This window comes from Elaeis guineensis, chromosome 1, assembly GCF_000442705.2.
Source record: "Elaeis guineensis isolate ETL-2024a chromosome 1, EG11, whole genome shotgun sequence".
NCBI classification, from domain to species: Eukaryota; Viridiplantae; Streptophyta; class Magnoliopsida; order Arecales; family Arecaceae; genus Elaeis; species Elaeis guineensis.
In genome coordinates, this window is record NC_025993.2 from 160,017,294 (window position 1) to 160,161,472 (window position 144,179).

Sequence of the window (144,179 nt, forward strand, 5' to 3'; positions counted from 1 at the left end):
ACCCATCCTCGACGCCGACTCACCGACGGATCACGATGCCGACCCATCCTCGACACCGACTCACCGACGAGTCACGATGCCGACCCATCCATGAGGATGGACCGACCGACTTTGCCCGTCTGACGACGGATGACACCAACGGTAACTACTGATCATGCCCGATCGGAACGTGTCGGCCTAACAGGCCAACACTGCCTCCGATCGCCTGAAAGCCGATCTCCCATCTCCGACCTCCTGTCGGCTGGGACATCACCGACTCACTGTCAGTTTGGATAACCGACGTCCGACCTCTACAGGCCTTTCTAGACGCCGAACGAGCAGCATGGGCCGCAATCCTATCAAGGACATGCCGTGCAACCGTCAGGGGGCGTTGTCCTGTCAGGAGCCTGGGGCGCTGTCCTGCCAAGGACACGAATTAATTTCTAGGACATGTCAGCTCGTCAACGACGTGACAACCCCCGACGATTTGACAACTCTCCAGTTGTCTATATCACCGACGGCGGGACCATACCATCTCTTACTATAAATCGGGGAAGGCAACAGTACTGAGGAGGTCTTTCCGAAACCCTTGAACCCTTCCTCTCTAGCTGTCGTTCTCACCCTCTCTCGCTGAGCTCTCCTTGATTCTTGTCTACTGTTGCCTAGTCTCCTCTCTGACTTGACCGTCGGAGGGTCCCCGTCGGAGTCATCTCCGGTCAGTGCGGACTTCTTTTGCAGGCGCTCGTTTCCGGCGATCAGACAATGAGAGGATTGGCCGCAACAGATCTTCTTTCATAATACCAACCATTAGATCATATCCTACAGTGATCTCAAAGGGGCCATCATGCAATCCAATAATGGATACGCGTGAGAGAAGTGGATCTATCTTTCGTGCAAAAGATGCAACCCGTGTCCCCAGCTTTGGCAACCCTCAGTGTTGAGGTAATGAGATTGGATCATCTTTGCTTTTAGGGCAATGGTGTGAACCACCCGCAACATATCACAATCTGGCAGCTTTGTCATGATTAAAATAAGCAAATTGTATGCACGAATCCTCTTTCCCAAACTGCTCGTATATCAGTTTCCTTTTCTCATACAACAACATCCACTCTTTGGTTTTTGATTAACTGGACAGAACAATCTTCAAGTAAAAGATCAAATTTGAAAATTTCTTTATGTCAATTGACTGTCATAAACTTTTTTAGTTTAGGATGGGAAGGATGCAATCAACAAAAGAACCATAGTTTACATGAAGTTGAGAAAGTTTTCCATTCATGCTGAAAGTAATTATAACCAGCAGAAAGGATTGTTTTACTGGAAAATGCTTCAGGGTGCTTGTTAGGTGTACACGAAAAGTTCATTAAGCACACGAATACTGGTTTGCAACCTTCGTGATCAACCTTTCCCTATCTATCACATCAAAGCTTGCAAGTCATACCAATCTTCTGCATGATGTGGTAAGAGAAACTGTTTGAGTACACAAAATGTTAGATCCTACCCAAAATGTTAGGAGACGGTCAGTTGGATGTCTATGTCTAAGGAAGGAGACTCCCTTGGAATAGGTGGAGGGCACTTGGACAAAAACAAACCCTCAAGTGTGTGTGTGTGTGTGAGTGAGAGAGAGAGAGAGACCAGAAATCAAATCAGATTTACTCAAACCCGCTCCAAAATCCACTGTCATATGCCAATTATAGCACTAACGTAGGAAAACTGAATTAGGCTACATTCCAACTTATCCCCCGGAACAAAAAGAAACAAAATATCCAACTAGAAACCAGCTTGAGACTGAACCTTGCCACCTAAAACGACCTAACTACAGTTCTGCATATTTTTCCACCTGAAACACCGTTTGATCTGGGGAAGGTTGCGTGGTTACACGATTGTGATCATAAAGACAAAAAAATGTTGGGTTGGATTGGCTTGGTATCCTTGGCAAATAATTCAGTTTGGGACTGGGTTATGCTAGGTTGCTCCAAAACCTCGGATTTGACGTTGTCAGCCAAAATGAGCATATATTTGCGCACAATTTGGGCTGGGTTAGTCTAAGAAGACCAACCCTGCCAATGCAAGCGACGCAGGTCTTTGCTGGGCCAAACTCTTCGTCAAGGTCTCCGTCAGCTTCAATTTCGTTACAGGTCAGGCTCTTGAAACTATGCTTAAAATTTGTACACCAAACGTTTAGGCCCGGCTCACTGACAATAATCTGTTTTCGTGATGGTGGCTAAGAATGTCACGCCACTAGTTTTGTTAAACATATCCATAAAAAGCCCGACAAGGGAGAAATTGGACCACCAATTTTTTTGCATGAGGGGATCTAATGACACGGTCCAATTTGGAGTACATGCGACAAAGTATGTGACAAAGAATAACACTTTAAATGTTCTTCCACCATCTATGGGTGCAAGGGAAGCTGTAGGAGACATTCTAGCCCTGGATTTTTAAATTACCGAAGGCTTGCTTTGCTTGGCAACAACCCGCCACATCGAACAGGATGTATAGGAGTGGAAACAGAAAAGGAGCACACGGCCTAATTCTTGCAAGGAGTGGGAAAAGTCCTCCAGGTCTGTTTGGATACTTCTATAGGAATCAGACTTGTTGGCCTGTCTAGCTCACGAACTTCTAAGACCCATTTGAAGCCTTAGCTTAAATCTTAGAATAAGGGCTTGTTGGTCTATAAAAAGAAAAACGAAGATCCATAGAGATCTTTTTCTCCCTCTCGTGGGATGAGAAATTTTTTGTACATCACCTACGGTGTAGAAAATCTGATGTGGAGCACAACGTCTCATCCGATTGGACCACATAGCCATTAATTTTTAAAGCATATTTAATATCCGTAGTTCTACTTTTTCGTTTGAAATTTTGAATGACTAAAATGCCTCTTTTTTTTGAAAAAATTATGACATTCTATACCGATATCATGACATCTTGTATTAAAATAATGACTTTCTGTATAAAATGTCATAATTTTTTCACAGGATGTCATAAAGAAGAAGGATGTTTTCATTATTGAAAAATTTTATATAAATTTATCAATGATAAAAATATTTCCATCAAAATTATGATATTCTGTAAAAGATTATGACATCGCAGGAAGTCATAATTTCAACGTAGGATGTCATATTATCGATATAAGATATCATAATTTTTTTTTTAAAAAAAAAATATTTTCGTCATTCAAAATTTCAAACGAAAAAATAGAATTGTAAGTATTAAATATATCTTGAAAAATGGTGGCTACGTAATCGGACAAGGCAGTGTGCTCGGATTTTCTATATTGCATGCAATGTATAAAGAATTTCGCCTCGTAAGATTTGGGTCGCATAAATATACTTGGTTGATCGGGCCGTACACAAATAAGCAGCCCAATCCGCGTATCTAGCAGGAAATCTAGTCCAATTTTATTGACTTTTGCCAAAAGGCTCTCAAGATTTTTCCCTCTTTCGCACGCCCTTCCACCTTCCCCTGTCTCTCCAGCCTATACCGACAGATCCAGCAAAAATTATTCAAACGGGCCCTGAAAGAAATCCAAGGAGCAGAGACCGCAGATTTGACTGGTCACGCCAGTATTATGATCCATTGAAAGGAGAGCTTCAACATGTCACGATGTGCCTCGCGATCCATGATCTTCGGCTGGAGGGTCAGCTCCTGCTCCTAATATCTAGAGTTCAGCATGTGAGGTTCCATGGGTAGAACATTTCTTTTGAAATCTTTCCCTACAGTCTGGACTTCCCTTCGGAGGTGGCAAGGTGTTGGCTTGGAGGCATATGATTTTCTGTCTTCAAAGCATATTAGCAAGGCATATGATTGGAGGAGAAGATGTGATGGGAGGTTTGACCAGAACTGGTCATTAATGATTCTCCAACTTAGTTTTGTTCATGATGCTTGATAAATAATCAAAGATTACTGGTAGTGACTAAAGGCAAAAAACATGTTTAAGCCCATGTTGAAACATCTATGATTGATCCAGAGGTGTCGATTTCTTACCAATGGCAGTAGATCATAGTGATTATAGATTGGAAGAAAACAAAAGCTGAGGATAATAAATTACTGCAAGGAGCCTCTGGTAGTGTTGGTGGTTGTGCTGCTGACGTGGAAATGAGCTTGATTGTTTATCCAAAGCATGAAAGTAGAACAAAAAATGTGATGAATTTGATGGGGTCAGGTGGAAAAACTAATGTGTGTCTCTTAAGAAAAGAACTAATGCGTGACTATAAGAAGTTATTTATTCCATAAAAAAAAACTACCAAGAAAAGAACAGTTGCATTGCTTTAGAAATTAATTGGATGTATCTATTGCTGGATCCAATCATAAGGAATCAAGCAGAAATCCAGTATAGCTCTCTCAAAGTGGGATTGTGTATCGAGATGTTGCCCATGCGCGCATTGCATCCGATCACAGAGGAATGAACATCCAAAAAGAACAGTTAAGGCTCATGCCTTCGATCAAATTGGTCGTTTCTCTTGGAGCTAGTTTTGGAATATGTATGATAGTGTGCAACCGAAAATAACTGCCAGATTACCACCCCCAAAAAAATGCCAGATACTAGAGTATCCAAAGCTATGACAATGCTGAAGCAGTTACAGATTAAAAAATGATGGAGAAATATTTTGTCAATTGTTACTCCCATCCCGTCCTCCCCATGGTAGAAAAGTAAAGATAACAATAAATTGTTTCATGGTCAAATGATCATCATATCACAAAAATTTAACTTGATCATCATCAAAATTATATTGTGACGTATCCTAAGATTTGTATAAAGAAAATGAAGACACTGAAAATGTCCATAGCCTTGTTACAAGGTTCATCGAGTACCAACGCTGTCAAAACGACTTGTGAAAGGAACAAGGTTAAAGAGTATTTTCTAAGAAACCATACAATATTATTATTTATGCTTCGACGTGAAGTGTTTGACGGTCCTGTGCTGCGCATGATGCGAAGAAATGCTCCTATAATATTTGCAACCCTAAACAAACCCAACCATCCAGACAACCTCACATGACCTGAAAACTTCTCCACTTGGATGACAATAAACAATTCTATTCGCTTGATATAACAATATCACAGATATTAATATCGTTAAATCAAATCTAAACTAACTTTAAAACCCTGAATCATCTTTTAGAACGCACAAGCACTGATTAAATCTGAGTGCTGCTGCCTCCAAGTGCTAGAAACTGGTTTCAATGCCCCTGGGTACAGGATGGTAGCCAATAAACGTCACCAATATGGCCAAGCAACACCACTATAACCAGTAAATAATGGCTAAGACAGATCCATAAAGAAGCATATCTCTTTATAATTAGCAACTAACATACCTTAATTAGTGAAACCTTTTCAGAATTGCATGTAAGAAGAAATTGAACATAGTTATATATTAATTGAAACCAATAACTAAAGAGACATGCCACTACAGATATATAGCCTTAGTCAAATGAAGATCAAAATCCATGTGCCTCAAAGAATGATAGCACTATTAGATCTTAAGTACAATAACTTAAACCAACATTTGCTTGGAGATCATCCCAATAACTTGACTTAGACATGTTTCTTCAAATTAAACAAGGTCTCCAGCTATCTCATTCCACAAACATTTCTCTGGAGCAGAATGTCATGCAGGCTTTTTTCTTCATTAGATTCACAATGATATTTGGAATTTGTGGTTATGTTTAATATGATAGGTAAATTTTAAAATCAGTTTCTACTTTCCATGTTCTCGTAAACTTTTTAAAAGGTTCTTTGTTTTCTTGTTTTGGACTAAATCAAAAATTCTAGAAAATCACATGGTGCAGATTCTGGAGGAAACTATAACAGAAACACCCATTAATATTTCCCCAAAGATAATAGGAACTGAAGACAAACTTTCATTCACAAAAACAGGTTATACTTACATTGGTATATTCCAAACTTCACCACTCATACAATCTATTAAATTTGACACGACAATTGTTTATGATGCATTGGACATACAAGAATGGACCTTATTTCGGATCCTCAAATCTGAATAGTAGTAGGAAACAAAGTACAAGTTGAAGATACTCTAGTGTCAAATGCATTATAGTAATTAGGCTAAACCAAATTTAAAAACAAATTGATGTACAATATATAGGTGCTTCACATGCAACTCTGGTCCGTATCGCCTGCCACGTTCTCCCGAGCACTCACACCCTATAAAAAGAAGTCAGAGGAAGAAAAAATATTGGTGTTTATTATATTATTGAGCAGAAACAGGGATTCCATGCAACTTGATTGTTTTGGCAATTGAGACGGTATTATTATATGTAGAACATATTGTACAAGAATCACATGTTAGGACAGTACGTAGAGAGGGTAATCACAATGCATGCTGCACGAAATAGGAAGACTGTGCAAAATCCTGCGCTTTGATTGGAATCAAATAATATCATGCATTGTGAGAAAAGGAGAGCTCGGAGCTTGTTGGTTCATGACCCTTATTATGGACATATAAGACACCAGTTTTCGATGCCTCTTTCCCATAAAAGTCGGAGAAATCAATGAGACCCAAAATTACTACAGTCATAGTTCTATGCATATGAGTATTTTAAAGAAGAAACCCTTGATCAGTTTTATTCTTGAGGCAATGATTTCAGAAACCAGGTAGATCACTGATATAGAATAAACAAAAAGGGTTACCAAGCAAAGGATCAGAAATCCTTTAAATTCTAAAGCACCAACCACCATCGCATCCCAAACCATCACCGCGCGCCGACACAAAAAGCCACCACACAAGTTCTCCATGGATTCCAAAAAGCTCAACAAGATCACAGAAATAGTTAGGTTGCAACGGATGCTAAAGAAGTGGAAGAAGCTTGCAGTTGCACCAAAGAGCAACAGCAAGAGCATCAAGTTCCTCAAGAGGACCCTCTCCTTTTCCGACACTTCATCAGCACTCTCTGGAGATCATGTCCCCAAGGGGTATCTTGCTGTATGTGTTGGAGAGGAAATGCAGAGGTTTGTGATCCCTACTCAGTATTTGAGTCACAGGGCCTTCGCAGTTCTGCTCAGAGAAGCAGAAGAGGAGTTCGGGTTCCAGCAGGAAGGTGTGCTGAGGATCCCCTGTGAGGTTTCTGTGTTTGAGAGCATACTAAAGGTGGTGGAGAAAAAAAAGGGAGGGTTTTGCTATTGTTCTTCTGAGGCTGAAGTTGCTCAGGCCCATCACCCACCAAAACCTATATGCAGATGAGTAGATGAATGCTGGCGTGGGATGAGTGATGACTTCTCCCCACAAAAGTAACATTTTTCATATTTTTTGTCCTTTCTTATTTTTGTGAAGAGTAAATGTATGGGTGGTCTTTTGTGGAACAATGGGAACTTCTGTACTAGTTTTAGGAGGGGTAGACAGTCTGCAAACTTTAGGACTCTACAAAGTTCCTCCATGTTTATGTTTTTAAATCCAGTGATTACTTTTTCAACATGTCCACTGCAATAGGAGTTAAGTAGCTAATGTCTTTAAGGTTCATATCATAATCTTGATGTGAAGTTGGGAGGTTCCTGACGAGTAGTGGATATAAATGGAATTATGCTCTCGTATATCCAATAGGATCACATCGTAGATATAGATGATGACATGTTTTTACCAGAAAGTTCCTGTTCAAAGGATTGTTCCATGTTCTACAATTCCTGAGACCATCAGACAGGAAGCTACGTTTGGCATTGTACAATTGTAGATCATAGAGAGCAGGTGATCCAGCAGAATAAAGCTGAAATGAACACAGTCCGGGTTGGTGAATAGCTATTATGATTTATGTAATAATAAACAGTACTTAAACGAGCAAAATAGCATGGATGTCCTCTAGTGTTTAACCTGTTGAAGTGTTATCTGTGTGGTTTCAGAATGAAAATACCACCACCTAAATGAGAAATGACACTGATTCAAGATGGCTATTTGAAATAAGTTTAGCTTCATGTCATTATGATTTACCGTGATCATCCAATCATCAGGCCAATTCCCAATGAGTCATTAGATATTGGTAGCCCAGGGATGGGTTACAATAAACCAAGGCATGCATTTAGCTAGGTGACAGGCAACAAAAAATATTTATTTATTTGGGAGAAGGGGTGGGAGATGCATCCCCCCAGGTCTGAATATTTCGGTAAAACACTCAGGTTCAAATGTTTAAGATGGTAAGGCTAAAGACTCGCTAGATATTACCCACCATATCTATTTCCATATCCAATTTGAATCAAATTCCGATAGAAACGCTTGTACCAGATCGGATACATACATGCTCATGAGTTTTGCAAGGAAAATAAATTAAAAAAAAACTTATTTTCATGATAAAATATAGTCATTTGATAAATTATGGGATATTTCATATTTTGATAATCAATCCTTTTCAAAAATCGAATTCATATAAAATGAAAAAAAAATGAATAACTTCATTTTATTCTCAATGATATTTTCAAAAAATAAATTGTGTAAAATATTTAAAATATTAATAACTTCAGCATGCTGGTATAATTTGTACATAATTTTTTTTTTCTTATAAGCTCTTAAAAAATAGATAGGTCATAATTTTTTTTATTTATGCTGCAATTAAAAAATAATAATGCTCTTTAACATACAATATTGTCACTATTATTGTAACATATATTTTTATTTGAATAATTTTTAATTTAAAATATATTGTAAATTAAAATTTGATCAAATAAGTGATCTAGACCTTGGGCCACATCAACCTTCGGGTATGTTTAATAACTATGCCTCGGACTATTATTTGCTTATTACACATCACGTGGGTCTTTGTTCTAATACTTTATGACCATATCATTTATGTTAATTTTTGTTATCCAATTTATGTTCCAAATAATATTTGATTTATATTCATATTGGGATAGAGAAAATATGAATATTATTAACATAAAAATATTTAATATCTGATTTATTTCTATATTTGTTTAGAACAATATGAATATCAATCTTGGTATTCCTTTAATTTCTATATCTCTATTCATATTCGCTAAAAAAATATGGATAGCATTATCCTATCCGTTTTCAATCTTATGAGGTACACCATTTTCTAAATGGATATGAATACGGATATTTTTTAAATTTATATGATTAATCTTCAAAACTTATAAAACCATGTTAGTGTTGCAGGAGCAGATACTCTTGTGTGCCGAGAGCTTAAGGGCCTTTCTGTCCAGTGACAAAATAATATCTCATTCTTTTAAAAAGAAAAGTTATATCGGCTTGTAGGTAGTAAAACTTAGCCATATGTTTAAAAACCCTCGTTCTCTTAATCCTATTTCTAAAAAATTTATTATTGAACAACTTTGAATGTTTCCTAATATAATTACATAAAAATTAATTATATGATATTGATGTGGATGCTATTTTTTTATTATATTAATGTGCATATCAAATGATATAAGCAGAATCCTAACATGTTTTTCTGCACGCTTTTTCAAGGCGGAGCATCACTCTTCCCGACACGTTTTGGCATTTTCTACTACCATATCATTCAACCAGTACTAAAATCTGTACAGGATGATTAAAAAAGAGAGCCTCTTCTGGTCTTTTACAAGTTTACCAATAGATAAATTGTCCTAAGGTCTGGCAATGTTTATGCATGCTGTGATGTCTACACGTGTCGTATTGGGTCCATTGAGCTACCGGCTCCTCCTAGTCCCTAACGTAATTTTCCAGAGTTTTGCATAGAAATTTCAATGCATGTATAGTTGGTGGGCGATAGCTACTTAGCCATGAAAACACCGTAGAGATTTCCCTGCAAACTCCTAATCATTGTCAAGGCCAAAGATCATCCTGATTTGTGAGAACGATAACAAATCCACTTACTGAAGTGTGTCCCCATAGAGGCTCCCTGACGGTTAAGTTAGTCTGAAATCAAGAACAGAGAAAAGAAGAGATGAATAATATGACGAGCACTCTAAGATACTTGAGAGACTTATTTGAGAGTTTTTCTCTTTCTTTTTCTTATAGGCAATGGGTCAATAGCTATTTTTGAAGAGAATGGCCAGACCCATAGCTAGTTTTGAAGAGAATGACCACTGGCCATTCCATAATCGTATACGAGGGTCAATGCATAGTACTTATTTTATTATTTTCATGATGATATAATGATCCTAATGATCTTCTGCCTCTTTTATGAGATTTTGAGAATTCTTTGGATGCAATGTCCTTGGAGATCTCGAGATACTATATTTTTAATACTAGATCAAAGGCATTCTAACCACACGAGCCATGTCAATCCTTATAATAGCTGGTTCCATCGTCATCTAAGATCAATCATGTATCACAAAAATATTTTTGCACGCTGTAGGTATAATATGGTAAAAGTAGATTTGATTCTAGCTAAAGGTAGCCCATCGAAAATTCTTAAAGCATATTACTTTGAGTGGCACATGAGCAACTAGAGATGGTAATCAGGTGGGGTTGGATCAGGTGCAAGCTGTATCAAAAAATCTTTTTAAACCAAATCCATCATGTTTATTAAATAAATTTAAAATTTGAGATCTAATTATGATCTACTATTAAGGTAATTCGATCCAACACATATAACTTGTTTATTAAACAAATCAAATAAAATAAAACAGCTAAACAGGTTAAATGGATTTTTTTAATGGATTATATATATTTAAACAGATTAAAGGGGTTAAATTAAATAAGATAGAAATAGGTTAAATATATTTTAAACCAATTATATAGGTCTTCAATGGGTTAAATGAATCGGATTATGATCCAATCCAATTATTAAATGGGTTAAAATGGGTTAAACGGATCAAAAATTTGAATTCGAATTTAACCTATTCAATAAATAGATCTAGATGCATGAGTTCATCCATTTATGTCAAATTCAAAGATGCTTATAGTGAGTCATCCATGGATCGGATCGATAAACCAGATGGGCAAGTCGGATCAAAAATTGCAGCCTCTACATGAATCTGTGATTTTTGATAAGCCTTTGCCTAAAAACTTTCATTGGAGAGAGATAGAGAGAGAGAGAACCCACCACAATGTCTGCTATAAATTTCATTAGAAACTCAAGATCCATCGTTGTGGGACGAGGCGCAGCTTAGACGCTAGCTGGACACTGAACCATTGATTACATAGAGATACGGAGTCAAACCCACGCATTAGCTCGGAGATTAATTTGGTTTATACTATACTAAGAGAACCATTAAAAAGAAAGAAAATTTACAATCAATATCATTGCAAATGTCAAAGATAAAAATCATATTAGATCATGTCCATTCTTCTACTCAATAATAGATGGTAGCCGTCAAGTGATGTAAACCTGCCATGACTAGGTCTAGGATACTGCAAATTCTCATCATGTCGGGGCTGACGGAATGACGGTCCCGATTGAAAAGATCCAAGTCAAGCTTATCTCCGAGGACTCAGCAACGGCCCCGATCCAATGATTCACTCCAAACGTATCCAAAATTTTTTATACAGGCCCGATCGGAGGACCCGGCCCGCCAAATATACTTAAATCAATCCCGGGTCGACCGTTGACATTCACATCACGGCTAAGGACTTGGGGATTGAGGTTGGGGTTTGTGGTTTTGGTTTTATGTAGTTTATAGGAATAAGATTGGAGCCTTTTTCTGGGATCCTTTCGACATGGCCAAATTCTTGTGGGCAAAGGTGAAGAGGAAGGACCTGGAGGTGGGGCACACCGACTTGGACGACTACTTGTTCGCTTCTCAGTCTAAGAAGATCAAAACGCTGGTGAGAGCCTGCGGACTCTAGAATTTTCCAATCTAGAAGTGATGTCTTTGTTCCTTTTTCTGGTTCCATGAAGTACGTTAGTTCTTGATGGCACAATTTTGATCATATTTTCCTTTTTTCTGGTTTTTAGAAGGAAATAATTAACAGATGTAAGACGCTAGTTTTGGCATTGAAACGTTTAGTAGCCGTGTGCTCAAGCGTTGTTGGAAGTTTGGTGTCAGGGAATGGAACGTTACCCGAGTTTCACCCAACTCCAACAAGGTTTCAAGTAGTAAGGAGGTTGAGACCATAAACAAAGTTGAATCAAACAAAGCTGTCTTCAACAAATCCCCAATTAATATTTGCTGTACTGGGCAGCATTATACCATACCGAGCATACTATACCAATCTAGTGCATAATCTCATACCGTATCGACACTCCATACACCTTGTTGTTTTGAACCATATTATATGCCGATATTATAATAGAATGATACTAATATGAGATCCAATGACAAGACGGCGAACCTTATCTCCAACAGCAATAAATAGCATCATGAATTTGTTATCCATGGTTGATTCTCAAGCAAGCTTTCCATAATTCTTGAATAAGTTCACTCTATGTCGACATGATTCACTCCAAGTTCTAGTGAGAAAAATATTGAACGAGGAATGGACCAGTGTCTTTAACAAATCAGGACCTCTAAGTAACCTATAACAAACGCCACAAGCTGCCATCAAGTAATTTCTAGTTTCGTGCTTCCACAACTGCAAATGATCATGTTTGCATGCAATGTGTAGTAGTGTAACATACTTACCGTTTTCATTATTTTAAATGATGCTGAGTTGCCACTGGTTGTGAAGGAAGAAGAGTCCATAATTCCACTGGAATTTGAACAGCAGCTGCCAAAAGAGCACATATACAGTTGCGTGCAGGAAACGAGAGCTGTGATGGCCGAAAATATTCCTGATTTTGGATTGAAGGAAAACAGCAAATTCTCTTTTCATGAGCCATTGGATGCACTGGTGGTTCAGTCTCCACGTTCTTCTGATGTTTCTTTCAGACTGCACCCATATTTGATTTCTGATACTAAAAGTAAGATCATATTAAACCCTCTTTGATTTTTCCAACAAATGATTGCCAGGGCCGGCCCTGGGGCAGGTCAAACTGGACGACCGCCCCAGGCCCTAGGTCTAGACCTTGTATTGATGTTCCAATAGGGTGCAAAGATGGCTTTCTACAATATTATAATAAGAAAAATAATGAAATAGGTTAATGATGGGTTTTATACACTGTTTAACGAATATATCTATAGAAAATTATTGCACGTAGATTAATTTTTTAATGATAATTAATATTTAAAGTATGTTAATTTTTAACAGAGAAGATTTTATTTTTTCATTTAGTCCTAGGTCTAAAAAATGTCAGGACCGGCTCTGATGATTGCTTGAATTTTCTAGCAAACCAGCCAAATTTTGTTTGTGTTCGCAATTGTTTCTTCTCATATGTTCAAAGCGATTATCATCTTAGTCACCTCATAGATAACCTCTGCATTAATTGTATGAGCTTATGAGCACCTTCAGATGGTTTATGAAACCTTCAACATTAATTGCATTAATTCAGTTGGTGCTGCATTTGTAATTAACATCTAAGTGCTGATCTCCACATGGGAGTTCTAGAACTAGTTTTTCATGTCGTGTTGTGTCGCACCATTATTTTTTTATCTTCTATTTGAAATTGTGGAGAAAAATTTTGCCTTTTTTGTTTACCAAAAAAAAAAAGAGAGAGAAAAAACCCCTTCTTGCCGCTTAAAAACTACTGCAAGAAGTTTAGCCTACCACACCGGGATTGCAACTCAATTTTTCATTTGATGCGGCATGTTACCGAATCCTTCTTCAAGGTCAATACTTCTTGCCAAGTGATCCCAACTTGATGATAATGGAGGAGGTTCCCATGGACAACAAACCAGTTCCAGTGAAGAACCACTTCGATGTAGTTCCCTCATTGCCATCGCAGGCCTTAACCGCTCATGTGATAGAGGATATTATGTCAAGAAGCAATCTGTTAGAGCCAATGGAAGCTGAAGAAGAACAAGATGATTCAATGGAACTCGAAGAGGACAGAGAGCAACAATACCATGTGACAGCACAGCTCTACGCATCAAATTCTGTGTTGTGGTCAGGTAACAAGAAACAGGGTTCCTTGCCTCTCCGGTCTTTATCCTGTTTGGAGAGGGGTTTACTGCATCAGAAAAGTTGCTGGTGTTGGTCTCTGTTTTTTACAATCATTATTTTGTAATGTGATGACAGGCTTTTTCTGAGGAGGACCTCTTAGCAGCTGAGAAGATGAGCACTTCCAACGTCTGAAACTGCTCTCTCCTTGCCTAGCCTGCAGGATAGAACCTCGTCTCTTTTCTAACATAAAGATTATGTTTTAAATATTTCCTACTGCGATTAGATCAGAATTCTACCGGTCAAAGAAGTGCCGTAAACCACTGCAGCCATACACTTGATGCTAGTGACGAGATGATTCAGTCATGCCATGGAAATATAAGCAGAAGGTTTGCCATTTAACTCCATTGGCAAGAAGAGCGACAATTCTTGTAGTCTAATTATTTATTTTAGTTTGTAGCATTTGTGAAGAGTATTGCATTAAAGATCATGTTACATTGGGATATGGAGTGATCATTATATTGCTGTAACTTAGTTGTTGAGTTTGTGTATCAGGATGGTTATGTTAGTTTAATTTGTTGTCATTGCCAGTCTTTTAAAGATACAGCACAGGTTAGACTAGAGCTGAGCTTCATAATTTGGTCTCGTATGACTCATTTTAATCAAATTTCAAACCATATTGTGGTGCTATACTTGTTTTGCCTACTGATACAACACAAATCTAGATAAAAAAAAAAAAGAGACCCTTTCATCAACCAAATAATATGAGAAATTTTAGCTTGCTCCTTTTCTCTAATGTAGGCATTGGGGAACACCACCGCAGTATGAGTATCATCTGCTTTCCCGACTGCACTGAACTCTGTTTTTCCTTCTCCCTGTATGGAGTAGGACACTGTCATATAAATTGAAATGGGGAAGAGCAAGTCTGCACGTCTACTTTCCATGGCCGAAAAGTCATGAAATGTGCGTGGTTAATCCCTGATCTCCCATTTGATATGTGAATCTCGTTCTTAGCCATTAGATACCAAAAAATAAATAACATGTAGGATCAATCTTCGGACACAAATTTCTTCTCTGCATAATATCTGTTCTCACTTTTGCTCTTTTTGGCATTCCGTTTCTGCAACAATTAGCCAGAATGTTTGAAGATATAGCTGTTAGTTCACTGAAGACATTTTTTTTTTTGGAAAAAAAAAAAAAAACAAAGCAGCAAAGGAGTAAGACTGATTAAAGACAAGAATCATATCTGCATGTCTTTAGTCAACATCAGTAGAAGAAAAACCATTATCCTTGTCATACACCAAAAACAAATGATATAACAAGAAACTCAATTCTGAAAAAATGCAATAGACATGGTGAATACCTTGTAAGCTTCATGATTATCAATTATTCTCCTAGCTACCGATGTTGAAGTGATATTTTTAGGGCTTGCAATTGTCTTGAAAATTCCCATGCTCTTCGGTGTAGCATATGGGTCAACCTCATTCTATCACAGGCAAGATCCTTAAAATTAATTCCAAATTGCAGGAAGACAATGAAAATAAAACGACCTATTTCAAAGAACAAGCTACCCATGTTTTAGGAACTTACATTACAACTTCCCTCAGCTACCGTCCCATGAACAACCAATGATATATTGAATGTAGTAATCTGCTCAAGTTCAGCAAAAAAGAAGAAGAAGAAGAAGAAGAAGAAGAAGAAGAAGAGAGAGAGAGAGAGAGAGAGAGAAAGAAGGGTCAGATTTGAATCTAATAATTGTAGCAAAGATATCATGGCATGAAAAAAAAAATCTATCACTTTAGTGAATGAACAGCAGACCAAGCACATCCAGGGTTTTACTCTTTCTCACATGGAAGGTCTATGTTTTACTGTTTCTTTTGCAGATTTCCCAAGCATGGAAATATGACTCTAATGATAAATAAGACTGCAATATCCATATTGACTGTCAAACTTGTATGAAATCATAAAGTGAAGCACATACCTTATGGTAGGTACATGGACAGATTAGTGCATAGTAATTAGTTTCAGAGCAGTCCAAGGCCCAAACTTCATGCATGCAAATTTTTCAGATATAACAGACAAGTAACTACTAGAAAAGTTTCACATGAAATTATTGTTTTCAGTCTAATTGAAAAGCCATTCAACCATGCACCACCCACAAGCCAGCGCTTCTAATAAAGGATAAATGGTCTACAATCTGATCTACTGCTCTATTTCACTTGAAAGATTTTAACTGGACAGATTTAACAAACTCTATCTATTTCTGACATGATACCAAATTGTTCAAAAAATAAACAATTCAAATCACGTTTAGAAAGCTTAATTCATGGATGTGAAAAATTAAGCCAATTTTTAGGTTGCTAAGGCAGAAGAAGCTGTCTAATCCAGATAAATGTTTTGTGGTGCACGCACCATATCTCTGGTAACTTCCCAAGGAGCACCAATGATGACTTCATCAACATATCGGCATGCAAGTACACTGAGGCTACGTTCATGGAGGTGCATTACAGGATGACATCCTCTCCTTTCACTGCATTAAATGCTTGTTAAAAACTATTAAAAACCATATTTTAGAAAAAAAATTGCAGAATATGAATTAAAACTTATAAATCTCAATAATATCATATTGCTTTCATTACTTTCATGGAACTTTTCTTTTATTTTTTACAAACTCGAATCCAACTAGTTATGAGAAATACCTCACGGTTTGGTCACCATGGACACCTACAAGTAGAAAATCTCCAAGTTGTCTAGCACATCTTAGGATCTGCATATAGCAGCAAAACTCCAACTTAATCATAAAGCTGATTTCTCTAAAAAAAAAAAAAAAAACATCAAAAATTAAAAGTAGACAAAGAGAAATGGTGTCAGAAACAACTCTTGAGAGAAAGAATAAATGATATCTACAAAAACAAAAGAGAAATATTATGCCTTGAGGCAATGATCTCATGACAGTCTTCTAGACCTATGTCTATTCTTTTGTTTACTTTTCAGTAGTACGCTCAAGGTTTAGTGCTGGCCAGATAGGAGAGGGTAGAACTCTTTTGGCAACAGGCAACAAAACAAACTAGGAAATATGGGCCCATCTGCTCGATCCACCTGTAATCCAGCAGAAAATACATCACATGCATCCATAAAGGCACTCAAACACACAACATCCAGCCAACCAGAAAACCATCTGGGATATGCACCGATGGTGAGCTGTCTGTGAAAAGATACCATTTGCTAGTTGATAGCCTGAGCTTTGTCCTTTAGTTTCTGATACGTTGGGTGCCTTGTGTTTAGAGGACATGCTACCAAAAGGGCCTCTGTTCTCAAGTCCTCGGCTCTAAGGGCTAAGGCCAATTGCATTTTGGGCCTCTGTTCTCAAGTCCTCGGCTCTAAGGGCTAAGGCCAATTGCAATGACTGGACCGTTTTGAGGTGTACATACATACATACATACATACATACATACATATAGATAGATAGATATATACTTTTCCCGTCCCAGAGCTTCTGGGATTATGCCTTTGTTTTTGAAGCTCTCAAGATCTTGTGAGATCAAAAAGTTTTTATAATTTGGGACAAGTTTTTAAGTCTTGGAGGGATGGGGAGCATCCCAGCCATCCCATCCCATCCCATTTTTGTGAGAAATGGGACAGGACTCGGAAACCCATCCATGTAGGGAGAGAAGAAGAAAAAGGAAAGAAAAAAACGAAGGAAAGATGAAGAAAAAGAAAAAGTGAAAGGAAAGACGAAGAAAAAAAGGAAAGAAAGAAAAGAAGAGAGAAAAAAAGGAATGAAAAAAGTAAAAAAGAAAATAAAGAATGAAAAGACAGAAAGAAAAAAAGGAAAGGAGAAGAGGAGCAATGGAGGGTACCTATGGGACTCTCAACGCAAACTGCCACTAGAACAAGGTGGGAGAGCGGGGCATCTCTTTTCATGGAGAAACCGGGATACCCCCATCCCAAGAGACTTAAAACTTTTAGGATTTTCTCCTCTTTGTACTTTCTCCATTATTAGTGAAGCTTTCTCTAATTGTCTCCATCTTTGGACATAGGGCGTATGACAAACCCAAGTAAATCTCTTGTTCTTGTATCTTTGTTTGCTTTGCTATCCATAGATCTATTGTCCTTAAACTATAATTTCATTATGCTAGAAACCTTGAATGTCCATGATCACTTAGTTTTTACTATATGGCATAATCATATCTGAATAACACTAGAGTCCGTCTAACTGCTAAACCCCACATTACATCATGACAGCCTAGCAAACTCTTAATCACCACCATAACTCCTATGATGCCAAGCTTTTCTTGGTATGAACCAATGCTACTATGTTAGTTTAGGATTATGAACCCCCTATAGAAGTTCCTTCACGCCATTTGTTATATTGTTTATATAACTATAAATGTTAAGACTCCTAACTCTTCCCCTCCTCCAGCCCCCCCTGCTCCACCCCCCCCCCCCCCTTCACACAAAAAAATAAAATAAAAAAAAAAATCCCAAAGGGACCTGAGCACATTGGAATAAATGAGAAGTTGCATATGAATACGATGCCAAAATCAATGCACATGCTCAAATCTCTTAATATATAGAATATTTCAAAGATGAAATCATTGTAAAAGAGAACAATAACCCAAACATATCACTAGTATTTGAGGATGCAAAACCTAGGAAGATGAAAAAGAAAGGGTCAAGGAAAAAACCTGAAGACCATAAAATTCATGAAGGTAATATCTGCGGCTAAAGTAAGACTTTCATAAGGATGTACCTCAACATGACCAGCGTGGAAAAGATCAAAAGCACCATCTATATACACCACACGAGCATCTGGTTCAGGTCCCTACATTAGAAACACAAAGCAATTACTTAATATAGGACAATGCATTAAGTATTCTATAATTCAAATAAATATATTACAAAACCATTTAACTTTAGGATGCTGAACCAGGTCTTATCACTGCCAGGTCCACCATCAAGAATACTTCTGATGGATCTGGATCAGGCCAGCTTGGATCTAATTAATTATCTTTTAAATGTAATTTCTATTGGTAGGCTTTTCTAAGTTGTAAAGGTCTCTAATGGAACCTATTTCAAATTCTCTATAACCAGGTTTGTTTCAAGCTGATTAATAGGTCCAAAAGTATTCTTAGACACTCGATCTACAGACCTGGTACATGTCAAAAGGTACATAATGAAAGATGCCAAAATAAACTCAGTCTGAACTCTGAAGTGATTTCTATGGCTATAAGGGAAGGCTTCAAGGTTAGAACTCAATCTGTTAGTTGTTGGGATAGGCACTTCGAGAAATCTAGAATATCATGACCCGGGGCGGCTGAAGGGCAAAGCCACCGAAGCCCTTGCCTTAGGGCCCCGCCCCCAGGAGGCCCCCCGCTCTCTCGCATCCCGGCATCGCGGTCCAGCCTCCGCCTCCGGTCATCCGGCATCCCGGTCCTGCCTCCACGCTCCATCAGTGACCGCATCCTGGCATCCCGATCCAGCCTCCGGCCGTCCGGCGTCCCGATCCCACCTCCACGCTCCATCAGTAACCGCATCGGCGCATCCCAGCGTCCCGATCCCGCCTCCGCCTCCATGTCTCTGCCTCCGGCGTCCCAGTCCCGCCTCCAAGTCCACGCTCCACCAGTCCCGGTCTCTCCGGCCCGGCAAGGCCTCCCTAGCCGACAAGGCGGCAAGGCAAGACCACCAGGAGGTGAGGAGGTCCAAGACCACCACGGCTCGTCGGCTCCACAGTCCACACGGACCACACCTTCATCGGTGAGTGGTCCACCCCCCCGACCTCCATCAGTAAGTTTCTTCATTTTTTTTTATTTTTCGGCACTCCCCCTCCGCCCCGCTCAGTGCGCCGGGCCGGCGGGCCGCCGGTCTGTCGGAAACGATTTCTTTTCGTTTCTCGAAAGCCAGAGCCCGGAAGAAGGCCCCTCCCTGGCCCCTGTCGGACCCTGCGGCCTGCGCAGCCCCCAAGTCCCCCCTTCCCGCTCGGTCCGAGAGTGAGAAGTCGCCTGTCGCCGATGGCCGATCGGCCGGTGACCGGTCACAGCCACAGAGCAGTGGAAGACAAAAGGACTGTGGCATCGATTTTTTTTTTTTAAAAAAAATCAGAAACACGTGGCAGATTACAAATGGGTGAAAATGTAGTGGGCAGGTAGCGTGGGACAGTGGGAGATAGCGTGGGAGAAAACGAAAAAAACAAAAAGGGCGGCGGGCGGCAGGCAGCTTTCAGATTAACAGCGGGTAATTAATCTGGTACAACGGTAAGTTTTTTCAATAACGGTTATTTTCTATCTTTTATAAAATTAACCTGAGTTGCTTCTTTTTTTTTATATTGTTATATTTTGATAATTGATAAAAATATTGTGGAATAGTATTGCAGTGGATGCTCCATATTTTACACAGCATTCAACAATCGGGTGCTATTATTCTCATTTGCAATCAGCATGAAACAATCGGGTACTATTATTCTAATCTTTATCTATTTTTTATTTAATTTAAAATTTATATTATATTATTATATATTATCTTTATTTTATTTAATATTTGATTCATTGAATTAAAAATTTTGATTGTTGATCTTGTATTGGCTATTTAAGAAATATAAAATAATTATAATAGTTATATCTTTTTGATAATTCATAATAAGAATTTAAATATGTCAACTTGAAAATATGAATCTGGTTATTCAAAGCTTCAAAAAAAAAGAAGAATTGAAAGTTTAATACAATCTCAAAAAGGAGCTCTCGATAAATTTTTTACAAGTAATAAAAATAATAAATTAAAAAATATTGATGAATGTTCTTTAAATGAATAAGTTAATAATCTTTTAGAATTAAATGATAATGAAATATTAGAACAAGAAAAAGTCAACGAAGAGATTCAAGATAATCTTCAAAGTCATAGTGAAGAGAATCAATCGGTTATTTAAATGATTGCATTCTTAAAAATATTTATGATCCAAGTCAATGGACAAATATTAATACAAATTTGAGAGATTTATTAGTAGAAAAAGGTCCAATTAGAATTGATGATATAGATTTTCCTAAAGATGAATTTTCAAGATATTTTTCTACTACACACTATATTCAAAAGTTGACAAACAGAGAGAAGCATGAAAGAAGATGGCTAGTTTATTCAAAAGACTTAAACAGAGTATTTTATTTTTGTTACAAATTATTTAATTCTGCTTCTAGTATAAGTAAACTAGCTAATGTTGGTAGTAGAGATTGGAGAAATCTTAGTGCTAAACTTAAGAGTCATGAGATGAGTAATGAGCATGTTATTAATATGTGTTCATGGATTGATTTAGAAATGAGACTATTGAAAAATAAAACAATTGATAAAAGTATTCAAGAACAAATAAATAAAGATGAAGAACATTGAAAAAAAGTCTTATTAAGAATTTTTGCTGTAGTAAAAACTCTTAGTAAAAATAATTTAGCTTTTCGTGGAAAAAATGAAAAGATCTATCAAAAAAATAATGAAAATTTTTTAAGTCTAATTGAAATGATTGCAGAATTCAATCCGGTAATGCAAGAACATATTCGACGTATTAAAGATGATAAAATTCATACCCATTACCTTGGACATAATATACAAAATGAATTGATAAATTTGTTAGCAAATGAAATTAAAAATAAAATTATTAAAAAAATTTTAGAAGCAAAATATTTTTCAATAAAACTTGATTGCACTCCAGATACAAGTCATAAAGAGCAAATGTCTTTTATATTGTGATGTGTAGATATTTCATCAAGTCCAATCAAAATTATGGAATATTTTTTTGAATTCTTAAAAGTAGATGACACAACTAGAAAAGGTCTTTTTGATGTCATTATGGATGAAATAAAATATAATGGACTTGATATTAATAATTTAAGAGGACAAGGATATGATAATGGATCTAATATGAAGGGCAAACAGCAAAGAGTGCAAAAAAAACTTTTAGATATAAATCCTAGATCCTTTTATACACCATGTGGTTGTCATAGTCTAAATTTAGTACTTTGTGATATGGCTAGTTCTTGTACTAAAGCTATATCATTTTTTGGAGTGGTACAACGTATCTATTCACTATTTTCTTCTTCTACTAAACGATGAAAAATTTTGCAAGATAATATTTCTGGTTTAACTCTTAAATCATTATCACAAACACGTTGGGAAAGTCGTATTGAAAGTATTAAAGCAATAAGATTTCAAGCTCCACAAATAAGAGATGCTTTATTGGAATTAGCAGAAGTTAGTGAAGATCCTAAAACTAAAACCGAAGCTAATTGCTTAGCAACATATGAGCTTGAAAATTTTGAGTTTTTATTGGGCATGACTATTTGGTATGATATATTATTTGCTGTTAACTCAGTTAGCAAAAGTTTACAATTAACAGATATGCATATTGATGTTGCTATAGAATAATTAAAAGGTCTTCTTTCTTTTTTTGAAAAATATAGAGAAGATAGATTTGCATCCGCTATAATTTCTTCTAAAGAAATTGGATCTGAAATGAAAATAGAACCTAAATTTCATGATAAGCGTATCATTCGCAGAAAGAAACAATTTGATGAGAATGTTGACAATGAAATAACAAAATCTCTTGAAGAATCATTTAGAATTGATTATTTCTTATATATAGTAGATCAAGCAATTTTTTCACTCCAAAATAGATTTGAACAATTTAAGATATATAAAAATATTTTTGGTTTTCTATTTAGTGGTAAAAAATTGAAGTCATTAGATAATAATAGTTTGAAAGAATATTATCTTAATCTTGAGTGTTCTTTAAAATATAATAACTACTCTGATATTGATGGTTTAGATTTATTTTCAGAGCTAAAAATTTTTAAAAAAATTATACAAGTAGAAGATAACAGTCCAATGGATATACTCAATCATATAAGACGACTCGACTCTTTTCCAAATGCATATATTGCTTTTAGAATAATGTTAACAATTCCAGTAAGTGTTGCTTCGGCAGAAAGAAGTTTTTCAAAATTAAAATTAATAAAATCTTACTTAAGGTCAGCAATGTCTCAAGAAAGATTAAATGAATTGGTTATATTATCAATTGAAAAAGAAATATTAAGAGAATTTGATTATAAAAATTAAATTAAAAATTTTGCATCTCAAAAAATTTAAAAAAAAATTTAATAAAAAATTATATAAATTTTAATTAAATAATTATATTTTAGTTTTTAGCTTTAGGCCTTCAAATATGTTGAGCCGCCCCTGATCATGACATCAAAGAAACATAACTGACGTGTGCAACTAGCATATTATTGATATTAAATCTCACTGCATCCTGAGGTCATTGCCAAGATGGAATGTATAAAACATTAAAGGCATTACTGTATCTGTTAGTTGTTCTGGTTCTTCAATATCTGGTTCATCAATTTCATTGAGAATGTAATCCATAACTAAGCAGAGGAGTATATGATTTATTAGGGTAAAGCTACACTATCTCTTGAGTATAAGATATGAATTATGTGCCCATTGATGGATGATAGTACAGCACCATGGCTAGGAGACACAGCCAACTCTATGGAGCTAAAAAAAAATACCATCAGAATGCTCATGTTGGTTGAGAATCAGTAAAGTGAAGTTATTTTTTCTTTTCTGGATGATTAGAGGATTCAGGCAATTATACAATCAATAGATGTCAGGGAATTTAACATATATTGTCTTTCTAAGAAAATTACAAGAAATCATACCTTCCCATTGGAAAACTGCATGATCCGACGAGATGTAGGCAGAAAATGAGATAGCTGTGTTCTAATTGAGCCACGAGGTTCAGACTGAGATGCCTTATTATGATTCTTATCCACTTCTCTACCTCTCAATGATGATAATATTCTGCCTAAAAAAGAATAACATGCAATAAGTTCTGGTACACTGGCAGAATAAGTTTGCAATACAGAAGGCTGAGAAATACTGTATATAAACTTTTTATGGAAATATAAACCACACAATTCTGTTTCTGCATAAACTTGTGAAAAAGAAAAACATAGCATGACATTAGCAACAAATTTGAAGTTCATCGTGAATCCCTTCTTGCCTTACTAGGACACTACTTAAAATGTATAGAAGAGTAAACATTAACAGCTTTATGAAACAGCTATTTACTTTAAACAAGTTTTCAAACAAATGTGAAGTATCACAATAAAATTGCCATATCTAAGTAGCACTGAGCAGGTGTTACAGTATCAGACCAACAATATCAGTGCTTGAGACACCTTCCGTGCGCTTGATTTGCTTATAACGCCCTGCCTTCTTAGCTGGTCCATAAGCATCAGTTCCATCAGGTAGTAAGCAAGGATCATCTCCATGTATAATGTAGTCAATGTTGTATTTATTGAAAAGGGTGTTCATGAATTCTTCAGTGATTGCATAAGGAGCATTTGCAATGACCTCATCCACCCACTTGAGCCCACTGACAAGGATCAACCTGGAAGTCATTTTAAACTCGATTAGAGCAGATATAGGACTTGCAAAGATAGATACCAAAATTTTAAGCTTATGAACTTCCAAAATACATGGGCATTTTCCTACTACAATCAACAAACTGAAGATTGATGTAATGGTATCACCCTTCCACTTGTCTAAATTTGTTTGGAAAACCAATGTATCACAAAATAAAATGCTGAACTTTAACAAAACTCTTAAATATCCCAAGGATAGAATCAAGAGATCTGGTGAAGCAACGGAGAATTTGAATCTTTGACCTCAACATTGTCTTAAGGGTTAAAGAGCTGCTTAAGATGTTAGATATGGTCATATTTCAACAAAAAAATAGACCAAACTTCTTTCTGGACAAGTTTTGCCATCATTATTTAGCAATAATTAAGTAATAGTAATTTCTGTTAGACATTTCCTACCATCAAGTCTTCTGACCTGATCCCACTATGAATACCTCAAAACATGTAGAACTAAGAAATATGTTAATCTAGCTTATGAACCTTCAAAAAAAGTTGTAAACCATTAGATTTCTGCATTGCGTAGGAAAATTTGATCAAAGACGTTGGACACAATAATAAACAATACTAATTTCAGTTAGACATTTCCTACAATCAAGTCTTCTGACCAGATCCCACTATGAATACCTCAAAACATTTAAACCAAGAAATATGTTAATCTAACTTATGAACCTTCAGAAAAAAGTTGTAAACAATTAGATTTCTGCATTGCTTAGGAAAATTTTGACCAAAGATGTTGGACACAATAATAAACAGACTTCAAAACCAAGTGAAATTTATAATGGCCGATCATTTTTGACCCAGAAAATAAAGGAGAAATAGCTCTACAAGCATACCTCTCTTCCATAGACAAAACAGGAGGACCCTTGTTGGCCACAATCTCTTCATCACTGACAACTCCAACCACCAATTCATCCCCCAAAGCCTTGGCCTGCCGCAATGCATTCGCATGGCCATAGTGCATGAGGTCGAAGCACCCGTCCATGTAGACCCTCACTGGCCTCTTCCTATCTTTCTTCTTGCAGAAGATGCCTAAATCCAGCCAGAAGTACGGGAAGTATGGAACTCCAATTCCACCGAAATAGCCGGTTGAGAGCCAGAGAATGGCAATGGTGATCATAATCCCGCCAAGCCCAACCAACTGGGGATAGCACGCCCCATTCCAGATCCAACGATTGGTGTCAAATTCCACAGAGCCGCCCATTGTTGGTAACATCCAATTCTGGTGTCAAGTACAAATCTTGAAACTGCACAAACCCAGTTTCAATTTTCAAAACAATTCTTACGAGCAGATTAACAAAATCTTGTAAGAAAAATGTACATATATGAAAAGTACCAACGAAATCAATCATTTTTTCGACATTCAAAAAGGAGTTCTCTTAAAAACCAAATATCGAGGAACAGAAAAACCTAATGCAGCTCATAAATTTTAAAGCGACGGATCCAAAGAGATTCCAATCATAGGAAAAACGTAATTCCATCACCAGCAGCTAGATCTAAAGATTCTAGACAGCAGATTAGAACATATCAACGTATAAATTAACTAGAAAATAAAAAGGAAAATTATCAGAGTCTGACAACCTGGAATTTCGACGCAAACAGCAGGAACCGATAGAATTAAGGAGAAAGAATCTCGTGGAAATATAAAGAGAGGCAAAATCGGCGAAAAAGACAGATGGGTGCGTCTTAACGTACCTTTTTGGAAGAGGAGCAAATTAAATCAAGATGAGAGCTTTTTGTCCCCCTCTCTTTCTCTTTCTCTCGCTTTCGATTTCGCAGAGAGGCGTGAGAGAGCCTGCGACGCCGTCGCTGTCGCCGCTCTGGGCCGCAGGAGGACAACGCGACGCTGGGCAGCCCCAACGGCCCACGTGAGTGGACCCCATAGACCTTTGGCGTCAGGTAGTAAACAGATCTGGACCGTTGGTGGAAGATCGGATGGCAAAACAGGAATAGGAGCTGGAGAGGATTCTTTCCGTTGAATGGTAGGTGGAAGGGAGTCAAAGGGAGCTCGGGATGCGGGGATTCCATAATTGCACGTGGCGAGTTGCAATAGGGTGAGTCCTAATAAATATCGGCGGGTATGGATCGGATATCGTAGCCGAAATGGCGAAAATACCACAACAGGACAGCGGTCAGAGGTTTCCGTTTCACCAGGTACACCGTCGAAAGATCGGTATCTGGTTCCGTTTCGGTTCCCATGGTCGTGCTAATGAAGCCCGAAACCATTCCCATGTCTCGCTCGTACCGATATCAGATATTGGTGCAGTTCAACAGTTTTGGGCCTTACAGCATAAAGATAGGAATTCAGAAAAGAAGTACCAACGCTCCATTACGTAACGTGCGCGACATGTAGTTCTGTGCCTAACCTACGGTTCCCATTTCCGTAGACCAAAAAATAAAAAACAACAGCAAGGACTATAATAACAACATCAGCCATAAATTTTCAAGGGACCAGCAACAGCAGGGAAACTGCGCAGCTCATAGTACCCGCAGGGGCCATCGAGCATGTATACCCGACATGACCATGGAGATCTGAGAGGTAATTATGCATCAACTATTTAAAACTTCTTATAATTTTATCATCATCCACATTTGAATCCTAATCTATTGAGCTTCTTGAACTTGGTTGAATCCCATATGAAATAATTAGTGAAAGGTAGAAAGAGATGCAGATGATCACTTGGCCGTCCAGTCTTATTATTTCCTCGACCGTGGAAAAATACTTGGTCTTTGCCAAGCAATTCTTCTAACAACCGGCAAGAGAGGCTGACCCAAACCCTGCCCCTGTGGGTCCTCTGCATTAGCGAGGAGGTATCATCTATTCATGCATTGGCACTAAGCCACAGAACAACTCTTTCACCAAAGAATATTCAGTAGACTCATTCTATCATACGCAAAATCTTTCACCATCCGACCTCCACTGAGTCCTGCTTCTCTCAAGAATTCTTCATTTCAATGGTGTGGATGGGCCGCCCTATAATCTACCAATATTTGTTTGGAATGAAGTAAACAACAATTATAAACAACAAAGTCCAAGGTTATTAACACAGCAATGGCAACATTCCGAGTTCAGAATGTTACGGGAATAAAGAAATGGTGCGTTGAGCTGCTGACACATGGCATATTAAGTTAAGCTGAGGCTGAGAAGTGGAAGAGAGAATTAGCCAGCATTCTTGTTTTGTTATTTTTGATTTGTTAATTCGGTTATTCCATACCTGTATTGGATTCCGTTATTCTTGTTCTGTTAATTCTATTAATCCATAACTGTATTGGAGGGAAACTAATAAATACTGTTGTATTAGATCATTTGTATTCTTCTTGAAAATTAATATAAGTTTAGAATCGTTTAGTTTTCATTCTTTCTTTTTTTGCATATCAGTGGGATCAGAGCAACTCGATTCTCGAAAATGGCAGAGGGAACTCACTCTCACGAGCTGGAGCGAAGGATGACTGCTATGATGTAGGAATTAGAAGCAAGGCAAGAACATTTGAGGAAGGAAGAAGAGGTTAGGAATCAGGGGGTGTTGGATGAGATCAAGGAACTCATCGTTGGGCTCAATTTGCAGAATATGGAGCGGTTCGCAGGGAAGGAGAAGGAAGTGGTGAACGAAGGAAGGGCCAGTAGTAGCGGAGTAGGAGGATCCAATCAAAATTGGAGTGCCAAACAGAATTGGGGGCCTTCGACGAAGCTAGAATTTCCTAAGTTCAATGGAGAGGAACTGGAAGGGTGGTTATTACGAGCAGAGTATTTCTTTGATGTGGCTAATGTGGTGGTAGAAGAAAAGATGAAGATAGCTGTTCTTCATTTGGAGGGTAGGGCCCTGCAATGGCACCAAAGATTTATAAAGATTAAAGGAAGTTTGGCTTATGGTGATTGGAATGCATTATCTGCAAGGTTCGGTAGTAAAGCTTATGAAGACCCACTAGCTGACTAGAGGAATCTAAAGCAAGAAGGCTCTTTGCGAGAGTATTTGGACGCCTTTGAGAGTTGTATCCAAAGGCGGACATTCGTGAAGATCAGGTGCTGAGTTTTTTTTATTCGGATTGATGGACGAGTTACAGATGCCTGTCCAGATGTTCAAACTAAGAACGCTCTCTGAGGCTTATTCATTGGCTAGGTTGCAGGAGATAACCATCGCTACAATACAGAATAAACCTAAGTCTGTTCATCGATCATCAGGTTATTCCTTCAGTTCTGGAGCCAAGCCTGCAAGTTCAAGCTTTTCAGTTGTCAAAACTACTGTACCCACAGTAGGATCGAAGGAACCAGTGGCTGTCTCTTCAGGTAATGTAATGTGGTGCCAAAACCTAATATCTTGCCTAATAAAATACCAAGAATTACAAATAAAGAGATGGATGAGAGGTGTGCCAAGGGCCTCTATTTTTGTGTGATGAGAAATTCACTCCTAATCACAAATGCAAAAAGAAACAAGCATATGTGATGCAATTGGCTGTAGATGAAGGTGAAGAGGAAGGTACATTTGAGGATACAGAAGAGGACCATGAAGATGCGCTAGACATGCACTTATCATTGAATGCAATGTGGGGAATTAGAGGAGCTCAAACTATGAAGCTTAAGGGTGAATGTCAAAGGAAGAAACTGCATATATTGATTGATACCGACAGTACACATAATTTCTTGAGTGCAAGAATAGCAAACAAATTAAAGTGTGAATTATCTCCAGCTCATGGGGTGTCAATAGAGGTTGCGAATGGCCAAAAGCTGAATTGTGAATCCATTTGCAAGCAATTTTCATGGGAAATGCAGGGATAGAAATTTAAAGCTGAGGTATTTGTTCTCTCTCTTGATGCTTATGATTTAATTTTAGGGGCTCAGTGGTTATCAACTTTAGGGGAGATTTTGTGGAATTTTCAAACCCTCAAGATGTCCTTTAAGAACAATGAAATAGTATGTGAATTGAAAGGAGAAACTTGGAACACTGGATTTAAGCAATTGAATAGCCTAAATATGGAGCTACAGCATCATGGAAGATTATTGAATGATGATAGTGGTGATCGTGATAGACTCTATTTTTCACAACTAGACCAGGGTCAACTTTATTTAACCACTAAAGAACAAGTGTGGGCTGAATTGGAAAAACTTTTGGGGGATTATGAATCAATATTCCAGGAGCCAAAGTCCTTGCCACCTAAAAGAATGAATGATCATCGCATTACCTTAAAGGAGGGAGCTCAGCCTGTCAATATCCGTCCTTACAAGTATGTGGGAGTACAGAAGGATGCTATTGAACAGTTAGTAGAGAAGATGAAGGTAGCTGGTGTAATTCAGGATAGTACAAGTGCTTATAGAAGTTTCATGGTTTTGGTAAAGAAGAAGATGGCTCTTTGCATTTATGTATAGACTGTAGAGCTTTAAACCATCAGACAATGAAAGATAAATATCCCATTCCTATAATTGAAGAACTTCTTGATGTGCTGGGTGGGGCTATTGTATTTTCCAAGATTGACCTCCGTTCTGGCTACTGGCAAGTCCGGATGTGGAAACCTGATATACACAAGACGGCTTTCAAAACACATGAGGGGCACTATGAGTTTTTAGTCATGCCATTTCGCTTGACTAAAGCCCCTGCTACATTCCAAAGCTTGATGAATTCCATCCTTAAGCCATTTCTACGCAAGTTTGTTTTAGTGTTTTTCGATGATATATTGATATACAGTCGAAGCATGGATGAACATGTCCAACAATTGCAATTGGTATTGCAAGTCATAAAGGATAATCAGTTGTTAGCCAAAAGAAGTAAGTGTTCTTTCGGGTGTTGGGCTATTGAATATCTTGGACATGTTATCTCGGCTGAGGGAGTGCAAACTGACGAAGGAAAAGTTGCTGCTATCAAAACTTGGCCCCAATCTAAAAATATTGTTAGGATTTGACGCCTCGAGATTCAGCCCATATTGAGCCCACAGCGAGGTTCGCGGCGAAAAACGGAGTCCAACGAGACCAAGATCACCTGAATCGGAGCTCGAATGGAGGAGATACGAGCTTTTGAAGTCGGCACGAGAATCGAGGCGGCGGAGGACCGCCGGCGGCGGGCGGCAGCGGTGCGGCCGCAGGCGGCGGCGCGCGGGACGCGCGTCCCAGGCCCGCGTGGGACGTGCGACCCAGGCCCAGGCCCGTGCGGGACGCGCGATCCAGGCCGGGTGGTCCACGGCGCGGTCTGTGGACCGCATGGGCGTTTCCCAATCATTTCTCGTGCTCCACGGCACTATTCCGTGGATCGAAGTGCGATCTAAGGGCCGAGGAGGCTCTCGATCTTGATCCGACGGTCCAGGAGGTTTTTTGGCTTTGTTTAGGACTCCTAATCCCTCTTTAATCAAGTTTTAAACTAGGTTTAAGCCTTAAAAAGGCCCTGTGAGGTAACAGAGAGGGTGTGGGTTTGGTTTCTCGCCGCCGTACGAACCAGAGGAGAGAGAGAGGCTAGGGCGCTGAGAGAGAAGGAGCAGGAGGCTCCTGGACAGCAGTCGCCAGGCTCTTCAGGGGTTCAGGGGGGTCTTCAAGAGAGAGAGAGCTTTTGTGAGGGGAACTTCAGGTGAGAGAGAATTGGGTGTACAAGGGTTGAGGGTGAGGTCTCCTCTTGTAAAATTTTTTTTTCATAGTGAAGTTTGCATGCCCCGTGAAGGCGAGCCCTTTTGTGGCTGATCCAGGTATTTTGATTGTTTTTCCTTTTGTTTTGTTTCTTCTTTCTTCCTGCTGCATCGCATGGTACTGAAAGGATCTTGGGAGGTGGTGTCCTGGCCAGACATCCACCCAACAAGTGGTATCAGAGCAAGGCGGTACAAGGATGCAGATTGCAGTGGTGGTGAGCAAGACTGAAGATGGAGAAAACAGGAACAATCAAGATGGAGATCAACAAGTTCGATGGTAAGAGCAATTTCTCCTTGTGGCAGGCAAGGGTGAAGGACGTGCTCATCCAATAGGGGTTGATCGATGCTCTCTTGTGCGATGAGAAGCCGACCACCATGGAGGTGCGGGATTGAAAACGGTTACAGATGCAGGCGGTGAGTACCATCCGCATGTACCTGACGGATGAGGTGGTGATCCATGTGCTGAGCGAGACTTCCCCGACGGTGCTGTGGTCGAAGCTCGAGGAGTTGTACATGGCGAAGTCTCTCACCAACACTCTTTTCCTCTAGAGGCAGTTTTACCAACTGCGGATGACTGAGGGACAGAGCGTGCAGGAGCATCTGAGCCACTTCCAGAAGATCCTCACCGACCTTCTCAGCGTTGGCGAGAACGTTGAGGAGAAGATTAGGGCGCTGGTTTTGCTGGCGTCGCTTCCTTCTTCGTACGAGTCCTTGGGGACTGCTCTTCTAGTGAGGAAGAGCACTATCAAGATGGACGAGGTCACCGCGGCGATACTCCAGAACGAGGTTCTCAGGAGGGAGAACCCAGCTTCGAGCTCAGGTGTCGATAGCTCAGCTTTGGTGGCTTCTGGAGGAGCAGGAGGCAGTAGACGGAGCGACAAGAGATCGCATCGAGGGCGATCTAAGTCCAGGAGGGACTTGAGCAAAATCAGGTGTTACCGGTGTGAGGAGTTGGGGCATCTAGCCAGAGATTGCCCTCAACTGAAAAATCGGATGGTGGCTGCTGTAGCGACGGCCGGCAGCGATTCAGATGGAGATGTCCTAGAGATATCTGATGAGGTATCTACTTCTTTCCAGTAGTGGATATTAGATTCTGCATGTCCCTATCATGTGTGTTGCAGAGAAGAGCAGTTTGACTCCCTGGAGAACAGTGAGGGCACTGTATATCTGTCGGATGGATCGAGCTGTGCGATCAGAGGCATTGGGACGGTCAGCTGGAGGATACACGACGGTGCAGTGACGAGATTGGGGGAGGTCCGATACATACCCAATTTCAGACGGAATCTTATCTCACTTAGCAGATTGGATTCGAGAGGCTACAGGATGGTAGCTGGTGGAGGAATCCTGAGGGTGCTACGCGGCGATAGGATTGTGCTGGAGGGGAAGAAGGGGAGTAGAGGATATTATTACCTGACAGGGAGCCCAGTGCGAGGTGGAACATCGGGAGTCAGGTGGAGCCCAGAGTGAGGTGGAGCTCCAGGAGGCGGATCGGGCACGAGACAGGAGACTCGGGAGGACGAGAGGCGACGTCGCAAGGTAAGATTCCTATTGCCGCAGGATGATGCCCCGAGCAGGTCTCAGGTCAGGAGGAGCACAGCATACGACGGAGATGGGATCGAGCAGCCTGGCTCGACTCCCATGTTTGTGTTGGGAATAGTGTCCCAAAGCCAATCGTCAGCCTATTGACGGTTGTGCTCCTTTTTGTATTAGTACATGAATTATAAATAAATAAAAATTATTTTGGTATTTTTTTATCACAAATGTTTCATCTTCTAATGAACTCCTGTGTTGTGGTGAAGTCCTTAGGACTATTTAGACTCGACAAAGGAAGATTTGTCGCTTAGTCCTTAAACATGTTCGCGATCAAATGATACGTTGTTACCAAGGACGACAACGTTTATCGAGCATAGGTCGTTGTGTGCCATATGGGTTGGTTGTCCTCATAATCAAAGAGTGTGAAGACACTGGTATGGCATACAGGTGAGATGTAATGGTACATCTGCACTGAACGTGACCAACTCCGGAGCTATTTCTGCTGTCAAGATTTGCTCCGATGGGATATGGATATAAATGTCCCTCCGACCTGAGACCGCCACGGTGACTTGCAAGCAACTCACTGCACTTAGGCACTGGACTACCTGAATTTCTAATTCAGTGACGGAAGGTTGCTGGGTGTAGTCAAGTACTTGACTTGTCGGTGCGTGTGTCAAGATGGGATTGACCACTCCAGTTTAGGAGCTGTGTACAGTCGTGTTTCAATTTAGCAAAACTTTGGCCAGGATAGTCCTAGTGAGGAGTCACAGGACTAATTGAGTTGAGCACGATTCGGATGATATCATCAGGGTTGACAGTTTAACCCTGAGTCGTCCTAAACACAAGGGTCAAAAGGGATGAATTATACGGTAACCATATTCACGTAGGTTCTGAATGTTGTGATTGCGATTATTCGACCTATCCGGTCGTCGGGTACCATTGCTAGATGGTCACTTCGATTAGTACAGGAATTGGTTCCTGTGCTACCCGTTTAGGTTCGAACCTGCGGGGTCACACACATTAGAGGTTCTTTTCTGATCTGATGGCTGATTATGAGTCTTATCTATTTGGGACTCTATGATTGAGAATTAGAATTTTCTAATCATGAGTTCCACACATTTTGGGTACCGGGGTCAAAATTTTGAATTTGAAATTTGAACTCTTTGATCAGGGTTTCATATCGATGGTCTCTGATGCCTGATTGCCCATCGGATTTGGACTCAATATTTATGAGAGGTTTAATTAGTGATTTAATCACTAATTAACTCAATTTGATTGAATAATTATTTTTGGATCAAGTTCAAATTTAATTGGATTCAGTTTGGATTGACCCGATTAGGTTAAATGTTGACCTAATCGCTAAGGTGGTTTAGTCTCTGATTTGATCAGGGGTTAGGTTTAGTTAATTCCTGATTTGATTAGAATTTTATTGAGCTTAATTAAGCCTAATTATGTTGGGTTTAATCTGGTCTAATTGTGCTTAACCTATTTTAAACTAGGTTGGCTCAATTTGAATCAAACCACCTTGTTTTAAATTCCCTGCGACACCCAACTTCCTTACACCCATTTGTATTCACGAGAAGAAACTTCTCATGAAATTTTTCTCACGCAAAACCCTTCCTCAAGCCCTCATTTGTGCACCATATGGATGGATAAAATAATTAGTTAGCCATTCAAATTCAAAGCATGTTTGAATTTGAATGGATAACTTATCACTTGCCCTTTCATCCTTATCCATTTTGAGCGCCACATTACTTACACGAGAAAAGGTTTCTCGTGAAATATTTTCCACGCACAAAGAGCCACGCCCCTTCTCTTCTCACGCCCAAAAGGATAGGGATAAGTTCGTTTTCGTTTGAATTCAAATTTGATTTGAATTCAAATGTGTAACCTCTTGTCTTTATCCTCTCACGCGGATAAGACACGTTCGACGTTGTTTTAAAAAGAGGAGAAAGGTGGGACGTGCGTAGAAATTTTAGGAGAGAAACTTTGGGGCGTGAGGAAGGCTTCTGCGCAAGGTGAAGGTCCAAAACCTTCTGAGAGAAAAAGAAAGAAAAGAGAGAAAATTGGGTGCAGGATTTTTGGTGTGTACCCTAGGGTTTCTACCTAGGGTTCGGGAAGTGAGATTGGTGTGCCATGAGTGTCGTGAGTCCACCAAATTTTAGAGAGAGATCCATCAGCCTCTCAAGCAACTGTGCAGATGATCCAGAGCATCCGAGAAGTCAACACACATCGATCGAAGGAGTTCGATCAACATCTGCCATCAAAAGGGTGAAATCACGAACTAGCATTCGTGAGGAGCTGATCAGACGGGAGCTTCGTGTGGACGATCCGCAGAGGCCAGACATTTGTGTGGCTGCGATGTGATGATCAGAGCCCCCCGACGGTGATCAGATTGCGGTGATCGACTACCCGCAAAAGGTGATGTGTTCTGAACACAGCACTGTAAAATGTTTAGTGATTCAAATTTGAATTTTAAATTTAAATGCATGCTGTTGTATCATATTTATATCCTAGTGTAGGATTAATTAGTATTAATTAATGAGATTAATTAATAATTCTACTATAAAATAATAATTTTGAAAAAGTTTTAAAATTATCATTTTGCTCCTGCACTAAATTTTCACTTCAAATGGTATCAGAGCATGGTTCTAGAATATGATATACATATGCATGCGTAGATTAAGGTGTAATCTATAAGTTTAAATTTGAAATTCAAAATTTAAAATTCGAAATTCAAAAAGATTTGAAATTTGAAATTTGTTAGAAGTTTCAAATTTGAAATTTGAAATTTGGTTGAAATCTCAAATTTAAAATTTGAAATTTGAAATTCGAAATTTGAAATTTGAAATTCAAAATTTAAAATTTGAAATTTGAAATTTGGTTGAAATCTTAAATTTGAAATTTGAAATTTGAAATTCAAAATTTAAAATTTGAAATTCAAAATTCAAAATTTAAAATTCAAAGATTGAAAATTCGAAATTTTAAATTTGGTTGAAATCTCAAATTTGAAATTTGAAATTTAAAATTTGAAATTTAAAATTCAAAATTTAAATTTTAAAATTGATATATTTAGATATACTTGATCCAAGTAGCAAGTAATCTAATTGGGTTGGTTGCCATGGCCATCCGGTCATAGGAGAAAAGTAGGATTTAAAGGTCCTCTCTTCCCATTCGATGGGGTCTCCTATGGCGGTAGGGGTACCGATGCAATTATATCCCATGCCGATGAAGCAGCGAAAGGATATAATTAAAAAATTTATCATGAATGTGTTAGATTAGATCTAAAAAAAATTTATAATTTATTTTGAGTTATTTTCTGTTATGAAATGAGCAATAGAATTGCTGTTTATGAAATGTGCTGACCCGTTTGTGAAATGAGTTAACACATTTGGTGAACAGAAAATAAAATCTTTCAAATTTAAAAATTATTTTCGAAATGCCAAACTCTGACCCATCAGCCCAAGTACTTAATTAAAAGAATTAAGTGTTGTCTAGTAGGTCTAGAATTGTGAATTAAGACCTAAGACAATTGCATAAACTTGTGGGTCAATGGGTTAGATGAATTAGGTCCATAATTGGGTTAGACCTAAGGTTAGTTTAAAAAATGGACTAAATGGAGTAATTGGTCAAATCTAATCAAAAGTTGAATTAGATTAGGTCAAGGATACTCTAGACTCAACTTCAATAGTTGTAGTTGAATGGGTCCATGTCTTTAACTAGACCAAGATGGACTTAATTCATGGCTACGCGGTGGAGCCCTATTTACTAAGTTGATCAAAATTAAAACTAATGAACTGGTTGGTGTCTAAGGTAAGTTCGGCAGTTTTGACCAGTGGTTCTTAAGCGGGAGCTACTCGCATTGATTTGATCATTGACGAGTTAATGGCAAATCCCCACCACTGATCTCACTTACCTGGCCAATCTGGTAAGTTAGATTTTGATTAGATCACTTGGTGATTAGAGCTCACCCAAGTCATTAGGTAAATCAATGTGACTGATTTAGGTGCTCCTAATGCCAGCTTTAATTAAATCCTTTTTTAATCTGACTTGATGAAGTCAGTGGGAGGATTGAAATTGGCTGGATGATTTCTTCTCTACTATTCTTTAATAAAATCCTCAAAATTATTAGGTCCCTAAAATGATTAAGTTATAATGATAACTAAGTCATAGCCTCCCATTAAGTGAGTGATAATGAGTCCATTAGTTCAATGATCATTGGAGGCCCAAAGGCCTGGTGCTCATTGGCTAATGGAATTATTATTCATAATATGATAATTTGATTGAGTCTTTCTGATGGTGGTTAGGTTGGTCGGCCAAAGTCGGGCCTGATCATTTATTGGTCCGATTCACTAAATTAAGTCATGTTAATAGTTGGACCTAACCAGATCTTTTCAGTGGAGGCCAAAGCCTACTGATTAGGTTCTGGGGCAAAATCAATTACTAGAAGTTGTTTAGAGAAACAACTGGTTAAGAACCTACCCATAGATGCACATAGGTTGACCAACCAAAGTTGGGCTCGTGTGTAGTCTGTGTGGATTCTAGTACCCATTAAGGAATTAAAGTAATTCCTCGAATTGGAGGATGAGGCTACCAGTTCGTAAAAATATTGGGAAAAACTTTAGACTAAAATCCAAGTCTTTAGTATTAATTTATGTACTAATAGAGATCTCATTTTCCTTTAAGCAGCTATGGCCACTACCCTGTCGCTCCGGTCATTATTAGATAATGACAAGCTCATGGGACCCAATTTCGATAGCTGGTATCGAAAATTGAAAATCGTCCTTGAGCATGAGCGGATCCTTTATGTAGTAACGGATCCAGCACCTAAGGAGCCAGCTCCGAACGCTAGTAAGGCGATCCGAGACACTTACTTGAAGTGGCTCAATGACCGCACTACCGTTCGATGTATTATGCTGGCAGCAATGAATGACGAGTTCAGCCGAAGGTTTGAGAATGCCCAGCCACAGGAGATGCTTCAAATGTTGAACGACTCCTTTGGCACGCCTGACGACGTTGAAAGGCACAAAACTAGTTGTGCCATTTTCAATGCTCGGATGAGGGATGGGGCCTCAGTCACTGATCATGTACTGTACATGATCGAGATGATTGAGCGCCTAAGCAAATTGGGCTTTCCTCTGCACGAGCAGCTCGGTAAGGATGCGATCCTTAATTCCTTGCCCAAGTCCTTCCTCCCATTCCTTACTCATTTTCGAATGACAAAGCCTGCAGTAAACTATCATGGATTGTTGGGGTTGCTGCAGAACTTTGAGAAGGATCACCAACTCCATAAGGAGTCGGTGAATGTAGTGGGAGGGTCTTCTTCTCGTCGTCAACCCTTTGGGAAGGGGAAGAAGAACAAGAAGAAGAAAAATAAGAAGGTGCAATCTCATGCTGGGACAGTAGCACGGGGTCAGACCAAGAAGCGCAAGCACGACCAGAGCCAAGCGGAGTGCTTCTTTTGCAAGAAGCACGGGCATTGGAAGAGGAACTGTCCTCAATACATTGCCTCCCTGGACCCGAACAGGCCAAAGAAGAAGCAAGGTAATTATATGATAACTCCTTGCAACTTTTCGATTTGTGATACTACTGCCTGGGTATTGGATACCGGAAGCCCTTATCATATTTGTAATTCGATGCAGGGTCTGCAGGTCAGTAGGAGATTTGATGAAGGCGAGAGGTTCCTGAATGTTGGAGATGGAAGCAAAGTACCAGTTCTAGCTTTAGGAATCATGAGTCTTGTAATCAATTCTCGTAATGTAATTCTGAGTGAATGTCACTATTGTCCAAGTTTTTTATTAAATATTATTTCTGTAGGCCTTTTGGTCATGTACGGTTATGATTTTTTAATAAAAAAAAATATTTGCAATATCATTTTGAATGGTGTTACAATATTTGTTGGATAATTAAATAATAGAATTTACTTACTATCACAGCCTATTAATGTGGTTCAAAAATTCGGTAAACGCTCTAGAATAGATAATGTGTCAGAAGTCTACCTTTGGCACTGTAGGCTAGGTCATATCAATAAGAACAGGATAAACAGGTTGGCTCAAGAAGGAATTCTTGAAGTTAGTGATTGTGAATCACTTCCAACCTGTGAGTCCTGTCTTCTTGAGAAGATGACCAAGTCACCTTTTACTGAAAAAGGTGAGCGAGCCAGTGAACTCTTAGGTCTGGTACATTCTGATGTATGTGGACCCATGAGCTCAAGTGCAAGAGGTGGATTTTTCTACTTCATAACCTTCACAGACGACCTATCTAGGTATGGGTATGTCTATTTAATGAAGCATAAGTCGGAATCATTTGAAATGTTAAAACTATTCCGAAATGAGGTAGAAAAATAAACTGGAAAGTGTATTAAAACTCTTCGATCTGATCGAGGAGGTGAATACCTTTCCAATGAGTTTCTGACGTATCTAGGGGAGAATGGGATTCTCTCTCAGTGGACTCCTCCTAGAACACCACAGCATAATGGTGTGTCTGAAAGGAGGAATCGGACCCTGTTAGACATGGTTCGATCCATGATGGGGTTTGCTGGTCTGCCGATCTCCCTCTGGGGATATGCGCTCGAATCGGCTTGTTACCTTCTAAATAGAGTTTCAAGTAAGTCTGTAGCCAAAACGCCATATGAGATATGGATAGGACGTAAGCCAGTACTCTCGCACTTTAGGATTTGGGGATGTCCGACTTATGTTAAACGTTTAATTACAGACAAGCTTGGACCTAGGTCTGACAAGTGTAATTTTATAGGGTACCCAAAAGAGACCAAAGGATATTATTTCTACCTTGCTGATGAGCAAAAGGTGTTTGTCAGCCTTAAGGCAATCTTTTTAGAAAAGGAGTTCCTTAGTGAAGGAACTGTTGCCTCTAAAGTCGAACTTGACGAAGTTCGACAGGTGGAAAAACCGACACATATTACTGAACCTGAACCGGATTTGATTAGATCAGATCCGGAGCCCATTGATTATGCACCCTTAAGGCGGTCTGGTAGAGTACCACATCAACCGGACAGATACTATGGTTTCTTGGTCCGGGATGGTGATCCTGTCGAACTTGATGAAAACGATGAGGATCCGATCACCTACATGGATGCAATGCAGAGACCTGACTCTGAGAAATGGCTAGAGGTCATGAAATCCGAAATGGAGTCCATGAAGGTCAACGATGTGTGGACATTGGTTGACCCACCCGAAGGAGTAAAACCCATAGGGTGTAAGTGGGTCTTCAAAAGGAAGAGGGGCGCAGACAGAAAGGTGGAGACCTATAAAGTCCGTTTGGTTGCCAAGGGATATCGTCAACGTTATGGTATAGACTATGACGAGACGTTTTCTCCTGTGGCAATGCTCAAATCCATTCGGAGTATGCTTGCGATAGCTGCCCATCTGGACTATGAAATCTGGCAGATGGATGTGAAGACAGCTTTCCTAAATGGAGAGCTGGACGAAGAGGTGTATATGATACAACCTGAAGGGTTCACATCCACAGATGAGTCTAAGGTGTGCAAGCTACAGAGGTCCATTTATGGACTTAAGCAGGCATCTCGGAGTTGGAACATACGTTTTGATAGGACGATCAAAACGCATGGCTTCGTTAAGAACGGAGAAGAGCCCTGCATTTATAAGTGGGCTAATGGTCCAGTAGTAGTATTTCTTGTATTGTATGTGGATGACATTCTCTTAATCGAAAATGATGTCCCTGCATTACAGGGAATAAAGATTTGGCTATCGTCACAGTTCTCCATGAAGGATCTGGGAGAAGCTTCCTACATCCTAGGGATGAGGATCTATAGGGATAGATCCAAAAAGTTGCTTGGCTTATCCCAGTCCACGTACATTGATACTATGCTGAAAAGGTTCAGCATAAAAAATTTCAAGAAAGGCTATCTACCGATAGGCCATAGAATTTCTCTCTCGAAGAGGGATTGTCCAACAACACCTCAAGAGAGAGAGCGTATGGGTAGGATTCCATATGCTTCGGCAGTGGGATCTATCATGTACGCCATGACATGTATACGACCAGATGTGGCATACTCACTAGGGGTAGTGAGTAGATACCAATCTGATCCAGGAGAGAATCACTGGAAGGTTGTTAAAACCATCCTGAAGTATTTAAGAAATACTAAGGACCAGTGGCTTATATATGGTGAATCGGACTTGAGACTTATAGGGTTTACAGACTCTAGTTTCCAATCTGATCGCGATGATAGCAAGAGTGTGTCAGGATTTATTTTTACCCTTAATGGTGGGGCTGCCTGCTGGAAGAGTTTCAAGCAGCATACTGTGGCTGATTCAGTATGCGAGGCGGAGTATATTGCTGCATCAGATGCTGCCAAAGAAGCGGTGTGGCTGAGAAAATTCATCACCGAGCTCGGAGTAACACCCTCCCTTGTTGGTCCAGTTCTGCTCTACTGCGACAGCTCTGGAGCCATTGCTCAGGCGAAGGAACCAAAGGCACACCAGCGGACGAAGCATATTCTGCACCGCTACCATCTCATCCGGGAGATCATGGATCGAGGTGACGTCGACCTTCAGAAGATCGATGGGAAGGAGAACCTGGCCGACCCATTCACTAAAGCCATTGCGGTGAAGGAGTTCAACGACTACAAGTCGAAGATGGGTATTAGATACTGCACCGATAGGCTTTAGGCCAAGTGGGAGATTGTTGGGAATAGTGTCCCAAAGCCAATCGTCAGCCTGTTGACGGTTGTGCTCCTTTTTGTATTAGTACATGAATTATAAATAAATAAAAGTTATTTTGATATTTTTTCATCACAAATGTTTCATCTTCTAATGAACTCCTGTGTTGTGGTGAAGTCCTTAGGACTATTTAGACTCGACAAAGGAGGATTTGTCGCTTAGTCCTTAAACATGTTCGCGACCAAATGATACGTTGTTACCAAGGACGACAACGTTTATCGAGCATAGGTCGTTGTGTGCCATATGGGTTGGTTGTCCTCATAACCAAAGAGTGTGGGATACTGGTATGGCATACAGGTGAGATGTAATGGTACATCTGCACTGAACGTGACCAACTCCAGAGCTATTTCTGCTGTCAAGATTTGCTCCGATGGGATATGGATATAAATGTCCCTCCGACCTGAGACCGCCACGGTGACTTGCAAGCAACTCACTGCACTTAGGCACTGGACTACCTGAATTTCTAATTCAGTGACGGAAGGTTGCTGGGTGTAGTCAAGTACTTGACTTGTCGGTGCGTGTGTCAAGATGGGATTGACCACTCCAGTTTAGGAGCTGTGTACAGTCGTATTTCAATTTAGCAAAACCTTGGCCAGGGTAGTCCTAGTGAGGAGTCACAGGACTAATTGAGTTGAGCACGATTCGGATGATATCATCAGGGTTGACAGTTTAACCCTGAGTCGTCCTAAACACAGGGGTCAAAAGGGATGAATTATACGGTAACCATATTCACGTAGGTTCTGAATGTTGCGATTGTGATTATTCGACCTATTCAGTCGTCGGGTACCATTGCTAGATAGTCACTTCGATTAGTACAGGAATTGGTTCCTGTGCTACCGGTTTAGGTTCGAACCTGCGGGGTCACACACATTAGAGGTTCCTTTCTGATCTGATGGCTGATTATGAGTCTTATCTATTTGGGACTCTATGATTGAGAATTAGGATTCTCTAATCATGAGTTCCACACATTTTGGGTACCGGGGTCAAAATTTTGAATTTGAAATTTGAACTCTTTGATCAGGGTTTCATATCGATGGTCTCTGATGTCTGATTGCCCATCGGATTTGGACTCAATATTTATGAGAGGTTTAATTAGTGATTTAATCACTAATTAACTCAATTTGATTGAGTAATTATTTTTGGATCAAGTCCAAATTTAATTGGATTCAGTTTGGATTGACCCGATTAGGTTAAATGTTGACCTAATCGCTAAGGTGGTTTAGTCCCTGATTTGATCAGGGGTTAGGTTTAGTTAATTTCTGATTTGATTAGGATTTTATTGAGCCTAATTAAGCCTAATTATGTTGGGTTTAATCTGGTCTAATTGTGCTTAACCTATTTTAAACTAGGTTGGCTCAATTTGAATCAAACCACCTTGTTTTAAATTCCCTGCGACACCCAACTTCCTTGCACCCATTTGTATTCACGAGAAGAAACTTCTCGTGAAATTTTTCTCATGCAAAACCCTTCCCCACGCCCTCATTTGTGCACCATATGGATGGATAAAATAATTAGTTAGCCATTCAAATTCAAAGCATGTTTGAATTTGAATGGATAACTTATCACTTGCCCTTTCATCCTTATCCATTTTGTGCGCCACATTACTTACACGAGAAAAGGTTTCTCGTGAAACATTTTCCACGCACAAAGAGCCACGCCCCTTCTCTTCTCACGCCCAAAAGGATAGGGATAAGTTGGTTTTCGTTTGAATTCAAATTTGATTTGAATTCAAATGTGTAACCTCTTGTCTTTATCCTCTCACACGGATAAGATACGTTCGACGTTGTTTTAAAAAGAGGAGAAAGGTGGGACGTGCGTAGAAATTTTAGGAGAGAAATTTTGGGGCATGAGGAAGGCTTCTGCGCAAGGTGAAGGTCCAAAACCTTCCGAGAGAAAAAGAAAGAAAAGAGAGAAAATTGGGCGCAGGATTTTTGGTGTGTACCCTAAGATTTCTACCTAGGGTTCGAGAAGTGAGATTGGTGTGCCACGAGTGTCGTGAGTCCACCAAATTTCAGGGAGAGATCCATCAGCCTCTCAAGCAACTGTGCAGACAATCCAGAGCATCCAAAAAGTCAGCACACATCGATCGAAGGAGTTCGATCAACATCTGCCATCAAAAGGGTGAAATCACGAACTAGCATTCGTGAGGAGCTGATCAGACGGGAGCTTCGTGTGGACGATCCGCAGAGGCCAGACATTTGTGTGGCTGCGACGTGACGATCAGAGCCCTCCGACGGTGATCAGATTGCGGTGATCGACTACCCGCAAAAGGTGATGTGTTCTGAACACAGCACTGTAAAATGTTTAGTGATTCAAATTTGAATTTTAAATTTAAATGCATGCTGTTGTATCATATTTAGATCCTAGTGTAGGGTTAATTAGTATTAATTAATGAGATTAATTAATAATTTCGCTGTAAAATAGTAATTTTGAAAAAGTTTTAAAATTACCATTTTGCCCCTGCACTAAATTTTCGCTTCAGTTTGCCCATCCATGATCAGCAGGCGATTGCCCCAGGGCATGGGGGCGAGGAGATCCAGAAGCTCTCGGAGTTTGGAGGAGGCCGAATATCGAGTCGAGGTGGAGATTGTTAGGATTTGACGCTTCGAGATTCAGTCCACATTGAACCCACAGCAAGGTTCGCAGCGAAAAACGGAGTCCAACGAGACTAAGATCACCTGAATCGGAGCTCGGATGGAGGAGATACGAGCTTTTGAAGGCGGCACGAGAATCGAGGTGGCGGAGGACCGCCGGCGACTGGCGGCGGGCGGCAGCGGCGCGGCCGCAGGCGGCGGCGCGCGGGACGCGGGACCCAGGCCCGCGTGGGACGTGCGACCCAGGCCCGCGCGGGATGCGCGACCCAGGCCCAGGCCCGCGCGGGACGCGCGACCCAGGCCTGCTGGCCCCTTGCCCCGGTCCACCGTGGACCGGATGGTCCACGGCGCGGTCTGTGGACCGCGTGGGCATTTCCCACGCGTTTCTCGTTGTCCACGGCACTATTCTGTAGACCGGAGCTATGTCACAGAATCCAGTACTTGCTTTGCCAGATTTTTTCAAGCAATTTATTGTTGAGATAGATGCATCACAGATGGTATGGGTGCTGTTCTCATGCAATCAGGTTATCCAATAGCGTTTATCAGTAAGGCGCTATCTGAAAGGCATCAATGCATGTCAGCTTATGAGCGAGAACTTTTACCAATTCTCTTCGCACTAAAGAAGTGGCAGCATTACCTTCAATCTCACTATTTCACTATTTTAACTGATCATCATAGTTTGAAATATTTGTTGGATCAGAAGCTGAGTACACCAACTCAACAAGCATAGATGGCAAAATTAATGCAATTTGATTATGAAATAAAATGTAAAAAAGGGTCTGAGAATGCTGTAGCTGATGCACTTTTTAGATCACCAGGCCTTTCTTTGAATGCATTAACATCCATTCTGCTGCCTGATAGCCTTTATGACCAAATTGTTGCTATATGGAACTCTGATTTTAATCTATCTCGGCTAATTCAAGAGAAGGTAAAGGATTCTAATTTACATCCTGCTTATCAGTGGTACAGCCAGCAATTACGAAGGAAAGGAAAGCTTGTGGTGGGTTCTGATTCCAAATTACGACAACAGCTCCTTCACCATTTTCATGACTCATCCTTTGGAGGTCATTCAGGAGTTTCAGCTACTTACAAGCGCATATTTGCAGTGGTGTATTGGCTCGGATTGATTAAGGATGTGCGGGAATATATTCGTAATTGTGCTGTTTGCCAAAGGTTTAAATCAAATTTGGCAGCCTCTCCTAGACTTTTACAACCATTGCCGATCCCTACCACTTTATTCTCAGATGTCACGATGGATTTTATAGAGAGTCTTCCTTCTTCCCATTGGTAAAACAGTAATACTGGCGGTCGTTGATAGATTGTCAAAATATGCACATTTTATTGCGTTGGCTCATCCCTTATCTGCTAAGCAAGTGGCTATGACGTTCCTGGACAATATTGCTAAGATCCATGGTATGCCAAACACAATCACAAGTGATCGAGATGCCATCTTTTTAAGTATATTCTGGAAAGAATTGTTCTCTTTGCAAGGTGTCCAGTTGTAGCTTTCAACAGCCTACCATCCTCAAATGGACGGCCAATCTGAAGTTGTTAACTGACGTTTATAGTGTTATTTGAGATGCATGATGAGTGACTGACCTCACTCATGGGGTCAATGGCTTCCTCTTGCATAGTATTGGTTCAATTCTTCATACCACTCTTCCATCAAAATGACGCCATTTGAGGCCCTTTTTGGCATTCCCCCACTAATGCATCTTCCTTACTTCCCTCGAAATTCTGTTATTGAAGCTGTTGATATCTTTCTAAGGGATCGAGAGAGTGCCTTAGAGGTTCTTAAACATCACTTACAGCGAGCTATTGATAGAATGAAGGAGCAGGCTGATAAGCATCACACGATAGATGACTTCAAATTGGTGATTGGGTTTATCTTAAGTTACAGCCTTATCGCCAACTTTCCATTCGAAAGAAGCATCAGAAGTTTCAGGCCAAGTATTACAGTCCCTAATAGATTCTCGATAAGATGGGGGCGGTCGCATATAAGCTCAACTTGCCGCCTACTGCACAAATCCATGATGTCTTCCATGTCTCTCAGCTAAAACCAGCCACTGTTCCAATTCAAACGTCCACCGAATTGCCTTCTATTTTCCTTTTCCACGATGCTTACCCCCAGGTGATTCTTGACAGGTGTATGGTGCGACGTCATAATGCTGCTGCAACCGAAGTGCTGGTTCATTGGAAGGGATTATCTTCTGCAGACGCTTCCTGAGAATATGCTGAGGAGATTGAGGCTTGTTTTCCATTCTTCTTCCTTGAGAACAAAGAATCTTAAGGGGGGAGAATTGTTACGTGAATAAGAAAATAGTGCATTGAGCTGCCGACACATGGCATATTAAGATTAGCTAAGGCTGAGGAGAGGAAGAGAGAATTAGTCAGCATTCTTGTTCTGTTAATTCTGTTAATTCATAACTGTATTGGAGGGAAGCTAATAAATACTGTTGTATTAGATCATTTGTATTCTTTTTGAAAATTAATACAAGTCTAGAATCGTTTGGTTTCCATTCTTTCTTTTTCTGCGTATCACAGAATCTTCAACTCGATGGAAAGGATAAGGCTGCTTCGGCAATATTTTACTCGAGCTACTAATTTCTCTTTCTACCTCTCCAATGTTTGTAAATTGTTGTATTTAGATCTTTTGTATTTTATCCTCGATTTCCTATTCCGAATGACGTCTATGTAATCCTTCTAGTTTTTATTTTTTAAAAAAATCATCAAACTTGTTAATTCAAAGTTCATTGAACCAACACCGGAGAATATACTAATTGGTAACCTAGTCAGCATGATATGGATCCATATAATACCATCCGAGGTATACCAAAAAGTAGGAGAGGGAGGAAAGAGGGAGAAAAGAAGAGACAAAGAGGGAGAGAGAGAGAGAGGAGGAGAGGGAGGGGTAGGGCTAAATCTTAACCCTATTAGTTGTGATTACTCCAACGAACAAAAATATCTAGCTCGAGAGATATTAAATGTTGTGGCCAAAATCCAAGCAAGTAAGGTCGGGCTTTGTCTTAAAAAAAAAATACAGCAAAAAGTTCTTTGGCAGAAGATAAGGTGGAGGAATCCTCGACTAGAGATGAGTTAAAAGTGTCTTTGATTGGAAATGAGGTAGAAATATCCTCATCTGGGGATGAGATAGAAGTTTTCTCATCTGGAAATGAGGTGGAAGTGTCCTCTTCTTGGATTCACAGAGAAACTAATCCTCAAGGAAAAAAGAATTGATCCAAAAAGAAATGAAGAAAGCAAGACTTGTAGATGCAAGGTGAGTGGTCGAAGGGAAAACTACAATTGGAGAAGGATAAGCCCATGCATGCATAGCTTTCCAATCATCACCATAGGATTTTGCAAAACTCTAAATCTCTGATCCCCAAAACTCTAGTCAGACCTTAAACCCTTCGTACGCTATCCACTGGGATAGGAAGAGGGGGCAGGAGTTGCATCTTTCGAGCGAAAGAAGCCCAGCGTAAATTGTGCAATAGTTGCTTCGAGATTGAGGAGGTGAATGAATGAGCAAGTTGGGAATGTCTTGAGAGCTGTGTGGAGAGTGATCCATTGATCAATATTATGAAAAAAATCAATCATTCTTTTATGCAAAAGATGCAACCCGAATTTGAAGATAAAAATAATTTTCACACATGGAATGCACTGTTAGTCATACATCAAATATGTGCAGTTGAATCACAAAGCCTACATGTAGGATGGAATGTAGCATGTGTGGCCGCACACCTCTGAAACTAAGAAGAATAATTTAATATACTCTAACACTAATTAGGGTCCCGTATGGTACATCTTTTATGCCATAAAAAGCAATGCATGTTGGGATTGGTACAATGTAGTATATTTTGAAAATAAAAGAGTTTTTGCTCATTGTAGACCGAAAACATCATGTGAGGATGCCAAACACATAGATAATTATCAAACATACAAGAGATGGATAGAATGTGTGATAGCCTTCCATATTTGAGATGGATGGTATGATAGCAATCAAAGCACGCAATACTTTATGCTGCAAGAAAAATATATTATAGAAGATCCTAGGTTGACAATATGTCGGCATATCAATTTTGTAGACTATGATGGTGTTTTAATATTTTTCTAAATACATAAATGATTCATCATTTATTAGCATTTGAAATCGAAACCCTGATATAGTATTTGCTTAGAAGCTTCTGGTGAGAGAAAAGAAACTCCATAATTATGATGACCTTCAGCATGGGGCTATCCACCTATGTGGTCATATGAGTCTCCAACTTTTAATGACCAAACGGCCTACTCTTTCTTATGGTGAGTAAAATCTATGCTTTATAATATTATTTGCTGGAAATAGGGCATTAGTTCAGGTTGTCCTTTGTGTTTGTATTTCTTTAACTCGAAGAAATATTTTACACAAGTTTTATTATCAGAAAAAGAATAACACCCATCCGTTGTAGTCTAGTTGGTTAGGATACTCGGCTCTCACCCGAGAGACCCGGGTTCGATTCCCGGCAACGGAATTCGATTTTTATTTTTCGGCTTTGCCATTCTTTATATTTTTTTGGTGCGTCACATTTGCCGTCCTTCATATTTTTCCCAGCAACAGCAAAATTGGCTGGCTCGAACCACATTTGTAAATTATCATATTTATCATCCAGCCATCTGGAGTTAATGAATTTTTTCTTTTCCTTTCCCAGGAAAATGTCCGCACGATGAATGAAATTGAATAAAAATTTCAGCCTGAATATTAGTTTCCATTTAAACCCTTGCAGTTAGGGAATGGGTCTACTTGAAGATTATAAATTTATAACATGATTAATTTTTAGAAAAAGGATGTCTGCATTATTTGCACACTTGTATAAACTAAAGCTAGCTACTGAAACAGCAGCAATGAAAGTATATCTTCAAATATTGGAAATATTGCGTTGATGTTGTTTCTCAAGTGATGCTAAAGGCATATAAGATAAATAATTTTTATTATTGCATTACATGGAGCATTCATTGTCTCTACAATTATCTTGCTATAAATACATGTATCTATATAATCTATACTTTTAAAGTTAGGGTTCAGCATTCTTTGTTTTCATGTTTGCAAATATATATTCTTTAAAATTTTAATTAAGATTTACATGGCATCTACCATGAGAGCCTTTTAAATGTATATTGTACCAATATAATGTGCAAGTATTTAATTTGTTAATATATTCATTTAAAGATAGAGTCATTACAATCCAATAAAATTGTACATATTAACAAACTGGATATTTATTGCAAAATTATTACAAGGATAAGCTCTGTCTATTTCATTTTGGCTAAGCAAAAAGCTTATTTGCCTATCTTGTTGCTAAACTTAATTTCCTAATATCTTAATAAGCTTTGAAAATAACTCAATGATAAGTATTATCTATCAATATTAGTATAGCTTCCACTATATTTATACTACATCTATCTAGCTACCATAACAATAAAATAGGTATGGTTAGGAATTATATCCGTAAATTATCACATTTATCATCTAGCAACATGGAGTTTATGAATTTTCTTTTCTTTTCCCCCCAAAAAAGAAAATCTACTTGAAGAATTAAATTGAATAAAAAGTCTAGCCTGAATATTAGATTCCATGTAACATATTGCACTTAGAGAATGAGTCCACTTGATAATTATAAGATTCAAAGATATTAACATAATTATTTTTTTTTAAAAATAGATGATGTGATATCAAGATGTCTACATTATTTTCACGCGCGTGCGCGTGCACATATATATATATATATATATATATATATATATATATATATATATATATATATATATAAAAGCCAAAGCTAGTTACAGAAAATAAATGCAATGAAAATCTATCTTCAAATTATAGTAAAACTATTGCATGGAAGTTATTTCTCAATTGATGCTGAAGAGACGTATATGACAAATAAATTTTATAGTAATATTTTAGGCTAGACCATAATTGAAAATAAATGTGTTATCATTATGACATTGTGGAGCCCATGAGAAACAATATATATGTATGCATATTTAAAATTTATATTATTTTATTTTATAGGGCATTCATTGATTTATCATTATTTTATTATAAATATGTGTATCTATATGGACTATATCTATTGTCAAAATCTGTACCTTTCATTTCATAATTTTTGAAAATGAATGTAAAATTTTTTCTAAAACAATTTATTTTTATTTTTGTAAAATATTTTCTGTAAAACTCTAATTGAGATTTATATGACTTGCATTATAAAAGCTTTCTTTTTTAAAATGTTGATATAGTTTGTTAATATATTCATTTAAAGGGAGGGCATAAAAATCCAATAAAACTTGATAGCAAAAGGATAAGCTTTATCTATTTCATTTTAGCTAAGCAAAAAGCTTATCCGATTAAATGTACAAAAAAAACTTAGCTGGTCAGCTTGTTGATAAATTTAAATTTAAACCGACCGTTGGCCGCTTCCGAATTTGAAAAGATCGGCAACCTCCGTTCTCCCTTCCCCGCATCTTGTTCTCCTCGCTCCTCTAGGGTTTCTATCGCCTCTTCCAGCGTTTCACCCCCAGTCTCTTTTTCGTGAAGAGGAACAGGGTTCCAAAGGTCAGAAATCAGGATGAACGGCAGTGAAGGTGAAGCGATCTCGATCTCTCGCGACCATCTCACTTTCGCCTACTATGTTACTGGCAATGGCTTCGGTCATGCCACCCGCGTCGCCGAGGTTATTAAGATCCTGTTATTTCTTTTGAATCTTTTTCCTTTTTTTTTTAATTTCTTGGTTTCTTGTTTTTGCTCCTAAAAGTCATTGGATAAATTTCGGTTTTTATTAGGAAATTTATGATAAATAAGAAGTTAACCCATAGCATGACGATGTTTTCAGCATTATCAAAAAAAGAAAAAGAAAAGTGTTTTTGTGTATGTTCTTTCATTTTCGTTTCCGTTCGATTGCCATTGCATTGTAAATTGTGAGCTTTTTTTCTTATCTCGTTTCTTGAAGAGTTAGAAGCTATTGAAGACAATCGATAATGCGATTTAGTTTATTTGTTTGTATTTTTTTTTTTTTAAACAGGTTGTGCGGCATCTCATTGCTGCTGGGCATGTTGTTCATGTCGTAACACGGGCACCGGATTTTGTTTTCACGAGCGAGACACAGTCTCCCAATCTCCATATCCGCAAGGTTTGCTCGGAAGCTGAATTGACTGAAGCGAAGAGAATCTATATTCTTGGATATTTTGGGTTGAGCCATTATGAAGTCTAATGTGGATGTCTTGATTAAATGTGGGTCGGTAGGTTTTGTTAGATTGTGGAGCTGTGCAAGCTGATGCTTTGACAGTGGATCGCCTCGCCTCTTTGGAGAAGGTAACTCTTCTACTTCCATATCTTTTTACTTGTCTACGATGGAGGTGTTATTGTTGGTTTCTTAAATGATGATATCTGCGTTCTTTGGCAGTCGTTCTTTCTTTCTTCTTCTTCTTTTTTTTTAATCTTTTGGATAAAAGGGAGGCAAGTCTCAAAAATTTATTGTCTTAAGAAAAAACAGCCAGAAACATTAGCAGGATCTGGTGGAAGATAATTAGAAACATAAAGCCCAGAATGTCCAGCCGAACCTTCCAGTCAATCGGCTGGTTGGTTACCTTCCCTTAGAATATAAGATGTGTGCATGGTTGGAAAGATTCCATGAAGTGCCAAATATCTCATAGCAGGGTGTCAGGATTTGATGTCTCGAGATTCAGCCCACATTGAGCCCACAGCGAGGTTCGCGGCGAAAAATGGAGTCCAACGAGACCAAGATCACCCGAAACGGAGCTCGGATGGAAGAGATACGAGCTTTTGAAGTCGGCACGAGAATTGAGGCGGCGGAGGACCGCCGGCGACCGGCGGCGGGCGGCAGCGGCGCGGCCGCAGGCGGCGGCGCGCGGGACGCGCAACCCAGGCGGGCTCGCGGCCCAGCCTGGCGCGCGGCCCAGCCGGGCGCGCTGCCCAGGCCCGCGCGCGCGGCCCAGGCCCGCGCGCGCGGGCCGGCCCAGGCCAGCGGCCTGCTGGCCCCTTTGCCCCGGTCCACCATGGACCGGGCGGTCCACGGCGGGGCCTGTGGACCGCGTGGGCGTTTCCCACGCGTTTCTCGCGGTCCACGGCACTATTCCGTGGATTGGAGCGCGATCGAAGGGCCCAGATGGTTTTCGATCTTGATCCGACGGTCTAGGATGTAATTTGGGTTGATTAAGGAGTCCTAATCATGATCTAAGTCGTGATTAAGGTCTATAAAAAGCCCTGTGATGAACAGTAAAGGGCGTGGTTGGTTTTTCTCGCGCCGTACGAATCCGAGAAGAGAGAGAGAGGCGAGAGCGCTGTGAGAGAAGGAGCAGGAGGCTCCTGGACAGCGGTCGCCAGGCTCTTCAGGGGTTCAGGGGGGGTCTCCAAGAGAGAGAGAGAGCTTTTGTGAGAGGAACTTCAGGTGAGAGAGAATTGGGTGTACAAGGGTTGAGGGTGAGGTCTCCTCTTGTAAAATTTCTTTTTCATAGTGAAGTTTGCATGCCTCGTGGAGGCGAGCCCTTTTGTGGCTGATCCACGTATTTTGATTGTTTTTTCTTTTTGTTTTGTTTCTTCTTTCTTCTTGCTGCATCGCGTGGTACTGAAAAGATCTTGGGAGGTGGTGTCCTGGCCAGACATCCACCCAACACAGGGGATTAGTATTGGCCTGATATACATCAGCATCGTTAATCCAAGAAATCACTTTAGCTGAGTCTCCTTCAACAAAAATCCTTGATAGGTTTGATTTATTTGTTAAGTTTGATTAGTTTGAAAATTGTTTTTCATAACTAGTGTTGACATAAATTGGTTTGATTTACTTTATTGATATCCATCAGCATCATCTAACGGTCTGGAAATGTTTATGAAATCACTGCCCTCAAGAGGTGGAATTTGGGATTTCCCCCATTTTCTAAGAACCAGTCACGATTGCAGATAACATTTTCAGATGCTTTTTAAAGTTAAATTATCCTAGAGAAGTTTCCTAGATGTCTGAACGACCATTATGTTAATAATGTTGTGATGTTGCAGGGTGTTCTTTTGCTTTTTCTCTTACATGTGTATGACTTTCCCCCTTATTTGATGCAGTATGCTCAGACAGCTGTAGTACCTCGGGCTTCTATTATAGCAACTGAGTTGGAGTGGCTGAAATCTGTTGGGGCTGACCTAGTGGTACTTGCATTTTCTTTTTTTTACATGATATATTATGTAATTTCTTAGACCATGATTTAGTGCTCTATTGACATGTACTAGCAATGGCATTTTACATATATACTTGATCTTTTGCCCTCCTCTAAATGCTTTTATGAATTCAGGTCTCAGATGTTGTTCCTGTTGCATGCCGAGCAGCAGCCGATGCTGGGATTCGCTCTGTTTGTGTCACAAACTTTAGGTAACTGCTTTTCTTATTTGATGGCTTAAATTTTCTATTATGTGGATTGTTTGACTAAAGTTATACAACTTTTAAGGTGAAAAGCAGTCTTCTTTAAACTTTATCATGTCCATCTGAAGCATTCTACAAACATGGTTTAAAAGCTTGTTTTACTCTATAACTTCATTAAACTTAAGTGGTAAATAAGCCTCTATTTTTCATCCATTTGGCTTGTTGATTGAGCTTCATACTGGGGATAAAATGTTGACTTGATTATTAAATTAACTAATTCTATCGGCTGGTAAGCATTGGTATTGTGTACTGTGGGCACATTCTAGTTGCTCCTGCTTAGATCTTTGAGTGGTGTTGCCTTCCTCACACAAATTGGGTCTTGTTTTTACCTCTTTAAACAATTAATTTTGAACTAGATCATTAGTTCATGTTATTCATACATGAGTTAAAAATAAATAAATAATAAGGGATATTATGATATGCACGGTTTAATATTGTTTGCTGGTTGTTGTTTAATAGGACATAAGAAAACTTATTTTGTGAAATTATGTTATAATTTCAGTGATATGGAAATTGCCTCTAGTCCTTTGAGATGTGCTGAATTATTTTGAATGTTCTGAAAGATACCTATGATTTGTCTTAAGGCCACCATCCAGGCCTGATGAACACTTTTTCCTTGTCAACTTTGTTGCTATCCATCAGCTACTTTGATGAGGTTTCTTAATGGAGATCATATTGCATCATTAAGGTTGATAGCTCACTTTGCACAATAGTGGGACTTCCCCCTCTTTTAATAGACAGCTGATGTTGATTTTCTTTTTATTTGCTTAATTCTGCAGTTGGGATTTCATATATGCAGAGTATGTTGTGGCAGCTGGGTATCATCATCGTTCCACTATTTGGCAGGTTCATTTCCCTCTTTTGCTGCTTCTTCTTATTCTTCTTTTGAGGGGGTCTTTCATTAGATCTTGATGTTTTTTCTTTCTTTCTTTCTTTTTTTTTTTGGAAATTTAGACCCTTATGTTGTTTAAAACTTAGCATATTTGAAATTTGGTTCATTTCTAATTTGAAAGGCTAAACTATTTAAAATTTTGTACCTTCTTCTTCTCCCTCCTCCTCCTTCTTGTTCTTATTAAGGTATTGTGTCTATTCATGACCTTGCTTTTCATACTCTCTTAAGAAGAGTATCAATGCATCTATATTACCGGTGACTTGCAACCCCCACCAAAACCACCGCACACCATGCCAACACCGCCCCCGCCCGCGACAAGAAGGGGAAATGACAAAAGTGCATTTAGTTGACATGCTTCTTCTTCTTTTTCTTCTTATTAAGATATTTCATCTATTCATGGCCTTGCTTTTCAAACTCTATGGAGAAGAGTATCATCCATGCATCTTTACTGCTGGTGACTTGCAACTGCTACCCCCACCCAAGAGGTGGAAATTAAAAAAGGTGCCCAAGTTGATATGTATGCAAGTTGCCTATAGAAGTTGTATCATTAACATGAAAACCTAAAAGCATGCATGAAAATAAAGGGAAAAAGAAGAACCAATATTTATTTTTTTTATTTTGGTTCGAGTTTTTGACTAATGGGATCAGCGTCATTAACTCTAAGTGACACTTAGCAGATCTCTCTTTTTCCATGTGAATTTTGTTTTCAACAAGGATCTAAATATTGGTGCTTACGAGTGTAAATAGGTCATTCCGTATCGTACTAGTAAGGTAGCGGTATACACATTTCCTTTTATACAGTACCATATCCGCATATGGTATGCACCTCACATTTGTTGTGCTGACAACAATAGGCATGCTCTTTGTTACTTCAGCTCTTGGTTCTCAGTCAAATTCTATACTATCATAGGACTTTTGCTGCGGTCACAACAATAGGAATATAAGTTCTCAATCTAGTTGTATACTGTCATATATCAATGGAACAAATTCAATAAATCAATTTATTTATAACACTTGCTAGTAAGGCAATAATAAAAGTGAAGGTATGAGATCCACTTTAGTCATATTTGACATCATACAATCCCTGAAGGCATGTGCATTATTAAACCCCTATGTGTACTTTGGAAAACTCAATCTCCAAAGACCTTGGAACTTGGAATTTTGCATTTACATCCCCTTTAACATATATTCAGATATGAACAGCTGCCAGCATGCACTAGTTTAATGGATGTTAGTATCTTGAACTGGGCATACTATTAGTCTACTAGAGCATGTGATGTTCAGATCTTTTTCTTTGTGATTTACTGCATCTTTACTACATTGTAATTTATATTAGATATTTCGACGTTGCACTACACTTAGAAGTGTTTTATTCGATTACTATCATGTACGTTAGAATCATGTTCAGATAGCATTTTAAAACTCAACATTTCATCCCATATTTCCTGCAGCAGCAATTGCTTTCAACTTCTGAGACTGAAGCTTAAAAGTTTTGCATTCCAAATTTCTCCTCATCAAAAAGAGGATACCTTAGCATTTGATTTATGTTACCATAGATCGAATCATGATTCTTAGGGAATTTTGTGCATTTATGATGTTTCATTTACTAGTTTTTTTGCTAGTGTTGTGACATAGGTGGCTCAAGTATTCAAGTTCTAGTGTCATGGGGCGTGATATCTATGTGATAGTCAGCACTTTAATCCTTGGAGTGGATATATATATATGATGCTTTAAGCTAGTTATAACATGGATTTGATGCAACGTGATCAAGAGTAATTTCTGCATTGTCATCAACAGCCTATACATTTGCATGCAAAATTGTCCTTAGTTTACTTGCGCTTATCCTTGTGGAAGAAAAGACTTGTTGCCAATGTTTAGTGCAAGGTCGCCATACCGACCTGTCCCACTCTTCTCTAAAGGTTCAATTTGGTATATGAGCTGTACCGATCCGTGCTAGTTCGACTCAAGGAGAATCGCCCGATGCCGACTTATAGCATCCACTTTCTAGTGGTACCATGGCTGGGAATGAGAAAAGGTGTTGGAACTTGGAAGCTTGTCTCAATATGGGGTGCTTGTCTTACCATACTGAACCAGTAAAATTCCTAGCACATGCTTCACGGACCTTATAGTGCCTTGAAGTATGTCAACTAAGTACAACTGATCTTTTGGAGATGGCCTAATACATGCATTTTGTCTGAGGATAAGAAAAGCACTAAGTGGAACAATACTAGCATGGCTTAACTATGCTATGAATTGGATTGTTTCTAGGTTTAAGGAATTGGTATTATTGAAAATTGGTTAATGAAGCTTATCACCTAACCAATTTAGAGAAGATTTGTCCCCTTTTTTTCATATTCTTTTTGAGTCGGATATGCTACTTCTTTCCTTCCTTTCCTGTATAACACATCAATAGATCTTATTCCTTCACTCTAGAACAAGCTTAGGGTGTCCTACACCCTCCAGTGCAATAAAATGATATAAGTTACCATTATATATCCATTCATTATGCATTATCTCTCCATGCTAAGCTAAATGACTGATATTGTCTTTGCAATGCACCTTCGGTGCTGTCACCAATCAAATGACAGGAATTTGTAATAGCATGGTAGAAGTGCAACATAACTTGCCTTATGTTATGCATCTTGCCTATGAGATAAAATCTTAACACATTAAATTCTTCTTTTTCTATACCATCTTTTTTTGTTGAAGATAGCTGAAGATTATTCTCACAGCGAGTTAGTCCTTCGTCTTCCTGGATATTGCCCAAGTATGTTATAAAATGTGCTAGATTTGTGGTTCTTCTTTTGAAATTCCTTCACGTTCCCTTATCTGCTTTTATTACTAAAGTAACTGACCTGATAATTGTTTGTTTTGAAGTGCCTGCTTTCCGAGATGTTATTGATGTGCCTCTGGTAGTCAGAAGGTTACAAAAATCTCGGTTGGAGGTGGGAATTCTACAACTAAAAAAAGACCTTTTTTTTAACACAAATCGATGCATTTTTTGTTTGCTTTATGATCTTCTTGTTGATTCAGGTAAGGAAGCAACTAGGGATCGGAGATGACGTGAAGTTAGTCATTTTCAATTTTGGTGGACAGGTAGGATATGTATTGATACGTCAATTACTGATCTAAGATAATGAAAATTTTGATTTTTAACAGCTCTTTTTTGCGAGATGTTTAAATGAATACTATCTACAATTCTAATTGGTATTATATTTTATTAAAAGTTAAAATGATAGGAAAAGACTACTTCTACTCTTGAAATAGGTCTTTAGTTGCTCATTCCCTATTTGCAGGTTGGCCTGAACTGTAACATGTTCCTGCTTCGTTGATTTTCTGTTGTTGCTAAGTTCTTAAATGTTTGTATAACTTCTGATGTTTCTATGAGAATACTTGATACTGTGGTTGAAGAAATTTGTGTATGATATTCATGATATTAGGTCTTCGTATGATATTCTAGGCTTTAGTTGCTCATTGTAAAAGTCTAAGGCTCTATTTGGTTGCTGAAGAAGTAAAAGAACAGAAAAATGTTGCATTGAAATCAATCATTTTATTGTTTGGTATTTAAAGGAAAACTAGGAACTCTAGTTTCTTGACCACATACAGTAACCTAATGAATTGAAAGCTAATTCTGCTTGAGAGCTGCTACCTTTAGAGTGTCAAGACTTTAAGACATCTGGATATGTCATCACATTGCTGACGCTTGATATTTGAATATCATGCTTCTTTCAGTTGAAGGGACAACATACGGCATAGACTTTTGGAACACTTCAATTCAAGTTTTAGTGCTTATATTGTAGTCACCTACAAGCCGTACTATTTTAGTTCAAAGGGTCTAGGAAGTTGCACCTAAAATGACATCTTTTTCCTTATACTTCTTCAAGTGTAATATAAAAGAGAATTTAATTTATCACCAAATCATTGACTAGCCAACTTAGTTAACACTCAAACCCCCTTCATATTGTTGCTTGAATATCATGACTCTGTGACTGAATTGATACCGACAATGTATTGTCATGTTGGTTAATTTTATTGGATAATATGATGGTATTATAAAATATAAATAACTCTACTTGTGTAGAGTACAGTGCTACTATGTATAAGTATTACATATACAAAATTCACTTCCTTTGCTCCTTAAAAAGAAACTTTTGTCATCTAACTGTGAAAAATCTTGCATGTCCTCAAAAGTGATATACCGCGTATTAGTTACATAACGAAAATATTAAAGCAATCTGTTTTAAGGCATAACTAACTCGATGCCTGAATATAGGTTTATGTGCTATTGTACTCATTTGGGATTTTTTTTTGCTAGTGCTCTTATCATAATTTTCTAGTCAAAGTATTCTGTCTGATGGACCCATAAGTGGCCCCACAATTCGAGCATAGTTTAGCTTCAGGTTTTCTCTAATTATTAAGTATTTTTGCATTTGAAAATATAGTGACTTTAGTATGCCTTCTGATAATGTTCTAGGTTAAAGGATTCTGGAAATTAGGTTTATTAGACATATATACAAAAGGGATGTAGATATATCTAAGACTATTGTTAGTGCAGAATTCCGCCGACGCCGGAGAAGCTGGAGTCATGGGGATCGAGGCTGCCGCCGGGACCTGCAAGGGAAGTCTAAATCGGAGTTGGAGGTGCTCCGGCAAGATCCTCCGACGCTCAAGTCAGTACTCTGCCTCAACAGAAATGGAGCACTCGAATGGAATTTTAGCAGAGTTTCGAGATAGAGTTTAGAGCTTAGAGAAAAATGTATCTGAGGGTCTCTTTTATAGATAGGAGAGCGTAACTAATTAACAGCGATGTCCGTAAATGCCTGGTAGTGGGCCGTTCGGGGCCATGCGGGGTTTGTTACGGAGAGTAGTGGCGTCAGTGGGCCGTTCAAGGCCACTTGGAGTTTGTTATGGAGAGTGGAGTGGTGTCCGTTGTTGCGACTTGCTAGAGAGTGGTGGGGCCACGTGGAATCTGTTACAGAGAGTGGAGTGGTGTCCGTTATCGCGACTTACCGGAGAGTTCGGGCTGGACGGCTGAAGCTCGGCTGGGATGTCTGATGGAGCGGACTGGCTCTCTGTCTCAGCAATGTAAGAGAGGCTCGGATATTTTCGAGGTTGCTGACGAGTCCACTATTGTCGGATACCTTGCGTGCTGATGCTGCAGATGAAAGTCATCTGCTGTAGAAGCTCGGACGGGGACTTTCTGTTGGAGAAGTCTGACAGGAGTCCGATTGCTAGAGAAGTCCGTCTGAAATTTGCCTGATGTAGAAGCTCGTCTGAGGACTGTCCGCCGGAGGGGTCCGATTTCATGAGGAATCCGACAGAGGGTCGACCGATGGTGGAGTTCGGATGGCGTTGTGGAGGTTCGTCCGCTGGAGGAGCCTTGAGGATACTGTGGAAGGTCGAACGTTGGAGGAGTTCGAGATCCAATTCTGTTGTAGAAGTTCGGACGGAGTCCGGCTCTTGTAGGAGTCTGGATGAAGTCCGTTATTGTAAAAGCTCGGACGAAGATCAGTTGTCGTGGAAGCTCGGATGGAGACTTCTTATTGTAGAAGCTTGGACGAAGACCGACTGTCGTGGAAGCTGGGATGGAGACTTCTTATTGTAGAAGTCCCGCTGCTGGAGAAGCTCGGTCATTGACGAAGTCCGGAAGAAGTTCGGAGTAGAAATCCGGCTGGTGGAGTCCGTCCGTTGTAGAAGTTCGTCTGGGATCCATCCACTGTAGAAGTTCGGACGGAGTCCGGCTCTTGTAGGAGCTCGGATGAAGTCCGCTTGCAATAGAAGTTCGGAGTAGAGTCGATCGTGGCTGGAAGAAGTCTGGAAGAGATTCGGAGAATAGTCGATCACTGTAGAAAATCGGCTGATAGTGAAGCTCAGAAAGCGTTTGGAGCAGTCCAGTAGATGAATGGAGGAGCTCATTATCGGAGAAGTCCGGATGGTATTATGGAAGCTCGGACAGTTGGGGGAGTTCAGAAAGACGCCGCACAAGATTGGAAGCCGGAAGAGCCCTGGGAGGGTCGGCCTTTTACGAACTTCGGCTGGGATTATTTTATACCCAACAACTATTATTATGATATATTGATTTTCTGGGGTTAGCTTCTACTTACCGACAAGTGGTTCTCAGATTTGAGTATAGTTTAAGTGCAAGTTTTCTCTAATTATTGGGTATTTTCTTATTTAAAAGTGTTCTCAGTTAAAAGATTCTGGAAATTAAGTTTATTAGACGGCTGGTAGAAGGGTTTTAAGCATGTCTTAAGACTATTATTGTGATATTTGTATTTATTTATTTATTTTTTGGTGGTAGCTTCTTTTCAGCCTTAAGTTCTCTTTCCTCTTGTTCTTTTATCCTTCTCATGTTTTCTTCTCAGTTCACGTGGCAAAATGGTCAAAACTTGCCTATTTGACAGAAGTTCTCTACCAACTTACTTGACACTATTCTGCACTCTGTTGAATGACCTGAAACAACATAAACACTTAGAGATGTCAAATTGTTTCAATTATAGCTAAAAACAAGTAGGTTTATAGTTTTACACTGGAATCCATGAAGGATTGAGGATCCATTTCATGATCCAAGGCTAGTTTGTGGAAAGCTCCATCTAGACTGTAACCTAGATCTGTCTTATGTTCAAAATCTTTGTTCTCGGATGATGCACATTTTGGCATTATTTAATTATCTCTATGTATCCTTCAGTTGCACTGTGGCTTAAGAGTTCATATAATATTTAACATATTTATTTTCTAATATTTGAAGTGGGTCTACAACTTGGTTCCCTTCATTCTAGATGTAGGATTAACAATGCATCTTGATACATATAGTCAAAACCCATTGTCAAATCAGATCATTTAAATATTCTGCTATGTAAATGAAAGAGTATATAATGAATGGTTACTCAATAGACAACATAATGATGCCCAATCCTATTCCTTGTCCTTTACCAGATAGAGGAGAAAAAAAAGGGGGGGAGGGGTGTGGGGGGGACGTGGTGGTGGACTTGGACTATTTTGATTCTTTCAACTGGATAAAATGGCAATATAGTTACTATGTTAACTTTATATTTCACATGCATTTTCACTATTATTTATAACAATATGTAAACTAGGGATTGATTGGAAGTACAGCATGCCTAAGTACCAGGTTCCAACTGTTATGATACGATTTGAAATTTAAACATCTAGCAGGAGGGCTCATCTTCAAAGCCTGTTATCAATGAGACATGACATAGTCAAGTAGAACCACTGATTGACACTGACTTGTTTTGTTTTTCCTTTTTAATAATCTCAGATTTGCTTTGACTTGTTGAACTGTAGGCCCTGTAATGAAGAAGTAGTTTGAGTTTTACAAATCATAGTGTTCCACATTGTTCACTGACTCTTGGATATCCATGTTGTTTTGTGTTATTACATTTGTTTTTCATCCATTGATGAATTAGCCATGAATTGTTTAATGTGATTTATTGTTGTTTCACATACTTCGCTTGCAGCCAGCAGGATGGAAACTGGAGCAAGAGTGGTTACCTGCTGGTTGGCTATGTCTGGTATGGTTTTTCATTCTATAGATGCACCATTTTTGGGCATATTTGCATCTCTCATTTTATGATTACCCTTCTTTAATTGAAGGTCTGTGGAGCACCTGACAACCAAGAGCTTCCTCCTAATTTTATAAGGCTTGAAAAGGATGCATACACACCAGATTTAATAGCAGCATCTGACTGCATGCTTGGTAATATAAGTAGCTTTGAAAGTGCAAGCTCTTTCCAGAGTATTGAGCTGAGTTGACATATGCTGATCTCATCAATCAATTATTCTAGGAAAAATTGGGTATGGAACAGTCAGTGAAGCTCTAGCATACAAATTGCCATTTGTCTTTGTACGGAGAGATTATTTTAATGAAGAACCTTTCTTAAGAAACATGCTTGAGGTAATGCAAATTTATGACTTGTATTTTTTTGGATAAATAGCAAAAATAATTGTATACTGTGTGTAACATGTATCATGTTTTTATCTTGTGCAGCATTACAAAAGTGGTGTTGAGATGATTAGGAGGGACTTAGTCACTGGTCAATGGATGCCTTATCTTACACGGGCACTTTCCCTTAGCCCATGCTATGATGGTGGCATCAATGGTGGCGAAGTATTCTCCTTCTTTCGATTATCTACAACCTATATATGAATGTGACGCTTTGCTGTATAACTAGCTATGACTGAAGCATTTACTTTAATCTAATTAATATTATGTTACCTTTTGGTATGCTACAACTATAATCATTGCCTAATTGTTATTAGTGCCAAAAGGATGTCTCTTTGGAGACATCCGATAAAAGAATGTTTCATTGATTATGATTAGTGGTTGTTGAGCATTTTAATTTATACCATGAAGATTGTGTGCATGGTAAATTGAGCATCTGCTTGTTTTAAAATAATGAATAGGTTATAAGAGGAAGTTTGGACTTCTTTGCGGCCAAACCTAATACTGAAACACCATATATTGCAATGGAGTCCTAAAATAGGACATTTAAGGACCAAAAAATTTGTGTCATACCAAGGTTTGCTATCTCGGTACCAGACTGCGCACAGGTGAAATCCCACTTAGTATCGGTATGTGATATGATACACCTGTGTCGGTACGTAGCGGTTCGGCGTGCCGGTACGCTACTACTGGTATGGTACAGTATGGGGCGGTTTGGTTTGGTACGGAATTTCATGTGTCATACACTACACTACATATTTTTAAGAGGGAATAGCTCTCTCTCTTCTATGTAACTTAGCTTAAACAGTAAATACATGAGTTCTTCCTTTGTATTTTGTTATTTGAATGCCAAAATATTGCACCAAAAGCAGTTAAAATTAATTTCGTTTTTACATCTATCTATAATTCTGTCTTTTGTGAAACTGCATCAATTTATTTTACTCAGTACCTTTGAGCATTTGAACAAAACAATTCTTAACTAATCTAAAATCTCTAGAGTTATGGTTTACTGTAATTTTTTTTGGTAGAATGTACGCCAATATCCTCAACTATAACTGGTGAGATTCCTGCATGTATGATTTCTTGAAGCCAACCATCAGTGTTCTTGACAACAATCCCTGTTTCTTCACAAGAAATTAAGCATTAGTCATATTTTCTCATGCTTGTTTTTCATCAGCATATCCACTCTAGACATCTCTCATGATATTGTAACTACAGTAGCTATGGGAGATCCTATTCTATTATATTTCTTTTTTTTTGATAAAAAAAACCATGTATAGCCTCTCTCAGTTTGCAGCTTGTTATTATGATCTTGATATATGAAAACATATACAAGTAGAAAAATACCCATGGGGAAAAAAAATTAACTGCAAGTATTCAGTATCCTATACTTTCACATGGGAACCATTACAATTGTCTACCTTCTGTCTTCAGGTGGTTGCCCACATTCTGCAAGATATTGCTAATGGGAAAAATCATGCATCAAATAAGGTGTGTATTACTTGTTACTTAAATAAAACCAAAGCTTATCTACTAATATCTTTTTTCATTTCATATTTCATACCCTTTTTGTATATTATTCTTTTATAAAATTTATTTAGACATGTACAAGTTGTTAGTAGTTGTTCCTTAATCTAGTATACATGCACACATTATTCTGCATATATATAAGAGAGAATTAATGAGTGAGAGAATGTGTTTAGTTATAATCTTACTGGCACATGATGGGCCATCTATGTCCAGAATCCCATATTGATCATGACTTACAACATATAAAATGCCTATGAAACAAAACCAATTGTTCAGTAGGATTCTTACCTATGCATTGGGTGGTCAAAAATCGAACAATTCTGTGACACAGTTATTTGATTTATGTCTTTGGAGTATCCCAGTTTGCTGAATTTTTCTTCATGTTGGTTCTATGATATGGGGTCAACTTTATGTTTTAGAAGTTAGAACTTAGAACCCTACATCTCATCATGGTGTCAAAGTTTTGGATTCTCAATTTAGATAAATGACCATATGTTCTTTCACTTGTTTATTTTGAGCTAAAACCCTATCAATCCACACTCTCTCCTATATAAATGTACACATGCATAGACAATGCTTTCTTGTAATGCATCTTTGAATTGTTCAATTGGTTTGTCAATACAAGGATTATTCTCTAAATTTGATTTTCATTCTCAGACTAGGGTATATGCATTTCTGTTTTCTTTTCCATGATTAACCTTGCAATACTATTCTGTCTGAGAAACTTTCTCGCACTCATGCTGTCTGCATTCGGTGTCTTTTCATGATTGACCATATGGAAATTATTCTTGGATTTGGGTTTTTATCAGCGAAAAGACTGGTATATGACAGTACGATGAATGTCAACATAAGTATACTAATCAGGCATGTTAACTTTGATGACCGCCTGTCTTCAGTATGCTGCCCTAGTTATTTGGTGAATGAGGTCCATTATATGCTTTTACTTCTGATTGGAAATTGAATGTGAAAGCTGGTGCTCAAATTTTACTTCTCAGACAGCAACAGATCTATCCCTTGCATGAAATGACCGTTAAGGATATTCTGAAGTGCTTTTATAGTGAATTGAAATGCTCAATGGAATAGATGGAGCTTCACTTTTATGTTACTATTGCAACAATGATTCATTTGCCCTTTTCTTTGTGTCCTTTCTTTAAGGTACCCTTTGCATTCTTTTCTTTTGAGCATTTCACTCTTTCCAATTCTTGGGTAAGATGTCCTCCCCTGACCAGCCAGGCCTATTCTCGATTGTTTTTTCCCTGTATCATTATTTGCCATGTTACCTTTGACATCTGCTCTTATTTTTTCCTAATCAATGGTGTGGTCAATCACTCTCTAAGATTTCTATTCTCTTCTGCAAGGACTGCAATTCCTAGTCATGACTTTTGACAATATTGGATAGTATGTTAAGTTCTAACTTTCTTTGAAGTATCAGTTTAAGCTGCAAAAACAATTTTAGCCTTCTTTCTTAGAGTCAGAATTTGTTACTTACTGATGATAGACATCAAGCTAATATGCATAGCTAACAGCATCAATTAAATCTTCAAGAGACTTGTCGTTCAATATTACTTTCATATTTGGTTGGCTTCTCAAATTTTATGAACACTGCTATGCTATAGTATGCTCCCTTTCTGTAAGATACATTCTGTTTTTATTCAGTTTGCTCCAATACGACATGTTGCTAGCAAGATTTGCTCTCTTAATCTCTTTGTTGCATAAATGTAGTTGAGTGGGGTGAGGCGATTACGTGATGCCATTGTTCTTGGCTATCAATTACAACGTGCTCCTGGTAGAGAAATCGGCATTCCTGATTGGTATTTGCTTGCTGAAAATGAAGTCCACCATCACACTGCATCGCCGAATAATGAAATGAATGGGAGTGCCTCTTTAGAGCAGCTGTGAGTTATTGATTCTTCTGTAATTTATGTGAATCATCATGCTTCACTTCTACCTTTTGAATTGTGGTCAACTTATTTTCATGAATGTCTTTTGTAGATGCATCGAGAATTTTGAGATTCTTCATGGGGAACTTCATAATTTATCTGATACAATGGCTTTTTTAAAGAGTTTGTCAACTCTTGCAAGTAGTGCTGATCCAGGAAAGAACACTGAGAAACACCTACTACGGGAGCAGGTTGCTGCTGCTGGGCTCTTCAACTGGGAGGTCTTGGCCTAACCCATTGTTTGCTATATATTTGTGCGTTTTTCTCTTTCAAATGCTTTGGTTTACTTATTCCAGTTGAGAAACATCAACCACCAAGGGACTTGACAATTTTTATTTCTTTCTTTACCATTATGCTTCCTGTTTAAGTTTGAAAATGCAACATTTATTATACATGTTTGGCATGAATGTCAACCCATGTTATCTCCTTGCGTGCCTGCTGAATGAGGAACTCACCATAAACGGACACTTTTAATATCTTTAAATTTTGTTAGTGATATATATATAGTAATTGCTAGTCTAATCAAGATTTTAAATCTCATGGGACAGAGGTATCCCGATATCTTTATGGAACAGGATGTCCCGCTATCCCATCCCATCTTGACAGCCATTTCGATCATGCATTCCGATAGATATCCTCCACTTTTCCCCCTTCTTTCCTTTCTTTTTTTCTTTCCTTCTTTTCTTTCTTTTTCTTCTACCTTCCTTTCTTTCCTTTTTTTTTCTTTCTTTTTATTATCCCTTTGTTTCTTTTTTTTTTCTTTCTCTTTTCTTTCTTCCTTCTTTCCTTCCTTTCTTTTTCTTCTCCCTTCCTTTCTTTCTTTCATTTTTCTTCTACTTTTCTTTCACTTTTTTCCTCCTTTTTCTTCTTCCTTTCTTTCCTCTTTCTTCTTCTTTCTCTGCATGGAAGGGTTTCGGAGTCCCAACCCCATCCTGGTCCTATTTTCTCATAGGAACAGGATAGCACGGCCGGGATGCCCCCCCACCCACCGAAATGTAAAACCATACTACTGACATTATTTATTATTTATATACCATAGTCATGGATTGCTAGAAGTACTGCAGAGTCACTCTAATGTCCTTATAGAATCCCATTCCTGGCCCCACTGTAATCTGATGTATGTTCTTATCCTAGCAGCATTCAGCAATGCCATTTTATACATTTTAATTCTTATGAAATATTTTCCTAATGTATTTTTCTTGTCAACATGTTCCCTTGATGTGCACTGTCTTTTTATTTATGTGTGTGTTACATTATCTGTAATCTATTTTATGAGTTCAGAATTTGTATTTAGTCACTTGGACCGGATATAATCCAATAGCCAGTTTCAGGGCCAGTTTTCTTGCAGGAGGAAATTTATGTGACAAGAGCACCTGGAAGGTTGGATGTGATGGGAGGGATAGCAGATTATTCAGGAAGTCTTGTTTTGCAGGTTAGCTTCTGTACTGGTGCAGATAGGCATCTAGATTTCTTTTTGTTGTCTTGCATGTACCTTCCTATTAGGAAACAGAGATGTTGTGCACATGTTTGTAAATTCATTATAAGCACACTTTATTGATGTACAATCTTATGATTCTTACCCTTAAAAAAGAGATCGAGTCTTTCTCCAGCATTTAGCAGATGCCATCAATTTGATATACTTCTATAATTACTGAATAAAACAGCCGCCGAGAACTTTATTCCCAGTTTCCACTGTCTGGTGATTCTGGACAACTTGTTTGGGAAACTGGAAGACTGAATCAGTTCCATTTGCATTTATAGGGAACATATATGAAGATGTAAAACTTAGACGGGAATGGGGATATTATGCATCAGCCAAATATCAAAAAAATCAGTTTTGCCAGGAAATAATATAAGGCTATTCTACTAAGAGCCTAAGAGTGTTAGCCTTCTACTTGATGCATGGGTTAAATGGATGACTAAATAGAAACTTTTGTTTCTTGTTATCTTTCATGTGTTATTGGCAACGTTAGACCCAGCAAAGGTGTCAAGGGAGATGCCTCATTTATCAAAGGCAGTTCCCTATCCTCTTAAAGAAGCATTGCTGTTGTTTGGATCTTTTAGGAAACATTATTATGATTTCTGCTTAACATGTTATATTTCCATTAGTTCCTATTCCACCTTTCCTCTCTGATGCCTCGACTTCCACATAAAACAAGTGAAAGGCCTGTGCAATGTGCTGGGAGGGGGGGGGGGTTTGGGAGAGATGCTATTGGAAGCAAGTTGGGTAAGATATGGGTACTGATGTTTAACTCTACTATTTGAGAATTACAGAATTTTGAGTGTTTAGAATATTTTCTCTTTTTTCTTGTAAAATTTAGGATTGCTTTTTCTCATTATGGTTTAATGTGTAGTTCTGTTATTTTCTTGGCTTAATCACTTTTGGTGGCGAACACCATACTCTGCATCTATTGCTACTTCTTTTCATTATTTGTCTATTATTACCTTTTCATTTTGCCCCCTTTTTTCACCTTTCTAAACAGATGCCAATTGGAGAGGCCTGCCATGTTGCCATTCAAAGGAATCATCCTAGTAAGCAAAAGCTCTGGAAACATGCCCTTGCACGACAAAAGGCAAAAGGACAAGAATTCACTCCTGTTCTGCAAATTGTATGGGCTTTACACTTTATATTCATTGGCTTATATGTTTCTATTATGTACTGTCAATCTCTTGGAATACAAATTAAATTCCAGTTATATTTTAATTTGTGGATGAATGCTTGGAGACTTGTAGTTTCATGTTAAGAACTTTATACAGACTTAAGAACATAAAAAAGCTGCACTATAATCTTTATTGGCAACCATCATACCTCTCCTAGTGAATATAGGTTGACAATTGCCGTTTTCATCAATTGGTTTATTAGGTTTGTTAGTCTAGATGGCCCAAGCTTATCTCATCTTTTCTCCATTCCTTTATCGATCATTGAAGAGGGTTTTGAACCTGTATCGGTCTTTCAACTTTGATTGTTACTATTTGCAAAAGATTTTATAAGTTTGCATCTCTTATCAACAAGAGATTGAGGATCAAAGCCTCTTATCACATGAACTCAAAAGGCCAACTTGTGGATGCATATCTCCAATTGTGATTAAGTTGGGAGAATGCCGATCTTTAAAGATAAATAAATTAATATAGGCATAAGCAATTGATGTTTGTGAATTGAAAGTGTTGCTATCGATCCTAGGACATCAACGTGGATCACCACCGCGGACCTACAAAACAACAGACAAAGGGTGAAGGCTCCTAGAATGCTTAAGTTAGTTAAAGTTTTATTATAGGAAATAGAGGAAGAAAGAACAGAAAATAGAGAGACAAAGTCTCCCCCAACCAAGTTGATTATTTGTTACCGAATCTTCTGGAGTCACATCCCAACAAACTCGAGGTCGTACGACAACGACCTACTAATGTGGCATAACAACCTACAGGTCATGTCGCAACAACCTGGAGCATGATGGGACTAGGCATGTCTTTAGGGCGATGGTAGCCCAGCTACTCCTTGGGGAGATTTTGCTTAGCACAGACCAGTAGTCAAGGTCGTGGGACTGAGTAGGAAGGATCCATCCACATGCAAATCTAGGTTGGAGGATGGTTGGTCGAGGTAGGAACTTTCTCCATGCTTCTGTTGTCTGTGAGGGTATATTCAACTAGAAAATCTGCAAGGACCTGAGCCTTAATTGCAAACCGAGGTCGATATTAAATGTTGAATTCTCTAAGCTCCAAGGACCATTTGACTAATCTCCCTGATGTCTTAGGTTTCTATAAGTTCTATCGTAGTAGCTGGTCCGTCAGGACCATAATGGTATGCACATGAAAATATGGCCTCAACTTATGGGCCAAGATGACCAAGGCATAGGCTAGCTTTTCTACTTTTTGGCACCCTATCTCATTGTCATGAAGCAACCGACTAGCGTAGTAAATGGGCCTCTCTCTTTGTTCTCAAACTAACTCTGAGATGATGGCTACTAAGGAAACGTCCAAAGAGAGGTAGAGTTCTTCTTCGAACTCTGTGTGGGAAAGGAGTTGGGGCAATCTTAGGACATTCTTGATCTCATCAAAGGCATGTTGACACTCTTTAGTCCACACAAAGTTCTTTAGGCCCTTCAGGGATTTCAAGAAGGGAAAGCATTTATCTGTTGATCTTGAGAGTTGAGATGAATCTGCTTAGGATGCTGACTCATCCCATGAGATGTTGAACCTCCTTCACTGTCCTTGGTGGGATCATCTTTTATAAGGCTTTAATCTTTTCAAGGTTTGCCTCTATTCCCATTGCATTACTAAAAATCCTTGGAACTTTCCTGATGATATTGCAAAGGTGCACTTCTCAAGATTAAGCTTCATCACATAGCACACAAAGGCCTCTTCCAGGTTGGCAACATGTTGCTAGGCCTTTAAGCTTTTCATCGATATGTCATCCATATACACTTTCATATTGCAGCCAATCTAGTTTTTGAAGGTATTGTTGATTAGCTGCTAATAAGTAGCCTTGGTATTTTTCAATCCGAAGGGTATGACTTTATGATAACACAATTTTCTTTCTATGATGGCTTTTCCTAAGTCTTCTGGTGCATTTTGATTTGATTATATTCAAAAAAGGCATCCATGAAGCTGAGCAGTTTACTTCCTAAGGGTGGCATCCACAAGTTGGTCTATCTCAGGAGTGGGAAGTTATGTTTGGGTATGCTTTATTAAGATCAGTGAAATCAATGTAAATTCTCTACTTTCCATTCACTTCACCATCACCACATTTACCAACTAATCTGGGTAGTGGACCTCATGGATGAAGCCAACTCGAAGAAGCTTGTACACTTTCTCATTTATAGCTTGTTGCCTCTCCAAGGCAAAGTTTGCTTCTTTTGCCGGATGGGTTTATAGGTGGGGTCTACATTAAGTCGGTATTAAAGCTCAACATGTCTGTGGCTATCCAAACAAATACGTTGAGTTAGCTTTAAGGAAATGATCTAGCCGAGCTCATACCTTGGGCTCCAATAAGGAGCTAATTTGCACCATCCAGATTAGGTCTTTTTCTTCTAGTGGCACCAAAACCAATTCTTCCACTATCGCCCTTCTTTGCTTCTTCAACTAGTCTTAGGTATCTAGGCTTTCAATGAGGAGTGCCTGTTTTTCATCCTAAGGGAGGTCATGTAACACTATCATGCAGCCACTTGATTACCTCAGACCTCCTAAATCCTGTGCTCAGTTGGGAACTTCATCACTGTGGTAAGTAGAAGTGATGGCCTTCATTGCATTGAGGGTTGGTCGCTTGATAATGGCATTATATGCAGAAGAGACTTAAATAACCAAAAAGCCCACCATTACAGTCACTTGTTAAGGCAAATATCCAGCGGTAATGAACAATGTGATGATCTCTTCCAATTGAACCAAGTTTTCAATAAAACTAACTAAGGGCACCTTAGTCAGCCTAAGCCAATCTTTAAAAATTTTTATCTTCTCCAGCGCCTTATAGTATAGAATATCAATAGAGCTGCCATTGTCCACAGGGATCCTTTTCACCTCAAATTCTGCAATGGTCACAGAAACGACCATTGCATCATCATGAAGGGCCTAAATGCCCTGTAAATCATCATCTAAGAATGTGAGTCTCTCTTGCCTTAAGCTTCTTAAGGAGAGGGTCTTCCATCCTAATTTGATGAACATAAGCTTTTCGGGCCAAATTACTTTGCTTTGCTAGCTAGTCTACCAGCAATAACTTCAATAACACCAGCCACAGCTGGTTATGCGAGGAGCGACAAGCAAGGGTGTGCTCCAAAGGTGAGTGTCGATCTCCTCTCCTTCTCCTTGGCCATGCTCCATAAATTGGTCAAGATAACCATGCTGAACGAGCTTTTCACTTTTATCCTTTAGATGTCAGCATTCCTTTGTGTCATGCTCATGGTGGAAGATGTAGAACTTATTTCGATCTCCTAACTGAGTTTGATTTCATCCTCTCCAGTCATTGAATATATTTCTTGTTCTGAATGTTCATTAAAATATTGCTTCATGAAGTATTTAGGGGAGTGTAATTTCCACACCTCTGAGGTGGTGTCCTTGGGCGCTGTGGAGCTTCTCTACATTCCATGGTCCTCTTTCCATGGTCTTCTTGTCTTCTTAGCTCTTCCTCTTTTTCTTTGATTGGTCATCGCTCACATCACTCCGAGCATTCATGGCTTCATCAGCATTAATGTACTTCTCCACCTGCACGATAAGCTTGGTCAAGGTTTTAGATGGCCTCTTGCTTTTGGAGAGAGAAATTGAATCAAGAATTTTTCAAGTCATTCATTAGGGCAACAACAACAACCACTTGATCAAGATCACACACTTTTAATGCCTTAGAATTGAAGTGGCTAATGAACTCATGGAGAGTCTCATCTTTCGTCTACTTCATGCTCCTTAAGGCTTCAGAGTTCTTCCAATGGTCTTGGCTGGTAACCAAATGGTTGATGAACTTTGGCTTAGTTGATCAAATGAACTAATCAAATGCGATGGAAGGCTAGAATACCATGCTCAAGCGTCCTCTTTAGTGTAGTTGTAGAGGCATGACACAAGATGACATATGAGGTGTAGTGGGATGAGGGCCTTGAAGGACTCTAGGTGGTTGATGGGATCCATCATCCCATCATAAGATTCTACTTGTGACATCTTGAACCTTGGAGGACGTGGCTCTGCCATGATCTACTTTATGAATATTGCCATGTTGCAAAAGATGGATTCACTTGAACTCCCCACCTTCGCCTTTACTTCCTCGATGATCCACACTAGGCATTCATTCATTTGGGTCAGACCGGCCTTCTATCCTCCCCAAAACCATCACTCTCTTTCGTGAGAGAGAAAGTCTCACTCTGGATCAAAATCTCCTTTGAACTCCCTTGACTTGTTCACTAAATAGAAGCTTTCTCGATTGTGCTTAGGGAGTTCATAATGATGAAGCTGATCTCCCCTCCAATTGGAATCCGATCACTGACCTACATAACTCCTAGGAGATTCTATTAGCTAAGGTTTCTTCTCTAGAACCAAGCCCTTGACTAGATTGGTTAGGACCTAAACCTACTGTTGAAGCTGGTCTGGTCTAATTGCTCTATGGTCACTAGCATCTTGGGAGTCCGTTAAGGTGGTGGAGTCGATGGTTGCGGTCTGAGGGAGATGAGATCCTCTTAGGGGATCCTTCCTTGGAGAAACCTTGAGATTTGATTGATGCTGGAGACTAGTTCCTCCTTCTAGATGGCATGGCTTCTCGTTTAAGGATTCCCATAGATGATGTCAATCTATTATTTTCGATCTTGGAATGTTAATGTGGATCACCGTCGTGTACTTGCAAAATAAAGGATAAAGGGTGAAGGCTCACCAAATTGGCTCAACTGGGTCTTACAACACTTACGTCAGTGAAGGTTTTTGGTGGGAAATAAAAGAATGAATAGAAAACAAAGAGACAGAGTCTCCCCCCACCAAGTTGATTTTTTGTTATCTTTTTCAGAGGGCCAGTTGGACCCACTTATAGTTGAGGTCTCAAATCTTTCGAGATTACATCCCTACAAACTCGAGGTCATGCCACAACGGTTTGCTGATGTGGCATAATGACCTAGGGTTGCGTTTGGTAGCTGACAATCTATTCAGATTACTGACAATTTAAAGTGAACCTATCAGATTACTGTATTTGGTATACTTTTTGGATGGCAATCCAGATTATCTTGACAATCCAGATTACCTCTCAGGAGGTAATCTAGATTGTCTTAGGGAGAGGTGGCTATCCAGATTATCACTTGTTTGACAATGTTGTAAAATAATTTTTGAATAATTATCCCTTAAAAAAAAAATCACACAAAACCCATCCCTTCACCCCTCTTCCTCGACGATTCTCACCCTCCCCTTATTATATATAATAATATGATATAATATATTATAATATACTATACTATTATTATATTTTTATAGTAACTATATTATATTACAATAATATAGTATATGATAATATATTATATATAAATCCTATTATATATAACAATAAATTATATTATATTATATTATATTATTATTATAATATTATATTACTGTATATTATTATATTATTATTATATATTATAATAATATATATTATATTATATTAATATCTTATATTTATATAATATAGTATATAATATAATATTATTATATATAATAATATAATATATTATATTATAATAATTTATTATTATATTATCATATAATATTATATATTATATTAATATAGTAATATATATTATATAAATATTATTCTATATAACAATATATTAATTATATAGTTATATTATTATATTATAATATATTAATATATAAATATTATAATATATTATAATAATATCTTTTATTAATATAACATAATATATAATATAATATTATTGTATATAATAATATAGTATGGTATATTATATTAAAAAAATATAATATAATATAATATATTATAATAGTTTATTATAATATCATAATATAATATTATTATATATAATAATATAGTATATTATATTATAATAATTTATTATTATATTATTATATAATATTATATATCATATTAATATATTGTAATATATATTATATCAATATTATTCTATATATTATTATTATTATTATAAGGTTAAGGGGCTATTTTAGAAATTTGATTTCATATTATCGATAATCTGATTATCATACCAAACATGTCAATCAAGATTTTCAGTAATTTTACTGCAACATTATCTACATATACCAAGCACGGTAATCAACATTACTGGTAATTTAATGGTGGCAATCTATCTTAAAAGCAATCCAGATTATCTTCTAAGATTGTCTAATGATGCATCAAATGCAACCTAAGGGCCATGCCGCAACAACTTGGCACATGATAGGATTGGGCACCCCTTTAAGGTTCTGCTCAGCACAGATTAGCAGTCAAGGTCGCGGGATCATGCTTGAAGGATGCCAACCTTGGGATTCAGTGCTTCTGCTCTGCCCGATCTATCCAAGAGGAATGGGCCAAAATGCATTGACGGCAGCTTGAACATGCAAGGACTGTAGGATGGGCTGTCTGCTGGATGAATCCTAATGCACCATGTCATTGTTTCATGAACTGTCACATTAGCAAGGATAATAATTAAATCAGGCATTATAAAATCCCTTGATATGTGATGATCCAGATAAATCATTTTTATGCCATGTGCTCTCTTTTCCTTCCTCTGTATCCTATTGCAAAAGGACAATTCTTTCGAGAAGTCTTAATTGATATACAAATGAGTAATGATGTTGTGAAATCATCATTCTTCTTATCCCTGCTGAACTATTTGTAAGTTTCAGTAACCTCCTTTATTCCGATCTGTCTTTTCAAGTTATTTTGCTGTCTTCTGACTCATCTTTTCAGGTATCATTTGGATCTGAGTTGAATAACCGAGCACCCACCTTTGACATGGACTTATCAGATATGATGGATGGCGAGCAACCAATATCATATGAAAAGGCACATAAATTCTTTGCACAAGATCCATCGCAGAAGTTAGTCACTCCTTTGCAACTGAGATTTCCATCATTTTTCTGTTTATAGATCCACTAAATCATGTTCCATTCAGGTGGGTAGCATATGTGGCTGGGGCAATTGTTGTCTTATTGAACGAGCTGGGCATTTGCTTGACTGACAGTATCAGCATACTGGTATAACTTCATCTGTTTGTCTAATGTATTTAGTTATTTCTTACTTGAACATTTTCAGAGATTGTGAATTTCAGTATCATGCTTTATCTTCATACACATGTTGATGAGAGGATAGGAAAAGTGGTAGGACATAATAATGATTAGACATTATCAGATCTAGAATCAAAAACCTTGGTCAACTAATAGCATATTTTAGCTGATTTTTTTTTGAAACTTCTAATGCCATGGTGCCAGGAAAAAATTATGCCACAAAAATTCAACATAAAACCCAGATATCTATACTATATTAAAAGAGCCTGTCTGAGTTTTCAGGTCTATCAAATTTGCCCTTAGATGGAAAAATAATTAGTTTACATAGAAAACTTTATCCTATAATAATTATCTGCATTGTTGTTTTTGGAAAGAAATATTTATACTTCCATCCTTCTCGATCTTTACCATGCCTATCTTAGCCCACCGAATCCATCCAATATTCCAATCTCTCCACTTTTATTGACTATGCTTTATCCTATATTTATTTCTATTAGTGGTATATTCTTTTTTTGTTAAATATTTTAATTTTTTTATTTTATCTGTAATTTTATTATTTTTATTTTTGATAGTAATCATGCATTGTACATGCCTATTCACCACTATGAAGAAAAAACTATTGTTGTAAGAGATCAAGAATAATCCTCATGCTTATTCTCTTACGATGAAAACAAGAAATGTACATCTAGAAACTTTGGTTCCATTTGAATTTTAATTTTATTTATATTATTAATATATTATATATTTATTTTTGTTAAATATTGACTCTTTTCTATTTTTATTTAACTGAAAATGGTTTTTATTTTTATTATTATTTTATTTATTATGATTTGGCACAGGATGGCAGGTGCTGTGCCAACAGGTGACAGGTGCAGATACCTAAATCCTTTTGTTTTTGGAATTGTTTGAGTTTACTTCAATGTGCATTTTAGGCCCAAGGCAACATTAGAAGGGGTCTTGGGATTTTAGGTTTGAGGGTCAAAGAAGAGGATGGGAGACTGAAAATTGACATGGAATCACTAATTTCCCAAAATGTTTTGAAGATATACTTCCTTCTGTCAAGGACCCGTCCTTGGATATGTACCATTGATGAAGTTAAATTGTCATGGGCAGCCTGAAATAGGTGGGATAAATATTACATAATTTATGGTGACACAGAAATCCTAACTAGATTACTTTAATGGAGGACATACCTCAAAATCTTGCCATGTGAAGGATGCCATTAATGGTTTTCTATGAAGTTGGTTTTATTGTTAGCTTTTAATCTAGCTTTCCATTATTGTTCTTCTTAGTTCTTCGAAAACTTCATCATGTAGTGGTGACCCATGTACAGGAGACATCTTGAATAGCTGACTGAATTCCTCAAACTTTACTTTGGAGGACCTTTTTACAAGATGTGGTTTATGAATAACAATAGTGCTGACTGAATTGGAGTCTATCACTTGATTCCTATGTGAGCAACTGAAAATAGGAAGTGCAAGTGCTGTTTTTTCCCCTTCTAGTGATAGCTATGCATGTTCAATAATTTCAAAAACTTCTACATGGATGGGACTTATCTGGAACTTGTATTTTAATATGGTTTTGGACAATTCAGCGGGGGCTTTCTTAGTAAACTTTAAAGGCCCTGACAATGCTGTTAGCTTAACATTATATACAGTTCTTCGAAGCCAAGCCTGTTACTTTAGTGTTTGATATGTCAAAATGAACTTCAGGTTTCTTCTGCTGTTCCAGAAGGCAAAGGTGTGTCCTCTTCTGCTTCAGTGGAGGTTGCGAGCATGTCTGCAATAGCTGCTGCTTATGGTCAGTTATTTTGATACTGAAACAACCGCTTTCTTTTTTTTTTTTCCTCTTTTCTTGGTAATAAACTATTTTTGTTTGTCTGGGAACTGTCTAACGAGATATGTAGCTATTTTAGTTTCCTGGTGTTTAAAGATTCTCATAATATTTTAACAAATTCCTCTGGGTCCATTCCAGATGATCCAGCCTTTAAATATCAATTAATCATGTGAGCTTACTGTTGGTTCTTTTTGATGATAACATACCATGAAAAGAACATTTCAGGTCGATAAATCACGGTCATATATGTGAATGCTTAACTGATGTCCTGTCATATGCTTTCTCATGGTCGTTATTGCAAAATAGTCTGAATTTTCCACAAACTGTGTCAATTCTGCTTTGGTGGCAAATTTGCCCTGTCAGTTCTGCTTCACTTGATCAGGGCACATCATTTTTACTGGTCCTTTTGTCAGGTAGCCTATGTAAGAAATGAGGAAGAGGTGAGAAGCTGGATAATAGACAGGTCAATTAGTGTAGCATCTGTGACAAGATCAAGGTATGCCGTCTCGATACCAGGCCCCGTGCTGGTATGGGGCCGGTTCAGCATACCCTACTAAGCTCAGGTGATGGGGAAGGAAGAAGTCTAAGATATCATACTCTACTACCCCAAAAAGAAGGGCCAAGAAAGTGGGATTCTTGGAAAAGGGAAAGATGCCTATGCAGAAATTGTGATTAACTAGACAGTAGGCAGAAAAAGTACTAATATGAAAATAAACAAAAAAAATCAAAATCTTAAGAAAAGGGCTTCCATAAAATGTCACCTAGTGCTCCTAGTACCTTTGACTAATGCATAGGCAGTTGATTAATTAAACAAGACTAGTGTTGCAGTGCTATGTAATATATGTATTATCACTTAAAAACATGGATTGATATGATTTTTAAATTTACTAAGGCAATTAAACTGTGCATCTAAAACGCAGGAAGAACTCAAGAATCAAGTGAAGGATCAATTCTAAAGGTGATCATCTAACCTTTGATTGCTTCTTCCAAGTTTTTGTTATGGGGAGCAGGCCCATAAATAATTTCAGCTAATTGACAACTTTTCCCTCACTTGCTTGTCTAATTACAAGTAAATCCCATGATTTTAAAGTACCTTTATCCCTTCTTTAGATGTAAATAGGAGATCACTTGACTAATTTGACACTAATCTAAATAATCTAATAGCAAATCTAACTCTCTAATTACAAATATAGTTGAAATAAGTCCACTTATTGTCAATCCAGAGTCCAAGTGGTCTACACCCCAAAAAGAAAATGTTATTCTTGTCCATAATTAAAACAGGCTAACTTTAACCGAGGACTAGCCACTGCACCTTCTTTAGTTGATCCAGAGAAAAGGACTGGAGGCTTATTCATTGATGCCTATGGGCCATCAATCTTCCATCTCTTTAGATGTGGAGCCTACGGAAGCACCTAAAAGCGTTAAACATTGTCTCAGATGAATTTACTTAACCTAGAAGTCAGTGAAAGCAGAACAAAATGAAATGGAACTAATCAGAATCAGGGTGGAAATTTTGGCTGAAGTTGCTTTTGAGTATTTGAGACTATCATATAAAGCATGAGATTTATTATAGGATTGATTTAAAAAGCAGCAAAACAATTTTAAAACAAGATTGACATGGAATCTTGAGATATGCCTTGTCACGCCCCAAATCCGGGACATAACACGGCCATGCTGCCAAGGGATGGAGCCCACGATAACACGAAGCCAATCCATCATAATCATCTAAAATCCATCAAATAAAAAGATTCTATTCCATTATTCATCAAATAATTGAACCAATATTGGTTCAGAGCATCTAAATCCAAAAGCAAGTACCAATCTGAATCTCAACATTCATAAATAACTACAAATCCGTGATCATAAAATAAACTAAACTTTCGCTACCAAATTTCCAAACTTGCTATGCAGATCTTCAAGCCTTGATTTTCTTCACTGATCCTAGCCATTTCTCTGTATAAGAAAAAGAAAAAATAAAAAGAATATGAGCTACACTAGCCCAGTAAGTAGAACTTGCACTTCCTTATTGGATCAAGCATAAGTTTTCCATGATAATGCAACATTTATAAAATAACAGATAATACAAAATAATGCATTTCATAAAGCATATAATAAAACAAGTCATAAACCAATCATGCATACATAAAATCATGTATATTTCACAATCATGAATCATAAGTCATTCTTGTCAAGTATTCATGTCAAGTTTCAAAATATTATTCTCAGATATTCGTGCAAAGGTCACTATTATACCCGTGACAGGACCATATTTCTTAATCGACAGAGTTCTTGTTTTATGTGCCAACTTTATACCCGCTGGCAGGGCCATGTTTCGTGTAGATGCTAGCTCCGAATGTCGACCTTCCCGAAGAAATTCATTCATAACTATCTGAGAGCCTTTGAACTCCTTATATCTTTTTTCTTAAAGCATACACATACATAGATGGAAAAATAATAAAATTCATACTTCATAGTCGTGCTATTTTCGTAAAATATATTCATAAAATCAATGCTTATAATAAAATATGCTTTTCCATATCATGCATGCTGATCTTTATTTTATGAAAAATATGATTTCATCAATAATAGTTCTTTGCATGAAAAACATGATTATTTAAAAATAAATAAGGAGCGTAAGATCCACTTACCTCATTCATCTTAGATCTTCAGACTTCGTTAGAAGAATAAGCTAATCCTATTTAAAATATCAAATCATCATCAATTTTTATTTCATGAATATAATAAGATTAAATTATAAGGAAAGAGGACTGTTGACCAGATGTGTCGGACCATCCAGATACCAGGATAATTCAGGATCTTTGATCAGAGAGTCAGATTTAAGTGACTTGATCAAAAAATTATGAAGCACAGATTAGATCAAGATCAATCAATAGAGTTCATTAATAATAAATTAAAGCAACTTCGGATATCAAAGCAACTTCGGATCATCTTGTTGGAATCAACATGAGCCCCTAAAAGATGAAGGCATGACTCAGTACAGGATTCATAGACCTTCTTAGAGAGAGAAAGTCGGTCATGAGAGAGAAAGTAGAGAGAGAAAGTGGAGAGAGAATCTTCGTATCTTTCAAAAGTGGCAATCATGATTGAGATCATCAGAGATCATATCAGGATGACTTAATATGGATTAATCATGATCGATGTTATCAATTTTGAATAAGGATCGGATCGGGATCCAATCTACTGCACGAATATTGGAGCAATCTCGAGTCATCATATTTTCATCTCAAGTTTATCCTAGGGTCTGTGATGCAATCAGAGAGAGAGAATGACCCTAGAGAGATAACATCCATAAAAAGAGATAAAAGGTCTAGAGAGAAAATAGTAAGAGAATTTAGAGAGAGAAATTGGAGAGAGAAAGTAAAGAGAGGAGAGAGGAAAGAGAGAATTTTTTTTCTATTTTTGTTTTTTTTCTTCTTCTTCTTTTCTTTTTCTTTTCTTCTTTTTCTTTCTTTTCTTTCTTTCTTCTTCATCTTTTCTTCTTTCTCTTCTCGGTCGAACAGGGGACGGACCGAGTGGGGCTCGGTGGCTCAGGCTCCGATGAAGGGCGGCGATGTGGTCGGATGTCCGACAGCGGCGATCGACAGCGGTGGGGCAAGGAATGGCCAGCGGTAAGGTTCGGCCGGCGAGTTTTTTTTTTTTTCAAAAAACAGGGGATCCGCCTCTTTTTCCTTTTGTTTTCCGATCATTGGCCTATTGCCGGTGGCCAAAACTTTCGAGGAAGAGGGATAAAAGTATGAGGATCCTATCCTAAGGGTGAGACGCCGCAACTAGCGGCGTTGGTGGCCGAAAAAAGAGAGGAAGGTGGCTCGGCCGAACAGGGGTTCACCCTTTTTATGAAATTTTCGATGATTCCGACGGCCGGTGAGGGTGTGTGAAGCCATGAAAAGAAGAAGAAGAGGGAGAGGAGGAAGGAAAAGAGCTTACCTCAAGCTTCAGTGACATCTCCGGTGAGAATTAGGGGCGAGCACAGTGACGGCTTCCGCGAGCAAAATTTTGGCGGTCCTCGCCGTTGGCTCCCGATTTCTTGACGGGAGAGGGAGGGGAGAGATCTCCTTAAATAGAGTCGGACGGGAAGGAGTTTGACTCCTCCTCAGGATTTTTTCCGACTCTGATTAAGAGCCGATCGGGAGGAAGAAGACTCCCGTAGTGAGTCTTCTTCAAAAATTTTTTTTTGTGGGATTTGGGCTTCTCAAATTTTGGGCCTGGTCTAAGGCCCAAATGGGTCGAGTATTATATTCTCTCCCCTTCAAATAATTTCATCCTCGAAATTAAGTTATGTTGTTTGAGATATCTAGGGTTCTTCTTGGCATTATCTACAATAAAATAACCTACTGGCAAAAATTATTGGACTATGATCAGATTAGATTAAGATCTATAGTATCATTTCATTATCAATAAAATCCTTTCTTATTTACAACTAATATATTCTATAATATCTTTTGATTTAAAGGATTAATATTTTTAATCAATTCAGACTACCATGCTTTTGCTGCGCACTCTGATCTCAACTTACAAGATTATCTAAGTCTATCAAAAATAAAAATATCCTTGTATGTTAAATCGATCAAAGGTAGGTCCAACTTTCAAATTTTATATAAAACTAAGGATAAAATTTTAAGTTTTCTTGTCTTTTCTATCTCTCAGGCATAGCACATCAAAATTAAATCTTCATCCACTTTCTATATTTGAATTTATTACATAAGCTTCACCACTCCTCAAGAATCTCATATGTCTAAAATTAATTTGAGTTAACCTTCGATTTACCTTACAATCATTTAGACAACTTTCAAACCAACCGTTCTTTGCAAAAAAATTAACATCAAAATCAGCAAAGTTATCATATCCTTTATCCATATAAGTTTAGCATTCTAATGTCATCAAATATACCCAACATAACATATCAATATCTCCCACTTCATTCTAGGGTCAATACTTCTCGTACTCAGGTCAACCCTACTAATTGGAATCCAAGATATAACTCGTCAATTCTATTATAGACATCATATGCCATTTATGCATAAATTTCATCATGATACCTATTGATTCAAAATCAAATTATTGAATTCTTTCTTTTATATCTATCATGTTCCTCATGATCTTAGCCTCAAGTTCAAATATCACTAAAGCCACAATCTCGAATAATGATAACCTTAAGCTCAAATACCATTCAAGTCATATTCTCTAGTGATCATAACCTAAACTTTATATCATTCTATCACGTCCTTAATGATCATAATCTTAAGCTCTAATATTATCCATCATACCCCACTCTGTCACATCCTATTGATCATACATAAAGTTTTGATATCACTTCATAATCTCAGTGATCTTAAACCTAAGCTCTGATATTATTCCATCATATCCTAATCACTTATATCATAATCTCCAAAGATCATAACCTAAGCTCTGATACCATAAAATATCACGCCCCAAATTTGGGACATAATACGACCATGCTGCTGAGGGATGGAGCCCACGATAACACGAAGCCAATCCATCATAATCATCTAAAATCCATCAAATAAAAAGATTCAATTCTATTATTCATCAAATAATTGAATCAATATTGGTTCAGAGCATTTAAATCCAAAAGCAAGTACCAATCCGAATCTCAACATTTATAAATAACTACAAATCCGTGATCATAAAATAAACTAAACTTCCGCTATCAAATTTTCAAGCTTGCTATGCAGATCTTCAAGCCTGGATTTTCTTCACCGGTCCTAGCTATTTCTTTGTATAAGAAAAAAAAAAATAAAAAGAATATGAGCTACAGTAGCCCAGTAAGTAGAACTTGCGTTTCCTTATTGAATCAAGCATAAGTTTTTCATGATAATGCAATATTTAGAAAATAACAGATAATATAAAATAAAATATTTTATAGAGCATATAATAAAACAAGTCATAAACCAATCATGCATGCATAAAATCATGTATATTTCACAATCATGAATCATAAATCATTCTTGTCATGTATTCATGTCAAGTTTCAAAATATTATTCCCAGATATTCATGCTAAGGTCACTATTATACCCATGACAGGGCCATATTTCTTAATCGACAAAGTTTTTGTTTTATATACCAACTTTATACCCACTAGCAGGGCCATGTTTCGTGTAGATGCTAGCTCCGGATGTCGACCTTCCTGAAGGGATTCGTTCATAGCTATCTGAGAGACTTTGAAATCCTTATATATTTTTTCTTAAAGCATATGTATACATAGTTGAAAAAACAATAAAATTCATGCTTCATAATCATGCTATTTTCATAAGATATATTCATGAAATCAATGCTTATAATAAAACATACTTTTTCATATCACACATGCTGATCCTTATTTTATGAAAAATATGATTTCATCAACAATAGTTCTTTGCATGAAAAATATGATTATTTAAAAATAAATAAGGAGCGCAAGATCCACTTACCTCATTCATCTTAGATCTTCAGACTTCGTTAGACGAATCAGCTAATCCTATTTAAAATATCAAATCATCATCAATTTTTATTCCATGAATATAATAAGATTAAATCATAAAGAAAGAGGACTGTTGACCGGATGTGTTGGACCATCCAGATACCAGGACAATTCAGGGTCTCTGATCTGAGGGTCAGATTTAAGTGACTTGATCAAAAAATTGTGAAGCACAGATTAGATCAAAATCAATCAATAGAGTTCATTAATAATAAATTTGAAAGATACTTGATATGATCAAATGAGGTTGACATACAGCACAGATATCAAAGCAACTTCGGATCATCTTGTTGGAATCAACATGAGCCCCTAAAAGATGAAGGCATGACTCGATACAGGATTCATAGACCTTCTTAGAGAGAGAAAGTCGGTCATGAGAGAGTAGAAAGAGAAAGTGGAGAGAGAATCTTCGTATCTTTCAAAAGTGGCAATCATGATTGAGATCATCAGAGGTCATATCAGGATGACTTAATATGGATTAACCATGATCGATGTTATCAATTTTGAATAAGGATCGGACCGAGATCCAATCTACTGCATGAATTTCGAAGCAATCTTGGATCATCATATTTTCATCTCAAATTTGTCCTGGGGTCTGTGATGCAATCAGAGAGAGAGAATGACCCTAGAGAGACAAAATCCATAAAAAGAGATAAAAGGTCTAAAGAGAGAATTTAGAGAGAGAATTTAGAGAGAGAAACTGGAGAGAAGGTAAAGAGAGGAGAGAGGAAAGAGAGAGAAAATTTTCTTTTTTTTTCTTTTCTTCTTTTTCTTTCTTTTCTTTCTTCTTTCTTCGTCTTTTCTTCTTTCTCTTCTCGGCCGAACAGGGGACAAACCGAGTGGGGCTCGGTGGCTCGGGCTCCGACGAAGGGGCGGCGGCATGCCTGGATGCCCGACAGTGGTGGTCGACGATGATGGGGCAAGAAATGGCCGGTGGCAAGGTTTGACCGACGAGTTTTTTTTTTTTTTGAAAAACAGGGGACCCGCCCCTTTTTCTTTTTGTTTTTCGGTCATTGGCCAGTCGCCGGTGGCCATAACTTTCGGGGAAGAGGGATAAAAGTATGAGGGTCCTATCCTAGGGGTGAGACGCCGCAACCGGCAACGTCGGTGGTCGAAAAAAGAGAGGAAGGTGGCTTAGCCGAATAGGGGTTTACCCTTTTTATGAATTTTTCGATGATTCCGACGGCCGGTGAGGGTGTGTGAAGCCATGGAAAGAAGAAGAAGAGGGAGAGGAGGAAGGAAAAGAGCTTACCTCAAGCTCCGGTGACATCTCCAACGAGAATTAGGGGAGAATACAGTGACGGCTTCTGCGAGCAAAATTCCGACGGTCCTCGCCGTTGGCTCTCGATTTCTTGATGGGAGGGGGAGGTGAGAGATCTCCTCCTTAAATAGAGCCAGAGGGGAAGGAGTTTGACTCCTCCTCGGGGTTTTTTCGACTCTAATTAGGAGCTTCTTCAATTTTTTTTTTGTGGGATTTGGGCTTCTCAAATTTTGGGCCTGGTCTAAGGCCCAAATGGACCAGATATTACATTCTCCCCCCTTCAAATAATTTCGTCCTCGAAATTAAGTTATATTGTTTGAGATATCTAGGGTTCTTCTTGGCATTATCTATAATAAAATAACCTACTGGCAAAAATTATCAAACTATGATCAGAGTAGATTTAGATCTATAGTATCATTTCATTATCAACAAAATCCTTTCGTATTTACAACTAATGTATTCTATAATATCTTTTGATTTAAAGGATTAATATTTCTAATCAATTCAGACCACCACGCTTTTGCTGCGCACTCTGATCTCAACTTACCAAATTATCTAAGTCTATCAAAAATAAAAATATCCTTATATGTTAAATCGATCAAAGGTAGGTCCAACTTTCAAATTTAATATAAAATTTAGGATAAAATTTTAAGTTTTCTTGTCTTTACTATCTCTTAGGCATAGCACATCAAAATTAAATCTTCATCCACTTCCCATGTTTGAACTTATTACATAAGCTTCACCACTCAAGAATCCCATATGTCTAAAATTAATTTGAGTTAACCTTCGATTTACCTTATAATCATTTAGACAACTTCCAAACTAACCTTTCTTTGCATAAAAATTAACATCAAACTCAGCAAAGTTATCATATCCTTTATCCCTATAAGTTTAGCATTCTAATGTCATCAAATATACCCAACATAACATATCAATACCTCCCACTTCATTCCAGGGTCAACATTTCTCATACTCAGGTCAACCCTACTAATTGGAATCCAAGATATAACTCGTCAATTCTATTATAGACATCATATGCCACTTATGCATAAATTTCATCATAATACTTATTGATTCGAAATTAAATTATTGAATCCTTTTTTTTATATCTATCATGTTCCTCATGATCTTAGCCTCAAGTTCAAATATCACTAAAGCCACAATACCAAATAATGATAATCTTAAGCTCAAATACCATTTAAGTCATATTCTCTAGTGATTATAACCTAAACTTTATATTATTCTATCACGTCCTTAATGATCATAATCTTAAACTCTGATATTATCCATCATACCCCACTCTGTCACATCCTATTGATCATACCTAAAGTTTTGATATCACTTCATAATCTCAGTGATCTTAAACCTAAGCTCTGATATTATTCTATCATATCCTAATCACTTATATCATAATCCCCAATGATCATAACCTAAGCTCTCATACCATAAAATGTCACGCTCCAAATCCAGAACATAACACGGCCATGCTATCGAGGGATGGAGCCCACGATAACATGAAGCCAATCCATCATAATCATCTAAAATCCATCAAATAAAAAGATTCAATTTCATTATTCATCAAATAATTGAACCAATATTGGTTCAGAGCATCTAAATCCAAAAGTAAGTACCAACCCGAATCTCAACATTCATAAATAACTACAAATCCATGATCATAAAATAAACTAAACTTTCGCTATCAAATTTTCAAGCTTGCTATGCAGATCTTCAAGCTTGGATTTTCTTCACCAGTCCTAGCCATTTCTCTGTATAAGAAAAAGAAAAAATAAAAAAAATATGAGCTACACTACCCAGTAAGTAGAACTTGCACTTCCTTATTGGATCAAGCATAAGTTTTTCATGATAATGCAATATTTAAAAAATAACAGATAATACAAAATGAAGCATTTTATAGAGCATATAATAAAATAAGTCATAAACCAATCATGCATGCATAAAATCATATATATTTCATAATCATGAATTATAAATCATTCTTGTCATGTATTCATGTCAAGTTTCAAAATAGTGCTCTCAGATATTTGTGCTAAGGTCACTATTATACCTGTGACAGGGTCATGTTTCTTAATCGACAGAGTTCTTATTTCATATGCTAACTTTATACCCGCTGGCAGGGCCATGTTTCGTGTGGATGCTAGCTCCGGATGTCGACCTTCTCGAAGAGATTCGTTCATAGCTATCTGAGAGCCTTTGAAATTCTTATATTTTTTTTCTTAAATCATACATATACATAGATGAAAAAATAAGAAAATTCATGCTTCATAATCGTACTATTTTCATAAGATATATTCATGAAATCAATGCTCATAATAAAACATGCTTTTTCATATCACACATACTGATCCTTATTTTATGAAAAATATGATTTCATCAACAATAGTTCTTTGCATGAAAAATATGATTATTTAAAAATAAATAAGAAGCGTAAGATCTACTTACCTCATTCATCTTAGATCTTCAGATTTCGTTAGAAGAATCAGCTAATCCTATTTAAAATATCAAATCATCATCAATTTCTATTTCATGAATATAATAAGATTAAATCGTAAGGAAAGAGGACTGTTGATCGGATGTGTCGGACCATCCAGATACCAGGATAATTCAGGGTCTCTGATCTGAGGGTCAGATTTAAGTGACTTGATTAAAAAATTATGAAGCACAGATTAGATCAAGATCAATCAATAGAGTTCATTAATAATGAATTTGAAAGATACTTGATATGATCAAATGAGGTTGACATATAACACGGATATCAAAATAACTTTGGATCATCTTGTTGGAATCAACATGAGCCCCTAAAAGATGAAGGCATGACTCGGTACAGGATTCATAGACCTTCTTAGAGAGAGAAAGTCGGTCATGAGAGAGAAAGTAAAGAGAGAAAGTGGAGAGAGAATCTTTGTATCCTTCAAAAGTGGCAATCATGATTGAGATCATCAGAGGTCATATTAGAATGACTTAATATGGATTAACCATGATCGATGTTATCAATTTCGAATAAGGATCGGATCGATATCCAATCTACTGCACGAATTTTAGAGTAATCTCGGGTCATATTTTCATCTGAAGTTTATCCTAAGTTCTGTGATGCAATCAGAGAGAGAGAATGATCCTAGAGAGATAAAATTCATAAAAAAAGATAAAAGGTCTAGAGAGAGAAAATAGAGAGAGAATTTAAAGAGAAAAATTGGAGAGAGAAGGTAAAGAGAGGAGAGAGGAAAGAGAGAGAAATTTCTCTCTTTTTTTATTTTTATTTTTCTTCTTTTTTTTTTCTTTTTTTTTTTCCTTTTTCTTTTCTTCTTTTTGTTTCTTTTCTTTCTTCCTTCGTGTTTTCTTCTTTCTCTTCTCAGCCAAACAGGGGACAGACTGAGTGGGGCTCGGTGGCTCGGGCTTCGGTGAAGGGCGGCGGCGTGGCCGGATGCCCGACAGTGGCGGTCGACGGCGGTGGGGCAAGGAATGGCCGGCGGCAAGGTTCGGCCAGCGAGTTTTTTTTTTTTTGAAAAATAGGGAATCTGCCCCTTTTTCCTTTTATTTTTTGATCATTGGCTGGTCGCCGACGGCCAAAACTTTCAGAAAAGAGGGATAAAAGTATGAGGGTCCTATCCTAGGGGTGAGACGCCGCAACCAGCGGCATCGGTGGCCGAAAAAAGAGAGGAAGGTGGCTTGACCGAATAGGGTTCACCCTTTTTATGAATTTTTCAGTGATTCCGACGGCCGGTGAGGGTGTGCGAAGCCATGAAAAGAAGAAGAGGGAGAGAAGGAAGGAAAAGAGCTTACCTCAAGCTCCGGTGACATCTCCAACGAGAATTAAGGGTGAGCACAGTGACGGCTTTTGCGAGCAAAATTCCGACGGTCCTTGCCGTTGGCTCCCGATTTCTTGATGGGAGGGAGAGGAGAGAGATCTCCTCCTTAAATAGAGCTGGAGGGGAAGGAGTTTGACTCCTCCCCGGGGTTTTTTCGACTCCGATTAGGAGCCGATCGGGAGGAAGAAGACTCCCATAGGGAGTCTTCTTCAATTTTTTTTTTTAAGGATTTGGGCTTCTCAGATTTTGGGCCTGGTCTAAGGCCCAAATGGATCGGGTATTATATTCTTCCCCCCTTCAAATAATTTCATCCTCGAAATTAAGTTATGTTGTTTGAGATATCTAAGGTTCTTCTTGACATTATCTACAATAAAATAACCTACTGGCAAAAATTATCGGACTATGATCAGATTAGATTAAGATCTATAGTATCATTTCATTATCAATAAAATTCTTTGTTATTTACAACTAATATATTCTATAATATCTTTTGATTTAAAGGATTAATATTTCTAATCAATTCAGACCATCACGCTTTTGCTGCGCACTCTGATCTCAACTTACCAACTTATCTAAGTATATCAAAAATAAAAATATCTTTGTATGTTAAATCGATCAAAGGTAGGTCTAACTTTCAAATTTCATATAAAACTTAAGACAAAATTTTAAGTTTTCTTGTCTTTACTATCTCTTAGGCATAGCACATCAAAATTAAATCTTCATCCACTTCCTATGTTTGAACTTATTACATAAGCTTCACCACTCCTCAAGAATCCCATATGTCTAAAATTAATTTGAGTTAACCTTCGATTTAGCTTACAATCATTTAGACAACTTCCAAACCAACATTTCTTTGCAAAAAAATTAACATCAAAATCAGCAAAATTTTCATGTCCTTTATCCATATAAGTTTAGCATTCTAATGTCATCAAATATACCCAACATAATATATCAATACCTCTCACTTCATTCTAAGGTCAACACTTCTCATACTCAGGTCAACCCTACTAATTGGAATCCAAGATATAACTCGTCAATTCTATTATAGACATCATATGCCACTTATGCATAAATTTTATCATAATACCTATTGATTCGAAATCAAATTATTGAATCCTTTCTTTTATATCTATCATGTTTCTCATGATCTTAGCCTCAAGTTCAAATATCACTAAAGTCACAATTCCGAATAATGATAACCTTAAGCTCAAATACCATTTAAGTCATATTCTCTAGTGATCATAACCTAAACTTTATATCATTCTATCACATCCTTAATGATCATAATCTTAAGCTCTGATATTATCCATCATACCCTACTGTGTCACATCGTATTGATCATACATAAAATTTTGATATCACTTTGTAATCTCAGTGATCTTAAACTTAAGCTCTGATATTATTCTATCATATCCTAATCACTTATATCATAATCTCCAATGATTATAACTTAAGCTCTGATACCATAAAATGTCACGTCCCAAATTTATGACATAATACGGCCATACTGCCGAGGGATGGAGCCCACAATAACACGAAGCCAATCCATCATAATCATCTAAAATCCATCAAATAAAAAGATTCAATTTCGTTATTCATCAAATAATTAAATCAATATTGGTTCAGAGCATCTAAATTCAAAAGCGAGTACCAACCCGAATCTCAACATTCATAAATAACTACAAATTCGTGATCATAAAATAAACTAAACTTTCACTACCAAATTTTTAAGCTTGCTATGCAGATCTTCAAGCCTGAATTTTTTTCATCGGTCCTAGCTATTTCTCTGTATAAGAAAAAAAAAAAAAAAGAATATAAGCTACATTAGCCCAGTAAGTAGAACTTGCACTTCCTTATTGGATCAAACATAAGTTTTTCATGATAATACAATATTTAAAAAATAACAGATAATAAATAAGTCATAAACCAATCATGCATGTATAAAATCATGTATATTTCACAATCATGAATCATAAATTATTCTTGTCATGTATTCATGTCAAGTTTCAAAATATTGCTCCGAGATATTCGTGCTAAGATCACTATTATACCCGTGATAGGGCCATATTTCTTAATCGACAGAGTTCTTGTTTCATATGTCAACTTTATACTCGCTGACAGGGCCATGTTTCGTGTGGATGCTAGCTCCGGATGTCGACCTTCCCGAAAGAATTCGTTCATAGCTATCTGAGAGCCTTTGAAATCCTTATATCTTTTTTCTTAAAGCATACATATATATAGATGGGAAAATAATAAAATTCATGCTTCATAATCGTACTATTTTCATAAGATATATTCATGAAATCAATGCTCATAATAAAACATGCTTTTTCATATCACACATGCTGATCCTTATTTTATGAAAAATATGATTTCATCAACAATAGTTTTTTGCATGAAAAATATGATTATTTAAAAATAAATAAGGTGCGTAAGATCCACTTATTTCATTCATCTTAGATCTTCAGACTTTGTTAGAAGAATCAGCTAATCCTATTTAAAATATCAAATCATCATTAATTTCTATTCCATGAATATAATAAGATTAAATCATAAGGAAAGAGGACTGTTCACCGAATGTGTCGGACCATCCAGATATTAGGACAATTCAGGGTCTCTGATCTGAGGGTCAGATTTAAGTAACTTGATCAAGAAATTGTGAAGCACAGATTAGATCAAGATCAATCAATAGTTCATTAATAATGAATTTGAAAGATACTTGATATGATCAAATGAGGTTGACATACAGCATGGATATCAAAGCAACTTCGGATCATCTTGTTGGAATCAAATGAGCCCCTAAATGATGAAGGCATGACTCGGTACAGGATTCGTAGACCTTCTTAGAGAGAGAAAGTCGGTCATGAGAGAGAAAATAGAGAGAGAAAGTGGAGAGAGAATCTTCGTATCCTTCAAAAGTGGCAATCATGATTGAGATCATCAGAGGTTATATCAGGATGACTTAATATGAATTAACCATGATCGATGTTATCAATTTTGAATAAGGATCGGACCGGGATCCAATCTACTGCACGAATTTTGAAGCAATCTCGGATCATCATATTTTTATCTCAAGTTTATCCTAGGGTCTGTGATGCAATCAGAGAGAGAGAATGACCCTAGAGAGACAAAATCCATAAAAAGAGATAAAAAGTCTAGAGAGAGAAAATAAAGAGAGAATTTAGAGGGAGAAACTGGAGAGAGAAGGTAAAGAGAGGAGAGAGGAAAGAGAGAGAAAATTCTCTCTTTTTTTTTGTGGGATTTGGGCTTCTCAGATTTTGGGCCTGTTCTAAGGCTCAAATGGGCCGGGTATTACATGCCTTGCTGAGTCCTAAGAATCAAACTGCTTAAGTCTTGTTGGTTTGAGGCCCAGACCAGCGTATCTTATAATTGCAATGACTCTTAACTCGGAAGTTGAAATCTAGTGCAGTTGAAGTGTTGGGTTCTTTAATCAATACCTTTGGAATGATTCTAATATTGAAGATCATTTGCACTTGGACTATAAAGATTTTAAGTATGTCCTTTTTTTTTTATATGGGTCTCTGATCAAATTAGATAATCTCATGTACTGCAAAATGAAAAGAATAACAAGAAAGAAAATGAAAGAGATCGATGAATAACTTCAGATTTTAGAAAAATGGCATAAGTGTCCTTTTCAGATGAGGAAACCAAATTTTAGATGGGAACCTTTAATTTGTGTTTATTTGGATTTTAGACAGAACCTTAGAACATGAGTGATAGAGATGTAAACATAATCTTCTGTGGTTTCCTTTTTTTATCTTCTTAAGAAGATATGGAGAATTACAATTAAACATTCATTGTTAGATCGAGGGTTCAATCAATCAACCTGAGAGTTTGATTCTCAGAGCCCCTATTCATTTTCTCTTTCTGTTAATTTCATTTAAAATATAATCTTGGAGCTACTATTTGGATCTCATATCTGATCAATTGGACATCACAACAAACTTGTTGTCTTAATATTTGCATATACCAAGAATGAATGTGACTACCTACTTCAGCTATATGATGATTTTCTAGAATAGCATGAACTATGTTTGATATCCCTCTATGGAGGCTAGACTCCTTACTCCTAAGTTTCCTCCATGAATACATGATTTTTTGGATAGCACAGACTAAGTATATTATAATGTTTAATGTCACAATTTAGTCTCACTGTTTAGCTTTCCAGTTTATATCAATATTTATATGATGTTGTGGGAACTTTTGTTATCTGCAGGCCTAAATATTTCTCCAAGAGATTTAGCATTGCTGTGTCAGAAGGCATGTTTATATATTCAGCCTTATGTGATATGTTTCATTAGGTTCTGACTGTGATATAACCTTGACTAACTCGTTGTATTTTGACAGGTTGAGAATTATGTTGTTGGAGCTCCTTGTGGAGTGATGGACCAAATGACCTCTGCTTGTGGGGAAGCTAACAAACTTCTTGCAATGGTTTGCCAGGTTTGTATTGCTAAATATGCAGAAAAGCTGCCTCTGCACTTTTACACTTCTAGTTTTCCATTGTTCATTTCTTTAATGTTCCCTAATGCAGCCTGCAGAAGTAAAGGAATTGGTTTGCATCCCAACTCATATGCGTTTCTGGGGCTTTGATTCCGGAATACGTCACAGGTCTGCATAGTTCTTTAATTTGATTAAAACAGCAGAATTGATTGGTCTTAATAAGGTTGATTAGTTAAGCTTTGAAGCCTGTGCTTACCATCCAACTTCAGAAAAGGAAAGAAGGTCCAACTGAAGAAGATCGACCAGTAGATTGCTCTAATATGCTGTTGATTGCCCTGTCAGCTAGCAACTAAATTTGTGGTATACTTTTTGAGTAGAAAGTTATCCACAAAAAACTATTTAAGGGCCTTTTTGGATGCTTGATCTCCCTATCAATGAGATACCTCTCATGCAGGTGGAAGTTTCAAAGCAAAGGGAAGGAAGAAGCAGGAGGAACTAGCAGTTTCTTTTCACATCATTCGAAAAATCTTGGGATTGTGGGATCAGCAGATTCCCATACTCTTTTTTTTTTCATCCTTTTGGGTTGTCCTTTTACACCTTCCCGCTCATGGGGGAGAAAGGGAGATAGTCCTTAATTAAGTTGGTCAGTCATCCAAATAGATTTCACAGGCAACAGCTGATGACTGGCATATGAAATCAAAGTTTGGGTTTTTATTGAATAAAATATGAAAACATGTCTGGATGTGACATTGCTAAATAAATGCGGACAGCCACTCGGACATTGAGTTTCTAAATAGAAAAAACTTATCTCCACATCCCCTTAGCTAGAGCGTCAACCTTGGCATTGTCAGTGTAGAATTAGAATAAGAAGTTACTACGTCACCAACAATGTCAAGAAACTTATCAAAAATGAAGTTTGCAGGGAAGCCACTTGATAGATTAGGTGTAGCATTTATTTTTTATTGGCACACCCTTAAAGAACACTAATGATCTCTGTAAGATTAGAAGAATATCACTTGCCATTGGATCCCTTACTGCACCACAAATTCCAGATCTCATATGAGATTCAGGCTAGCCTTCATTGTGGAGGTTGCTACTTAACCTTGAACTGACTATGTTGCAGCACCCAGGTCACTGCTAAATTGCAACTTAAAATAGAATTACTTTTCTTTGTATAGGGTGAATGAAATACACAGTCAGGAGTCAGGACCTTCATAGGAGAGAGGCATCTTCATCGATATATCTGGCTTTCTAACTAACTATGCTTTTGGCAGTGTTGGTGGGGCAGACTATGGATCAGTTAGAATAGGCACTTTCATGGGGCGTAAGATGATTAAATCTGCCGCAACGGCCTTGCTGTCTTCTTCAGTAGATAATAGGACTGCCCTTGAGAAGGTGCATGAGATAAATTCTAATGAATATGAAGAGGACAACATCGAGTTACTTAAAACTGAAGCTTCTCTTGACTATCTATGCAACCTTTCAACGCACAGGTAGCTGCATTATCTGATTGTTGTGTTTAAGAATGAACTAAGATCTGAACTTTTCTTTTGTATAGCATGAATATTTAAATTTTGGTTAATGAAACCCATTTATGTATGTATGTATATAAATATAATATAATATAACGTTCATTTATCCTCCTCTCTTCATGAAAAAGTAACCATATATTTTGCTTCTTGCACATGGCTAATCTGAGACTTTATGGTTGGGATCTCATAACTATTTTTCATCTTCTACTGCAGATATAAATCTATATATGCTAAAAAACTTCCAGAAAGTATACTTGGAAAGACATTCTTGGACAAATACATCAGTCATGATGACACGGCAACCACAATTGATCCTGAGTGCAATTATGGAGTCAGAGCACCTACTAGACATCCAATCTATGAAAATTTCCGTGTCGAGGTTTGTCCTTAAGGGTTCCTAGGTTTCAGTATGGTGACAAGGAAGTCTTAATCTTTTAAGCGAAGGTCTGTTTGTACCATGGGCAATTATCATTTCTATACTGGAAGTGAGAATTAGCAGGCAACCATAGTAATTTATTTTGTGCACTATTTTTGCTAAAAAATTCAGAAGCTCCTCACTATCACCAATTTAAATTTTTTTAAGAAAATCTCAACCATGTAAACTTGCCAATGCAAGGCTTGCCTAGTCAAAGTTCTGCTAGATGGCCTTAACACCACAATCAAGTGGATCATATGCATGTGTTTTCTACAGCATTATATACACCTTGACCTGGTTCGTGCATTTTTATAGTAGTCTTTAGAAGGACCCCATTTCATGTGCAAAGAATATAATATCAATTTATATTCGATGTTGGTTTTTTAAGTTGCAGAGTTCTGATTTTTCATGCAGGTGCTTTAACTCTGACCATACAACTCAACTAGCTTTAACTCTAAACGTGAAGGTTCAATAAGCTGCAGTATATCTAAGTCTTAAACATGTGATTGAAACATTATGTATATTGTTACAGTCCATGTGTTTTATCTAAAAATATTCATGGTCTTGTCAGGATGATGATCAGAATATACAAGTTGAACTGTGGCAATATGCTAGCTGGCGTGCTAGTGAATTTCACTTTTCAAGGCAGGCTAGTGGATATTACATGAATACCAGCAAAGACCGTTGTTCTTAGAAAAGCCTCATTTGGCATTGCTTGAAATTAAGGATATGATAGCAATCATATAGTATACTCTGGAATTTAGAGGGGAAAATCGTATGTGTACTGTTTCATTAAAAGCTGTGAATTAGATGTATTCCACAGTTGACAGATTTCTGCCTCCTTCAATGACACTATTCTTGATAAACTCAAAGATAATAGGCAAAGTATTGCTAATATCAATATTTATCTGGTCTGAATACAAGGAAACATAGTTGTTTTTGTTATGGTAATACTCCGAGCATCTAAACGACCTCATGCTCCAAGGAGAATGCATAATGGAAGGGCAAAGAGAATCAGTTTCTCCACTCTGTTTAGCTGTATATGTTCCTTTTAGCATTTCTGAAAGAATTTTAGGTGCCATGTGCGCTTGTCCTTTTTTAAATAAAGAGACTAATAATTGGTTTTCTTTATGATATTCCTTAATTGGCTGACAAATTGTTGTTTGATAATGCATCTAGGCTTTTAAAGCACTATTAACCGCAGGAACAACAGATGAGCAACTTCGTGCTCTTGGAGAACTCATGTATCAGGTATGCATGATTCAATGAGTCTTTCATCTTATGGGACCCTTTTCAGAATTTAGTGGCTGAGTTATTCAGCATTAAACACTCATAAATTACTTAAAGAGGGTTTAATCTAAAAATTGTCTTTTTTCTAGTAGGATCGTACAGATATTTTTCCCCCCCTTTTTTTACAAGAAAAGTTGAACCCTCTTCATAACTCAATACCAACATTTTTGTGATAGGAACACTGGCATTGCTAATATCTAATGGCTCAACTCACTAAGTTTAATAGTCCATCTGTGGTGGTTTTCTTTCTCCTTTTTTCTACTGTGTAGGTTCACTATTTTCTTCTAATTCTTTTACCTCCTTTCTGCAGTGCCATTACAGCTACAGTGCCTGTGGACTAGGCTCGTACGGGACAGATAAACTAGTTGCATTAGTGCAACAAGTGCAGCACCGTAAATCATCTCAATGTGGAGGGGGAACTCTATGTGGTGCAAAAATTACTGGAGGTGGCTCAGGTGGCTCAGTTTGTGTTATTGGAAGAAATTGTGTCCAAAGCAGTGAAGAAATTCTGGAGGTTAAATTTCAACCTAAAATTTAGTTGTTTTATGCATACTCAGGAATATCAATGAGTGCAAGTTTGTTAATTTTCAAGAGGCTTTCAAGGCTTAGGATGCTTGGAACCTAACTTAAATAGCATCAAGAGTCAATTAAGAGACAATATAACACCTATATTAACCACCATTCTTGAGTTGCATATATATTTCAATTGAGAATTGCAGATTCAAGCTTAACTTTCAGTCTTACCATTTGGGTGGAATTTTGCAGATTCAACAAAGGTACAAAGTTGCAACTGGCTACCTGCCATCTATCTTTGATGGTTCATCACCAGGTGCTGGAAAGTTTGGCTACTTAAAATTACGACATCGGCCGCTGCTAGATGTGCATCCAGAAGTTTAAGCTAGAACCAAGTGTGAATAAAGTCTTCATAGTATGTAGTCATGTGGGCAGGCAGATTTATTGCCACTTATTTATTTACCCTTTATCATTTTCTTGACATGATAATGTATGGAAACTATTGATCTGATGCCCAGGTGCAAGTAATTACTAAACCTACAAATTTGTGGTGTGATTGTTATTCTAATTGTCTGGCTTTGTTATTTGTTATTTAACATGCTGAGTACATAAGTTAAGGGAGGAATGAGAATGTTAGAATGTTTATCTGGTTTGTTAAGGACCCATTTGGATGATTGAGCTGGAAATCCTTATAGAGTTCGTAGGTGGGGTCAGCGCAACCAACAAAATCACAAGAATCACAAGATTATATGTTGGGCACGGCTCATATTTGGAAATACTAAGGAACAGCATCAGTCCAAATCTCAGAGAGAAAAATGAAAACCTACTGAATTCTGTCTTTCTTTTTATGGAATGCAGGTAGCAAGTCTTTTTTTTTTCCTCTCTATGGGATTCAGGCCCAGTTTAAAACTACTCTTGAATATTTATAAGTACAGGTCTAGTTCAATATGTAATCCTATGATTTTGTTAGTTGTATCAGCGCATTCCACAAATCTCATAGAATTGTGAATCCAATTATCCAAATATTAATTGCCCTAATAGACTGTAATCATTGATCCTACGGGATAGCCAGTCTAATCCTGCTGGATTTCCCAAATAGGCCCTTGGCAAGCTAGGAAAAAATAATCATCACAAGGATTTTAATTTTGACTGGGACTTTATAAAATAGGAGAAGATCTCATCAAATGTAACTTTATGAACGCAGAAGATGAATCATGATTGGCGTTGATCTCCCTTATCATTTATTATTCTCTAGGTCTTAGGAAATCTCAGTGCTGGTTTGATTAGAAGGATTTAAGCTGATCAACTGATGCTTGTCAGTAGAATTGCTATGATCTATTTTTCCTTCAAACATGCTTAAATCCTTTGTAATAAAAAAGATAATAACCATAGGCCATCAACAGAAGCCTGATCAGAAGCGAGTTACTTCACATTTTGGAATGGGTGAATTTAGTAAAGCATATTGAAACAAAAATCAAAATGTGAGCGAGGTTCATCTCTAATGCTGATACGGACCAAGGCTGCATTTCGTATTCTTGTTTCCTCTCTCTCTCTCTCTCTCTCTCTCTCTCTTTTAATATTTTGGACAACAGAAACATGGTTAGCAGTCACTATCTTTTTCTTTTTAATTTATAATTTCCTCAAGGTCTTGATATCATTGACCAGCCGCTTGGTCTCCTTGCCAACGGTGTGGCACATGGGATCGAGGTGCCTCCCTGAGGCGCGCAGACCATAGCGTAGGACCCCCTTTCATGGTAGGTGCCTCACATCGATGCCACCAACACGTTCCACTTGAGGTCGGCGAAGACATGAACGTGGAAGCAAGGCTATGTTGCGCCCAGGATCCGATATCATAAGATACAGTAAAAAAAAAAAAATATATATATAATATAAATATGTAGATCGACCTCAAGTCTATCTTCACGGGGCATGCAAGTTTCACTATAAGAGAATAAAACAAAATCAATTCAAGAAGGACTCACTACTCAATCTTTGTACGATAGTCTCTTAAAAAAAAATCTTAAAATCCTCACAAAAGCTCTTTGAAATATCTGTTGAAGCTTTTCTGCACCTCAAAGACGTCACCAGCTCTCCAACGCAACTGACGGCTCATTAATCGGAGTTTTATAGACTCCAGAAACTCTAAAATACTGTTACATTAGGAAACAGAGTTCCAATCAAGTCTAAAATCATCCGTGGCCGTCCGATCATGACCGGCTCGCATCAGAGCCATCCGATTGTGCAAAACAGGACCATTGATCACCTGATCAAACTCGAAATCATCTTCAGCCGTCCGATCATAATCAACTACGATCTGAGCCATCGGATCATGCAAGAAACTACCTGAACCGCACATAGACCATGACTTCGGTCCACGCGGCTCCCATGGACCGCCAGTGCCCCGCGGTCCATGATGGATGGTGTGGAGACGCTGGCCTGGACCCCGCGCCTAGCACGCATGTCTCCATTGGCCCCGACGGTGCCACCACCGGCCTCAGCCATCCCGCCACCGACCGCCGCCGCCTCATGCACCGTGTCGCCCTCTTTCATGCGTATCTCCTCCGTTTGGACTCCGTTTGGACTGTTCTTGGACTCATTAGACTTCGTTTTTCATCCTGAACCTCGCTGTGGGCTCAATATAGATCGAATCTTGAGCCATATTTTCTAACAATCTCTATCTCGACTCGATATTCGGCCTTCACCTATCTCTGAGAACCTTGATCCGTCTCACCCCCACATCCTAGGGCATGCCTGCTGTCTCATGGATGGACAAACGTGAGAGTCGAACCAGGCCACTCGATCTCACCTCTGTCATGGCTGTGTCCACTCTGATCAAAGATCTGCTTGGAGTATCATCCTACGGCAATAAAAATCTCATCCTGTGACGTCGCGTTTCATCCTCCCGAGTCTCTCGTCTAATGTCCGATCCACCTCCATCGGGAGCTCCACCTCGCTCTGGACTCCTCCTGGCTCCTAAAGCTCCATCTCGCACTAGGCTCCCCGTCAGGTAGTAATATCCTCTCGTCCTCTTCTTCTCTTCCAGAATAATTCTATCGCCGTGCAGCACTTTCAGGATTCCTCCACCAGCTACCGCTCTGTAGCCTCTCGAATCTAGTCTGCTTAGTGAGATAAGATTCTGCCTGAAATTGGATATGTATCGCACTTCCTCCAATCTCCTCACTGCACCATCATGTATCCTCCAACTGACCATCCCAATGCCTCTGCTAGCACAGTTCGATCTATCCGATAGATAAACAATGCCCTCATTGCTCTCCAGGGAGTCAAACTGCTCCTCTCTGCAACATATATGATAGGTGCATGCAGAATTTAAAATCTACTATTGGAAAGAAGTAGATACCTCATCAGATATCTCCAGAGTATCACCCTCTAAGTCGCTACTGGCCGTCACTGCAGTAGCCCTTGTCCAATCCCTGAGTTGAGAGCAATCTCTGGTTAGATGCCCTAACTCGTCACATCGATAATATTTGATCTTGCTCAAGTCTCTCATCCTAGACTTGGACCGCCCTCACCGCGATCTCCTGTCACCATGTCTGCCGCCTCCTGCTCCTCCAGAAACTACCAAAGCTAAGCTGCCATCTGAGCTCGAAGCTGGGTTCTCCCTCCTAAAAACCTCGTTCTGGAGAATCATCATGATGACCTCGTCCATCTTAATGGTGCTCTTCCCCACTAGAAGAGCAGTCACCAAAGACTCATACGAAGGAGAAAACGACGCTTGCAAGACCAGCGCCCTGATCTTCTCCTCAACTTTCTCGCCAACGCTATGGAGGTTAGTGAGGATCTTCTGAAAGTAGCTGAGATGCTCCTGCACACTCTGTCTCTCAGTCATCCATAGCTGGTAGAACTGCCTCCAGAGGAAGAGAGTGTCGGTGAGAGACTTCGTCATGTATAACTCTTCGAGCTTCGAAAACAGCATCGTCGGAAAAATCTTGTCAAGCATATGGATCACCACCTCATCCACAAGGAAAAATTGCTCTTTCCATCAAACCTGTTGATCTCCATCTTGATTGTACTTATCTTCTCCATCTTCTATCTCAATCACCACCACTGCAATCTATGCTGTAACACTAACTCGCTCTGATATCAATTGTTGCACTCAGAATTCGGTACCATAAGGTGCAGCAGAAAGAAAAAAAAAACAAAACAAAAAATATAATACAAATACATGGATCGGCCTTAAGCCTACCTCTACGGGCATACAAGCTTCACTATGAGAGAATAAAATAAAATCAATACAAGAGAAACTCACCACTCAATCTTTGTACAAGAGTCTCTCAAAAAAAAAATCCCAAAACCTTCATAAAAACTTTCTGAAACCTCTGTTGAAGCATTTCTGCACCTCCAAGATGTCACCAACTTTCCAACACAACTGACGGCTCGTCAATCGGAGTTTTATAAATGCTAAAAACTCCAAAATACTATTACACTAGGAAATAGAGTCCCAATTAAGCCTAGAATCATCTGTGGCCGTCCGATCATGACGGGCTCTCACCAAAGCCGTTCGATTGCACAAAACAGTGCCATTGATCACCTGATAAAACTCGAAATCATCTTCAGTCGTTCGATCATGATCGGCTGTGATCTGAGCCATCGGATCGTATAAAAAACTATCTGAACCGTGCAAGGATCGTGACTTCGGTCCACATGGCTCCCATGGACCGCCAACGCCCCACGGTCCACGATGGACCGCGTGGGGATGTTGGCCTGGGCACCTGCGCACACTGGACCGGCCCGCGCATGCGCCCATTGGCCCACGTGCACACGCGCATTGGGCCCGCCTGCATGCGCCTGTGACCGCATGTCTCCACCGGGCCTGACGGCACCACCACCGGGCTGCCGCCGGCCACCGCTGTCTCGTGCATCGTGACGTCCTCTTTGAGGCATATCTCCTCCGTCTGGACTTCGTTTGGACTGTTCTTAGGCTCGTTGGACTCCGTTTTTCATCCTGGACCTCGCTGTAGGCTCAATATGGATCGAATCTCGAGACGTATTTTCTAACAGGATAGGAATAGAGGCAAAAGAAGAAAGTGGTGCAATGGTGGGACGAGAGGTCACGGGGATGTTAGGAGTGTCAACATTCCAAATCTCTATGGGCATAGCTTGCCGATCTTCGTGTCGTAGGTGGACTTGCGAAGGAAGCCAAACTGACAGGGAATCAGAGCATACAGGGCTACCCAAAGGATTTTTTTATTATTTTTTTTATTTCTTATTTTTAAAAGTATCTCCTCCCCATTTTATTGCGGAAACTACCATCCACATTGAAATCACCGGTTCAACCGATGATTTTCATGACCACATTGGCACTGACATGATTTTCTTTTTTTTTTTTGGGCGAATGGAGGGGAGGGGAGTGCTGCTGGTGGACGAATGGAAGGGAGGGGAGCACGGTCGGTGGGCGATGCTAAGAGGAGAATGCGGCCAACGGGGGCATTGCCGAAGGCACGACGGGCAGAGGGCCACGAGGGAGGGAGAGTGCAGAGCAGCGGCGGGCGGCGCGATCACAGAAGGGGAGGCATGGAGGGGCGGTGGTGGCACTGTGTGGGTCAGTCGCCAGCAGAGGAAGGACGATCGGGAGGGTGGGAGGAAGAGAAGGAAGAAATGAAAAAAAAGATAAATATAAATTATAAATAATTTTAAAAAAAATATTTTAAAAAATATTTTTTTAATTTTTTTAAAATTAATAATTTATTATTATTTTAAAAATCTATTTTAAAATAAAAGAGAAGGAAGAAAAAATAGTTTTTTAAAATAATAATAAAATATTACTTTAAATTGGTGAAAATCGTCATTTGGATCGGCGATTTCACTGAAACCGCCATTTGGGCTGGCAATTTAAGTGAAATCACCACTTGGGCCCGTGATTTCACGTCCGGCCCCCATTCCCTCTTTCTGTTACTTAAAAAAAAATTCAGTCCCACATAAAGTCGCTCTATTATCGGACGACTCATATAGTTGTCCTATCATAGGACGACTTTCTTTTCCCCACTCGATAGATATTTTAAAATTTTTTTCATTACAAATAAAAATTTATTTTTAAATATTATTTATTTATTTATTTTTATTTTTATTTTTTAAAAAATAAAAATACTTTAAAATAATTTTAAAAAATATTTAAAAATAATTTTAAAAATACTTAAAAATAAAAAAAATAAAAATATTTATTACCGCATCAAGGTATAGTGGCAACTATGGTTTCTAATCAACTTTCTGATCTGTGTTGCAGCTGCAGCAGACTCAAACTCATCGTGGACCGATGATTTCAGTAAAATCGCCACTTGGATGGATGATGCGGGTGGGTGCGGGCGACAGTGTGGGTGGCCAGGGGGCAGTGCTGAGGATGGGATGCGAAGGATCGGAGGGTGGGTGAGGATGGCGACGTAGATGGGTGTTTTTTTTAAAAAAATAATTTAAAAAAAAAATACACCAGACACCTCAGTCCATGATGAGTCTGAGTCTACTGCCACTGCAATACAGATCAAAAAATTGACTTGAAACCGTGGTTGCCGTTGTATCTTGATGCAATAATAAAATATTTTATTATTATTTTAAAAATTATTATCTAAAAAATAATAATTTATTTTTTATTTTTTATTATTTTTAAAAAATAGATTATTTTAAAAATTTATTATTTTAAAAATAATAATAAAATATTATTTTAAAAAAATAATTTTAAAAAAATGCATGGATGGGTGCGGAGGAGCCGCGAGTGGCATCGAAGGGGGGGTTATGGGTGTTCGGCACGTAGCCGCAAAAATTTAAAATAAATTTTTAAAATAATAACAAATTATTAATTTTAATAAATAATTTTTAAAAAATATTATTTAAAAATAATTTTTAATTTTATTTTAAAAATTATTTTTTAAAAATAATATTTTATTTTAAAAATATTATTACTGAAATCGCCGGTCCAAATAACGATTCCGATGAAATCGCATGCCCAAGTGGCTATTTCAATTAATAATAAATTATTAATTTTAAAAAATATTTTTTAAAAAATATTTTTTTAAAAAATATTTTTTAAAATATTTTTTAAAATTATTTATAATTTATATTTATTATTATTTTTTTCTTCATTTCACTCTTCCTTCCATCCCTCCTCATAACCGACCTTTCTCTACTGGCGATCGATCCGTCTTCCTCCCACCCCCTAATGGCCGATCTTCCTCTGCTGACAACCAACCTACATAGTGCCATTGCCGCCTCTCCACACCTCCCCCCCTCCCCAACCCCGCACGATGCCATGGCCACCCCTCCACACCTCCCATCCCACGATTGCACCGCTGCTCCGCGCTCTCCTCCCCTCGCAGCCTCCCACTCATCGCACCTCCAACACTGCCCCGCAACCCCCCACCCCACACAAAAAGAAAAAGCAACGTCGGCACCAGCATGGCTATAAAATCACCGATTCAATGATTGATGATTTCAACGTGGCCGGTAGTTCCAAAAATGAGATGGAGCAAATACTATTACAGACAAAAAAATAAAAAAATCCCTAACCTAAGGCACTTTAAAAACTAAAAATAAAAATAACAGCGTTTCCAGTTACTTTTATTAAAAAAAAAAAAAAAGAAACGGAAGAACACGGCAACATTTTTGCACCAGATACCTAGTTTAAAAAAGAGAATAATATCAAGAATTTAGCTTTATACGTACATGCAACGGTCCTGCACTCAAACATAGGTGCACTCTGACGTGATGGGCACAACATAAGAGCCCCACGCGGTTGCGGACTGAAAGGTTTACCCCAACTTGAACAGATGACGCATACTTGCAAACTGAAACTCCCCGCTTAACTTCTAATGTTTCGCTCATAATATGCCCGATACACGAGAAACTTGGTATAAAACGCTAACATCAATAAGGATTCACCATCCAGAAAAGATGTTCACATAAAATAGATTGCTGGCACTAGAAGGGAACAACTTTATCAATGTTTGGCAGTCTGCAGTGGCGTTGATCTGATAGCAACTCAGAGGGGCACTACGACATCTCTTTGTAGTACCTTTTTGCCAAAGCCCCAACGCTTTCGTCAAGCAGTCTCATAGAGACGCCCAGCTTTCTCTCTATTAATTGTACATTTTTCCCTTCCCAACAAATGTCACACTAACTATTCAGGACAAAAAGGAAAAAATTATGGAATGTCACAAAAAGAAACAGAGTAAAAAAAGTTCAATCCCTACCCAACCATGAACTCCGTCATTCCAAATTGTGCGCAAGGACATAAAACATCATGTGGTGTACTCAAAAGGTTGTGGGGGCTGAGGCTCCTCATCCACAGCCACTGCTGAAGAACCTGATCCCTGCTGAGCTACAGTGGCCGTTCCAGCACCAGTCGCATGCGACGGTCCATCGGTAAGAGCTAGCACCTCAGCTTCAGTTGGCTGAAGATCCCGTAAAAGAACAAAACCGGAGGGTGCCAGCTTCACAGGCACATATCTGCTACCATCCAAAAATCTAATGTACTTCTCTTGAGCAGGGACAACCCTTGCTGGATTTGTCAGAATCTCAAAAGATGGCTCAGGCTCCACCTTCTTTTCGGAAGAGCTGTCCACCTGACACAATCATCAGGCAAAATTTGTTAAGTGACATTTAATCAGCTTTCAGAGCATAAATAAAACAAGGTTTTCAAGGTATAGAATGCTAAAACGTCGAAGAAGCTCACAGTCATCATAAAATAGTCCATCATTGATGTAATAAACTATTAAGCTTATCCTTTTCTGAAAGGTAGAAAACAACGTAAATGAGATGCATCCACGTTCCAAGTACAGGTTTGCCACGACGACAGGCTTGGATGAGAGCATGGCTATCGCAATGATCCCATATATGTAACCCTACTAGTCTAAATGCATGTAACATATGTACAACCACGCTATATATGTCAAAGCAAATGAACAAGCAGAAAGAAGCTGTCCTCGAATACAGCCTCAAGATTCAATCCTGCCTCAGCTTAGGCAAAATCCCTTTTCATACTCTAGACAAATCAGCATACTTCAAACAACATATTCCAGATTTAGGCAAATGAATAGGAAGCCAGCAATTTCATGGTTTGCTTGCAAAATATCATCAGTCGACCACTTAAATTAAACTGTTGCTTTAAAAAGGATCTCCCATCATGCTATGTGATAATGAAAAAGAGAGACAGTGCACAAGACTCCAGCCATTGCAGCATCCAGGGAGGGTCAAATATCCTTAACCCCACATGAGCAGATATTTGTGTGTTTCAAGCCCATGATACCGAGGTCACAATAGAGCAACTTTACCATCGTACCAATGCTCATCCTCATGATATGTGAAAATGCAATTCTATTAAATTATTACTGCAAATTAAAAAATGCATCCACTGTCACAAACAGAATTTTGGCAAGATTGATGAAGCTGTGATTGAAATTGAAAATTACCTGCATTGGATCGGCATCTTTCTCAGAAGATTTAGGACCCTTTCCTGAACTTAAAGTGCTTGAAGCATTTTCACTGGACGACTTCTCAGAACTAGCCTTATGTTCTGCATCTTTCTTTGCTTTTGATTTTGCTTTTGCAGTTGTGGATAAAATAGCAGTGGGTAACTTGACAGCTGAAGTTGATGTGGGAGGTGTGGTTGGGCGTGGATACTCAAATAGGGAAGGCTTGGCATTTGATAAGAACTCAAATCTGGGAACTTTCAGATCATAATTGAGTCCAATGAAGGCAGTGGGAGAGAAAGAGAGGCTTATGAAATAGAGAAGGGGATACCAATACCAAAATTGGCTGAAAACTGCAAGCCCAACAACTGCAGTAATTTTATCATGCTTAGTTTTAGATAGCAGCTTAATTGTCACGTTCCTTCCACCAGCATCAAGAATTCCAGAGGCCAATATGGCACCCATCTTGCTCATTGGGTCTTCATGTTTATCGAGAATTATTTTCTCAAGCTGTCGCCTAGACACATTGACAACAGAAGCACACAAATCAAACCAGTTATCAAACTTGCATATAACATAATCTGAATACAGCAAAAGGACATACCTGAATGTCCCTACGCGCGCGTCACAGGATTCATTAGTCTGGATCATAACCATAGCCATTGCTATGAGGGCTCCCTGACGAACAAAGTCAACAACATCTGATGTAAGAGGCTCCAGCAAAGAAATGGCTTCACTCAGCCCAGTACCTGCACAGGAAATGCCTACTGCTAGAGCTGCACCATACCGGACATGTGGATTGTAAGATTCAGAAAGCAGGGAAACAATTCTTGGGGTCTGCAAGGCCATAAGAAATCAAGAACAATAATTACCGCACGGAACTTTTCCATAGCTTCCTAATATTACCATTTTTCTCAATTATTTAAAAAAGGGGGACTTAATGGAGCCATCACTACCACAAATTAAGTAACAAAATAAGGGAGAATTAAAAATCTAACCACTTATGCCAAATGTATGCAGCAATTAAGTACTTCAGTGATGGACATATATTAATCAAGTAAATAAAGGTACAGAAACAAACAACACAGCCTAAATTATTTTTCTTGGCATATCAGCATTTAATTCCTGTTAATGGGCTTTTAAAATGTCCACACAAACTACAGGTGACAATTTCTCAGCTAGACCCACCAACCTCAAACAAGTTGGGCATAGGTTAGCCCTCCAACCTGATGGGTCACCATGGGTTGAACCTCTAAATCCACCCTCAAACCCTTAAGATAGTATTTGCTGCACAGCGGGTTCTAGGATTTGTCAAGCATTGATCAGGATTATCATTAGGAAGGTTACAAAATTTCCAAACAATGACTAAGATACACACAAGAGAAAAGTGGAGGATACAGCACCTTCAGGAGTTATCACTTCTCATTTTTATTTCTGAAAATCCTGGATCCTCTATTTTTGGCCCCATTTGTTTATTAAAGTATATAACAAAAAAGTGAACTGTTAATTGAGTCTGCAGGTTTAGTAAGAGGCTTGCTGATCCCAAAAAAAAATAAGTGGGTTGAATTAGGTATATTCTTTTCTAACTGATAAATAAATGATCAGGTATGGCTTAAGGGATTTTTGACCTGACTCAACCCAATTCATTGCCACCCTAAAAAAACAGTCTATGGTGATTCTGCTACTTCCTTTTGCAAGGTGGACATGGAATTGAAAGATAAAATGCCACCCCCATCAAATGAAGATGTCAATTCAACTATAAAATCCAGCTTTAGCAAACTGACCTGCTCAGGTTCAGAATATAAGACAAATCCAAGGGCTAGAACAGCCGTTCTCCGTACATCATCGCTGACATCTGACACAGCGAAATGCAGCAACTGGTGGATGGCTTTGTTATTTGATGTACCCCTGTAGGCCAAAGCCAAAGCATACATACCACCATAACGTAGTATAGGATCTTGATCTCTAGTCAATTGTTCAATCAAAGTATCAGCTTCTTCTTCCCTTCCATAGACCGTCAATGCAATTCCCAGCGACAAACCCCTGGAAAAAGGTGAATCAACAAATAAACATCAGCACGAGAAACATAAGCAGCTTCAAACTATGCTCTAGGTCCCCATCATAGTTTCAGATTACAAGAATGATGTGTTCTTCATAAGAATGCAACTCTTAGAGACCTATGTAAGAAGAATGATGCCCTTTTTATTTATCAGAAAATGTTGACAGCATTGTACTGTAGCATTAACATATTATGAGATGATATGGTGTTTATCCTCCATTCCAAACAACATCAGTTCGTAAAAAATTTAAATAATCCACTTCAATGCAACATAGATGGTAGGCTTTATGCCTCACATCTTAAGATTATGTTTACCTAATGATCTTTTCGTGTTGTGTATCATGTGCGTAAGCAAGCATCTCACTTGCTCTCTCACTTGCAGTCCCAACCATAATTAATCCCATGCTGATACCAGCAGCTTCACTAGCCACAGCACTGTCAGCATAAAGGACAATTTTTAGATCATCATATATCTCCTCATCCGCCGTTCCTAAAGCTGCCAATCCCAAACCCAAGCATGCACCATGCTGGATAACCTGCACAACAGAAATCAGTTTGCAAGGTTATGAAAGTTCAGAGCTTTAGAGGTCTAAAGTTTAAAAATCATAACACCATGTCCTGATCTGCAAAAGGGAAGAAGCACCTCAGCATTAGTATTACGGAGGCTCTCACGAAGGAATTGTTTGATGCCTTCACCATGATTGGCATGAATCAAGCCTAGAGCATAAAGGGCACCACCTTCTGAGTATGGACTGCCACCTCCCACGGCACCACTCTGAGGCAGGTATGGTGCCATCAGAGACCTACCTTGCTGAAGATGGCCCCTGTGGATAACCCCTAATCCAGCAGTGGCACTAAACTTAGCCCAGTTTGTTGCTCTACTTAACCATTCCTGCAAAATGATAACAACAACAGTTCATGTTAAAGTCAGACACCAACAGTAACTATTGGAAGAAACAAGCCAGCAAGAAACAAGAATAGGCACTAACTAAAGATTAATATACTTGATGCATACCAGGTTTTCTCTAAGAAATGTGTCCACAGTTGTTCCTGCATGCATTATTGCATTAGCACATATGGTTGCACTATGGCATACGCTGTTCCTCATTTCCACAGCCTGTTTTATTGTCTTCAGAATCAAAAGATCCGACCTATAAGCCAAAAAAAAAAAGCATTTATTTTCCGTAGTTAGGCCTATGAAAGGGTGGATATCAAGATTGTGGGCAAATCATGCATCAAACCTGTTGTGGCTGTACAAGAATTGTAATGTCAACTGTATTGATGTCTCTCCTGACAAAATTCCTTTTATTTTCACAATCTTGTCAGCATATGCAAGTTCAGTTGGATCCATGCTATGTGCACTACCATTTGGAGTATGAGAACCTTCAGCCATGTGAACATCTTCTGTTGTAGCCATTGTATTGTCTGTGCTTGCATTTCCATCTTCGGAACTTGGTAGAGTGGATCCACGGTCAGGGTTTACCTGATTTAAAGCTTGAGACTTGGAGTCCGGCAGAAGATTTCTCACATTTAGCAGGAAGGCTTGATGTTCATTTTCCACCAGATCAAAGGCAATCTGAAATGCTAGGAGAGCATCATCCTGAAATTTACATATGACAACACTCCATTACTTTTGATAACAAGAAAGCAAAACACTTAGAAAATAAAGCAAAGTACCTTGCTGTGAGATAGCAGAAGTTTTTCCAAAATGCTTGCCACAGCTTCTGGTTCATTTAAAAACATGAGACATTGGCATATGCTCAAGTAGTCAGGGGAAGGCAATTTTTGATATATTTTTACTAGAAGATGGAGAACCTGTGATCAAAAAAAAAGAGGAGAATGAGGTCATTTACTATTTCCATTACTGAGAAACAAGATGGACCCTTAAGCTATGTTGCTTGAAGTTTGGTACTCTGGGTATTGAACACTTGAGCGTCAATAAGTTGAAATGTTTAAAGCAAATAGTAACGGCTAAAAGATAAATCATGTATAAATTTATAGGCATCTATGATCAATTATGTGACAATATAATTAACTCACAAAAGAAACATGTTTTACGGGCAGTAGTCATCCAACAAATGCGAATCCATATGCATTTGGGGCCACAAATGTCTTTTTTCTGTTTGAGGAAACAGTATGCACAAAGTGCCTCAAGAATTTTACCGACAAGTTGCAAAAAGCTTACCAAAAAAGGACAAGAAAGAAAAGCACAACAAAGGAAAGAGAGAGGTTCCAGTGACAGTGGAGCCACCTCATTTCATCCAATTTTCCTGAAGAAAAGTTGGACATCTCCAAAATTCTTCTGAGGTAACAGAGTTCTCCAGGAACTTAGCATAAGTTTAGCTTTCCTTACAACATCCATTGCTCCCAGGACCTCATTCCTAAACACCCTTCAATCCCTCTCCAGCCATAGCTGCCAGCATGCAGCATCTAACATCATTTCCAACCTCTTCTCCAAGTCTTCCTGGTCACCTTCAGCTTTGACAAACTCCAGAGATCCACAGCATTACCTCGTCTACTATAAAACCTAGAAGTCTCCCAGAAAACTCCAAATCTCCCTCGCTGCTATGCAATTTACAAAGAGATGATCTTTGATTCCACCTGCTCCCAACAAGAAACAGAAGTAGACATCACACTCCAAATTCTCTTCCTCATATTCTTTCCAGTCAATAGTCTGTTGTTCCCCAGCAACCAACTAAACACTTTAAATGTTTCAGGTAAAACAGTTTTCTGAAGGGTTGAATAAACTCAGAGCAAACGCCTACAAAATAAGCCCCAAAACCTTTTGGTAGAGAAAACATCATCTCTCTGTTTCATCTCCAAATTACCTGAATACCCCTTAGAATTTGAGCCAGTTCCTCCTTCTGCCATAAGATATCTAAACTTTGGTTAATATGTCTTACAAATATGTTCCAAGTGTTTCATAAATGTATTTTGTAATTTATGCTTCTCATGGATCGTTTAGAAACAATACAGACTAGAGTTACAAAAATAGAGCATAAGGCAACCTTTGGTGTTCTATATGTAGGATTCAAGAATTTTTTACAACAAAATCACAATTCTTTGCTCTATAATATAGACAATCCTTGCGAGATAATGATGTGCACTGACATGCGCCTAGCAAGAATGTTCAGTAATTAAATAACCATAAGCAACATGCTCTCTTAATTTCATTTCGCCCTCTCACACAGTCAAAACATGCAAGAAGTAGGTGAAGCAAGCATCAGCACAAACTAATCAGACAGCTAGACATATAAACCAACCTATTTTCAGACTTCATATGGTGAACAAATTGTCCCTACCAATACCTTGGTAAAGTTTTCATTTTCACTTACATATAAAGATAACAACCCAACTAAACACTCCAGAACTTGCAAAGTCTATTAAGACAAATATGAGGCTCAGCACTCCAGTCAATGTACCTCGACCCTTGAAGCATGGAAGAATGTTACATCAGCAACAGCTACAAACGAGTGAAGAATAAAAACCAAAAACTTTTGTTACAAACTTTGATAGGCTGCTTTGCAGCCACCTATATGCTGTGTTGTTCAATCTCACAGCACGCACCATGCACTTAGGATAAATGTTTCATCCACCTTTTGACAATCAAAGAAAAGCTTTCTTTGACATCTGTCCTTTTCATTTATGGCCATTAGTGAGCTGACAATGTGTGATGCATGTCACCCAGCCAATGCGAAGGCCATGCAGCCTGCTCCTAGAGAAATAGATGAGGCAGACTCTCTCTTAGGGATGGTCTGAGAAGGTTGTTTGGGAATATACAAAGGTGGAGCTGTCCTAGAGGGTGGAGTTATAACCCCAAGCACTTCGACTATGTATAGAGAGAAGGAATGGCTTGCTAATAATACTTACTAATACACTTTCTCTTATCTATCTTGAGATCATTTGGTAGCCTTTGTGCCCCGTTAAAATGAAAACAAGCATGCTTTCAGTGAAACAGTTACAGCAATATCTAAGATGATGCATAGACAATGAGCCTGGCAAATATCAAATTAGGCATGTTCAAGCAAAGTTTTAAATTCCATAGGACAGAGCTATCCTAATTTTTTTCATGGAATGGGATGCACCACCATCCCGCCCCATCCCGACGCTTGGGACAAGGGATGTCCCAAGATGTCCTGATCAGGATGCCAAGACGATGGCTAGACAATCCTATCCTGACACAAAGGATGGTATTCCATCTTAGTGTCCCATGGGACGTCTCGTCAAGACTTGAATCCTTATGTTCAAGGATAGTGCAAAGGTCACATGGACTATCACTTTATTCCAAGAAAACAAGGACTTCACCACAATTAACGCATATCATAAAAAGCTTAAATTAAAACCAGAAGTCCAGGACAACATAAAACATAACCAAGAACTAGTTAAAAGGATTACAAACAAGTGATTGAAGAAGAGAAAAGGAAGACTGCCTAAAATATCTCAGATTCTTTTTTGAAGGTTTCCAGATCCATTCTCCCTTGTGAATAGCAAATCCCTTCCCCATGGAATGACATCTCCAAGTTACTTCATCATCTATTGAAAGTAAATCTTTCAACTAACAATTATTGCAAGAGCAAGACCATCCTATTGAGGGTAAGATAAATTGCTCATAACAGCTTGAAACTGCAACAATCTAGCATGCACATGCACCAAGTTGCAAAGGTTACTCCACTCTATTTAATCTATTGAAAATTTGATTTCTTATATGAGTATATTACATACGCCTAGTAAAGTGTAAAATCCACTAGTTTGCTGAAACTACCAGACCAATCCTAGTGAAGATTATAAAAGATTACCAGAACTACAATAATGCAGAATACACATCTTGATTCATGACATTAAAACAATATACTGAGTCAACTCACACAGCGGCCAAAATAGAGGAGACAACCAAATGTTACCAAAATACAGCCAGATACACAGCTCTACTGCTTTCAGGGCATCGTAAAAAAAAAAAATTGGTAGCATGGTCTGAAGTATCAAGGTATGGCCCATACAGGCACCAGCCAGTAAGGCCATGTCATGGTACAACCCCATATCTACAAAGGGTATCTGCCAACAAAGCTGGTGTAATTTGTCCAAGCACTCAGTAAGCAGCAGAAAGCCTCTGTATTTACCAACTTAGTACGACCCATATGGATTAATGCTTGAATCCTTGATTCATATGGATTAATACTTATACCATTGATTTTATCTCATCATACCATGCAAATGGGGATTACCATAAATTCATGACTTGTGCTCAATCATGCATCAACATAATCCACAACCACGTGCCACAGACCTTGGTTTTGTATTGGATCACTAGAACTGACAGCTTGAATAGATTCTGTCACTAGTCACAAATGATATCTTATAGATAAGAAGGGACACATATCCAGCAGCCTCTACCACACAAAAGATTCCCTTAAGCAACAGCACTTGTAGCTGGTATCCAGCAAATATAGGGATTCACATCTGACTCCCCACTTACCACATGAATCCATTTATTTATTTTTGAATAACATCGAGTCTGGTAAGGATCCAGTCCAAATACTTCTAGACACATCCCAAGTACCTTGACAAGTCAAGTTGGGTAGCTAGGGCTTCCGATCCATGATCCAATAGATTAAATAAATTCCCCATAACCTATTAGCAGCAGCAATGGTGAAAGAAAGAGTTGATTCTTTTTCTTTTCTTGCTCCCATTTTCTACTCCTCCTCTTCCTCCCATGTCTTTACTTATTTCTTCTTGCAACTTACATTCTTAACATATTTTATGTGTTTGAAACTTGTGGCGTGAATAATAACTTTTCTTGATGAATAACTAGAGATGTAAATGTGATCACCATCACTAATTATGATATCCTATTTCTTGATGAATAGCTTTTCTTGTAGCTGTCAGGATATCCTATTTCTTTGGCTGAGGCTGCAAGTTCAAGCCCTTGCACTGGCTGAGGGCAATCCAGTTAGCTATTGGCAGCATTTCAAATAAATATTACTAAATCAAATGAAGCACTGTTCAAATGTCATATAACAACAACCTTAGATTATGTGAAGTGTTTGCTCATCTGGATTTGCTTAAAATCTCCATGCACAATAAATCTCGACAACTGGCTGCTTTAATTCAAACTGCACTTATGCAGGTGGTAAAGCATGTGAATAAGTTTATGTCATGACCACTAAGAAAGGGCTAGTGGACTTATGCTTTCCTTCTACCATCTCCCTAAATACTAGCAATGCCACGCATCATTTTTGAAGGTAGTGATACCATTAAGTGATGGATATTCAGAGTGTTGTCTCTATCATCAACATCTGACTCTATAAGCTCGTCATTAACCAATTCGCACTCATTTAACATCTTCCTAGAAAATGGAAAGGATGTGAAGTGAAACATACAAACTCCTAATCCACCACTTCTGCACTTAAATCTCAATTATTATCTTTCCTTCTTGCAGTTAAACAAGATCAAACAGTCTATGTTTCCTCATATCATTAAAATCATCTCTTACAAATGCTGCGCATGACCTTTCATTTTCCCTAAATGTTGTCCTTATTTTTATAAAATATTCCTCCATTCTAACATGGGATGGTGGATCATCAAATTCATATCACTACTTAAAATTCCAAACCAACCTACAAGGCTACAATACTAAACACATTCCTTCAGTCCTTCCTCTTCGGCAACTTTGCTCCATCTCTTTAAATCATGCATAGTTCAGCCACAAAATGTTATATTAACTATCACATTATCAATCTCTTTGGTAACTAATTTACCGGATAGTCACCACCACGTATGCAAGTAACTGCCCGAGGAATTTGTTAATTATGGAGCAAAACAAAAGCAACTAAATTATAACTGAATATGAACTTGAGAATATTTTCTTAAATTAGCAATTTGTTTCAAAAACAGATTATATTAGTAGCACTTTCATTACATGATCAAAAGAAGAGGAAGCCAAAGAGAAATATGATGGAACTTGTAAAATAAGTGTTATGATACTCATTCCGTTGCAATATCTAGCCAGCAGTTGGAGACAAGAACCACAATGTGGGATAAAAGTCATAGAAGAATACATGTAATCAAATGGACTAAAAGTCAAAAGCATTAGACACGAGTCTGCTTACAGCAATACTCATGCTCAGACATCATTTTTCCAAATGCACTAGATTCTCTCATTATGATGCCCAACATAGTGAACTAGGTTACAAAGTGAGACCAGCATTATTAAGCATTCCTTGTTGCAGACTATTTATTTGCTTTTAACTTTAATCTCCAATTGCTCTAACACTGTCAACACATCCGCATTCTTTCAAAAGATAAGATCATCAAATTGTTAGTAAAAATGCCAATGGCTCCCTTGGAGATGACTATTGCAAGGCCACACTTGTATGGATTTATCCAAGACGTCTTTTGTATGACAATGAATAATTGAACTTCAACCAGCAATTCTTCCATCCACATAATTCTTAAACTCTAGCCTGTATGTCATTATCCAATTCAGAAAATTTCCCAGTGAACATCCAGTTCCTGCTTCTTCATTTGACCATGATGAATGTGCCAAAAATATGTCGAATATTGATACTGGATTGACCTTGGATGACAGTGGAATCAGCTGTTATAGGTCTGAGGTGGTCCGTATGGTTAGGATGCCCTTGATCTAGTATAAGGACTATACCAGCCTGAGATCATCGATAAATGCCCCGCACAAAGAATCCCCAAGATCTCACAAAAAAAATAGTAGATCACCAAGATCACTATGCCATTGCTGGAATGACAAAATAAGCATTACGCATTGACCCTGCATATACAATAATGGAATGGCCAGCTGCCATTCCTCCAAAAACAGCCACTAGCCCTCCGTCTACAAAAGGAGGAAGAAGGGAACCCCTCAGATAAGTCTCTCAAGCACCTTGAGGGTTAATCATCCTATTTCTCTCTATCTTCCTTCCTCTGTTCCTGGTTCACAGCTAACTTAATCGTCAGAGAGTTCCCCATCAGACACACTCCAGCAAGTGGACTTGCCTGCAAGTACCAGTCAGTGTTCTCATCCTGCAGACCTATACTATTCTCTATTACCAGATCGAATTGTGGTCCGATCGGAAGCCTACGGCAATAGATGACTAGTTCCAAATATTTCTATATGTTATCGTTCAAGCATTTTCACATCCCCACTATCCTTGTCCGTCATCAATGGCAAACCATGCTTGATGAACTACAAACTCTAGTCTTCTACCATCTTATTATAACTACCACAAAAAAAACCCTTTGAAGGAAGCCCGCCATAGTGACCCCCAAATTCAGACAAATGACTAGTTCATCATTTGCTTTGATTTAATAATATAACCATCAAGCAAAATGACAATCGCTAGAATTCACCTATGTGAAAGCCCATGACATATATACCTGAAACTTATACATGCTATATAAGTGGGGGACGCATGACAATGACAAGAGGACCTTAGCATCTTCAATCATCACATTAGTGCTAGAAAACTAGCAATTCATTGGGAATCAGGATAATGCAATGCACCTATACATGCCATTTGAAGGGGATACAGTGGTCGTTTGTAGTAGATCGATTTTGTTAGGTACTTCAAAGCTAACTCCTAAAGGATGTCATAAAAGCTATCTCAAACAAAACTAAATCAGATTTTTGGGTCAAACTCTTTGCACTCTTCATCAACCAGTGATGTTGTTCTCTTTAAACACACTGAACAGAGAAGATGAGAACTATAAATGTTTTAAAGTAAAAGCAAGACAGAAAATATATGATTTATTTATCCTTTGTAGCCATGTTCATGTATCCAAAGAAAATATTTTTTTATATAATAAAAAGTGCATACAAAAAAAAAATACTTCACACATACATAACCCACCAAACCTTTATTTGAAGAATTCATTCAAACATAAATCACCAAGCAAAGAACCCTAATACTTTTTTTATGAGTTATTTGAATGTGTCCCCCCGCCCAAACAATTTACTGCTTTAAGTATCTTGAGCACATATTCACCCTTGAAATTTTGAAATACCAAGAACAAGTTCATCTTGAGTAAATCATCAAGAGATTTTCTTCACATAAATAATTATATCATTCTCAACATCTTCTATGAAGATGCTATATGGTCGCAACACCCATCTTTAAGAATAAACCATATCAAAAACAATGCAAAATACTACTTGCAGATTCCCAATTCATGTTCCCACAAAATCCTTATCGATGATATATATTCATTTCAATCAATGATGATTTCTTAGATTTAAAAAAAAAAAAAAACCTCCTATCGAACATCTCTCATAGCACCCACTCAGAAGTATGTACAATAAAGAAATAAGTGATTGTACTTGAACACACATAATCAGTTTATGAAAAAAAAATATCAAGAGTGAAATACCAGTTCTCTTTATGCCTTCTGATGCGGAACTTCCCATAGTCATCTATCAAAGTTCAACAAAATCATTGTATACTATATCAAGCCTCATGACATACATATATTAGATGTTTGAACTTTCATTGAACTTATGATGATGCTATCTATTTCAGAAATCAAATCTACTGATAGATCCCTCCAGATGTTATTGAGTAGATACCCATAACTTACTTGCCTAAAGTAGGAGTTGGTCAGGAGCAGGGAAGCGATACTTCAGAAACACTTTTAGTAAGGAAGGATTTAGGAATGGGCTGGTTATGAAGACCCATAATGCTCTCTATTCCAAAATTTAAATCTACAAATAGATCCCTCCTAGATGTTATTAAGTAGATATCCATTAAGGCTAAAAGAAAGCAAGCTCTCACAAGTTATATTAATATATCAGAGTTAAGCATGTCTTGCGTAGAAAATGCACAGACTTATATCATTTTTATCTTTTCTTTTTTGGAGAACAACGTTGGTTTTGTCCCACCAGTCAGGTTTACACTGGAAACCTCTCACTTGGAAAAGAGGGTGGCAACCAAGGTATTGTCATTTTCATATACTAGCAAACAAGCCTTTTGAAAGAAATAGGACATTTCGAAACCAAATGGTAGCATGGTAAGTGTTTGTTTAGTAAGATTACCAATATTTTCATAAAGAAGATAAATATAGATACATTGTTAGCTAACAAAGCATATGTTGAGAACAGGGTTCATAGTACCAGTTAGGAACCCATATAGAGACCCAACTAGTATAGTGCCAATACAGTCTAGATCTTGTTACCAACACTTGGTACAAGAGGTGCATCAGGTATCAATTCACTACCAGTATGAGTCAATACACCCACTACAGACCTCATACAGTCCAGCACTACAAACATGGTTGAGAACAATGCCTCCGGTGCATAGTCATTTCACTCATCATATTCATATATACCAATTATTGACTATTTGTTTAGGACGCAAATGTCTTTTCAACTCTAAAGTCAATATAGTAAAGTGAACAAAGTATAGCAAACACAGTTAGATGTGACAAAAACCTCCCTTATTTCTTTCTGATTCTTTCTTGCTAAAGACCCTTATCTAATTATTAAAGCAATGACAAACTTCCATTGCAAAAATATCCTTACCTCGCAACGGTATTCTCTATGGTTTACAAAAGAATGGGAGAGATTGATGCAATATGAAAGCGTCCCTTGAACATTATCGCTGTGACTTATAGCTTCCTCTAGCTTGTCTAGTCTTCTACATTCAACAGCCATTCCCATGGCTTGTTGGTATTTGCCATCCAAAATACACCTAAATTAAGAAAACATAAGAATATTTGGCATGATATAACAGTTAAAGTGGTCCAAAAAAGGTAATTTATGGGCGTACTTGTTCAACATTCTTTCCACTATAGCCTCCAATCGTGGATCCACCTTGTCTTCATCTTCACTTGATTTTGTAGCCTTGGACCTAAGACTGGCGTATTCATCCAGTGCCTTAGCTGATGCAGGCAGGAAGAAAAATGTATCAGAACCAGAGCCAATCGAAAGAGAAACTAAATAATTATCAAGAAAATGAAAACAATTTCATACCGAGAAGAGTATGAGCATAATCAGAATCCTCAGAGACATCAAACAAGGGGCCAGCACCCAGTGCATATGTTAATGAGTCGTTAAGCTCTCCAAGGTAGTAAAAGACCTGTGCAAGAGAACCACCAATCACATCCCATTTCAGAAAAGCTCGCAGCTGCGATCCATATATTACATGTCCTGAACTCAAAACAGAGGCATCCAAAGAAGAATAAAAGAAAAAATATAACCTTGGAAACGACCAATGCAGCAAGTTGTCTCTGATCAAACTCCTCGTCTTCATATAAGCTTTCACTACACAGCACATGGCAAAATCAGTAAATTCTATACATTCCTTGCTGAAGCTGGGAAAGTTAATGAGATTCTTGACAGAAGATGTCAATTGATTGATGAAACTTAGGACTTCTTCCAAAAACACCGACAAAATGAAAGATCGAATCTACACAACAAAAGATCAAATCTTGCAGTAGGTCACGAGATTATCTGCCACCCGAGCGCCCGATCCACAAACCTCTCTAGGGTTTATGCCAAAATCTAACATTGATGCTCTCAAATGTGCAATCAAATTACCCCAACCACAAGAAACCAAGCGAAGCCTCCCAACCAACCAATCAAGAAACCCTAACTATCCCGAAAAAAGAAACGCGGCAAGTAGCAAGAAAGCAGGAGGAAAAAGAAGGAAAGAGCAAGGATTTAGGGTTAGGGTTAGGATGGCGCTCACATGGTGGGGACGCTGGTGGAGATCTCGGGCCAGAAGAGGGGGACGAGGGAGTTAAGCTTGTCGAGGGCGTGGAGCTTGAGCGCTGGGTGCGGCTCATGAAGCATCGCCAGGAGGCCACTCGCGGAGCTCACCACCGCCATCTCCTACCTCTCTGGTCGTCGTCGGCCGCCGGCGGCGCCGCCCCTCTCTTCTCTTCTTCTTGGTCGCACCGAAAGGAAGGAGGACGGAGGGAGGGAGGGAGGGAGAGAGAGAGCGCCTTACTTGGCGACGCAGCAATCTATATAAGCGGACGGCTGCCGTGGCGATGATCTTATAGAGAATACATGTTATATAGACCGGCCGACTGGTCCATAAACCGGAAGCGGTCGGGGCCGGCTTTCTTTATCCGGTCTAAATATTGGTTCAGCCGATGAACAAATTCTCGGATTATTTGCTGAGAATTTTATGTCGTATCATTATGAATGCATGATGTAAAATATAGAGAATACATGTTAAAAAGGAAAGGACTAAATTTAAAACAAAAGATAAGCCTCTCGTAATGGAGGTGGTGTCAAAGGCTAAATCCTGAGTTCAAACTCTCCCAATTTCTTTGGTCGAGCCTTCTTTCTACTTTTTTTTTTTTTTTTTCTTTTTAATTAGTATGAATAGCCCTGCCTCAATATTCACCAAAACTTCAAACACTAATTAACGCTGAGCTCCGCATCCAATTTGTTGCTACGTGACAGTCTATAAAGGGTAGCCACGCCCGTTATACTCGAAATCAGGAAAAGTGAAATCATTCTAAACCATCTGAATCGAATATTTTGAATCGTACTAACAGTAAATTGGAATAGTTTATAAAATTGAGCAACAAGTGAGAGAGAGAAAGAAAGAGAATAAAAAAGATCAAAAAATAAAAGAAAGAAGAGAGAGTGATGATGAGCGATAGCCATCAAAATAAGACTAATGATGTTCTCCCTTTCTCTCTTTCCTTCTCTCTCCCCTCTTCATTTTGTCTTTGTTCTTTTCTTCTTTCTCTTCTTCCTCTTTTTTGTTCTTGCTAGTTTTTTTGTCAATTTATACTGGAATAGCACGATACTAAGACACACCGCATCGTACTACTAATCTACCGACATGGATGCAGATTTCGATACTACGGACTTTGCTTAAAACTATAGTAAAGGTGGAATTTAATCCTACAATATGAGTACAATCACTAGGGATTGCTAATAAGCTATATACGGTAGCATAGACGATCCGTTGCCTTATTCTAGGCTAAAACCAGTTGTTGAAACCTTTATAGGTATATTCTCTTCCTTGGTAGAAATTGAGGTCTGGTTACACTTTTGACCCGAAGCTTGAATTGGTTTTGTTTTTGTTGGATCTTTGACCCAATTCAAGTCATAAAGATGGGGAAGTTGTGGATCAAGTTGGGTTAGGTCATTTGTCAATGGTTTGATTTTAGTTGTTCAATAGAATTGGATTAGTTATGGTATCCCTTTCGTCCGATATATGGAAATTTTAGTATCAGTTAGGTTGAGATATGTAGGTAAAAAAGGATCAAGACAAGTTAAATCATGTGAAGTAAATGATTGTCCAATTAGACTGGGCCACATTTAAAGAAGCATAAGTGACATGCTACCCGGGTAGCATGGTAGGATGATGTTACCCCTGCAAATACTGCCAATTGATTGTTTGTCAAAGCAACTTCGACCTAATGATAAGCCACCAGGGTACCAATCAAGTCATAGATTTGCCTTTTTCTTAGTCAGCGCTAATTCAATCCAAATAAAGTCAATATTTTTGGTTGGTGGGATCATAAAGACAATAAAAAAAATCATTTCATGATAAACTATCAGAAAAATCTCTGATTAAAAACTCTGTTGTGTATGTGACAACTACACCAATTTATCAAGTTAATTTCAAGAGTAATTGATTTGATGTTTAAGTCTAGATTAAAACAACTTGAATAACAGTGGAACCAACTTTGATTAGAAATTGCCATTTTGAGTGTTTGGTTGGCAAGCATGAATCCCCTACAATATGTAGGCCGCACTGTAGATTGTCATACGGTCTTAGATGTCTGCTATAAAAAAAATGTACAACCATCAAACAAGATAGTCTACAAGTAGGTATCATATCACATCGGTATATATTATTTAAGAGCCGTCCATCTCTTGATAGCAGCCATCTAGGCCTGCGTAGTATCGTGCAATGTAGCCCATGCACTGCAGAAAATCCCGGTGCTTGATTCAAAACCTGCATCTAACTTGCCTGAAAACACATCCAAAGTGATTTTGATGGGTAGGGGGCCAATCATCTTAGGTGTAGTTCCTACGCAGTGTTCCAATGAACCAACAGGCAAGGTTCCATCCATGACCTTATATCATTGAAAACTAATGAAGCTGGAACCACCATGCTGCATGGTGCTTTATACATATAAATTTGTTCATCATAAGATCTTAAAAAATAACTATAAACTAGTTTGAAAGATTATTTTAAATATCATCTTACCCAATAAGAATGCCGAGTAAATTCTTTAGGAATCGTTACCTAAAGAGTCCCACCCTCATCTCAATTTTGCCCGACCCTACCAACGAAATATGAAGACAGAGCTTTAACATTACTAACCCAAACAGAAATTTAGACTGCATGAATTTATACGAGTCAGAAGATAAACATACCATAAGATCTTGTTCACTTGCACGAACATGAATCACCATTTATTACAGGAATGGAATACACGTCAATTTCATAAGAGCATAAACCAACCGTGCCCGTTCACCTGTGTCAGCTGTGTCAACTGATAATCTAGGAACAAAATGGCACTTTGACAAGCTATTACCAATGTATCTATCAAAAGGATTGAATCCATCATTATCGCGGTAATCCTTGCATTTGATACACCATGATGTAAATAGAGCATTACCGGCCGCTCGAGTTTAAAAAAATATATTTCATTATTTAACTTTTGCCATTTGCATAACATATAACCCCTTAGGAGGCGTTTGATGCATTATATAGATAATGTTACTATGGTAATATGATTACAGAGAGAATGTGATTATCTCATAAAATAACAAAAAATTCTATATTACAGTATTTGGTATGTACAGTAATATTGTTATAAAATAACGGAGAATCCTACGTTGCAATGTTTGATATATAATTTAGATTACATAGAATATAAACTAATTTTTTCAAAATACATCCATCTTTACTTATTGATTATTGTCTATTTTCTAGAAAGACAACTTAATTTCGAGACCAATCATTTTCAATGACATCATCAGTAGAAACTACCCATTATGTTTTCTTTTTTATTTTCACCAACTGAAACTACCCTTAATTTATTTAATATAAAATTTAATTTATTTTGATAGAGATATTTTGATCTTGAAGTTATCTTGTTACAAGATTACAGGATTATAAGATTACATATAATCACATGACCATCTCTCCTTAAACAACCAGATTACCTCTTTTTGAGATAATGACACATTATATGTAATGCTGCATTACCTATGAAAATAATGAAATAAATAGTATAATCTAATTATCTATTACAAAATTATATATAATTCTAGAAAGATTACATGCTATCAAATATCCCCTTACTGTTATCTTCCTGTTAAATAAGCTAACACCTTACCAGACTCTCTAATCCATTTGGACCATAAAATATCTTATATGTTTTATTTTCATTATTTTGTATTTCTTTATTATTTGAATTTTTTTAATTTTAAATTTTAATATTTGACCGAATTATTATCAAATATCGAATGATTAAGACAACTAAAGAAATACACTAACTAAAATCCAAAATATTTGTGTCCAACTTTGAGAACACAGCTGTGTTATTCTAAAATCTTCAGCTCAAAGCAGGAATAGTTTAATAAAAACATTATGTCTATACCTATTTGGATCCAAAACTTTGTTGCAGATAATCACACCATCGAAGTAGCATATTCTGAGAAAGGAAAGCATTTTCCATTCCTTGTTCTGAGCATTACATGGCCCTATTGAACTAGAGGTGGAAGCAGAAATTCCACAAACGAGATACCATTCGTGAACAAAACAAGGATCCAGCGGTTCACGTGCTCATCGGCTCAGCCGCTGCTAGACGAGGGTAAGTCAAGCAATGAGTTGAGAGGCTCCAGCTCTTCATGCCACGACGGAGGAGAATCGCCCGTGTAGAATTCCTCGTAACACCATCAGCATTGATCTGCAAAAAGTGGCATCAAATGGGAGATACAAGAGGGGGTTACACGGGAAACTGATAGGCAAACGACAAAATAAAGGAATAAAAGAAACGACCTCCAGGATTAAAAATTTGGAAAGAGTCACACCAGCATTTTCTTAGAAGGGTGCCATTATAGTGACGGAGTCAGGAATGTGGGAGCACCAAAAGAAAACACGGTCAGATCTAATCAATCTAATCAAAAATCATAATCAGAAACCACATTAAAGTGCACTTTTTAACTCGCCCGGGAAACCATATAACAATGGTAAAGCCAACATGTCCCAAAGAATGCTGTCAACTAGAAAATGGGGAAGGAAAATGACCTGCCACCGTGGGCTATCGTGCGGTAAATTCAACGTAGCAGCGAGGTCAAAAAGTTTATTGATTAGATTCACCAGATCTAAATCTAAGCTTTAGTGTCCTACCCTAACGTCAAGATTCAGGAGCAGAAAATAGACTCAAGATAATAATCATTAGTTGTGCATGGTCAGCCAATATTTCATTAACGGGCAACAACGGGAAGTGGACAAGGGGATGTCCGGTAATTAACGAGCCAAAGAAGACCAACGTGCAATGACAGTACGGACAACACCTCCACTTGCACCATCACAGGCCATGGCAAGAGACACTGCCTTCACCACAAATTTCTACATTGGGAATTTAGGAATCGATGTCGCATAACTTCTTTTTCCCACCGATCAGCACAAGCAATGGAATGAAAAGGAATTATTTCCAAAACTCTAATTATATGCCATTAGTTCCCAGCCACCAGCAATAGAACAATGGGTATAGTTTGGCTATCTAAGTCCCTGAAATATTTAAAATATATAATCTAAAACCTATAGCATCAATTTATAAAAGATTCAATTAACAATCTAATGCTTTATAACAATATTTCCCTTCCCCTGACCAACGGGTATGCTACTAGAGCTAGGGTAATCATTTTGTTGAAACCCCAAGAAAGACGCTGGGCCATTGCACCTATACTTGTATAATGACAGCAAACTAAATGATGTTCGGATCATCCAGTTATTCATGTTCTCAAGGAACATTTGGTTGGTTTTAAAGAACGGAAGATTAAAAGTCGAAACAAGTTTTTTCTTTACCAAAAAATTAACATGAAGACTGAACTGAGGTTGGATATCAATAATAGTTAATAGTGTTCTACTGACATACCTCAGCCTCATCTTTGCTCATCCCTTCTTCCGCACTTGATCAAAAGAGCATACACGGAGGTGGAACCAGATCCTACAGAAATGCAGCATTGTTACCATTCATAGGCGAGTGGAGTCCTTGTAATTACCAACATAACAAATCTACATTCAAGAATTAATCACTCACCATACTTGTGCACTGATGCTTACATATGTAAACACAGACATAAACTCAAACATAATATACATACACACACGTGCATATATGCATGCATGTATCTATCTATCTATGCTTTTATGCATGCACACACAGCAACACAAACTATAATTATTTTCAAACAAAGAATTATCAAAGAAAAAATAGAAGTACAAATAAGTAGTAAACAAATAGAAGTTAATACATACATGTTTGTTTAAGTGTGCTAACGATTACATCGTATATCTTCGAATAGCAAATTTTCCTTATGCATTACATCATTAACTGAGCAAAAATGACTTCTGAGATCAACATTTATTAACTAAAAACTTACACACTTTTTTCCCATGTTTATATAGTTGTAACAAAGGTTTGCTGCCTCAATTGTAGACCCTGCATCGGTACCATCCTATTACAATATCACTGTATGGTTTGGTAAGGTACAGTAATATAGATATGCAGCAGTATGCCATACCGGTATGGTACATCCCATATCAGGTGGTACGACGTGGTATGCCAAATCATGATTGTAACAGTGAGGGAAAAATTGTAAATTTTAGTATTTATGGTATATTATAATATAAGAGTCATACAAAAAAATTCCATTAAGTTTTCTTGCTCCTACTCAAAGCACGAAACATGTTGTACAAAAGAATAGTTAAATTTCAGTTCAGAAAGAGTCTGATGAAAGTAGAACTTTAACAAGTTATAATCAAAGGAAATCCAAAAATGGTATACTTCCTACTATTGCTTCTACAATTATGAACACGGACAACAACAGGAGACCTACAAGTCAGGAATTGAAGTCTCACCAGAAGGTAAAAATTAAGGAAACTTACTGTACGGTGACAAAAAAAAAATATGCAAACCTTCTAATGAGCATGATGCTATTGCCTCAGTAACCCAAGCAGTAACAGTCGAAAATAGCCAACATCAGACTACCATGGCAGAAAAGGTACTAGACTAAGTATTTGGAATAGGATGTCTAGGACCACATCCATTTTTCTTTGACAGATGCAAATAGGGACAGATATTAGTTGGGTACTAAAATTTTTTTGCCACATCTGGATATATTCACATGCTGAAATAAATAATATAATCTCGTATTATCAGATCTATTCTTCTCTTCCCCTCCCCCTCCCCCCCCCCACCATCCACCCCAAAAGGAAAAAAAGAAGATAGATTTGTGTTTCAAAGATGGTTGGTTTGAGTTGCCTATCTATGCAACCTTAAAGAATGGTGGTGATGCTATGAGAATGTTTAGACATTTGGATGAGGAAAAGAGAATTGAGATATGGTTTAACTAATTTATTTGCTGATCTCCATTCCTGTTTTGCATCCATGCCTGGAACCTATCCTTGAGTTTCCTCAGGTTAAAAAGCAATAGCTCAGTCTAGACAAACCTATTTCAGATGCTTGGTCCAGTTACTCTTTATGCTGCAAGCATCACTAATGTTGGTTCTTCTAGCCAACATCAAATTGTCGTCATCAATGATCAGCATTTCATGTTCTGTTTGCATAATAGATGGTGATATCATTATATTAATTAGAAAGTTTGCAGAATTTTATGATATGATACAATAAAATTTCCTCATTCTATCTTCTTATAATCAGCCATTTTAAATTGATTAAATGACAGGTAGGTGATTTTATACAAGAAATTTACAGTTCTTTTGACTCTTGTTGATTTCCTATTTGTAAGGCTCGTACTGTTCTCAATGATCAAAATTAGTTTAGTCAAAATATTACTTCTCAAACTATATCTAAACTGCAGTTAAGTGATTTTTTTGATGCCATGTCTTTTTCTTCCATTTGGAACATAAAAACTTGTAGAACTGTCTAGCATGACTCTTACACTATAATACAGTACAAAAAGTGAAGTTCAGCATTGTGCTCTTTCGCTGTTGTAGCAGTATAAATATGGAAAAAACATTTAAGAAACTTTTAGCTAATGAATATTGATTTCTAATGTTGTTTTTCCATTAAGAATGTTGCTCACAGGAAAAACCAAGTGGTGCATCTTCTTTGTTAAAGAAATATGTTCTAATCTTCCATGTTTTAAATAAACAAATGTGTATTGCACATCTATTTATTCACTATGATTATGCTCCTTCAGAATTATTTGCAGTTTCTCCATGATAACTTTTTTTGTTCAAAGAATAGTAGAGTTCATGTTTCCTATACTTTTTAAAAATCCTGCACATAGCATGAGGGGCTCTGCTAGTTAATTAAATATACACACAAAGTTGATAAAACGTGATCATAACTATACAGTGCATAAAGGTGACATTATAACGACATTAAAAATAGAACTGCCTTAAAATCATAATACAGACATCACCTGCAAGATTTCAACTTAAGCATTTCAAAAACAAATAATGCTCAACCAAAAAAAAATTCTAAGTTGATCAAGACTGACAGATTTCATTCGAAGTGACATAGCTAAAGCTAGACGAATTCCATGTTTAGCAGATGCAACATCTCTACAAAACTGACCTACATGCTTCAAGTAATCGATAGCTTGGTAAAATGTCCACCCTACTAAAGAGATCAATGATTTCAAGATTCAATCAGGTGAAGAAAAGAACTAAAGAATTAACTTAGCAGTCATTCTTACAAGACAGCGAGAGACTGCAAGAGGAAGAATGTTTGACAACTTATCTCAGCAACACAACAAGTAAGATCGTAAAGATGTAAACACATGATGAGAAAAGTGCTTTCCAGCAAAATAAAGGAATTCAAAAAAACAAAAAGCTATGCTTATAATACCTCCAATAGCAAAAGGTTGCCTCAAAATCATCCCTCCAAGGGGCACTGAGTATATTGGACCGCCTTCATACTTATACCATCCACCAACAATTAGGCCAGTTTGCAGCATGTTCTGACAAACAAAATCATGGCAAAAATGAAAAATACACCATAATGTATAGAACACAATTGAAAGTTTTGAACAAGATGAACCTTCTGGAGTACAGTTTGACAACGACAATAGAATGTTCTCATTTAGCTCATGCTCAATGTAGAAGTTGAATGAGACATGAATTTTTGGTACTTCTCATGTCTATAGAAAACTTAGGAAAATGGTAGGCCAAAGTGGTTTTGCCATCAGTCTTTCCAGCATTTTGCCTGAAGAGTTGCTTTTATGTGTATGATCTACATAAAGCAGGAGATCATTAAAAGGCCAATATTCATTGAAGAACAATAAAGCAAAAGAATAGCCTTAATTGGTCAGAGAGCTGAAACCTAAAGTGTCACACAAAGCAAGCATATTCTAGCCTTTAAGAAAAGTAACAAAAAATAAACTGCACTATCCTATAAAATTTTCTGGTTCTTCAATCTTCAAAGGTATTTGTCTCATAAAAATGGTACCTATGCACCAAAGGGAAAAAAGAATTACCTTATTTTGATATGACAATAACCTAACTAAATTTGCAGTGACTTTAACAGCTGCAGGTTGCCCAATTCAAATCCTGCAACCAAAACAATGAATCAAATGAAATCACCAGGACAATAAGAAATTGCAATGAATAGACAGAATATTTGACATTCTTACACTTTTATTTCCAAGAGGCAGAAAAAGGCACAAGAAAGACAGGAAATGTTATACTTTTAGTTTTCTTTCTTAGTGAAATGTGTTGTTTCCAATGTTCTCCCTCTAGTTTAACTGGATTTTCACCTTAATGTTCTAAACTCCACTATATTCTCACTAATTACACAAATTTGTTAGAAAGATTTCAAACCATGAAATATTGTTACATTATTATTTGAAAGAACTGTACCATGGATCTCACTAAATATGCGTGGATCACACGTCTCTAAATTAAAAACCCTATTCCATCCACACAAAGCTAATACCACTGGGAGTTACCTTTATCTATGTTTCTATTCTCATGTATAACTAATGAATACTTCATGTATATCTAGCGTTATTTTGTCTCAATTTTCATTTCAAAATTTAAGCATAGATTCTCTGCTTATATGGCTATGAATCTGGCTTCACTCTCCATCTCTTTTATTGGTGGATAAGGATCAGAAGCATTGTCTCAAGCATTAAGCTTAATGAAACAAATCAATCAAAGCTGAAAAATGTCTCTAAGAAACTATAGACAGGTCATAGGATGCAAAAGAATTGTAAACACAATATATAAGTACCCCATCCATCACCACTAAGTCAACCATTCCAACTCCCTCAAGCATCTTGATCTCTTTACCTGCAAATATGCCATGAAAGGAGAAAAGACAAGCACAGTGAGCCATGTGAAGGTAGGGAATCCAGGTTGTAAATATTGGACTATGTTTGTGATCAAATTTAAGCAATATTGCAGCATGTCAACAAACCTAGTCCTCAATTTGATACATCTTGGACAGAAAGGTTGCCAACCATCTCCTCCACCTTCCATTTTCTAGCAAAGCATGCATAATATACATTAAGCCAAACCTTTGGAGGAACAAAATCGCAACCAAACTAAGACACCTCGACCAATAAAAACAATTGAATTTTTGTAGTTGCAATAATTCAATCTTTTTATGAAGTCAATTTTCTAATACCAGCATCCACCAGAAGATGTTGAATCATTAATTAACTGTTACTTAACTCATCAGTCATCATAGACTAGCCAGGAGATGTTGAACACTATAAATTGAGAAAGGAAGATAAATCAAGAGTATGGTGCAATGAAAAGCAAAAGAGAGGAATAAAACTCACATGTGTTGATGAAGGAAGTACCAGACATTATCAGAAACAATTTGGGAATCAGCAGCCTGCAAGGCAAATAAAACTTGTTAAAAATCAAAACACTAGACAACTGGAGAAAGTATATAACCAGCAAAATAAAGTAAATGGAAGCACAAAACCATTCAGTGAGAATAAAGGGAACAATTTACAAGTCCCATTCCTCTCAGCTATCTCATTGATATGTGAGTGTATGGTGGTTCTTTATGGGCCTCTGAGACTCACAGAAGGTCCACTTAAATTCCACCAATCGTTCTCTGTCCATATTTACAGCAAGTGCGCAACTTAAGCGACCCACCAAGAATTAGGACATATTTTCTAACCTTCAGAGGAAGAAAGATAAACTTAGAGTACAATATAGAGATCACGTAAAGAACAGAAAAACCAACAAAATGCTATGAACTAAAAATCCATGAATATCCTCTACTTACTCAAAATCAATAAGCCAAAAACCTGAAAACTGCAACAAGACATGGCTGCTGAAATCAATAGGCCAAAAACCCTAATGTCAACTTATTCGAAGCATTAAATGCACATAAGAATTCAAAGAATTTCAAAAAAAACAAAAAAAAAAGCCAATCCACAAATCAAACATCTTGGCCCTTCTGTTAAAGTAATTCGAAACACGGTTCAAACGATGCAACAAATTAGGGTATAAGACACGACTTATCAAAATCCGCCCGTAACACAGTGAAAAAAGAAAAGCATGTTTTAAACAATGCGAGTGATTACCGATCTGAAACGGCACACATAAACATTATCCCTCAGTTGTCTGATCTTGTCCGACGCCCGATTAGCAACATATATTCCGACACGAATATGAAGAATTAATGAGAAGAATACATCAAGATAGCAGCACATATTCCTCGACGAATATAAACAAACAAAAAGACGATCTTTTTTATAGAACTGAACGATTATAAGAAGAAGAGAAGTTTCTTCCCTTAAAATCAGATGAGATGGTGCATGGGTTGGAATTTTTAGCAGGAGATGATGAGATTAAGTTATATTACTAGAGATTAGACCTGTGCTCATTCTGGAATCGGCCCCGAGGACAACGCCCCCGTCGTAGGTGACGCCGATGACGGTGGTTCCCATGGAGTGTGGCGCGTTGAGATCGGGTCCATGGCGAGGGGGTCTTGGGGATGGGCGAAAGGAGGAGCCATGGCGAGAAGAAGAAACAGCAACCCTAGCAAATAGAAACAGCTGCAGAGAGTGGTGGGGGTGGGAGAGTGGGGACTCATAAAAAGAGCGAGGTGCGACCCCTTCCGCAAGCGATGCGAGGCACGTGGCAGTATCGAGTGGAAGTGTGGAACTGTTGAAGTCGGTCGGACCTAGAAGTGGACCAGACCGGATCGGTTTGGGCCAAAGTAACCGTTTCAGGTCGGACTCAAGGTTCGATCACCATATGCTAAATGCCTTAAAAATTATCATAGGAGATGGTTCTTTACTTCTTTTCTCTATGAGACAGTACTTGCTAAGGCTTTTTTTTCTTTTTTTTGATAGAAATACTGGCTAAGGCTTTAGTAAAGCATGCAGGCTCCACCAACTTCTAGCCAGCAAAAGAATATTCCTACTCTGAATGGGAGTTTCCTTAGAATTTTTCTTATAAGACTATTTAGATTCTGACGATTTAGATTCCCTTTGTTTATGTTGTTTGCACGAAGAGCATTGCTGCATGAAATAAATAAAGCATTGCTGCATGAAATAAATCTTGCTTCTAAGAAAGCATGGTCGTCCGCTTGGCATTTTTATCGTATCATTTATAAGTTAATGAGATGCTATACCTGGAGGTGTGCAAACGAGCGGGCTCATTTAAATTTACAGCCCAAAACGAGCTGCTTACTGACAGCTCATTTCAAGGATGAGAAATTTTTTGTGTACTGCCCATAATGTAGAAAATCTAATAATGCCATTTCATCCGATTGGATCATGTAGCCACTATTTTCTAACATGTATTTAATATCCACAGTTCTACTTTTTTATTTAAAATTTTGAATGAAAAAAATATCTTTCTTAAAAATTATGACATCCCTTCTTAAATATTATGATATTCTTTCATAAAAATTATGTCATTCCTTCCATTTTAAAAAATTATGACATCATGTGCTGATATTATAGCATCCTGCATTGAAATTATGATTTTCTGTATGGGATATCATAATTTTTCACAAGATGTCATAATTTTTATGAAGAAATGTCATAATTTTTATGAAAGGATGTCATAATTTTTTTGAAAAAAAAATATCATAATTTTTGTGGAGGAATGTTATAATTTTTAAGAAGAAATGTCATAATTTTTAAAAAGAATATTTTCATCATTTAAAATTTTAAATAAAAAAATAAAATTATAGATATTAAATACGTATTGAAAAGCGATGGCTACGTAGTTTAATAGAAAAAAATGATATGCTTTATGTTAAATTTTTTTTTATCGTGATGGTGCATAAAGAATTTCTATTTCAATGATCCACTGAGGTCGGGAGAGCTCAAGATTTTTTTTAACTTTAACTCAAATTTTGAATTATTTTATTATTTTTGAGTATATAATTTTTTTTATTATATTTTAATACATATTTCACTCTTAACAATAATTGCATATTTGGCGGTACTGTTTTCATCTTTGTACGTCACAATATATGGCTGTCCGAACATGGGCCTTGCAAGAGTGGTTCGGCGACAAGTGGGATGTCAAAAGCAAAAGCACCAATGTTTGGGATGCCATTCCCGTCTACATTAATGATGCCAAAGTGAATAAAAAACTAGGAGGTTGTTTGCAATAGGGTGATGACCTAATATCAGATATAATATAGATGATGACGGTGAGATCATCATGTTTAATCATATTATAATAATTTTATATAATATTAATATTAAATCAATTCTATTCAAATCATTATCTAACATGATGATGGAAAATCCATCCATTCTGAAGAGTAATATTCTAAGATCATTCTAAAATAATGATTTTAGATTAAAATTTAAAAATAAAACTATCCCTTAATCCATTGAAAAAAATGGTATATCAATGTAACATCAATATTATATATTATATTGGATTGATACTATATATAGTATTTATGATATATTATATTATAATATATTATTAATCATATTACTATTTACTTATATTTTATACTATAACAAAAATAATTATTATACTTTATATTTATATTAAAAAATTATTTAATATAGTATTTCTACTTACCTTATATTTTTAATAAAATAAATATTAGTATTAATCTAATCTAATCTTTTATATATATATATATATATATATATATATATATATATATATATATATATATATATATAAATGGAGCAACAGTGTTGGGTTGTCTTCGTTTGACACGTGGTTGGATTTTTAAGATGCCACATGTTCAAAAAACCGCGTTGAGTGAAACCGCAGAAAGATTGGAGCTATCTACGAGTGTCGTGGGTGTTCAAGAGGTTGTGGAAGAAACTGCTAGCATAAAGCCATGGGAGGAGGTCAACAGAGTTTGGAGCTTCAGATGGCACTGCGGATGAGCCTCCAAAGCTCACTGTCGGAGACGAAGCGGAGAAAGCCGAGAAAGAGCAGGGAGGAGTCGGTAAAGGTGCAGAATCGGAGGTTGCAGAGGGCTTCTGACGTTGGTAGTTGAGAAGCAGATCAGGGTATTGGAGAACAAGTGCACCAACTCTGCACGGTCGGTGGGCATGAGGGAGGAGGCGGTGGGCAGTAGTGCTGCCATGGCTGTGGGGCCCTCGATGGCAAAAGTCAAGGGAGATTTTGTGCCATGTGGTGATGTGGGTATTCGGAGCAGAGAGGCTTGGGGTGTGGTTGGTGAGGGACAAGTTGGGTGGGGGTAGAAACGAGGGCACAACATAGGAAAAATAAATGAAAACATGGGAAAGACAAAAAAGAAAGATGGAGAAAGGGACGGTGGTGTTGAGGCAATAGATAGAGGAGAAGGAAACGAAGCCAGTAGCTTTGGTGATGAGGATGGAGAGACTATTGGGTGTCATGGGGTGGTGGAGTGCCGAACGTTGTGCTCCCAAGCAGCGCCACCATAAGAAGAGGAGAAGAGGCTGCGGTGGGAGTGGATGGAGGCGGCGAAAGAGACGTTGTGCTCACAAGCGATGCCATCATAGGAGGAGGTGGAGGAGAGGAGGCTGCGATGGGAGTGGACGGAGGCGGCAGAGGGGTGGTGACCTACGAGGAAGGGATTTTTTCTCAAATATATGGGATTCTGTGTGAGTTGTGGCAGTGTGAGTTGGTTCCTTGAGGTGCCGACGAAGCCAGTAGCTCTGGTTTTATGTTTCAAGGGGTACAAAAGAAAAAAAGTTACTTTCTCAAAAGTATATATCTAAAACACCGAGCTCTTCTATTCACTGAGAATGATTATCATCAAGGAGGTTATTTATAAATGAAAGGTTTCAATCATGCTGTTATATCTAATTTAATATATATACACACACTCAAGATAATATTTTTTTTTTTGCTTCGAATCTTTCACTTTTTATTCTTTTGATAATTTTTTTTTTGCTTCGAATCTTTTGCCTTCTATTCCTTTCATAGGATGTGGTAATATAACAAATACGATGAAACCGACAGACATAATAGACGAGAGCGTGAGGTCGAAAGGGGTAGAAGGGACGAAGGTGAAGGGAGAGATAGTCGAGGAGGTGACGAGCCTTCTAGTAGGTGGTGAGGAAGATTTGAAAGTCACTGTCAAGGGAGTCGGTGCGAACACGATAGCTGATGGTATTGGAGGCCTTAAAGAGAAGGAAAGGGATGAACGTCTCTTATGAGTGTGGGAGGAGAGGCTCGAAAAAGAAGAAAAAAAAGAGATGGAAAGGTTTAAAAATAATTAAAGATAAAAAAATTAAAAAATAATGAATTTAAGAAGGAGCTTCGTAGAATTAGGATCGTTCGATTTTTATAAGATTTGTCTTATTGCTTATAATACACTCTATATAAAAAAATATAAAATTTTAAATTATTTTAATAATTTTAATATATATATAAAATAGATTTAATATAATAGATAAATAAAATTAAATATTATTTTAAAAAATCATATTCCATGCATCGTATGGGATACAGCATGCCAAATTTGTCAGAAAAAAATAAGAAGCACTGATATTGGATTCTGGTGTGATCGATGCAATATAAAGTCTAAATATCTAATGTCAAAGTTGGTGTGGACACCAGAGCCATCAAAAATCGGCAACATAATTTAAGTTCGATTTGGATCGAAGAAGCCTCATTAAATTGATTCTACTTCAGTTATTTATTTTCAGTCAATAAATTTTAATGCATTTGGCTTTGGGTCCATAGGGCCATACTTGGATTTGTCCACGTCACCTTTGGAGCCACCACTCTCCACATGCCAAGAGAAGAATATGCATGCCAGCATATGCCGTGCTCATGCCAAGTTGTGTCAAGCATCAAGCACCCACATGAAATTCCATTTCTTCCTTAGAATTCCTTAAGAGTTCTTGGCTACTTACTTATTTTGTTGAAGGCTGATTTCTTTCCTATGGTAGATTATAATGCTTTACTTTTTTGTGGAGGGTTGATTTCTTCCTTGTAAAAATAAGAGATTCCTAAACAAATAGGACCCTTAGAGTCCTATATAAATCCTTGTATCTTTCATGAAAGAAAACAATGAATGATTTTACAAACTCCACAAATACTTGTGTCAATCGCTCCGAGAGGGAGAGGGTGTGAGACCCAAAATCGCCCCACAAGGGGAGGGTGTGAGGCCCACTTTCTATCATATTCCTTCTACTTAAGATTCAGTGTTCCTGCGACTCTGATCGACTCCACCATCTACCCACGCAAGCCTATTCCGTCAAGAGAAGATCTGTCTCCTCCAGAATTTTCATCTGTCGTGCTGAGAGAAGGAGTGATTTCTTATTCTACAGATCATATGCTGTCAAGGACCTTCGTTCCTTAACAGTTGATCTTTGATTATTTTTTTTTAATCCGATGTTGGTAAAGACCTAGTTCTTTATCGATGGATCTGTTTGGTTAAAAGATTAAGAGCCCTAATCAGAGTAGTTTCTTAACTACCACGATCCGGATTCTTATCATCTTCTTGGATTTTCTCACGGGTTTAATGTTTTATTTTCTCTCGTTCCATTCTTATTTCTTTTTTTGCATCTACTCGTGAGCATGTTTAATTTTTGCTATCTGTTTATGAAATTTTCTATTACTAATTGTTTACTGATCTCTCGAATGGCATTCGTCTGTATCATTTAGACTGATCTCGCTTTAGTCTCGTATCAATCAATCACGCCTCCTGAGCAGAGTATAGGCAACTATACTGTCTGTCCTGGGAATAATGAGCCCCTGGCCGGACGTGATTTGTTGTTGATGAACAGAAAAGAGCTTGATTATTAGGATTGATTTTCTTTTTAGGATTGTCCCGCATCAATTTGGTATCAGAGCAGGTTGATTAGGGCTTTAGTTTAAATTCAGCAATTTAAATTTTTGCAAGTTAAATTTTCGCACTCTAAATTTCGTACTTTACTTTCAAGCATTTTAATTTTATTGCACCTTATTTCTGCATCTTAGAGTTGCATGACCACTAGATCAGGTACCTGATACCAACATCCTACTTCCCCACCCAACACCAATATGGATCCCAATATAGCAGCCATCATTAATGCTCTGACTGAAAAGTTTGATGACATGAAAAATTTTATGAAAGCCATGGATGAGAGAATAGTGGTATTAGAAGAAGCTAGGCAGAAACAACCTGAACCTGAGTCTCTCCGACTACCTATAGGACAAAGAGGTAGGAATCTAGAACTTGATCGACCTATAGGGGCACGTCCGCACCATAACCAGTTCGATCAAGATGAGCATATTCTTAGGAATGTGAAAGTCGAAGCCCCAAGTTTTGATGGTTGTCTAGATCCGAGAGAGTACCTAGATTGGGAATCAGGTATGGACCACTATTTTGGATGGTATGAAATGTCTGAAGCAAGGAGAGTTAGATTTGCTAGAATGAAATTGATGAGGCAAGCCCGACTTTATTGGAAAAGTGTAGAGCGTCTTCTCAATCAGAGAAGACAAGATCCGATAGAAACCTGGGATGAGATGAAAGAAAAACTCAGAGAGAAGTACCTCCCCACCTCTTACCAACAAAGACTTTTAGATCAATGGCAGAGGCTTACTCAAGGGAATAGATCAGTCACCGAGTATATCACGAGATTTGATGAATACCTCATGAGATGTGGAGTAGTCGAAGATAGAGTTGTTACCTTATCTCGATTTAGAGCTGGATTACGAGAGGATATTCAGCGTGAGCTCTTTCTGCGAGAGGTAACCACGTTGGAACAAGCTTATCAACTTGCCTTAGATTTTGAAAGATTTTCTAGATATTCGACTCCCCGTCGTCCTGAACCCAATCGAGTAACCCCTTCTGGATCGAGACCTAATATTAATCAAACTCCTAGTAACAGACCTCCACTTACAAATCCTATTGGGAGAAAAGAAGATAAAGGAAAAGGAGCTATAGGAGAGTTATCAAAAGGAAGTAGTTCTCGATCTCATTGCTTCAAGTGCCATGGTTACGGTCACTTTGCTGCACAATGCCCCAACCGATCATTATTCGTAGAAGAATTAGAAGGAGAAACTCTAAAAAATATTGAGGAGGAAGTTTATGAAGCTGATCCAGATTTAGCCGAGCAATTTGAGAGTACTGAGGACATCCTAGGTTATGCCACACCTGAGTCAGACCTTAGGCTTGGAGTCGTTAGGTATGTCCTAGCCCAAACTAAGGAAAGTGAAGACTGGCGTAGGACCTCTATTTTCCATACCTTCATAAAATTTGGCGATAAAATTTGTAAGGTGATCATTGATAGCGGTAGCTGTATCAACGCCATCTCCACCGACACGGTTAAGCGATTAGGATTAACTCCTGTAGATCATCCTAGTCCATACCGTGTGTCTTGGATTGATTCCTCCTCTATTCCCATCAAATTTAGATGTCGTGTGCCCATCCAGCTTCATTCCTATCAGGATCATGTGTGGTGCGATGTCTTACCCATGGAAGTCGGAAGTATCATATTAGGTCGGCCTTGGCTATTCGACAATGATGTTACGATTTATGGCCGTACCAACTCCTGCAGCTTTACTCATCAGGGTAAGAAGATCACGATTAATCCTTCCCCACCTAAGGCTACTAATAGAAAGATAGGCGATGGACCAAAAGAAAATCTTAAGAAGAAAAGCCTCAATCTGATAGGTGCTAAAGAATTGGAGACGGTCATGAGTGAAGGATCACCAGTTTGGATGCTTGTTGCTAGAGAAGTTCGTGAGGATTCTAAGGTGGATTATCCTAAGGAAGTAGCTAGCCTTCTTGCTGAGTTTCATGATGTCTTTCCTGAGGATCTTCCAGATTACTTACCGCCTATGAGAAACATTCAACATGCCATTGATTTAGTTCCTAGATCTACCCTACCCAACTTGCCCCACTATAGGTTGAACCCTAATGAGCATGCTGAGCTACAAAGACAAGTTGGAGAGCTGATAAAAAAAGGATTTGTGAGGGAGAGTTTGAGTCCTTGCGCGGTTCCTGCACTACTGACTCCAAAGAAGGATGGTACATGGAGGATGTGCATAGATAGCCGTGCCATTAATAAGATCACCATTAAGTACCGCTTTCACATCCCTAGGTTAGATGACATGTTAGATATGATGGCCGGATCCACTATCTTTTCTAAGATCGATCTTAAGAGTGGTTACCATCAAGTAAGGATTAGACCGGGAGATGAGTGGAAAACTGCTTTCAAGACAAAAAATGGTTTATATGAGTGGATGGTGATGCCATTTGGATTATCTAATGCCCCTAGTACCTTCATGAGGTTGATGACCCAAGTACTACGACCATTTATAGGAGTATTTGTAGTCGTATATTTTGATGACATTTTGATCTATAGTCGAACTAGGGAAGACCATTTAGATCACCTCCAAAGAGTGTGTCAAGTTCTTAAAACAGAAAGCTTGTATGCTAATCCTAAGAAGTGCGCTTTTATGACAGACCATATCATCTTTTTAGGTTTTGTTGTTACCCCCAATGGTGTATCTGCTGATCCTGAAAAGATTAGAGCAATAATTGAGTGGCCGGTGCCCAAGAGTGTGCATGACGTGCGGAGTTTTCATGGATTAGCAACTTTTTATCGTAGGTTCATAAAAGGGTTTAGCACCATAGTCACTCCCATCACTGACTGCATTAGAAAGAAAAATTTTGAATGGACTAGGGCAGCCAATAGAGCCTTTCTAGACATTAAGGACAAGATGACTCATGCCCCGATCTTACGTCTCCCTGATTTTTCTAAGGTTTTTGAAGTAGCGTGCGATGCGTCAGGAGTTGGGATTGGTGGTGTCCTTAGTCAAGAAGGTCATCCGGTAGCATACTTTAGCGAGAAACTTAACGATTCTAAACTCAAGTATTCTACCTATGATAAGGAGTTTTATGCGGTAATTCAAGCTTTAAGATATTGGAGGCATTACCTGCTACCGCAAGAATTTGTTTTGTACTCTAACCATGAGGCCCTTAGATTCCTGAATTCTCAAAAGAAATTGAATCATAGACACGGTAGGTGGGTCGAGTTTTTGCAAGCCTATACTTTTGTTTTGAAACACCGTGCAGGTGTAGAGAATCGTGCTGCTGATGCCCTGAGTCGTCGTCATACTTTGCTGTCCACCGTTAGTATAGAAGTTGTTGGTTTTGATAAGATTAAAGAAAATTATGAGGAGTATCCAGATTTTGGTGACATACTTACCGCTTTACGTAAGGGGCCATCTAGAGAACGTAGTGAATATACCCTTCAGGATGGTTACCTATTTAGAGAAATTAGGCTGTGTATCCCCCGTACATCTTTGAGAGATTTTTTAGTTTGGGAATTACATGCTGGAGGATTAGCTGGACACTTTGGTAGGAATAAAACTATAGAGTTGGTAGAAGCCCAGTTCTTTTGGCCAAGCTTGAAAAGAGATGTCGCCCGAATTGTTGCCCAATGTAGAACATGTGCCGTGGCCAAGCAGAGAAAACAAAACACCGGCTTATATACACCCTTACCTATACCAGACTGTCCTTGGCAAGATGTTAGTATGGATTTTATTTTGGGATTACCTAGGACAGCCAGGAAGCATGATTCTATTCTAGTGGTTGTAGATAGATTTTCAAAAATGGCCCATTTCTTGCCCTGTTGCCAAACGTCTGATGCGTCGAAAGTTGCAAGGATATACTTTGATGAGATTGTTAGACTACATGGATTGCCTAAAACCATTGTTTCTGATAGGGATGTTAGATTTATGAGCTACTTTTGGAAAACCCTATGGCATCTTTTAGGCACAAAACTAAAGTTTTCTTCTGCCTATCATCCGCAAACAGACGGTCAGACCGAAGTGGTTAATAGGAGTCTTGGAAATCTTTTGCGTTGCTTGATTGGGAAACATATGGGTAACTGGGATCTTTTGCTGCCCCGAGCCGAATTTGCATATAATAGTTCTGTTAATAGGTCCATTGGCATGAGTCCTTTTGAAGTAGTTCATGGATATCAACCTAGAAAACCAATAGACCTCATCCCACTACCCATGCATGCTAGGATTTCCGAATCTGCAGAGTCATTTGCACAGCATGTCAAGAGTCTGCATAAAGAGATCAGTAAAAAAATTAGTATGAGTAATAAAGTTTATAAACAGAATGCAGATTCTCATCGACGTGTTCAAGAGTTTGCAGAGGGAGACTATGTGATGGTTCGATTGAGGCCTGAACGGTTTCCTCCCGGAACCGTGAAGAAGTTACATGCCCGAGGAGCAGGTCCATTTAAGATCATAAAGAAAATCGGATCAAATGCGTATGTTGTGGACCTACCTTCTGATTTTAGAATTAGCTCTACTTTTAACATTACAGATCTTGTCGCCTATAAAAAACCAACTCGGATACCTAGTGAGCCATTTGAGCCTGAACCAACCTTTGAGAGCGAACCTATCCCTGAGTGTCCACCAGCCAAAATGTCAGCAAAACACGATCAGATTAAGAGAATTTTGGATGAGCAGATCCTTTCCACCCGGAGTCGAGGCTATCAGCGGTATCTGGTCAGATGGCGAGATCGACCGGAGTCTGAAGATACCTGGATCACTCGAGAAGAGCTGCAACGCATTGATCCCGATCTACTTGAGCGTCACCAGAGCGAAATCGATCCACACTCGACAGGGTCGAGTTTTTCCCACCTCGGGAGAATTGGTGTGGACACCAGAGCCATCAAAAATCGGCAACATAATTTAAGTTCGATTTGGATCGAAGAAGCCTCATTAAATTGATTCTACTTCAGTTATTTATTTTCAGTCAATAAATTTTAATGCATTTGGTTTTGGGTCCATAGGGCCATACTTGGATTTGTCCACGTCACCTTTGGAGCCACCACTCTCCACATGCCAAGAGAAGAATATGCATGCCAGCATATGCCGTGCTCATGCCAAGTTGTGTCAAGCATCAAGCACCCACATGAAATTTCATTTCTTCCTTAGAATTCCTTAAGAGTTCTTGGCTACTTACTTATTTTGTTGAAGGCTGATTTCTTTCCTATGGTAGATTATAATGCTTTACTTTTTTGTGGAGGGTTGATTTCTTCCTTGTAAAAATAAGAGATTCCTAAACAAATAGGACCCTTAGAGTCCTATATAAATCCTTGTATCTTTCATGAAAGAAAACAATGAATGATTTTACAAACTCCACAAATACTTGTGTCAATCGCTCCGAGAGGGAGAGGGTGTGAGACCCAAAATCGCCCCACAAGGGGAGGGTGTGAGGCCCACTTTCTATCCTATTCCTTCTACTTAAGATTCAGTGTTCCTGCGACTCTGATCGACTCCACCATCTACCCACGCAAGCCTATTCCGTCAAGAGAAGATCTGTCTCCTCCAGAATTTTCATCTGTCGTGCTGAGAGAAGGAGTGATTTCTTATTCTACAGATCATATGCTGTCAAGGACCTTCGTTCCTTAACAGTTGATCTTTGATTATTTTTTTTTAATCCGATGTTGGTAAAGACCTAGTTCTTTATCGATGGATCTGTTTGGTTAAAAGATTAAGAGCCCTAATCAGAGTAGTTTCTTAACTACCACGATCCGGATTCTTATCATCTTCTTGGATTTTCTCACGGGTTTAATGTTTTATTTTCTCTCGTTCCATTCTTATTTCTTTTTTTGCATCTACTCGTGAGCATGTTTAATTTTTGCTATCTGTTTATGAAATTTTCTATTACTAATTGTTTACTGATCTCTCGAATGGCATTCGTCTGTATCATTTAGATTGATCTCGCTTTAGTCTCGTATCAATCAATCACGCCTCCTGAGCAGAGTATAGGCAACTATACTGTCTGTCCTGGGAATAATGAGCCCCTGGCCGGACGTGATTTGTTGTTGATGAACAGAAGAGAGCTTGATTATTAGGATTGATTTTCTTTTTAGGATTGTCCCGCATCAAAAGTTTGTTTCGTATTTGATATTTAAAATTTATTGATAAAAAATAAATATATACTTTAAATCATTAAAAAAAATTATATATTAGATATTTTAATATCGCATCTCTTACTCATGTCTATTATAATTTTTCATTTGTTAGTTATAATAAATTTTAATTTGATTCTATTCTTTTCTGTTCTTTAGATACCGATTACAATTTCATGTGGAAGATTATACTGGATTTGCATTATTTATTCTTTTTGATAAAGTTGCTCAACGATTAATAGGCAAATCAATTAAAGAATTATGCATGGATAAAATATATACAATATATATTTTATATTTTATTCATTCAATAAACTACTTGACGATATCGAATTATATATTTCTCTTCGTACAGAAAGATGATAATTCTATTATTCTCTTAAAAATAAAAAATTTATAAAAAAAATTATAATTTTCAAATTAAAATTGATACATACAATCTTAAAGAAGAAGGACTAAGCTACACTATTATTAAAATAGTTTCGAATGATGCATGCAACGAATCAAAAGATAAGAGAAATTGAAAAAAAATCATTATGAGTGATGTATTTTTATTCTTTTACATATGGATAATTATATTTATATATTTTATTCTAATAGTTGATAACTAAATTTTTTTATAAATTAAAATAGATGAGAATGAAATTTCTATTATTGATACGACTATGAAGAAAAGAGATATGCATGAGATGCAAATAGGTGATCGTACTCTACTAAGATTCTGAAACAATTGATATTGAAATTATTGATTCAAAAAGTAATTTTTCTGTTAATAAAAAATAAAAATAATTATATTATTTTTTATTATCATATTATTTAAATAATCTGATTTTATATCCCTATTTAGAACATTTGATACCATCTATGATATTTTTTATGTTATATTAAATTTTTAATTTATAAAAATATAATTTTAAAAAAATATTATATAACGTATGTCGTATGAAAATACAGAACCTCCGTTTGACACGCCAGCTTTTGGGCAAAGGGAGAGGAAACCGCGTGGAAAAAATCCTAGCCATCGTATAAAGCTTCTCTATTCAGCCGCGAGCTTGGGCTTCGTGATTTCCATGTTTCCCACGCACTGGAGCTCCCCCGAGCCCTCCATGGCGTTGGCCACTCCTCTGGCGGAAATTCAGGAACTAGGATTTATAGTTTGGTGCCAAAGTGTCGACACGGACATTAAGATCGATCCAGCCAAAAATCTCGCGACGACCGCGAAAGGGACCGAGATTCTAGCAAGGATCACCACCACCGCGACTGTGATGGCGACCGAGATCACAAGCACTGGCGCCGCCATGGTGAAGAGAAGCACCATGGATCGAGGGACGAGCGGCATGGCGACGAAGACCGCCACCACCGCTCCCTAGACGATTCT

The 144,179-nt window shown here is 37.9% G+C and overlaps 6 protein-coding genes and 2 non-coding genes across 12 annotated transcripts; 4 read left to right on the forward strand and 4 right to left on the reverse strand.

Moving 5' to 3' along the window:
- Positions 1 to 6,702: 6,702 nt before the first annotated feature.
- Positions 6,703 to 7,476, forward strand: LOC105039346 (auxin-induced protein 6B-like). The gene has a single exon (XM_010915481.2). The coding sequence runs from the start codon at positions 6,734 to 6,736 to the stop codon at positions 7,178 to 7,180; it is 447 nt and encodes a 148-aa protein (XP_010913783.1). The 5' UTR covers positions 6,703 to 6,733; the 3' UTR covers positions 7,181 to 7,476.
- Positions 7,477 to 11,503: 4,027 nt separating this feature from the next.
- LOC109505473 (uncharacterized) lies at positions 11,504 to 14,447 on the forward strand. Its single transcript, XM_073245939.1, has 4 exons — positions 11,504 to 11,692; positions 12,536 to 12,767; positions 13,573 to 13,854; positions 13,982 to 14,447. The coding sequence occupies exons 1-4, from the start codon at positions 11,585 to 11,587 to the stop codon at positions 13,990 to 13,992; spliced, it is 633 nt and encodes a 210-aa protein (XP_073102040.1). The 5' UTR covers positions 11,504 to 11,584; the 3' UTR covers positions 13,993 to 14,447.
- Positions 14,448 to 14,468: 21 nt separating this feature from the next.
- Positions 14,469 to 26,155, reverse strand: LOC105039347 (ethanolamine-phosphate cytidylyltransferase). 3 transcript variants are annotated; one of them, XM_010915482.4, is made up of 10 exons: positions 25,999 to 26,155; positions 25,140 to 25,550; positions 24,040 to 24,275; positions 23,542 to 23,687; positions 18,597 to 18,668; positions 16,543 to 16,610; positions 16,256 to 16,373; positions 15,434 to 15,493; positions 15,207 to 15,329; positions 14,469 to 14,963 (listed from the first exon to the last, which is right to left on the reverse strand). In XM_010915482.4, the coding sequence occupies exons 2-10, from the start codon at positions 25,517 to 25,519 to the stop codon at positions 14,892 to 14,894; spliced, it is 1,275 nt and encodes a 424-aa protein (XP_010913784.1). In that variant the 5' UTR covers positions 25,520 to 25,550; positions 25,999 to 26,155; the 3' UTR covers positions 14,469 to 14,891. The 3 variants fall into 3 exon arrangements, with proteins under 3 accessions (XP_010913784.1, XP_010913785.1, XP_019703538.1); XM_010915483.4 differs by having other exon boundaries at positions 25,885 to 26,007; XM_019847979.3 differs by lacking the exon at positions 25,999 to 26,155 and adding an exon at positions 25,640 to 25,817.
- A 22,012-nt stretch (positions 26,156 to 48,167) lies between these two features.
- Positions 48,168 to 48,240, forward strand: TRNAE-CUC (transfer RNA glutamic acid (anticodon CUC)). Its single transcript has one exon. It is a non-coding gene; the product is annotated as a tRNA-Glu (tRNA).
- Positions 48,241 to 50,106: 1,866 nt separating this feature from the next.
- LOC105039348 (L-arabinokinase) lies at positions 50,107 to 97,366 on the forward strand. 3 transcript variants are annotated; one of them, XM_010915486.4, is made up of 29 exons: positions 50,109 to 50,439; positions 50,788 to 50,895; positions 51,009 to 51,077; positions 52,836 to 52,919; positions 53,063 to 53,139; positions 53,970 to 54,036; positions 56,792 to 56,849; positions 56,960 to 57,027; positions 57,116 to 57,178; positions 61,561 to 61,614; positions 61,697 to 61,799; positions 61,888 to 61,997; positions 62,091 to 62,210; positions 63,480 to 63,536; positions 65,298 to 65,470; positions 65,568 to 65,736; positions 66,864 to 66,947; positions 67,999 to 68,124; positions 74,874 to 75,004; positions 75,079 to 75,160; positions 76,903 to 76,990; positions 92,846 to 92,889; positions 92,977 to 93,072; positions 93,164 to 93,240; positions 94,347 to 94,565; positions 94,818 to 94,983; positions 96,199 to 96,270; positions 96,620 to 96,823; positions 97,075 to 97,366. In XM_010915486.4, exons 1-29 carry the CDS (start codon positions 50,335 to 50,337, stop codon positions 97,204 to 97,206), a joined length of 3,006 nt encoding a protein of 1,001 aa, XP_010913788.1. In that variant the 5' UTR covers positions 50,109 to 50,334; the 3' UTR covers positions 97,207 to 97,366. The 3 variants fall into 3 exon arrangements, 2 of the variants coding, with proteins under 2 accessions (XP_010913788.1, XP_029118637.1); XM_029262804.2 differs by lacking the exon at positions 94,347 to 94,565; XR_012135447.1 differs by lacking the exons at positions 94,818 to 94,983; positions 97,075 to 97,366 and having other exon boundaries at positions 50,107 to 50,439; positions 96,620 to 96,798.
- A 7,338-nt stretch (positions 97,367 to 104,704) lies between these two features.
- Positions 104,705 to 120,251, reverse strand: LOC105039349 (26S proteasome non-ATPase regulatory subunit 1 homolog A). Its single transcript, XM_010915487.4, has 14 exons — positions 119,988 to 120,251; positions 119,497 to 119,560; positions 119,270 to 119,375; positions 119,067 to 119,178; positions 118,820 to 118,988; positions 109,975 to 110,112; positions 109,539 to 109,897; positions 109,313 to 109,448; positions 108,941 to 109,189; positions 108,613 to 108,833; positions 108,023 to 108,281; positions 106,843 to 107,075; positions 106,239 to 106,755; positions 104,705 to 105,392 (listed from the first exon to the last, which is right to left on the reverse strand). The coding sequence occupies exons 1-14, from the start codon at positions 120,125 to 120,127 to the stop codon at positions 105,069 to 105,071; spliced, it is 3,027 nt and encodes a 1,008-aa protein (XP_010913789.1). The 5' UTR covers positions 120,128 to 120,251; the 3' UTR covers positions 104,705 to 105,068.
- A 3,606-nt stretch (positions 120,252 to 123,857) lies between these two features.
- LOC105039350 (proteasome subunit beta type-6-like) lies at positions 123,858 to 131,521 on the reverse strand. Its single transcript, XM_073245953.1, has 10 exons — positions 131,316 to 131,521; positions 131,024 to 131,099; positions 130,265 to 130,320; positions 129,898 to 129,962; positions 129,712 to 129,770; positions 128,957 to 129,029; positions 128,521 to 128,712; positions 128,329 to 128,440; positions 125,386 to 125,457; positions 123,858 to 124,191 (listed from the first exon to the last, which is right to left on the reverse strand). Exons 1-4 carry the CDS (start codon positions 131,387 to 131,389, stop codon positions 129,905 to 129,907), a joined length of 264 nt encoding a protein of 87 aa, XP_073102054.1. The 5' UTR covers positions 131,390 to 131,521; the 3' UTR covers positions 123,858 to 124,191; positions 125,386 to 125,457; positions 128,329 to 128,440; positions 128,521 to 128,712; positions 128,957 to 129,029; positions 129,712 to 129,770; positions 129,898 to 129,904.
- On the reverse strand, positions 130,479 to 130,582 carry LOC114913953 (small nucleolar RNA snoR103). Its single transcript, XR_003800081.1, has one exon. It is a non-coding gene; the product is annotated as a small nucleolar RNA snoR103 (small nucleolar RNA).
- Positions 131,522 to 144,179: the final 12,658 nt, after the last annotated feature.

Excerpts from the sequence above, each read along its gene's own strand:
- LOC105039350 (XM_073245953.1), bottom strand. The coding sequence starts at position 131,389 with ATGGGAACCACCGTCATCGGCGTCACCTACGACGGGGGCGTTGTCCTC. Across the intron at positions 131,100-131,315 it reads GATTCCAGAATGAGCACAGG|AATATATGTTGCTAATCGGG; the intron begins TCTAATCTCTAG and ends TATTCGTGTCGG. Across the intron at positions 129,963-130,264 it reads TACTTCCTTCATCAACACAT|AAAATGGAAGGTGGAGGAGA; the intron begins GTGAGTTTTATT and ends ATGCTTTGCTAG.
- LOC105039347 (XM_010915482.4), bottom strand. The coding sequence starts at position 25,519 with ATGTTACCAACAATGGGCGGCTCTGTGGAATTTGACACCAATCGTTGG. Across the intron at positions 18,669-23,541 it reads TGCAGTTTTCCAATGGGAAG|GGACCTGAACCAGATGCTCG; the intron begins GTATGATTTCTT and ends TTTCTAATGTAG. Across the intron at positions 16,374-16,542 it reads CATGGTGACCAAACCGTGAG|TGAAAGGAGAGGATGTCATC; the intron begins GTATTTCTCATA and ends CATTTAATGCAG.
- LOC105039346 (XM_010915481.2), top strand. The coding sequence starts at position 6,734 with ATGGATTCCAAAAAGCTCAACAAGATCACAGAAATAGTTAGGTTGCAA.
- LOC105039348 (XM_010915486.4), top strand. The coding sequence starts at position 50,335 with ATGAACGGCAGTGAAGGTGAAGCGATCTCGATCTCTCGCGACCATCTC. Across the intron at positions 63,537-65,297 it reads AAAATCATGCATCAAATAAG|TTGAGTGGGGTGAGGCGATT; the intron begins GTGTGTATTACT and ends GCATAAATGTAG. Across the intron at positions 96,271-96,619 it reads TTGGAGAACTCATGTATCAG|TGCCATTACAGCTACAGTGC; the intron begins GTATGCATGATT and ends TCCTTTCTGCAG.
- LOC109505473 (XM_073245939.1), top strand. The coding sequence starts at position 11,585 with ATGGCCAAATTCTTGTGGGCAAAGGTGAAGAGGAAGGACCTGGAGGTG. Across the intron at positions 11,693-12,535 it reads CTAAGAAGATCAAAACGCTG|GAAGAAGAGTCCATAATTCC; the intron begins GTGAGAGCCTGC and ends CTGGTTGTGAAG. Across the intron at positions 12,768-13,572 it reads TTTGATTTCTGATACTAAAA|GTCAATACTTCTTGCCAAGT; the intron begins GTAAGATCATAT and ends TCCTTCTTCAAG.
- LOC105039349 (XM_010915487.4), bottom strand. The coding sequence starts at position 120,127 with ATGGCGGTGGTGAGCTCCGCGAGTGGCCTCCTGGCGATGCTTCATGAG. Across the intron at positions 109,190-109,312 it reads CATTTCTTAGAGAAAACCTG|GAATGGTTAAGTAGAGCAAC; the intron begins GTATGCATCAAG and ends ATCATTTTGCAG. Across the intron at positions 107,076-108,022 it reads TATATTCTGAACCTGAGCAG|ACCCCAAGAATTGTTTCCCT; the intron begins GTCAGTTTGCTA and ends ATGGCCTTGCAG.